This window comes from Symphodus melops, assembly GCF_947650265.1.
Source record: "Symphodus melops genome assembly, chromosome: 5".
NCBI classification, from domain to species: domain Eukaryota; kingdom Metazoa; phylum Chordata; class Actinopteri; order Labriformes; family Labridae; genus Symphodus; species Symphodus melops.
In genome coordinates, this window is record NC_136695.1 from 628901 (window position 1) to 768997 (window position 140097).

General features: G+C 47.1%; 12 protein-coding genes and 2 long non-coding RNA genes across 26 annotated transcripts in view; 4 read left to right on the forward strand and 10 right to left on the reverse strand.

The window, feature by feature from the left end:
* LOC306823613 (uncharacterized protein) overlaps window positions 1–595 on the forward strand; it is a 7327-nt gene extending 6732 nt beyond the window's left edge. The window contains exon 8 of the mRNA XM_079343283.1: window positions 1–595. This exon is cut by the window's left edge and continues 102 nt beyond it. Within this exon, the coding sequence (XP_079199409.1) occupies window positions 1–312 (312 nt within the window). The 3' untranslated portion in view covers window positions 313–595.
* Window positions 596–6781: 6186 nt separating this feature from the next.
* On the reverse strand, window positions 6782–9101 carry LOC306823598 (tripartite motif-containing protein 16-like). Of its 2 annotated transcripts, none has more exons than XM_079343224.1 (2): window positions 7224–9101; window positions 6782–7030 (listed from the first exon to the last, which is right to left on the reverse strand). In XM_079343224.1, the coding sequence occupies exons 1-2, from the start codon at window positions 8701–8703 to the stop codon at window positions 6954–6956; spliced, it is 1557 nt and encodes a 518-aa protein (XP_079199350.1). In that variant the 5' UTR covers window positions 8704–9101; the 3' UTR covers window positions 6782–6953. The 2 variants fall into 2 exon arrangements, with proteins under 2 accessions (XP_079199350.1, XP_079199349.1); XM_079343223.1 differs by having other exon boundaries at window positions 6944–7144.
* Window positions 9102–9117: 16 nt separating this feature from the next.
* Window positions 9118–15938, reverse strand: LOC306823611 (uncharacterized protein). 2 transcript variants are annotated; one of them, XM_079343280.1, is made up of 3 exons: window positions 15848–15938; window positions 9595–9720; window positions 9118–9505 (listed from the first exon to the last, which is right to left on the reverse strand). In XM_079343280.1, exons 1-3 carry the CDS (start codon window positions 15866–15868, stop codon window positions 9227–9229), a joined length of 426 nt encoding a protein of 141 aa, XP_079199406.1. In that variant the 5' UTR covers window positions 15869–15938; the 3' UTR covers window positions 9118–9226. The 2 variants fall into 2 exon arrangements, with proteins under 2 accessions (XP_079199406.1, XP_079199405.1); XM_079343279.1 differs by lacking the exon at window positions 15848–15938 and adding an exon at window positions 10784–12098.
* A 7585-nt stretch (window positions 15939–23523) lies between these two features.
* Window positions 23524–25673, reverse strand: LOC306823599 (tripartite motif-containing protein 16-like). The gene is made up of 2 exons (XM_079343225.1): window positions 23796–25673; window positions 23524–23716 (listed from the first exon to the last, which is right to left on the reverse strand). Exons 1-2 carry the CDS (start codon window positions 25273–25275, stop codon window positions 23616–23618), a joined length of 1581 nt encoding a protein of 526 aa, XP_079199351.1. The 5' UTR covers window positions 25276–25673; the 3' UTR covers window positions 23524–23615.
* Window positions 25674–25689: 16 nt separating this feature from the next.
* Window positions 25690–32507, reverse strand: LOC306823612 (uncharacterized protein). Of its 2 annotated transcripts, none has more exons than XM_079343282.1 (3): window positions 32420–32507; window positions 26167–26292; window positions 25690–26077 (listed from the first exon to the last, which is right to left on the reverse strand). In XM_079343282.1, exons 1-3 carry the CDS (start codon window positions 32438–32440, stop codon window positions 25799–25801), a joined length of 426 nt encoding a protein of 141 aa, XP_079199408.1. In that variant the 5' UTR covers window positions 32441–32507; the 3' UTR covers window positions 25690–25798. The 2 variants fall into 2 exon arrangements, with proteins under 2 accessions (XP_079199408.1, XP_079199407.1); XM_079343281.1 differs by lacking the exon at window positions 32420–32507 and adding an exon at window positions 27356–28670.
* A 375-nt stretch (window positions 32508–32882) lies between these two features.
* On the forward strand, window positions 32883–51048 carry plin6 (perilipin 6). The gene is made up of 5 exons (XM_079343232.1): window positions 32883–33519; window positions 48190–48427; window positions 48922–49103; window positions 49319–49585; window positions 50352–51048. Exons 2-5 carry the CDS (start codon window positions 48193–48195, stop codon window positions 50763–50765), a joined length of 1098 nt encoding a protein of 365 aa, XP_079199358.1. The 5' UTR covers window positions 32883–33519; window positions 48190–48192; the 3' UTR covers window positions 50766–51048.
* LOC306823601 (tripartite motif-containing protein 16-like) lies at window positions 37660–41871 on the reverse strand. Its single transcript, XM_079343228.1, has one exon. It carries the CDS (start codon window positions 41761–41763, stop codon window positions 40039–40041), a length of 1725 nt encoding a protein of 574 aa, XP_079199354.1. The 5' UTR covers window positions 41764–41871; the 3' UTR covers window positions 37660–40038.
* Window positions 51049–52140: 1092 nt separating the features above from the next.
* LOC306823600 (tripartite motif-containing protein 16-like) lies at window positions 52141–56711 on the reverse strand. 2 transcript variants are annotated; one of them, XM_079343227.1, is made up of 3 exons: window positions 56671–56711; window positions 56242–56319; window positions 52141–54320 (listed from the first exon to the last, which is right to left on the reverse strand). In XM_079343227.1, the coding sequence occupies exon 3, from the start codon at window positions 54051–54053 to the stop codon at window positions 52248–52250; it is 1806 nt and encodes a 601-aa protein (XP_079199353.1). In that variant the 5' UTR covers window positions 54054–54320; window positions 56242–56319; window positions 56671–56711; the 3' UTR covers window positions 52141–52247. The 2 variants fall into 2 exon arrangements, with proteins under 2 accessions (XP_079199353.1, XP_079199352.1); XM_079343226.1 differs by lacking the exon at window positions 56671–56711 and having other exon boundaries at window positions 56242–56330.
* Window positions 54951–60579, forward strand: LOC306823614. The gene is made up of 4 exons (XR_013779027.1): window positions 54951–55201; window positions 55631–55679; window positions 56163–56325; window positions 59816–60579. It is a non-coding gene; the product is annotated as an uncharacterized lncRNA (long non-coding RNA).
* LOC306823606 (uncharacterized protein) lies at window positions 58867–63205 on the reverse strand. 5 transcript variants are annotated; one of them, XM_079343235.1, is made up of 3 exons: window positions 60615–61267; window positions 60526–60562; window positions 58867–60220 (listed from the first exon to the last, which is right to left on the reverse strand). In XM_079343235.1, the coding sequence occupies exons 2-3, from the start codon at window positions 60548–60550 to the stop codon at window positions 59346–59348; spliced, it is 900 nt and encodes a 299-aa protein (XP_079199361.1). In that variant the 5' UTR covers window positions 60551–60562; window positions 60615–61267; the 3' UTR covers window positions 58867–59345. The 5 variants fall into 5 exon arrangements, 3 of the variants coding, with proteins under 3 accessions (XP_079199361.1, XP_079199359.1, XP_079199360.1); XM_079343233.1 differs by having other exon boundaries at window positions 58868–60366; window positions 60615–61266; XM_079343234.1 differs by having other exon boundaries at window positions 58869–60253; window positions 60615–61265.
* A 7061-nt stretch (window positions 63206–70266) lies between these two features.
* On the reverse strand, window positions 70267–75717 carry LOC306823602 (tripartite motif-containing protein 16-like). Its single transcript, XM_079343229.1, has 2 exons — window positions 75629–75717; window positions 70267–73688 (listed from the first exon to the last, which is right to left on the reverse strand). Exon 2 carries the CDS (start codon window positions 73353–73355, stop codon window positions 71634–71636), a length of 1722 nt encoding a protein of 573 aa, XP_079199355.1. The 5' UTR covers window positions 73356–73688; window positions 75629–75717; the 3' UTR covers window positions 70267–71633.
* LOC306823615 lies at window positions 74299–77440 on the forward strand. Of its 2 annotated transcripts, XR_013779029.1 has the most exons (5): window positions 74300–74591; window positions 75014–75062; window positions 75550–75712; window positions 76024–77120; window positions 77207–77440. It is a non-coding gene; the product is annotated as an uncharacterized lncRNA (long non-coding RNA). The 2 variants fall into 2 exon arrangements; XR_013779028.1 differs by having other exon boundaries at window positions 74299–74591; window positions 75550–77120.
* Window positions 77441–86182: 8742 nt separating this feature from the next.
* Window positions 86183–89720, reverse strand: LOC306823603 (tripartite motif-containing protein 16-like). Its single transcript, XM_079343230.1, has one exon. The coding sequence runs from the start codon at window positions 89365–89367 to the stop codon at window positions 87649–87651; it is 1719 nt and encodes a 572-aa protein (XP_079199356.1). The 5' UTR covers window positions 89368–89720; the 3' UTR covers window positions 86183–87648.
* Window positions 89721–92387: 2667 nt separating this feature from the next.
* Window positions 92388–103811, reverse strand: trim33l (tripartite motif containing 33, like). Of its 4 annotated transcripts, none has more exons than XM_079343215.1 (17): window positions 103630–103811; window positions 103277–103438; window positions 102786–102912; window positions 102689–102745; window positions 102508–102570; window positions 101423–101558; window positions 101145–101271; window positions 100249–100365; window positions 99810–99924; window positions 99427–99573; window positions 98491–98602; window positions 96073–98333; window positions 95793–96001; window positions 94419–94521; window positions 93961–94017; window positions 93028–93153; window positions 92388–92938 (listed from the first exon to the last, which is right to left on the reverse strand). In XM_079343215.1, the coding sequence occupies exons 3-17, from the start codon at window positions 102810–102812 to the stop codon at window positions 92660–92662; spliced, it is 3936 nt and encodes a 1311-aa protein (XP_079199341.1). In that variant the 5' UTR covers window positions 102813–102912; window positions 103277–103438; window positions 103630–103811; the 3' UTR covers window positions 92388–92659. The 4 variants fall into 4 exon arrangements, with proteins under 4 accessions (XP_079199341.1, XP_079199339.1, XP_079199340.1 ...); XM_079343213.1 differs by having other exon boundaries at window positions 103277–103483; XM_079343214.1 differs by having other exon boundaries at window positions 103277–103488.
* Between the last annotated feature and the right edge of the window lie 36286 nt (window positions 103812–140097).

The following is a 140097-nucleotide window of genomic DNA, read 5'->3' on the forward strand; positions in this document are numbered from 1 at the left end:
AAGGCGATGGACGGCCGTCCTCGCCGTCGCCGGAGTATCTACTCCCGCGCCGCCAAAACACCCGGAAGCCCCCAGAGCCCCGAACCTCCCAACGGCCGCCGCCGCTCCAGCCAGAAGGACAGCCCTGCGCTGGAGGTGGATGGTCATCCCGTCCCTTCTGACAGCGTGGTCAGCCCTCGCCGCCCGTCAGCCACGGAGCTGCTCCTCACGCCACTCAAACAGTTCGTCACTCAGAGCCAGAAGGCCTTTGAGTACCTGAGTCCCAACTCGCCCGACTACGCCGCTGACGACATGGCAACAGACGACAACTAAAAGCCCGCTGAGCTTCGACCCGTCCTGATCCTTCGGTTTCTGATTTAGATTCTCCTGCTGTTCGTTTCAAGCTGTTTCCACGTGAAGCTGCCTCTTACCTCGCCTGTCACACAGAGCAGTGTTCATACAGCCTGTTTAAATAAAGTTTGGTGTTGAAGGTCTGACGTCAGTTAGAAATGGGTACGTTCATTTTCTTGTTGCTTCACAGATGAATGTGATTGGCTGAGGCTGTTTGTGCCGCTCTGTTACCTGTGCTGGTACAAATAAAGCTTTGTTGACTCTGCAGCGTCTCAGTGTTTGTGTCTGATGGTTCCCAAAATCTCTGGTTTGTAACAGACTGAAAATAAAGACTCGAGTTTCATCCACACTTCAATAAATATATTTACAGTCTGTTAGCCTTTTAGCATGCTAACATTAGCTTATTAGCATTAGACTTAAAAAGTCCATCTGGTGGTAGAGTCGTACGCTCTGTAGGTTTTTGTCCGACACATTTTTAACCTGGTGGTCCTGTTCATGTTTTCTGTCATGGGGTCTGGACTATGCAGTGAGATCCACATACCCGGGTCTCTCTGGGTGATCTGGGGTCTGGACTATGCAGTGAGATCCACATACCCGGGTCTCTCTGGGTGATCTGGGGTCTGGACTATGAAGTGAGGTCCACATACCCGGGTCTCTCTGGGTGATCTGGGGTCTGGACTATGCAGTCAGGTCCACATACCCGGGTCATTATCAGTCCTATGACGCTGCTTATCAACCTGATCGGTCACCCAGAGTTACAGAGAGCGCGTTGACATAAAAGGGGCGGAGTAATCAGAGACAGACACACACACACACACACACACTCCTCTGCTGCCCCCTGCTGTCAGGATAAAAAACAAACTCAGAAAATCTTCAGTTGACATGTTTCTAACAAACCTGACAGACTCGCAGGTGTGTGTGTGTGTAGGTGTGTGTAGGTGTGTGTGTGTTCTGTGTGTGTGTGTTCTGTGTGTGTGTGTGTGTGTGTGAGCTGGACTCGTCTCATTGGTCCAGTGAGCTGTCAGTCAGGATGAATGCTTCAGCTGTTGAATGATAGAAAGTGAAGGATGACATGCTGATTATTACTGACTTTGTGTCAATGAAAGAAGTGAACATGTATGATGCTGTTGTATGTTCACATGTTGTCTCTTTATTGTTTGAGCTTCACAACAACACAGCAGAAGGACGAGACGCTTCTTCAAGGATCCACCATGAAACATCCTGCTGCTTCAAACAAACATCTGCTTTAATAATAATAATTATACATTTTATTTGTAAGCACTTTTACAGGAGCTCAAAGACACTTTACATGTAAATCACAGTGAACAGTTAAAAACAGCAAAAACAGTAAAACACATTAAAAGACAGAGAAACAGGAAGAGAAGAGGAGAAAGAAGAAGTTAAGTATTAAAAGCTAGTTTAAAGAGGTGAGTTTTGAGCATGGATTTGAAAGTTGGGAGGTGTGTGCAGGAACGGATGGGTTTGAGTTCCAGAGGGAGGGGGCAGCGATGGAGAAGGCTCTGTCTCCCCAGGTTCGGTGCTTGGTCTGTGTAGGTGGGGAGAGGATGTTTCCTTTAGATGAGCGGAGGTCACGGGAGGGGGTGTGGTGGTGAAGCAGGTCAGTGAGGTAAGGTGGGGCCAGGTTATTTAGTGCTTTGTATGTGAGGAGGATGATTTTAAACTGTATGCGGTGAGTGATGGGGAGCCAGTGCAGGTCACGGAGGACGGGGGTGATGTGGTCTCTGGAGCGGGTGTGGGTGAGCAGGCGTGCGGCTGAGTTCTGGATGTATTGCAGTTTATTGAGGAGTTTGGATGGTGAACCATGGAGGATGCTGTTGCAGTAATCTAATCTGGATGTGATGAATGCATGTATGAGGGTTTCTGCAGCAGGGAATGTGAGTGAGGGGCAGAGGCGGGCAATGTTTTTGAGGTGGAAGAAGGCGGTCCTGGTGATGTGTTTGACGTGGAGGTCGAACCTTAGGTTATTGTCAAAGATGATTCCCAGGTTGCGGGTGTGCGGTGAGGGGGATAGAGTGCAGTTGTCAAAGGTGAGGGAGAAGTTGTGACTGGCTTTTGTGCGGGATGTGGGGTCAATGATGATTATGTCTGATTTGTCGCTGTTGAGTTGAAGATAGTTTGCTTGCATCCATGATTTAATTTCGGTGAGGCAGTTGCTGAGTGTGGAGTGGGTGGTGTTGGAGATGGCTTTGGAGGAGATGTATAGTTGGATGTCATCGGCGTAGCAGTGAAACTGAAGGTTATGTTGACGGATGATCTGGCCAAGGGGGAGGAGGTCAAGAATGAAGAGGAGGGGACCAAGCACCGACCCCTGGGGGACACCTTGTGACAGGGGAGCGGTGGGGGAGGTGCAGTTGTTGATATTAATGAACTGTTGTCTATCAGTGAGGTAGGAGTGAAACCAGGAGAGTGCTGTGCCGGTGATGTGAAGACAGGATTCCAGACAGGAGAGCAGGATGGAGTGGTTGATGGTGTTGAAAGCAGCTGTGAGGTCAAGGAGGATGAGGATGGTGAGGTGTCCGGAGTCGGCTGAGAGGAGGAGGTCGTTGGTGACTTTTAAAAGAGCTGTCTCAGTGCTGTGTTTAGAACAGAAACCAGACTGGAATGATTCAAAGAGGTCATTGGAGGTGAGGTGGGTTGTGGGTTGTGTGGCGACAGCACGTTCCAGATTTTTGACAGGAAGGGGAGATTGGAGATGGGGCGGAAGTTGTTTGGGTTTTCGTGATCAAGACCGGGTTTTTTGATGATGGGTGTGATGGCAGCCAGTTTGAGGGTTTGGGGAACAGAGGCGGTGCAGAGGGAGGGGTCAATGATGTCGATGACGAGTGGGGAGGCAGTCCTTGATGAGTCTGGAGGGTATGGGGTCCAGGGTACAGGTGGAGGTTTTTAATCCGGTCATAATGGTTGTAAGTTGTGCTGGCAGTAATGGAGAGAAATGGGTCAGGTGATGGGTAGTGGTGGGCGGTGAGGCAGGTGGTGAAGCAGGGGGGAATGCAGGTTGGGAGATGGGAGGGATCCTGAGGATGTTGAGGTTACTGTAGATGGTGTTGATTTTTGATTGGAGGAATGATAAGAAGGATTGGCATTTTTCAGCGATGAATGATGACGAGATGTTGTCGTGAGGTTTGAGGAGGGAGTTCATGGTGGAGAACAGAGCCTTGGGGTTGTTGGAGCCGGAGTGGATGAGGTGGGAGTAGTAGGTGGACCGGGCAGCATTAAGTGCTTCTTTGTATTGTTGAAGGTGATCGGTGTATGCTGAGAGATGAACTGATAGTCCAGTTTTATTGTGGAGTCTTTCGAGTTGCCTTTTCCGGGTCTTCATTTGGCGGAGAGCGGGGCTGAACCAGGGGGCAGAGAGTGTGAAAGAGACAGTTTTGGTTTTGACGGGGGCTAACTGATCTAGGCAGGAGGAGAGTGTGTTGTTGTAATAGATAACAAGGTCTGTGGGGTCGTCGGATGGTGGTGGAGGAGAGACGGACAGACAGTGGGTGAGTGAGGCTGAGAGAGCTGAAGGGAGAGATGGATTTAAGGTTTCTGGAAGTTATGGTCTGGTTTTGTTTAGTGGAGGGGACAGGGATGTCTATGTCCATGGTGATGGCCAGGTGGTCGGAAATGTGCAGGTTGTGGCTGGTTAACTGTAGGATGGTAAGATTGGTGGAGCAAACCAAGTCCAGAATGTGACCGCGGTTGTGTGTTGGGAAGTTGATGTGTTGGGAGAAGAAACATTTTAACAGGTCGAGAAATTCTGTGGCCAGTTTATTGTCTGTATTGTCAATGTGAAGGTTGAAGTCACCCAGGAGGAGAACAGATGGTGAGATGGCATATAGCTGTGTTAGGAAGTCTGAAAGATCGGAAAGGAAGGAGGGATGTGGTAGGTGTTCAAAGGAGGGGGCAGGAGGAATGGGGATAGTTGTTGTTTTTATGTTTTTCTTGTGGATGGCAGTAATGCCACCTCCCCGGCCTTCTGTGCGGGGTTTGTCTGTGTAGGTGAAACCTGTGGGGGTGGCTTGGTTTAATGGAAAATAGTCCAGAGGTTTTTGCCAGGTTTCGGTGAGACAAAGAAAATCCAGGTTATTGTCTGTGATAAACTCACTGAGAATGAGGCTCTTGTTATTAAGAGAGCGGGTGTTGAATAAAGCCAGTTTCAGGTGATGTTGCTTTGGGAGAGGGTGTGATGACCGGGAGAGTGGACGGAGATTTGCCGGATTAATATGTCTTGTGTTGAGGGGACAGAGGCGTCTGTGACTGATGGTGGTGGGGATATGTGTGATAGGTTGTTGTTGTAATGACTGATGTGGCCGAGGAGGGGAGCTGGAGGGCGGGACCGCATGTGATGGTGGCCGTCGAGCTTTGGCAGGAGAAGAAGAGTGATTGGGGGGGTGTGGCAGGTAAACAGTCATGAGGCTGAGAATCCTGCTAAAACCCTCTGCTCCGCAGGCCACGGAGGGGGTCGGCCCAGAGATAAAAACAGACTCAAAAATGTGTTTTTGTCAGTTCGGACTGTCTGTGCGAGGTGTCATTGGTCCCGACATGAACTACTACTCGTTTGATGGAGGACGGGAGAGTGAGCAGCAGCGCTGGGAGTTTATTTAAAATGACTGGAACTGTGGACCCAGGGAAACAGTGTGTGGCAGCATTAAAAAAGCGGACATTTCTGATTATTGAATCACCAACTATCAGTGTGATAGACCGGTTTGCAGCGGGGACGGCAGCCGGGACATGTGAGGGACGCCCCGACACTGGCTTCGGGCTCGAGGGGGTCCCAATGCGGCAGGGTGTGGGCGTTTTCAGGAGCCCTAAACGGGGCGAATGAGTGGAGAAGGCCAGCTTCGATGGCGGAGGGGAGTTGTCATCTTGAGGTGGGGGGGGGGAATTTTCCACATCCAGGATGGAAAACCTGTTGGACAATTTGAGGGCTGTAGGTGTTGGTGTGCTTTTCTGGGGAGAGTTCCATGATTTCCGACGGGATCCGGGAGCTTGAGTGAAGTTGACCAGCGCCTTGGTTTTTGCTCCTAGCCGGGACCAGTGAGCTGCGCCCGCGATGGCAGGATTTTTTGGAGACGTGAGTGGGACAGTCGAATCAAGTTCTCCCACTGATGTTGAGTTGGCAGCGGGACCCAGAGTGACAACCATCGAGTCCATGATAGATAGATACTTTATTGATCCTGAGGGAAATGCTCCTCATACCTTAGCTGGTTCAGCGTGGACATCCTCCCTTCCAACACATCGATCCTCTGGCTAAGAGGGTGGCAGCTGTCACAGCCAGGCGAGGTAAGTGGAGCCATTTTACAACTACTCAAGTGCAGGCTCAACAAAAGGGAAACAGTTAAAGCTAAAAGAGCGACCAACTTTTTAACTTTAGATAAGCAGTATTGTTAGAACAAACTTTGAGAGGCAGGATACCGGCAGGCCGGGCAGGTGGCCGGAGGCCGGATAATGGCAGGCCGGGCAGGTGGCTGGACACTAGCCGGAGTCACCTGCTGTGCTCTACTGCTTTAATGTCCATGTAGTTACTCCTCCTTTGATGATGATGATGATGATGAATAAGAAATATCCACTGACACTGACTTGCTTGTAATATAAGACATTTATTTCCAAAGACAAGAAACAGCATCAGTCCAGGTGAGCCATGTTACCTGGGAGAGTCAGCAGCCAGGTGTGATCCCTCCTGAACAAAGAAAGACTCTAGTATTTATACAGGATTGGTCCAAACAACATCAGGACATTTAGGACTTTATTTAGGCTTTGATCCTTCAGGTGTGCATCTCCTACAGTCCTGCACCCCCTGTGCTTCCTCAGGACATGTGACTTCAAAGGTTACACAGGTCACTATGGGGTGACTTCTTATCTCCCCCAATGTATCCTAAGAGTCTGTTCTCACTTCAATACCAAACTGTTTATCTTTCCCAGTGTGAAGGAATGAGCCCAAATAGAGCCCTTCATTGTCTCTGATGTGAAACCAATCTGTAACCTTAAGAACACCATTTGTTTCACCACTAGTTCACATGTTACAGCAGCACACTTACACTTCACATACTTGTTCATATCACATTGTGTGGCATGTAAAATACACTTCATCCACATTTACACTTTGTTTGTGTCAACGGGCTCCAAAAGAAAAGCTGTGAAAAGATCCATGTTTGTCCTGAAAACAGCTTTCAATCCTCTGCTCCTTTTTGAGAGAGAACACAGAAGAATATCTGAGATATTTAGTGGATGTTTTCACTCAGAGAAAAGTCCCTTCAGCTGAACTAAAGTCATGGTGAGCAGTGAAAGAGTTCACGTCTAAACACACACAGGAAGGAGCTGAAAGACACTCACACAGTTACACACCACAAGAGCTCAAAGTCCCGCCCAGAAAGTTTGATTGACAGCTTTCTACTCAGTGTGCACCAGCTTCAGAATCAGGAGTGAAACTGAACCCACAGAGAAATACAACACAATCAACAAGAGCTCCTTTAACAGAGACAATCAGCAACATGAGAAACAAGACGAGGGAACAACTCAAACAAGATACAGAATCTAAACTGTGAAATATCAAACTGATCAGGACTCATGTGGTGAACGCTGGACAAAGTTCACAAGCCATGGAAAAGATCTGCGTTTCAGTTTACACAACTCAGCAGATCCAATATAAACCTCGAATCCAGCATGTAGAGGCTGAGTGAATGTGGTCTGGACTCTGTGGAGGAGAGTCATGGTTTCAGAGATGCTGTAGAAGGACAGAATACCTGCTCTGTGATCCAGGTACACTCCGACTCTGGAGGACCGAGGACCTGAGAGAGGAGTGTGGACTCTGTTGTGATGAAAGTCATAACTGTTGTTGGAACAATGTAATGTCCAAGATTTGTCATTAAATCCAAACCTACATTCACCTGACCTCCCTGCTCTGCTGATATTCTTGTATGTGACTGCTACATAAACTCTTCCTGTCCACTCCACCTCCCAGTAACAACGTCCAGTCAGACTCTCTTTACTCAGGACCTGACACCAATCAGTGAATCTGTCTGGGTGACTAGAATAAGACTGATGTTCACTCACATGTGTTACTTTTCTGTTCCCATCAGATAATAACAGCAGTGTGTATGCTGTGTTTGGATCCAGTGTGATGTCACATGAATATTGTAAGAACTCAGCTCTGGTCATGTCCTCTGGTCCTGACAGTAAAACATCCACTTCAGTCAGTGTCTGTGAGACGTTTGTCCATTTGTCTGTCAGGACGTCCTGTAGTTTATCTCTGACTTCTGACACAGCTGCTGTCACGTCCTCAAAGTACCTGAGAGGACGGATCTTGATGCTGGATGAGTGTGTAGATTCACTGAGTGCTGACACTGAGGGGTAGTCCTGTAGAAACTGGATGTGGTCCTGTGTGTGTGACAGCTTCTCCATCTCAGCGTCTTTCCTCTTCAGCTCAGTGATCTCCTGCTCCAGCTTCTCCTGACGCTCTCTGACTCGACTCACTTCAGTTTGCTGCTGGGATCTGACCTGCTGCGTCACATTAGAGAGTCTTTTCTCCATGAGACGGATCAGCTCAGTGAACATCTTCTCACTGTTCCTCACTGTTTTATCAGCAGAGCCATTGATAGCCTCCACCTCCTGTTGGAGCAGCTTCACATCTTTCTCTCCGTCCTGGATTCTCTGCTGGGTGTTTAGTTGACTCACCTCGAGCTCTCTCTGCTTCTCGCTCCTTTCTGCTGCAGCTGAGACTGTGTCGTGACCTTTGTGTTGGTCCATTAAACAGATGAGACAGATAGACTGCTGATCAGTACGACAGAACATCTTCATCACCTCATCATGACGAGAGCACACGTTCTCCTGGAGCTTCTTGGACGGCTCCACCAGCTTGTGTTTCTTAAAGACAGCTGCTTCATGATGAGGCTGGAGGTGATTCTGACAGTAAGAGGCCAGACACTGCAGACAGGACTTACAGGCTTTCAGTTTCCTCCCGGTGCAGACATCACAGGCCACGTCTTCAGATCCAGCATAGCAGTGATCAGCAGGAGCAGCTTGGAGTCCAGTCTTCTTCAGCTCCTCCACTAAAGATGCTAACACGGTGCTTTTCACCAGGACAGGCCTGGGTGTGACGGTCTGTCTGCACTGAGGACAGCTGTACACTCTCTTCTCCTCCTCTTTATCCCAGTGGCCTTTAATACAGTTCATGCAGTAGCTGTGTCCACAGGGAACAGTCACCGGATCCTTCAGGAGATCCAGACAGATCGAACAAGAAAGAGTTTCCCGGTCCAGCTGAACTCCTTTCTGCGCCATTTCTGCTCTCGCTAACAACGACTGTGTGAGATTCACTTCCTCATAACTAAAACTAGTTTCACCTGTTCTACTCAGCACGTGTCTGTGCATGTGACTGTGCAGATCTGGTTGGTTACACCCATCAACAAACTGTAGAGCTGAAGGGGAGGAAACAGGAAATACAGAGTCAGAGTGGAGCTGGCTGCGTGTGAGAGCAGGAAGAAAAGGGAGGGCTGATCAAGCTCTGATTGGTTCCAGGAAGAGGAGAGAGAGAGAGAGAGAGAGAGAGAGAGAGAGAGAGAGAGAGAGAGAGAGAGAGAGAGAGAGAGAGACAGAGAGAGAGAGAGAGAGAGAGAGACTTTTTTACAACAGAGAACATTTCTCTTTTAAAACACTTCAGATTGTAGAAGATGAACTCTTGTTTGGATCGGAGGGTTTGGAGAAGGATTTCTCTCCTGCAGTCCTTCAGCTTCACTCTGCTTCAGTGAGGATCGTTTACAGTCTTTAAGCCTGTTCCTGCAAACATCAGACTGTGCCTCCACGTTCATTGGACGAAGAGATTTAACACTGACTGAACTTCAACTCCCAGAATGCCTCAGCTGATGTAGACCCTGAGAGGTGTTTGTGGGCGGAGTCAGAGGTCAGATTTCGTCTTCCTCTTCCTGGCTTCATTCAGGTCTGAACAATCGCCCGGCCTCTTCCTCGTGTTCTTCAGCTCACACTTATCGTTCAACACCTGCTCGACCTCTGACCCCTCCTGTGACATCACAGCGGGTCCGGTGTGTGTTTTGGCAGGTTTGGTGTGCGAGCTGCATCTCGGCAAATTCTGGTCTGGATGAGTAAGATCAGAGCTGAAAGTTTCCTTCACCTTGCTCTCAAAATTCTCCAGCAGAACGTTCACGCTGGCGTTGTCCTGGAAAAGGGACAACAGGAAGCACGACATCGATCAGCTGATTCATTTACAAAACATCGGATACTCTCTGATGATGTCATTGTTCGTACCTGTGAGGCGTCTTTGAAGAGCCTCCAGATGTCGTAGAGCAGCTCTGCAGACGTCTCGTACTTTGGGGGGCGCTGCTGAGTCAGACGCTCCGACATGGTCGTCAGACGAGACCAAACCCAATCCATCTGTAACACAAACAACACATGTCAGACTGTTAGAGCGCCACCTGCTGGAGGAGTGCAGGTAAAGATGCTGAGTCACAAAACCTCCAAGGCGTCTTCTTTCTAACGAGAGGTCGAATAAAAACAGTCTTTAGGGGAAGAACCTTCAACTTTCTCATCCAGCAGGTGTCGCCCTCGAGCTCCAACATTAAACTAAAACAAACTGCTGTTAGGCCACGCCCCCTCCATACTGAAGCCTCTGCCTTCCTCTAGAGACACACCTTCAACCGCCCCTGCACTCATGTCCAAACAACTCAAAATTTAGCCCCCTTTCTCGAGCTGCATTATTGTATTAGCATGCTAATGTTAGCGATCTGTCGTTAGCTGTTAGCTTCAATCACCAGTGTCCTGCATTGCAGTGCTAGCAAGCTAATGTTAGCTAATGTTGTGTGTGTGTGTGTGTTGTCACAATCTGGCTCAACAGTAGGTGACAAAAATAGGGAGACCACACACAGTCTGTACATTGTTCCAAAAGATTATTTACTTACAATTATTAATTTACAAAGTCTTGTTTTTGATGAGAAAAGTCAGTTTGTATGCAGTGAGGAGTGTATGTGTGTGTGTGTGTGTGTGTCTGTGTGTGTGTGTGTGTGTCTGTGTGTCTGTGTGTGTGTTGGTGTGTGTGTGTGTGTGTGTGTGTGTGTGTGTTGGTGTATATCAATCAAGATCAACAGCAATCAAACGAATGTGGAGCCGTCTGCAGGCCAGAGAAGAGAGAGAGAGTAGATTGAGAGGCTCTGCTTTATAGAGTCTGGATTAGCCTGCTCAGGTGTGCTGCATGAGAGGCCTCCTTGACTCCACCCACATACCTGCAACAAGGAGAACACAGCCAGCAAAGAACAAACCAGGAAGAGGCCAACCCTGAGGCCGTCACACTCCCCCCCACAAGTCAAGGGTTCAACCCTGGACAAATACACTAGTGCTAAATCAGCAGATAACCAGAAGTACACTTTGTCCTTTTTTCATCACATTCGACAAATTGAACTTTATAATGCAGATTTATAAGTGTGAATGTCCTAATACTCACAATAACTCCAATCAAGCCGTCATCACTCTTGACACACCTCCCCCTGTCAGACTCAGCATCTCCAACCTCAGCAACCTTGGTGCCTAGGAGCAATTTTAAGAGGAAGAAGGGAAGAGACTGCAGAGGAGTGTAACAAGAAGTGAAGAGGATATGTGGAGAGTTACAAAGGTGCACGTGACAGAGCATCAGCCATTATATTATCTTTTCCTTTAACGTGCTGTATGTTCAAGTTATATGGCTGCAAAAACAGAGCCCATCTCATGAGTCTCTGATTTGGATTTTGTAAAGAGTTCAAAAATGTCAACGGATTATGATCAGTAAATACTCTGATCGGCATTCATGAGTCAAGGTAGACATGAAAATGTTGTAAAGCCAAAATCAGTGCCAACGCTTCCTTTTCTACAACTGAATAGTTGAACTGATAGGAAGTAAACTTCTTGGAGAAGAAGCTAACTGGACGCTCAATACCTGGAGAACAGCACCTGCACCAACATTGCTTGCATCAACCTGAAGTGTAAAAGGTTGATCACAAGACAGGAGCTGAACACAACAGACACTTAATGTTACAAAATGCTTGCTGACAGATGGCAGACCAAATAAAATGTGATTTCACCTCCAGCAAATCTGTTAAAGGAGCCACCACAGATGAGAAACTTCAACAGAAACAGCGATAATAACCAACTAAACCCAAAAACCTCATCAACTCCTTTTTATTGGTAGGAACAGGAAATTTATCAACTGTGGAAACGTTGGCCTCGACTGGCCTCACGTGACCCTGACCAACAACTTTACCAAGATAGGTCACAGTTGCTTTCTCAAACTCACATTTGGGTCGGTTTATAGTCAGATTGCCATCAGCTAGACGTTGAAACAAGACGTGAACACGAGTTAGATGATCTTCCCAGGTGTTACTGTATATAACCACATCATCTAGGTAAACAGCACAACCTTTGAGTCCATTAACCACCATGTTCATTAAGCGTTGAAAAGTAGAGTTACGCAACCCAAACCCCATGACTGTATAAGAGTACAGACCAGATGGTGTTATTAATGCAGATATTTCCTGAGCTCTCTTGGTCAATGGCACTTGCCAATATCCCTTTAAAAGATCACATTTGCTAACATAATTAGCTGCACCGACTTGATCAATACAATCCTCAACACGAGGCAGTGGAAGTGAATCCAGCTTTGTCACAGCGTTGACCTTTCTAAAATCTGTGCAACATCTCAGAGACCTGTCAGACTTTTCAATGATCAAACAGGGAGATGCCCAACTAGAAGAAGAAGGAACTGCAATGTGATTCTCCAACATATACTTCACTTCATTATCAATGATTTTCCTCTTCTCTTCAGAGACTCGATAGAATCTTTGCCGAATTGGTTGTGCATCACCCACGTCAATGTCATGCTCAATCAGAGTTGTTTTTGAAGGCGTGTCCTGAAATAGAGATGGATAACTCTGTATTATTTCAATCAACTCTGAACGTTTCCGTGGAGTACATGGAGAGTCATGTGCCTGGGAGTGCTTTCGGTGGAAGATGTTGAGGATGTGGACATATTCGGCTTCATGTTCACCGGTCTAATGCTGATTGGCCTTGGCATAGCTCTGGTGTACCGGAAAATTGGGAAGACGGCACCTCTGGCGGGAGCACCGAGGCTGCCGGTCATGATGATCGAGATGGGCAAAGCTGTTGGAGCACAGACTGTGGCGCTGGCAGAGCTAGGCCGAAGGATGGATGGAATCTGGGGAAAGCTCACTGCGATGCAAGGTGAGTTGAACCTGTTGAGAGCCGGACTTGAAAAACTTTAAGGGGGACAGACAAACATGTGTCCCCTCGTCCTAAAGGAGTTTGTTGGATTTAATTTGGTTCCCACAGACGGACATTTTCCTCCACAGATGGACAAGGACGGAGACACGCTCCCAACACTACCCACCCCAACCCTCCCACATGCACCTGTTGTTTCTGCCGGAGGAGCCCAGGCCAAGGACGTCTCCACTGAGTGGGACTGTGTTTTTGCAAATGTTATCAGTGAACTCTGAGAGGCGCCGAGGTTGTCTCCACAGCACACGCAGTGTTTTCACCGGCTATCGCGAGTGAGAACATTCTGACCTGAGCGAGCCCGGGGAAGCCAGGCACACACACACACAAACATATGATGCACGCTCCCTGAACACACCGTCTTCCCTCCCACCCTTACACACTCTGCTACTGTATGTAAGGGCAATGTTTTTTCCCTGCATTCAATCTGTGCCTCCTTCTACAGGCATAGCATGGAAGTAGTGTTTTTTATGCCCCCCCTCCCACTGCATCCTACCTGTAACACGCCCTCCCCCTCCCCCTGCATCCTACCTGTAACACGCCCTCCCCCTCCCCCTGCATCCTACCTGTAACACCCCCTCCCCCTGCATCCTACCTGTAACACGCCCTCCCCCTGCATCCTTCCTGTAACACCCCCTCCCCCTGCATCCTACCTGTAACACGCCCTCCCCCTGCATCCTTCCTGTAACACCCCCTCCCCCTGCATCCTACCTGTAACACCCCCTCCCCCTGCATCCTTCCTGTAACACGCCCTCCCCCTGCATCCTACCTGTAACACCCCCTCCCCCTCCCCCTGCATCCTTCCTGTAACACGCCCTCCCCCTGCATCCTTCCTGTAACACGCCCTCCCCCTGCATCCTACCTGTAACACGCCCTCCCCCTGCATCCTTCCTGTAACACGCCCTCCCCCTCCCTCTCCAAAGGTTCTGAGATGAAGCCAGGTCGTTGTACTTGTACCTGTATCAATGACAAAATAAATCTGATTCTGAACGTTTATCGACACTCAAATGGGCCAACACCACATCTAAATTTCTGAAGAGTTTCAGACTTTTTCAAACGTCCACGGAGAACCGAATCATCTGATGTTGTCACATCCTCCCCCCCCCCCCAGAGATGACTGCACCACTGTACAGGAAGCCAGAACTGGACCTACTTCTAAGGAAGGAGAAACAGAGACACCGGCATTAGGCTGAGACAAAGAACGCACATAATAAGGCTTCAATAAGTTCATGTGACAAAGTTGATTTTGTTTTCTTCGATCTGGCGATGCAATCAGATAGTTTTGCTCTGACAGCTGCCTCACTACAGTATAAGGACCGACAAACTTGGCTTGAAATGGTGACCCAAGTATCGGCAACAAAGCGAGCACTCGATCACCCTCACTAAACTGACGCTTCTCAGAATGTTGGTCATACAGATGCTTCATCTTAGCCTGAGATTTCACTACTTTTTGTTTTGCTAATTGTTCATGTAAAGTCTGTGTCGAAAACCATTTACAGACTCAATCAAATTCACAGGAGGTTCCTTCACCATCCACTCATCTGGAAGCACAGTCAAAGGGCCACGTACCTTATGGCCAAAGACAAGGTCATTAGGACTGGACCCAGTGCTCTCTTGACACACTTCCCTTGCAGTCAAAAGCAACCATGGCAATCCTTCCTCCCAATCCCTTCTCAGCTCAGTGCAATATGAGAAGCAACAAAGACTTGAGAGTTTGATGAAAACGCTCCAAAGCACCTTGGCTTTGTGCGTGATATGCAGACGCTTGATTATGCTGGACTTTTAACTGATTCAGAACTTGTGAAAACAAGTGTGATGAGAAATTTGACCCCTGGTCACTCTGTATGATTTTCGGTAAACCAAATATCACAATAAACTGAGTCAATGCTTTAACGACTGATTTGGCTGTGATAGTACACAATGGATATGTGGCAGGATAGCGTGTAACCTGACACATAACAGTCAACAGATACTCAGAACCAGATTCTGATCTTGGCAAAGGTCCAACACAATCTATGATCAAATGTTCAAATGGATTATCAATCACCAGGATTGGATAGAGAGGTGCAGGCTTAATACACTGGTTAGGTTTACCTGTCATATGACATGTATGGCACGTCTTAATGTACGCTGTCACATCACGCTTGATGCGGGGCATCTGGTCATGAGAACACTTCAACACTTCATTTCGTAGCTTTGTAGGAACCACTATTTGGACGACTGGATCACCAACACTGTCGGGACCCTGGGAAGCCCACTTACGTACCAATACACCACTCTGCAGAAAGTAGCCAGAGGCTGCACTTTCAGCTTCACTGCTCGGTTGTACTGAGGCAAACATATCATTTAAAGATTCATCAGCTTTCTGCTCAGTGTTAAGCTCTTGCTGCGAAACAGGAAGAGATTCAGGGACATGCAAATCTAATTCCACGTCACACTCTTCCTTCTCCTCTGACGTAGACTTAGCTTTAGACATTGCCCTCGTCATCACACAAGCCACAAATACTTCAGGAAACTCCTTTTCACAATCATCAGTTTCATTTTTCACAGGTCTCAACTCAGTAGGTGGGCAACCATCAGCCCAAACACGGTTGCCAGCCAAGTCATTACCAAGAATAACTTCTATTCCATCTATAGGCAAAGCAGGCCGAACACCAATTTGGACATCACCATCCACATGACAGATTAGCGTTGTGTAAAGGCACACAGAGAGGAATCAAACCCATTCCCCGTACCAGTACACAGTCCCCAGTGTCCGTCTCCTGAGAAAAAGGCAGCACAGAAGCAAGAATAAATGAATCTTTTGCGCAGGATTTTAACAGCCACCTTACGGTCACTATCCTGGAGTGCTGCAAACCCATCAGACACAAAAGCTTCAAAACCAGAATACTTCTCAGCATCATGTTCAACTTTTTCCAAGACAGCTGCAACATTTCTAACAGGAGCACTGAGAGAAGCAGGTTTGACATGTTGACCACCAGTGCGACTTCTGCTTTTTAGAAGAGGACAATCAGCCTTCCTTATGAACTAGACAAAATGTGTAAATCAAAACTGTAAAAACAATCAAATGAAATGTATTTAACTAGACTATAAGGCCTCCCAAAACTAGTACTGAGCAAATTCAATGCTCAAAGTCAAATACTGACACTCTTTCACCCTCTATGTCCTAAAGGCCTAAACCTTTACAAGTACAGCGGAAAATAAAACCAACAGCAGAACAAACAAGCTTCTTCACAAAACTCACCTGAACTGGACGAGACTCCATTTTGTCAAAACCAGGCTCAACAGTAGGTGACAAAAATAAGGAGACCACACACAGTCTGTACTTTGTTCCAAAAGATTATTTACTGACATTTATTCATTTATAAAGTCTTGTTTTTTATGAGTGTGTGTGTGTGTGTGTGTGTGTGTGTGTGTGTGTGTGTGTGTGTGTGTGTGTGTGTGTGTGTGTGTAGGTGTGTGTGTGTGTGTGTGTGTGTGTGTGTGTGTGTCTGTGTGTGTGGATAGCAATCAAGATCAACAGCAATCAAACGAATGTGGAGCCGTCTGCAGGCCAGAGAAGAGAGAGAGAGTAGATTGAGAGGCTCTGCTTTATAGAGTCTGGATTAGCCTGCTCAGGTGTGCTGCATGAGAGGCCTCCTTGACTCCACCCACATACCTGCAACAAGGAGAACACAGCCAGCAAAGAACAAACCAGGAAGAGGCCGTCACACTGTTCTCCCACCCCCCCTCAGTCCCAGGTGAGGTCAGTGGGTCCCCGCCCCCTCAGTCCCAGGTGAGGTCAGTGGGTCCCCGCCCCCTCAGTCCCAGGTGAGGTCAGTGGGTCCCCGCCCTCTCAGTCCCAGGTGAGGTCAGCGGGTCCCCACCCCCTCAGTCCCAGGTGAGGTCAGTGGGTCCCCGCCCCCTCAGTCCCAGGTGAGGTCAGTGGGTCCCCGCCCTCTCAGTCCCAGGTGAGGTCAGTGGGTCCCCGCCCCCTCAGTCCCAGGTGAGGTCAGCGGGTCCCCGCCCCCTCAGTCCCAGGTGAGGTCAGCGGGTCCCCGCCCCCTCAGTCCCAGGTGAGGTCAGCGGGTTCCCGCCCCCTCAGTCCCAGGTGAGGTCAGTGCTTCCGGCCATGGCCATGTACTCGTCCAGCTGAGCGTCCAGCCGAGTCTTGGTCATGGACATGTATTCATCCAGCTGCTGGTCGAGTCGTCTCTTTGACAGAGACATATAATCGTCCAGCTCAGCGTCCAGCTGCGTCCTGGTTGGAACAGCGTCTCTGTTCCAGCCCCGCCCTCTGGTGTTGTTGGCTCCGCCCCTGTGCAGGTGCATGCCGCGCTGCGTTGGAGCTGCAGGACAGGACAGGTGTGTGTTGAGAATGTTCACTACTACAGTTTGTTAAACGCTGCGTTCATGTGATGTCACACGCACGGAAAAAACACGACCGAGTGGAAACATGAACGTCTGCTCGAGTCAGAGCAACAACTCAACGCCATTTTGGTTATCACATGGAGGGTTAGGTCGTTAGCTAACCCTGGAGCCGTTAGCTAACCCTAACCCTAACCCTATGATTACTTAGAATATAATTTTGATATTTTGTCAAATCAGAATAAAAAGCTTGATATGTTTGACACATGAACAGTGTTGTTACCTTCCTTCATGCTAGGACTCACCTGTGCAGGTATGTGAACCCGAGTGTCTCCTGAGTCTGAGGGACAGTGTCCGGGATCATTCTCATGTTTGAGGCTCAAACTGGTTTACCCGTGTCACTTCCTGTTTGTCCCCCCAAAGCATTAATACGCTTCACTCTGTTCTTCACCAGTTGATCTGGAGGAATCAAACATGTGAGCGGCTCAAAGACGGCCATGTTGACTCCATGTGGTTTCTTGTTTTCACAGTTAGAGTTGTCAGAGGGTTGGACTTCCTGTTCAAACGTGATTTAAAAACGACTAAACGTCCTGTGAAGCTCAGACGAGTCCTTATTACTGTAAGATGAGCCAATCATTGGAGGCCTCATGGCTCCACCTAGTGGAACAACAGAGTCATTACAGTTCAAGGGAATCCTACAAAGAAAGACAGGGGGACATACCTGGGGGACAACAGGACATACAGTGCATGTAGAATGCTTCAGCTGTTGAATGATAGAAAGTGAAGGATGACATGCTGATTATTACTGACTTTGTGTCAATGAAAGAAGTGAACATGTATGATGCTGTTGTATGTTCACATGTTGTCTCTTTATTGTTTGAGCTTCACAACAACACAGCAGAAGGACGAGACGCTTCTTCAAGGATCCACCATGAAACATCCTGCTGCTTCAAACAAACATCTGCTTTAATAATAATAATTATACATTTTATTTGTAAGCACTTTTACAGGAGCTCAAAGGCTCTTTACATGTAAAAATCACAGTGAACAGTTAAAAACAGCAAAAACAGTAAAACACATTAAAAGACAGAGAAACAGAGAGAGAAGAGGAGAAAGAAGAAGTTAAGTATTAAAAGCTAGTTTAAAGAGGTGAGTTTTGAGCATGGACTTGAAAGTTGGGAGGTGAGTGCAGGAACGGATGGGTTTGAGTTCCAGAGGGAGGGGGCAGCGATGGAGAAGGCTCTGACTCCCCAGGTTCGGTGCTTGGTCTGTGTAGGTGGGGAGAGGATGTTTCCTTTAGATGAGCGGAGGTCACGGGAGGGGGTGTCGTGATGAAGCAGGTCAGTGAGGTAAGGTGGGGCCAGGTTATTTAGTGCTTTGTATGTGAGGAGGATGATTTTAAACTGTATGCGGTGAGTGATGGGGAGCCAGTGCAGGTCACGGAGGACGGGGGTGATGTGGTCTCTGGAGCGGGTGTGGGTGAGCAGGCGTGCGGCTGAGTTCTGGATGTATTGCAGTTTATTGAGGAGTTTGGATGGTAAACCATGGAGGATGCTGTTACAGTAATCTAGTCTGGATGTGATGAATGCATGGATGAGGGTTTCTGCAGCAGGGAAGGTGAGTGAGGGGCGGAGGCGGGCAATGTTTTTGAGGTGGAAGAAGGCGGTCCTGGTGATGTGTTTGATGTGGAGGTCGAACCTTCAGTTATTGTCAAAGATGATTCCCAGGTTGCGGGTGTGCGGTGAGGGGGATAGAGTGCAGTTATCAAAGGTGAGGGAGAAGTTGTGACTGGCTTTGGTGCGGGATGTGGGGTCAATGATGATTATGTCTGATTTATCGCTGTTGAGTTGAAGATAGTTTGCTTGCATCCATGATTTAATTTCTGTGAGGCAGTTGCTGAGTGTGGAGTGGGTGGTGTTGGAGATGGCTTTGGAGGAGATGTATAGTTGGATGTCATCGGCGTAGCAGTGAAACTGAAGGTTATGTTGACGGATGATCTGGCCAAGGGGGAGGAGGTAAAGAATGAAGAGGAGGGGACCAAGCACCGACCCCTGGGGGACACCTTGTGACAGGGGAGCGGTGGGGGAGGTGCAGTTGTTGATATTAATGAACTGTTGTCGATCAGTGAGGTAGGAGTGAAACCAGGAGAGTGCTGTGCCGGTGATGTGAAGACAGGATTCCAGACGGGAGAGCAGGATGGAGTGGTTGATGGTGTTGAAAGCAGCTGTGAGGTCAAGGAGGATGAGGATGGTGAGGTGTCCGGAGTCGGCAGAGGGGGTGGTCATTGGTGACTTTTAAAAGAGCTGTCTCAGTGCTGTGTTTGGAACGGAAACCAGACTGGAATGATTCAAAATGGTTATTGGAGGTGAGGTGGGTTGTGGGTTGTGTGGCGACGTTCCAGAATTTTTGACAGGAAGGGGAGATTGGAGATGGGGCAGAAGTTGTTTGGGTTTTCGTGATCAAGACCGGGTTTTTTGATGATGGGTGTGATGGCAGCCAGTTTGAGGGTTTGGGGAACAGAGCCGGTGCAGAGGGAGGAGTTAATGATGTCGATGACGAGTGGGGAGATGACAGGGAGGCAGTCCTTGATGAGTTTGGAGGGTCCAGGGTGCAGGTGGAGGTTTTTAATCCGGTCATAATGGTTGTTAGTTGTGCTGGCAGTAATGGAGAGAAATGGGTCAGGTGATGGGTAGTGGTGGGCGGTGAGGCAGGTGGTGAAGCAGGGGGGAACGCAGGTTGGGAGATGGGAGGGATCCTGAGGATGTTGAGGTTACTGTAGGTGGTGTTGATTTTTGATTGGAGGAATGATAAGAAAGATTGGCATTTTTCAGCGGTGAATGATGACGAGATGTTGTCTTGAGGTTTGAGGAGGGAGTTTATGGTGGAGAACAGAGCCTTGGGGTTGTTGGAGCCAGAGTGGATGAGGTGGGAGTAGTAGGTGGACCGGGCAGCATTAAGTGCTTCTTTGTATTGTTGAAGGTGATCGGTGTATGCTGAGAGATGAACTGATAGTCCGGTTTTATTGTGGAGTCTTTCGAGTTGCCTTTTCCGGGTCTTCATTTGGCAGAGTGCGTGGGTGAACCAGGGGGCAGAGAGTGTGAAAGAGACAGTTTTGGTTTTGACGGGGGCTAACTGATCTAAGCAGGAGGAGAGTGTGTTGTTGTAATGGTTTACAAGGTCTGTGGGGTCGTCGGATGGTGGTGGAGGAGAGACGGACAGACAGTGGGTGAGTGAGGCTGAGAGAGCTGAAGGGAGCGATGGATTTAAGGTTTCTGAAAGTTATGGTCCGGTTTTGTTTAGTGGAGGGGACAGGGATGTCTATGTCCATGGTGATGGCCAGGTGGTTGGAAATGTGCAGGTTGTGGCTGGTTAACTGTAGGATGGCAAGATTGGTGGAGCAAACCAAGTCCAGAATGTGACCGCGGCTGTGTGTTGGGAAGTTTATGTGTTGGGAGAAGTTTAAACATTTTAACAGTTTGAGAAATTCTGTGGCCGGTTCAATGTGAAGGTTGAAGTCACCCAGGAGGAGAACAGATGGTGAGATGGCAGATAGCTGTGTTAGGAAGTCTGAAAGATCGGAAAGGAAGGAGGGATGTGGTTTCGGAGGGCGATAGATGATGGCTGTGACCAGAGGACAGGGGCCAGAGAGTTTGTACGCTAGGTGTTCAAAGGAGGGGGCAGGAGGAATGGGGATAGTTGTTGTTTTTATGTTTTTCTTGTGGATGGCAGTAATGCCACCTCCCCGGCCTTCTGTGCGGGGTTTGTCTGTGTAGGTGAAACCTGTGGGGGTGGCTTGGTTTAATGGAAGATAGTCCAGAGGTTTTTGCCAGGTTTCGGTGAGACAAAGAAAATCCAGGTTATTGTCTGTGATAATCTCACTGAGAATGAGGCTCTTGTTATTAAGAGAGCGGGTGTTGAATAAAGCCAGTTTCAGGTGATGTTGCTTTGGGAGAGGGTGTGATGACCGGGGGAGTGGACGGAGATTTGCCGGATTAATATGTCTTGTGTTGAGAGGACAAAGGCGTCTGTGACTGATGGTGGTGGGGATATGTGTGATAGGTTGTTGTTGTAATGACTGATGTGGCCGGGGAGGGGAGTTGGAGGGTGGGACCGCATGTGATGGTGGCCATAGAGCTTTGGCAGGAGAAGAAGAGTGATTGGGGGGGTGTGGCAGGTAAACAGTCATGACGCTGAGAATCCTGCTAAAACCCTCTGCTCCGCAGGCCACGGAGGGGGTCGGCCCAGAGATAAAAACAGATTTCCCGCAGCTGCCAAGAAAGTTTAAAAGGTCTAAAAAATGTGTTTTTGTCAGTTCGGACTGTCTGTGTGAGGTGTCATTGGTCCCGACATGAAGTACTACTCGTTTTATGGAGGACGGGAGAGTGAGCAGCAGCGCTGGGAGTTTATTTAAAATGACTGGAACTGTGGACCCAGGGAAACAGTGTGTGGCAGCATTAAAAAAGCGGACATTTCTGATTATTGAATCACCAACTATCAGTGTGGTTGGGGAAAAAAGTGGACGAAGGGGGGACGGCTGCTGGTTCCCACCACTCAGGAGAGTGGATACCCGACCAGCGCCGCGAGAGGACGACATGGGGTGAGGACGGACCCGGTTTGCAGCGGGGACGGCAGCCGGGACATGTGAGGGACGACCCGACACTGGCTTCGGGCTCGAGGGGGTCCCAATGCGGCAGGGTGTGGGCGTTTTCAGGAGCCCTAAACGGGGCGAATGAGTGGAGAAGGCCAGCTTCGATGGCGGAGGGGAGTTGTCATCTTGAGGTGGGGGGGGGTGAATTTTCCACATCCAGGATGGAAAACCTGTTGGACAATTTGAGGGCTGTAGGTGTTGGTGTGCTTTTCTGGGGAGAGTTCCATGATTTCCGACGGGATCCGGGAGCGGGAGTGAAGTTGACCAGCGCCTTGGTTTTTGCTCCTAGCCGGGACCAGTGAGCTGCACCCGCGATGGCAGGATTTTTTGGAGACGTGAGTGGGACAGTCGAATCAAGTTCTCCCGTTGATGTTGAGTTGGCAGCGGGACCCAGAGTCACAACCATCGAGTCCATGATGCTCCTCATCCCTTAGCTGGTACAGCGTGGACATCCTCCCTTCCAACTCATCGATCCTCTGGCTAAGAGGGTGGCAGCTGTCACAGCCAGGCGAGGTAAGTGGAGCCATTTTACAACTACTCAAGTGCAGGCTCAACAAAACGAAAACAGTTAAAGCTAAAAGACCGACCAACTTTAATTAAGCAGTATTTTTAGAACAAACTGTGAGAGGCAGGATAGCTGCAGGCCGGGCAGGTGGCCGGAGGCCGGATACAGGCAGGCCAGGCAGGTGGCCGGAAGCCGGATACTGGAAGGCCGGGCAGGGGGCCGGAGGCTGGATTACTGGCAGGCCGGGCAGGTGGCTATACACTAGCAGGAGTCACCTGCTGTGCTCTGCTACTGTGCTCTGCTGCTTTAATGTCCATGTAGTTACTCCTCCTTTGATGATTATGATGATGATGATGATGATGAAGAAATATCCGCTGACACTGACTTGCTTGTAATATAAGACATTTATTTCCAAAGACAAGAAACAGCATCAGTCCAGGTGAGCCATGTTACCTGGGAGAGTCAGCAGCCAGGTGTGATCCCTCCTGAACAAAGAAAGACTCTAGTATTTATACAGGATTGGTCCAAACAACATCAGGACATTTAGGACTTTATTTAGGCTTTGATCCTTCAGGTGTGCATCTCCTACAGTCCTGCACCCCCTGTGCTTCCTCAGGACATGTGACTTCAAAGGTTACACAGGTCACTATGGGGTGACTTCTTATCTCCCCCAATGTATCCTAAGAGTCTGTTCTCACTTCAATACCAAACTGTTTATCTTTCCCAGTGTGAAGGAATGAGCCCAAATAGAGCCCTTCATTGTCTCTGATGTGAAACCAATCTGTAACCTTAAGAACACCATTTGTTTTACCACTAGTTCACATGTTACAGCAGCACACTTACACTTCACATACTTGTTCATATCACATTGTGTGGCATGTAAAATACACTTCATCCACATTTACACTTTGTTTGTGTCAACGGGCTCCAAAAGAAAAGCTGTGAAAAGATCCATGTTTGTCCTGAAAACAGCTTTCAATCCTCTGCTCCTTTTTGAGAGAGAACACAGAAGAATATCTGAGATATTTAGTGGATGTTTTCACTCAGAGAAAAGTCCCTTCAGCTGAACTAAAGTCATGGTGAGCAGTGAAAGAGTTCACGTCTAAACACACACAGGAAGGAGCTGAAAGACACTCACACAGTTACACACCACAAGAGCTCAAAGTCCCGCCCAGAAAGTTTGATTGACAGCTTTCTACTCAGTGTGCACCAGCTTCAGAATCAGGAGTGAAACTGAACACACAGAGAAATACAACACAATCAACAAGAGCTCCTTTAACAGAGACAATCAGCAACATGAGAAACAAGACGAGGGAACAACTCAAACAAGATACAGAATCTAAACTGTGAAATATCAAACTGATCAGGACTCATGTGGTGAACGCTGGACAAAGTTCACAAGCCATGGAAAAGATCTGCGTTTCAGTTTACACAACTCAGCAGATCCAATATAAACCTCGAATCCAGCATGTAGAGGCTGAGTGAATGTGGTCTGGACTCTGTGGAGGAGAGTCATGGTTTCAGAGATGCTGTAGAAGGACAGAATACCTGCTCTGTGATCCAGGTACACTCCGACTCTGGAGGACCGAGGACCTGAGAGAGGAGTGTGGACTCTGTTGTGATGAAAGTCATAACTGTTGTTGGAACAATGTAATGTCCAAGATTTGTCATTAAATCCAAACCTACATTCACCTGACCTCCCTGCTCTGCTGATATTCTTGTATGTGACTGCTACATAAACTCTTCCTGTCCACTCCACCTCCCAGTAACAACGTCCAGTCAGACTCTCTTTACTCAGGACCTGACACCAATCAGTGAATCTGTCTGGGTGACTAGAATAAGACTGATGTTCACTCACATGTGTTACTTTTCTGTTCCCATCAGATAATAACAGCAGTGTGTATGCTGTGTTTGGATCCAGTGTGATGTCACATGAATATTGTAAGAACTCAGCTCTGGTCATGTCCTCTGGTCCTGACAGTAAAACATCCACTTCAGTCAGTGTCTGTGAGACGTTTGTCCATTTGTCTGTCAGGACGTCCTGTAGTTTATCTCTGACTTCTGACACAGCTGCTGTCACGTCCTCAAAGTACCTGAGAGGACGGATCTTGATGCTGGATGAGTGTGTAGATTCACTGAGTGCTGACACTGAGGGGTAGTCCTGTAGAAACTGGATGTGGTCCTGTGTGTGTGACAGCTTCTCCATCTCAGCGTCTTTCCTCTTCAGCTCAGTGATCTCCTGCTCCAGCTTCTCCTGACGCTCTCTGACTCGACTCACTTCAGTTTGCTGCTGGGATCTGACCTGCTGCGTCACATTAGAGAGTCTTTTCTCCATGAGACGGATCAGCTCAGTGAACATCTTCTCACTGTTCCTCACTGTTTTATCAGCAGAGCCATTGATAGCCTCCACCTCCTGTTGGAGCAGCTTCACATCTTTCTCTCCGTCCTGGATTCTCTGCTGGGTGTTTAGTTGACTCACCTCGAGCTCTCTCTGCTTCTCGCTCCTTTCTGCTGCAGCTGAGACTGTGTCGTGACCTTTGTGTTGGTCCATTAAACAGATGAGACAGATAGACTGCTGATCAGTACGACAGAACATCTTCATCACCTCATCATGACGAGAGCACACGTTCTCCTGGAGCTTCTTGGACGGCTCCACCAGCTTGTGTTTCTTAAAGACAGCTGCTTCATGATGAGGCTGGAGGTGATTCTGACAGTAAGAGGCCAGACACTGCAGACAGGACTTACAGGCTTTCAGTTTCCTCCCGGTGCAGACATCACAGGCCACGTCTTCAGATCCAGCATAGCAGTGATCAGCAGGAGCAGCTTGGAGTCCAGTCTTCTTCAGCTCCTCCACTAAAGATGCTAACACGGTGCTTTTCACCAGGACAGGCCTGGGTGTGACGGTCTGTCTGCACTGAGGACAGCTGTACACTCTCTTCTCCTCCTCTTTATCCCAGTGGCCTTTAATACAGTTCATGCAGTAGCTGTGTCCACAGGGAACAGTCACCGGATCCTTCAGGAGATCCAGACAGATCGAACAAGAAAGAGTTTCCCGGTCCAGCTGAACTCCTTTCTGCGCCATTTCTGCTCTCGCTAACAACGACTGTGTGAGATTCACTTCCTCATAACTAAAACTAGTTTCACCTGTTCTACTCAGCACGTGTCTGTGCATGTGACTGTGCAGATCTGGTTGGTTACACCCATCAACAAACTGTAGAGCTGAAGGGGAGGAAACAGGAAATACAGAGTCAGAGTGGAGCTGGCTGCGTGTGAGAGCAGGAAGAAAAGGGAGGGCTGATCAAGCTCTGATTGGTTCCAGGAAGAGGAGAGAGAGAGAGAGAGAGAGAGAGAGAGAGAGAGAGAGAGAGAGAGAGAGAGAGAGAGAGAGAGAGACAGAGAGAGAGAGAGAGAGAGAGAGACTTTTTTACAACAGAGAACATTTCTCTTTTAAAACACTTCAGATTGTAGAAGATGAACTCTTGTTTGGATCGGAGGGTTTGGAGAAGGATTTCTCTCCTGCAGTCCTTCAGCTTCACTCTGCTTCAGTGAGGATCGTTTACAGTCTTTAAGCCTGTTCCTGCAAACATCAGACTGTGCCTCCACGTTCATTGGACGAAGAGATTTAACACTGACTGAACTTCAACTCCCAGAATGCCTCAGCTGATGTAGACCCTGAGAGGTGTTTGTGGGCGGAGTCAGAGGTCAGATTTCGTCTTCCTCTTCCTGGCTTCATTCAGGTCTGAACAATCGCCCGGCCTCTTCCTCGTGTTCTTCAGCTCACACTTATCGTTCAACACCTGCTCGACCTCTGACCCCTCCTGTGACATCACAGCGGGTCCGGTGTGTGTTTTGGCAGGTTTGGTGTGCGAGCTGCATCTCGGCAAATTCTGGTCTGGATGAGTAAGATCAGAGCTGAAAGTTTCCTTCACCTTGCTCTCAAAATTCTCCAGCAGAACGTTCACGCTGGCGTTGTCCTGGAAAAGGGACAACAGGAAGCACGACATCGATCAGCTGATTCATTTACAAAACATCGGATACTCTCTGATGATGTCATTGTTCGTACCTGTGAGGCGTCTTTGAAGAGCCTCCAGATGTCGTAGAGCAGCTCTGCAGACGTCTCGTACTTTGGGGGGCGCTGCTGAGTCAGACGCTCCGACATGGTCGTCAGACGAGACCAAACCCAATCCATCTGTAACACAAACAACACATGTCAGACTGTTAGAGCGCCACCTGCTGGAGGAGTGCAGGTAAAGATGCTGAGTCACAAAACCTCCAAGGCGTCTTCTTTCTAACGAGAGGTCGAATAAAAACAGTCTTTAGGGGAAGAACCTTCAACTTTCTCATCCAGCAGGTGTCGCCCTCGAGCTCCAACATTAAACTAAAACAAACTGCTGTTAGGCCACGCCCCCTCCATACTGAAGCCTCTGCCTTCCTCTAGAGACACACCTTCAACCGCCCCTGCACTCATGTCCAAACAACTCAAAATTTAGCCCCCTTTCTCGAGCTGCATTATTGTATTAGCATGCTAATGTTAGCGATCTGTCGTTAGCTGTTAGCTTCAATCACCAGTGTCCTGCATTGCAGTGCTAGCAAGCTAATGTTAGCTAATGTTGTGTGTGTGTGTGTGTTGTCACAATCTGGCTCAACAGTAGGTGACAAAAATAGGGAGACCACACACAGTCTGTACATTGTTCCAAAAGATTATTTACTTACAATTATTAATTTACAAAGTCTTGTTTTTGATGAGAAAAGTCAGTTTGTATGCAGTGAGGAGTGTATGTGTGTGTGTGTGTGTGTGTCTGTGTGTGTGTGTGTGTGTCTGTGTGTCTGTGTGTGTGTTGGTGTGTGTGTGTGTGTGTGTGTGTGTGTGTGTTGGTGTATATCAATCAAGATCAACAGCAATCAAACGAATGTGGAGCCGTCTGCAGGCCAGAGAAGAGAGAGAGAGTAGATTGAGAGGCTCTGCTTTATAGAGTCTGGATTAGCCTGCTCAGGTGTGCTGCATGAGAGGCCTCCTTGACTCCACCCACATACCTGCAACAAGGAGAACACAGCCAGCAAAGAACAAACCAGGAAGAGGCCAACCCTGAGGCCGTCACACTCCCCCCCACAAGTCAAGGGTTCAACCCTGGACAAATACACTAGTGCTAAATCAGCAGATAACCAGAAGTACACTTTGTCCTTTTTTCATCACATTCGACAAATTGAACTTTATAATGCAGATTTATAAGTGTGAATGTCCTAATACTCACAATAACTCCAATCAAGCCGTCATCACTCTTGACACACCTCCCCCTGTCAGACTCAGCATCTCCAACCTCAGCAACCTTGGTGCCTAGGAGCAATTTTAAGAGGAAGAAGGGAAGAGACTGCAGAGGAGTGTAACAAGAAGTGAAGAGGATATGTGGAGAGTTACAAAGGTGCACGTGACAGAGCATCAGCCATTATATTATCTTTTCCTTTAACGTGCTGTATGTTCAAGTTATATGGCTGCAAAAACAGAGCCCATCTCATGAGTCTCTGATTTGGATTTTGTAAAGAGTTCAAAAATGTCAACGGATTATGATCAGTAAATACTCTGATCGGCATTCATGAGTCAAGGTAGACATGAAAATGTTGTAAAGCCAAAATCAGTGCCAACGCTTCCTTTTCTACAACTGAATAGTTGAACTGATAGGAAGTAAACTTCTTGGAGAAGAAGCTAACTGGACGCTCAATACCTGGAGAACAGCACCTGCACCAACATTGCTTGCATCAACCTGAAGTGTAAAAGGTTGATCACAAGACAGGAGCTGAACACAACAGACACTTAATGTTACAAAATGCTTGCTGACAGATGGCAGACCAAATAAAATGTGATTTCACCTCCAGCAAATCTGTTAAAGGAGCCACCACAGATGAGAAACTTCAACAGAAACAGCGATAATAACCAACTAAACCCAAAAACCTCATCAACTCCTTTTTATTGGTAGGAACAGGAAATTTATCAACTGTGGAAACGTTGGCCTCGACTGGCCTCACGTGACCCTGACCAACAACTTTACCAAGATAGGTCACAGTTGCTTTCTCAAACTCACATTTGGGTCGGTTTATAGTCAGATTGCCATCAGCTAGACGTTGAAACAAGACGTGAACACGAGTTAGATGATCTTCCCAGGTGTTACTGTATATAACCACATCATCTAGGTAAACAGCACAACCTTTGAGTCCATTAACCACCATGTTCATTAAGCGTTGAAAAGTAGAGTTACGCAACCCAAACCCCATGACTGTATAAGAGTACAGACCAGATGGTGTTATTAATGCAGATATTTCCTGAGCTCTCTTGGTCAATGGCACTTGCCAATATCCCTTTAAAAGATCACATTTGCTAACATAATTAGCTGCACCGACTTGATCAATACAATCCTCAACACGAGGCAGTGGAAGTGAATCCAGCTTTGTCACAGCGTTGACCTTTCTAAAATCTGTGCAACATCTCAGAGACCTGTCAGACTTTTCAATGATCAAACAGGGAGATGCCCAACTAGAAGAAGAAGGAACTGCAATGTGATTCTCCAACATATACTTCACTTCATTATCAATGATTTTCCTCTTCTCTTCAGAGACTCGATAGAATCTTTGCCGAATTGGTTGTGCATCACCCACGTCAATGTCATGCTCAATCAGAGTTGTTTTTGAAGGCGTGTCCTGAAATAGAGATGGATAACTCTGTATTATTTCAATCAACTCTGAACGTTTCCGTGGAGTACATGGAGAGTCATGTGCCTGGGAGTGCTTTCGGTGGAAGATGTTGAGGATGTGGACATATTCGGCTTCATGTTCACCGGTCTAATGCTGATTGGCCTTGGCATAGCTCTGGTGTACCGGAAAATTGGGAAGACGGCACCTCTGGCGGGAGCACCGAGGCTGCCGGTCATGATGATCGAGATGGGCAAAGCTGTTGGAGCACAGACTGTGGCGCTGGCAGAGCTAGGCCGAAGGATGGATGGAATCTGGGGAAAGCTCACTGCGATGCAAGGTGAGTTGAACCTGTTGAGAGCCGGACTTGAAAAACTTTAAGGGGGACAGACAAACATGTGTCCCCTCGTCCTAAAGGAGTTTGTTGGATTTAATTTGGTTCCCACAGACGGACATTTTCCTCCACAGATGGACAAGGACGGAGACACGCTCCCAACACTACCCACCCCAACCCTCCCACATGCACCTGTTGTTTCTGCCGGAGGAGCCCAGGCCAAGGACGTCTCCACTGAGTGGGACTGTGTTTTTGCAAATGTTATCAGTGAACTCTGAGAGGCGCCGAGGTTGTCTCCACAGCACACGCAGTGTTTTCACCGGCTATCGCGAGTGAGAACATTCTGACCTGAGCGAGCCCGGGGAAGCCAGGCACACACACACACAAACATATGATGCACGCTCCCTGAACACACCGTCTTCCCTCCCACCCTTACACACTCTGCTACTGTATGTAAGGGCAATGTTTTTTCCCTGCATTCAATCTGTGCCTCCTTCTACAGGCATAGCATGGAAGTAGTGTTTTTTATGCCCCCCCTCCCACTGCATCCTACCTGTAACACGCCCTCCCCCTCCCCCTGCATCCTACCTGTAACACGCCCTCCCCCTCCCCCTGCATCCTACCTGTAACACCCCCTCCCCCTGCATCCTACCTGTAACACGCCCTCCCCCTGCATCCTTCCTGTAACACCCCCTCCCCCTGCATCCTACCTGTAACACGCCCTCCCCCTGCATCCTTCCTGTAACACCCCCTCCCCCTGCATCCTACCTGTAACACCCCCTCCCCCTGCATCCTTCCTGTAACACGCCCTCCCCCTGCATCCTACCTGTAACACCCCCTCCCCCTCCCCCTGCATCCTTCCTGTAACACGCCCTCCCCCTGCATCCTTCCTGTAACACGCCCTCCCCCTGCATCCTACCTGTAACACGCCCTCCCCCTGCATCCTTCCTGTAACACGCCCTCCCCCTCCCTCTCCAAAGGTTCTGAGATGAAGCCAGGTCGTTGTACTTGTACCTGTATCAATGACAAAATAAATCTGATTCTGAACGTTTATCGACACTCAAATGGGCCAACACCACATCTAAATTTCTGAAGAGTTTCAGACTTTTTCAAACGTCCACGGAGAACCGAATCATCTGATGTTGTCACATCCTCCCCCCCCCCCCAGAGATGACTGCACCACTGTACAGGAAGCCAGAACTGGACCTACTTCTAAGGAAGGAGAAACAGAGACACCGGCATTAGGCTGAGACAAAGAACGCACATAATAAGGCTTCAATAAGTTCATGTGACAAAGTTGATTTTGTTTTCTTCGATCTGGCGATGCAATCAGATAGTTTTGCTCTGACAGCTGCCTCACTACAGTATAAGGACCGACAAACTTGGCTTGAAATGGTGACCCAAGTATCGGCAACAAAGCGAGCACTCGATCACCCTCACTAAACTGACGCTTCTCAGAATGTTGGTCATACAGATGCTTCATCTTAGCCTGAGATTTCACTACTTTTTGTTTTGCTAATTGTTCATGTAAAGTCTGTGTCGAAAACCATTTACAGACTCAATCAAATTCACAGGAGGTTCCTTCACCATCCACTCATCTGGAAGCACAGTCAAAGGGCCACGTACCTTATGGCCAAAGACAAGGTCATTAGGACTGGACCCAGTGCTCTCTTGACACACTTCCCTTGCAGTCAAAAGCAACCATGGCAATCCTTCCTCCCAATCCCTTCTCAGCTCAGTGCAATATGAGAAGCAACAAAGACTTGAGAGTTTGATGAAAACGCTCCAAAGCACCTTGGCTTTGTGCGTGATATGCAGACGCTTGATTATGCTGGACTTTTAACTGATTCAGAACTTGTGAAAACAAGTGTGATGAGAAATTTGACCCCTGGTCACTCTGTATGATTTTCGGTAAACCAAATATCACAATAAACTGAGTCAATGCTTTAACGACTGATTTGGCTGTGATAGTACACAATGGATATGTGGCAGGATAGCGTGTAACCTGACACATAACAGTCAACAGATACTCAGAACCAGATTCTGATCTTGGCAAAGGTCCAACACAATCTATGATCAAATGTTCAAATGGATTATCAATCACCAGGATTGGATAGAGAGGTGCAGGCTTAATACACTGGTTAGGTTTACCTGTCATATGACATGTATGGCACGTCTTAATGTACGCTGTCACATCACGCTTGATGCGGGGCATCTGGTCATGAGAACACTTCAACACTTCATTTCGTAGCTTTGTAGGAACCACTATTTGGACGACTGGATCACCAACACTGTCGGGACCCTGGGAAGCCCACTTACGTACCAATACACCACTCTGCAGAAAGTAGCCAGAGGCTGCACTTTCAGCTTCACTGCTCGGTTGTACTGAGGCAAACATATCATTTAAAGATTCATCAGCTTTCTGCTCAGTGTTAAGCTCTTGCTGCGAAACAGGAAGAGATTCAGGGACATGTAAATCTAATTCCACGTCACACTCTTCCTTCTCCTCTGACGTAGACTTAGCTTTAGACATTGCCCTCGTCATCACACAAGCCACAAATACTTCAGGAAACTCCTTTTCACAATCATCAGTTTCATTTTTCACAGGTCTCAACTCAGTAGGTGGGCAACCATCAGCCCAAACACGGTTGCCAGCCAAGTCATTACCAAGAATAACTTCTATTCCATCTATAGGCAAAGCAGGCCGAACACCAATTTGGACATCACCATCCACATGACAGATTAGCGTTGTGTAAAGGCACACAGAGAGGAATCAAACCCATTCCCCGTACCAGTACACAGTCCCCAGTGTCCGTCTCCTGAGAAAAAGGCAGCACAGAAGCAAGAATAAATGAATCTTTTGCGCAGGATTTTAACAGCCACCTTACGGTCACTATCCTGGAGTGCTGCAAACCCATCAGACACAAAAGCTTCAAAACCAGAATACTTCTCAGCATCATGTTCAACTTTTTCCAAGACAGCTGCAACATTTCTAACAGGAGCACTGAGAGAAGCAGGTTTGACATGTTGACCACCAGTGCGACTTCTGCTTTTTAGAAGAGGACAATCAGCCTTCCTTATGAACTAGACAAAATGTGTAAATCAAAACTGTAAAAACAATCAAATGAAATGTATTTAACTAGACTATAAGGCCTCCCAAAACTAGTACTGAGCAAATTCAATGCTCAAAGTCAAATACTGACACTCTTTCACCCTCTATGTCCTAAAGGCCTAAACCTTTACAAGTACAGCGGAAAATAAAACCAACAGCAGAACAAACAAGCTTCTTCACAAAACTCACCTGAACTGGACGAGACTCCATTTTGTCAAAACCAGGCTCAACAGTAGGTGACAAAAATAAGGAGACCACACACAGTCTGTACTTTGTTCCAAAAGATTATTTACTGACATTTATTCATTTATAAAGTCTTGTTTTTTATGAGTGTGTGTGTGTGTGTGTGTGTGTGTGTGTGTGTGTGTGTGTGTGTGTGTGTGTGTGTGTGTGTGTGTAGGTGTGTGTGTGTGTGTGTGTGTGTGTGTGTGTGTGTCTGTGTGTGTGGATAGCAATCAAGATCAACAGCAATCAAACGAATGTGGAGCCGTCTGCAGGCCAGAGAAGAGAGAGAGAGTAGATTGAGAGGCTCTGCTTTATAGAGTCTGGATTAGCCTGCTCAGGTGTGCTGCATGAGAGGCCTCCTTGACTCCACCCACATACCTGCAACAAGGAGAACACAGCCAGCAAAGAACAAACCAGGAAGAGGCCGTCACACTGTTCTCCCACCCCCCCTCAGTCCCAGGTGAGGTCAGTGGGTCCCCGCCCCCTCAGTCCCAGGTGAGGTCAGTGGGTCCCCGCCCCCTCAGTCCCAGGTGAGGTCAGTGGGTCCCCGCCCTCTCAGTCCCAGGTGAGGTCAGCGGGTCCCCACCCCCTCAGTCCCAGGTGAGGTCAGTGGGTCCCCGCCCCCTCAGTCCCAGGTGAGGTCAGTGGGTCCCCGCCCTCTCAGTCCCAGGTGAGGTCAGTGGGTCCCCGCCCCCTCAGTCCCAGGTGAGGTCAGCGGGTCCCCGCCCCCTCAGTCCCAGGTGAGGTCAGCGGGTCCCCGCCCCCTCAGTCCCAGGTGAGGTCAGCGGGTTCCCGCCCCCTCAGTCCCAGGTGAGGTCAGTGCTTCCGGCCATGGCCATGTACTCGTCCAGCTGAGCGTCCAGCCGAGTCTTGGTCATGGACATGTATTCATCCAGCTGCTGGTCGAGTCGTCTCTTTGACAGAGACATATAATCGTCCAGCTCAGCGTCCAGCTGCGTCCTGGTTGGAACAGCGTCTCTGTTCCAGCCCCGCCCTCTGGTGTTGTTGGCTCCGCCCCTGTGCAGGTGCATGCCGCGCTGCGTTGGAGCTGCAGGACAGGACAGGTGTGTGTTGAGAATGTTCACTACTACAGTTTGTTAAACGCTGCGTTCATGTGATGTCACACGCACGGAAAAAACACGACCGAGTGGAAACATGAACGTCTGCTCGAGTCAGAGCAACAACTCAACGCCATTTTGGTTATCACATGGAGGGTTAGGTCGTTAGCTAACCCTGGAGCCGTTAGCTAACCCTAACCCTAACCCTATGATTACTTAGAATATAATTTTGATATTTTGTCAAATCAGAATAAAAAGCTTGATATGTTTGACACATGAACAGTGTTGTTACCTTCCTTCATGCTAGGACTCACCTGTGCAGGTATGTGAACCCGAGTGTCTCCTGAGTCTGAGGGACAGTGTCCGGGATCATTCTCATGTTTGAGGCTCAAACTGGTTTACCCGTGTCACTTCCTGTTTGTCCCCCCAAAGCATTAATACGCTTCACTCTGTTCTTCACCAGTTGATCTGGAGGAATCAAACATGTGAGCGGCTCAAAGACGGCCATGTTGACTCCATGTGGTTTCTTGTTTTCACAGTTAGAGTTGTCAGAGGGTTGGACTTCCTGTTCAAACGTGATTTAAAAACGACTAAACGTCCTGTGAAGCTCAGACGAGTCCTTATTACTGTAAGATGAGCCAATCATTGGAGGCCTCATGGCTCCACCTAGTGGAACAACAGAGTCATTACAGTTCAAGGGAATCCTACAAAGAAAGACAGGGGGACATACCTGGGGGACAACAGGACATACAGTGCATGTAGAATGCTTCAGCTGTTGAATGATAGAAAGTGAAGGATGACATGCTGATTATTACTGACTTTGTGTCAATGAAAGAAGTGAACATGTATGATGCTGTTGTATGTTCACATGTTGTCTCTTTATTGTTTGAGCTTCACAACAACACAGCAGAAGGACGAGACGCTTCTTCAAGGATCCACCATGAAACATCCTGCTGCTTCAAACAAACATCTGCTTTAATAATAATAATTATACATTTTATTTGTAAGCACTTTTACAGGAGCTCAAAGGCTCTTTACATGTAAAAATCACAGTGAACAGTTAAAAACAGCAAAAACAGTAAAACACATTAAAAGACAGAGAAACAGAGAGAGAAGAGGAGAAAGAAGAAGTTAAGTATTAAAAGCTAGTTTAAAGAGGTGAGTTTTGAGCATGGACTTGAAAGTTGGGAGGTGAGTGCAGGAACGGATGGGTTTGAGTTCCAGAGGGAGGGGGCAGCGATGGAGAAGGCTCTGACTCCCCAGGTTCGGTGCTTGGTCTGTGTAGGTGGGGAGAGGATGTTTCCTTTAGATGAGCGGAGGTCACGGGAGGGGGTGTCGTGATGAAGCAGGTCAGTGAGGTAAGGTGGGGCCAGGTTATTTAGTGCTTTGTATGTGAGGAGGATGATTTTAAACTGTATGCGGTGAGTGATGGGGAGCCAGTGCAGGTCACGGAGGACGGGGGTGATGTGGTCTCTGGAGCGGGTGTGGGTGAGCAGGCGTGCGGCTGAGTTCTGGATGTATTGCAGTTTATTGAGGAGTTTGGATGGTAAACCATGGAGGATGCTGTTACAGTAATCTAGTCTGGATGTGATGAATGCATGGATGAGGGTTTCTGCAGCAGGGAAGGTGAGTGAGGGGCGGAGGCGGGCAATGTTTTTGAGGTGGAAGAAGGCGGTCCTGGTGATGTGTTTGATGTGGAGGTCGAACCTTCAGTTATTGTCAAAGATGATTCCCAGGTTGCGGGTGTGCGGTGAGGGGGATAGAGTGCAGTTATCAAAGGTGAGGGAGAAGTTGTGACTGGCTTTGGTGCGGGATGTGGGGTCAATGATGATTATGTCTGATTTATCGCTGTTGAGTTGAAGATAGTTTGCTTGCATCCATGATTTAATTTCTGTGAGGCAGTTGCTGAGTGTGGAGTGGGTGGTGTTGGAGATGGCTTTGGAGGAGATGTATAGTTGGATGTCATCGGCGTAGCAGTGAAACTGAAGGTTATGTTGACGGATGATCTGGCCAAGGGGGAGGAGGTAAAGAATGAAGAGGAGGGGACCAAGCACCGACCCCTGGGGGACACCTTGTGACAGGGGAGCGGTGGGGGAGGTGCAGTTGTTGATATTAATGAACTGTTGTCGATCAGTGAGGTAGGAGTGAAACCAGGAGAGTGCTGTGCCGGTGATGTGAAGACAGGATTCCAGACGGGAGAGCAGGATGGAGTGGTTGATGGTGTTGAAAGCAGCTGTGAGGTCAAGGAGGATGAGGATGGTGAGGTGTCCGGAGTCGGCAGAGGGGGTGGTCATTGGTGACTTTTAAAAGAGCTGTCTCAGTGCTGTGTTTGGAACGGAAACCAGACTGGAATGATTCAAAATGGTTATTGGAGGTGAGGTGGGTTGTGGGTTGTGTGGCGACGTTCCAGAATTTTTGACAGGAAGGGGAGATTGGAGATGGGGCAGAAGTTGTTTGGGTTTTCGTGATCAAGACCGGGTTTTTTGATGATGGGTGTGATGGCAGCCAGTTTGAGGGTTTGGGGAACAGAGCCGGTGCAGAGGGAGGAGTTAATGATGTCGATGACGAGTGGGGAGATGACAGGGAGGCAGTCCTTGATGAGTTTGGAGGGTCCAGGGTGCAGGTGGAGGTTTTTAATCCGGTCATAATGGTTGTTAGTTGTGCTGGCAGTAATGGAGAGAAATGGGTCAGGTGATGGGTAGTGGTGGGCGGTGAGGCAGGTGGTGAAGCAGGGGGGAACGCAGGTTGGGAGATGGGAGGGATCCTGAGGATGTTGAGGTTACTGTAGGTGGTGTTGATTTTTGATTGGAGGAATGATAAGAAAGATTGGCATTTTTCAGCGGTGAATGATGACGAGATGTTGTCTTGAGGTTTGAGGAGGGAGTTTATGGTGGAGAACAGAGCCTTGGGGTTGTTGGAGCCAGAGTGGATGAGGTGGGAGTAGTAGGTGGACCGGGCAGCATTAAGTGCTTCTTTGTATTGTTGAAGGTGATCGGTGTATGCTGAGAGATGAACTGATAGTCCGGTTTTATTGTGGAGTCTTTCGAGTTGCCTTTTCCGGGTCTTCATTTGGCAGAGTGCGTGGGTGAACCAGGGGGCAGAGAGTGTGAAAGAGACAGTTTTGGTTTTGACGGGGGCTAACTGATCTAAGCAGGAGGAGAGTGTGTTGTTGTAATGGTTTACAAGGTCTGTGGGGTCGTCGGATGGTGGTGGAGGAGAGACGGACAGACAGTGGGTGAGTGAGGCTGAGAGAGCTGAAGGGAGCGATGGATTTAAGGTTTCTGAAAGTTATGGTCCGGTTTTGTTTAGTGGAGGGGACAGGGATGTCTATGTCCATGGTGATGGCCAGGTGGTTGGAAATGTGCAGGTTGTGGCTGGTTAACTGTAGGATGGCAAGATTGGTGGAGCAAACCAAGTCCAGAATGTGACCGCGGCTGTGTGTTGGGAAGTTTATGTGTTGGGAGAAGTTTAAACATTTTAACAGTTTGAGAAATTCTGTGGCCGGTTCAATGTGAAGGTTGAAGTCACCCAGGAGGAGAACAGATGGTGAGATGGCAGATAGCTGTGTTAGGAAGTCTGAAAGATCGGAAAGGAAGGAGGGATGTGGTTTCGGAGGGCGATAGATGATGGCTGTGACCAGAGGACAGGGGCCAGAGAGTTTGTACGCTAGGTGTTCAAAGGAGGGGGCAGGAGGAATGGGGATAGTTGTTGTTTTTATGTTTTTCTTGTGGATGGCAGTAATGCCACCTCCCCGGCCTTCTGTGCGGGGTTTGTCTGTGTAGGTGAAACCTGTGGGGGTGGCTTGGTTTAATGGAAGATAGTCCAGAGGTTTTTGCCAGGTTTCGGTGAGACAAAGAAAATCCAGGTTATTGTCTGTGATAATCTCACTGAGAATGAGGCTCTTGTTATTAAGAGAGCGGGTGTTGAATAAAGCCAGTTTCAGGTGATGTTGCTTTGGGAGAGGGTGTGATGACCGGGGGAGTGGACGGAGATTTGCCGGATTAATATGTCTTGTGTTGAGAGGACAAAGGCGTCTGTGACTGATGGTGGTGGGGATATGTGTGATAGGTTGTTGTTGTAATGACTGATGTGGCCGGGGAGGGGAGTTGGAGGGTGGGACCGCATGTGATGGTGGCCATAGAGCTTTGGCAGGAGAAGAAGAGTGATTGGGGGGGTGTGGCAGGTAAACAGTCATGACGCTGAGAATCCTGCTAAAACCCTCTGCTCCGCAGGCCACGGAGGGGGTCGGCCCAGAGATAAAAACAGATTTCCCGCAGCTGCCAAGAAAGTTTAAAAGGTCTAAAAAATGTGTTTTTGTCAGTTCGGACTGTCTGTGTGAGGTGTCATTGGTCCCGACATGAAGTACTACTCGTTTTATGGAGGACGGGAGAGTGAGCAGCAGCGCTGGGAGTTTATTTAAAATGACTGGAACTGTGGACCCAGGGAAACAGTGTGTGGCAGCATTAAAAAAGCGGACATTTCTGATTATTGAATCACCAACTATCAGTGTGGTTGGGGAAAAAAGTGGACGAAGGGGGGACGGCTGCTGGTTCCCACCACTCAGGAGAGTGGATACCCGACCAGCGCCGCGAGAGGACGACATGGGGTGAGGACGGACCCGGTTTGCAGCGGGGACGGCAGCCGGGACATGTGAGGGACGACCCGACACTGGCTTCGGGCTCGAGGGGGTCCCAATGCGGCAGGGTGTGGGCGTTTTCAGGAGCCCTAAACGGGGCGAATGAGTGGAGAAGGCCAGCTTCGATGGCGGAGGGGAGTTGTCATCTTGAGGTGGGGGGGGGTGAATTTTCCACATCCAGGATGGAAAACCTGTTGGACAATTTGAGGGCTGTAGGTGTTGGTGTGCTTTTCTGGGGAGAGTTCCATGATTTCCGACGGGATCCGGGAGCGGGAGTGAAGTTGACCAGCGCCTTGGTTTTTGCTCCTAGCCGGGACCAGTGAGCTGCACCCGCGATGGCAGGATTTTTTGGAGACGTGAGTGGGACAGTCGAATCAAGTTCTCCCGTTGATGTTGAGTTGGCAGCGGGACCCAGAGTCACAACCATCGAGTCCATGATGCTCCTCATCCCTTAGCTGGTACAGCGTGGACATCCTCCCTTCCAACTCATCGATCCTCTGGCTAAGAGGGTGGCAGCTGTCACAGCCAGGCGAGGTAAGTGGAGCCATTTTACAACTACTCAAGTGCAGGCTCAACAAAACGAAAACAGTTAAAGCTAAAAGACCGACCAACTTTAATTAAGCAGTATTTTTAGAACAAACTGTGAGAGGCAGGATAGCTGCAGGCCGGGCAGGTGGCCGGAGGCCGGATACAGGCAGGCCAGGCAGGTGGCCGGAAGCCGGATACTGGAAGGCCGGGCAGGGGGCCGGAGGCTGGATTACTGGCAGGCCGGGCAGGTGGCTATACACTAGCAGGAGTCACCTGCTGTGCTCTGCTACTGTGCTCTGCTGCTTTAATGTCCATGTAGTTACTCCTCCTTTGATGATTATGATGATGATGATGATGATGAAGAAATATCCGCTGACACTGACTTGCTTGTAATATAAGACATTTATTTCCAAAGACAAGAAACAGCATCAGTCCAGGTGAGCCATGTTACCTGGGAGAGTCAGCAGCCAGGTGTGATCCCTCCTGAACAAAGAAAGACTCTAGTATTTATACAGGATTGGTCCAAACAACATCAGGACATTTAGGACTTTATTTAGGCTTTGATCCTTCAGGTGTGCATCTCCTACAGTCCTGCACCCCCTGTGCTTCCTCAGGACATGTGACTTCAAAGGTTACACAGGTCACTATGGGGTGACTTCTTATCTCCCCCAATGTATCCTAAGAGTCTGTTCTCACTTCAATACCAAACTGTTTATCTTTCCCAGTGTGAAGGAATGAGCCCAAATAGAGCCCTTCATTGTCTCTGATGTGAAACCAATCTGTAACCTTAAGAACACCATTTGTTTTACCACTAGTTCACATGTTACAGCAGCACACTTACACTTCACATACTTGTTCATATCACATTGTGTGGCATGTAAAATACACTTCATCCACATTTACACTTTGTTTGTGTCAACGGGCTCCAAAAGAAAAGCTGTGAAAAGATCCATGTTTGTCCTGAAAACAGCTTTCAATCCTCTGCTCCTTTTTGAGAGAGAACACAGAAGAATATCTGAGATATTTAGTGGATGTTTTCACTCAGAGAAAAGTCCCTTCAGCTGAACTAAAGTCATGGTGAGCAGTGAAAGAGTTCACGTCTAAACACACACAGGAAGGAGCTGAAAGACACTCACACAGTTACACACCACAAGAGCTCAAAGTCCCGCCCAGAAAGTTTGATTGACAGCTTTCTACTCAGTGTGCACCAGCTTCAGAATCAGGAGTGAAACTGAACACACAGAGAAATACAACACAATCAACAAGAGCTCCTTTAACAGAGACAATCAGCAACATGAGAAACAAGACGAGGGAACAACTCAAACAAGATACAGAATCTAAACTCTGAAATATCAAACTGATCAGGACTCATGTGGTGAACGCTGGACAAAGTCCAAAAACCATGGATTAGATCTGCGTTTCAGTTTACACAACTCAGCAGAGGATTCATTATAAACCCCGAGTCCAGCATGTAGAGGCTGAGTGAATGTGGTCTGGACTCTGTGGAGGAGAGTCATGGTTTCAGAGATGCTGTAGAAGGACAGAATACCTGCTCTGTGATCCAGGTACACTCCGACTCTGGAGGACTGAGGACCTGAGACAGGAGTCTGGACTCTGTTGTGATGAAAGTTATAACTGTTGTTGGAACAATATAAACTCCAAGATTTGTCATTTAATCCAACCCTACATTCATCTGTCCACCCTGCTCTGCTGATATTCTTGTATGCGACTGCTACATGAACTAATCCTGTCCTCTCCACCTCCCAGTAACAACGTCCAGTCAGACTCTCTTTACTCAGGACCTGAGGCCATCTAGTGAATCTGTCTGGGTGTCTAGAATAAGACTGATCTTCACTCACTCGTGTTACATTTCTGTTCCCATCAGATAATAACAGACGTGTGTGTGCTGTGTTTGGATCCAGTGTGATGTCACATGAATATTGTAAGAACTCAGCTCTGGTCATGTGATACTCTGGATCTGACAGTAAAACATCCACTTCAGTCAGTGTCTGTGAGACGTTTGTCCATTTGTCTGTCAGGACGTCCTGTAGTTTATCTCTGACTTCTGACACAGCTGCTGTCACGTCCTCAAAGTACCTCAGAGGACGGATCTTGATGCTGGATGAGTGTGTAGATTCACTGAGTGCTGACACTGAGGGGTAGTCCTGTAGAAACTGGATGTGGTCCTGTGTGTGTGACAGCTTCTCCATCTCAGCGTCTTTCCTCTTCAGCTCAGTGATCTCCTGCTCCAGCTTCTCCTGACGCTCTCTGACTCGACTCACTTCAGTTTGCTGCTGGGATCTGACCTGCTGCGTCACATCAGAGAGTCTTTTCTCCATGAGACGGATCAGCTCAGTGAACATCTTCTCACTGTTCCTCACTGTTTTATCAGCAGAGCCATTGATAGCCTCCACCTGCTGTTGGAGCAGCTTCACATCTTTCTCTCCGTCCTGGATTCTCTGCTGGCTGTTTAGTCGACTCACCTCGAGCTCTCTCTGCTTCTCGCTCCTTTCTGCTGCAGCTGAGACTGTGTCGTGACCTTTGTGTTGGTCCATTAAACAGATGAGACAGATAGACTGCTGATCAGTACGACAGAACATCTTCATCACCTCATCATGACGAGAGCACACGTTCTCCTGGAGCTTCTTGGACGGCTCCACCAGCTTGTGTTTCTTAAAAACAGGTACTTCATGATGAGGCTGGAGGTGATTCTGACAGTAAGAGGCCAGACACTGCAGACAGGACTTACAGGCTTTCAGTTTCCTCCCGGTGCAGACATCACAGGCCACGTCTTCAGATCCAGCATAGCAGAGATCAGCAGGAGCAGCTTGGAGTCCAGTCTTCTTCAGCTCCTCCACTAAAGATGCTAACACGGTGCTTTTCACCAGGACAGGCCTGGGTGTGACGGTCTGTCTGCACTGAGGACAGCTGTACACTCTCTTCTCCTCCTCTTTATCCCAGTGGCCTTTAATACAGTTCATGCAGTAGCTGTGTCCACAGGGAACAGTCACCGGATCCTTCAGGAGATCCAGACAGATCGAACAAGAAAGAGTTTCCTGGTCCAGCTGAGCTCCTTTCTGCGCCATTTCTGCTCTCGCTAACAACGACTGTGTGAGATTCACTTCCTCATAACTGAAACTAGTTTCACCTCTGATCTACTCAGCACGTGTCTGTGCACGTGACTGTGCAGATCTGGTTGGTTACACCCATCCATAAACTGTAGAGCTGAAGGGGAGGAAACAGGAAATACAGAGTCAGAGTGGAGCTGGCTGCGTGTGAGAGCAGGAAGAAGAGGGGGGGCTGATCAAGCTCTGATTGGTTCCAGGAAGAGGAGAGAGAGAGAGAGAGAGAGAGAGAGAGAGATATGAGAGTGGAAATCTGCGAGCACACGGTGATGCTAATGTGTATGAAAATCGATGTAGTGTGCACGCCGTCCAATCCACACTGCACCTGACCCCTCAGGTTTGCTCTCTGGGTGGAGGGTCCACAGGACCCCCAGGCCTGGCTCTCATGTTGAAATGCCTGATTTCACAGCAGCTTTACAAAAAATTGCAATGCATGTTGTGATGTTTTTTGCAATAAAATTGTGGCAGGAAATGAAAATTGCAAACTTTCTTTCATGTTGACTACTTTCTTGCACACACTTTGATGTGATTGAGTGATATTTTAATCTGAGCAGAGAGATTTACTTTGTGAAGCATCTTCATCTGCCTCCCTCAATGACGTGAGCGATGGAAGAACTGCTTCAGATAGAAGTTGTTCCAGCCAATTTAAGCCTTCATAGTTTATTCTGATATGAAGAGAGATGTTTGTTTGTTTGTTTGAGTTATGTTGATTGTTTATTGAGTTTATGTTGTTATTATTACTCGGTGTATTTATGACAGTTATGGGGCTATTTATGTTTTACTTTACCTGCTGTAATGACGTGAGGTATGACGTATACAGAGCGGCATATACTGACGTGACTTTTGTGGTTTGGGGGAGGAGCCAGTGTGAGGTGGTGTATGGTGGCCACATTGTTTTTGACCAGACGGTTTGAACCCTTATTTTTTGTACCATTCATCAACTTGTTCGTTCAGATAAAATACAAGAATTATTCTAAAACCACTTTCTGCAACATTCTTTCAAATAAAACTCAACAACAGATTTAAAAGGTAAACAAACTGTGGTGCGTCAACTTCTTCCATCCTCACTGACAGAAGTGATTGTACCCGAGCTAAAAAGCCTCTGCATGTTTCTAATAAGCTCCAGCAGCAGAAAGCTGCTCAAACTAGGATCAATGTTGGAGATGCTTTTGAAACATGGAGAGAGGTTAGAACGCAGAAAGCTTTACAGACCCATGCAGAGCTGGCTAAACACTGAAGCTACAGTGTCCACCACATGCAGAGCTGGCTAAACACTGAAGCTACAGTGTCCACCACATGCAGAGCTGGCTAAACACTGAAGCTACAGTGTCCACCACATGCAGAGCTGGATAAACACTGAAGCTACAGTGTCCACCACATGCAGAGCTGGATAAACACTGAAGCTACAGTGTCCACCACATGCAGAGCTGGCTAAACACTGAAGCTACAGTGTCCACCACATGCAGAGCTGGCTAAACACTGAAGCTACAGTGTCCACCACATGCAGAGCTGGCTAAACACTGAAGCTACAGTGTCCACCACATGCAGAGCTGGCTAAACACTGAAGCTACAGTGTCCACCACATGCAGAGCTGGCTAAACACTGAAGCTACAGTGTCCACCACATGCAGAGCTGGATAAACACTGAAGCTACAGTGTCCACCACATGCAGAGCTGGCTAAACACTGAAGCTACAGTGTCCACCACATGCAGAGCTGGCTAAACACTGAAGCTACAGTGTCCACATGCAGAGCTGGCTAAACACTGAAGCTACAGTGTCCACCACATGCAGAGCTGGCTAAACACTGAAGCTACAGTGTCCACAACATGCAGAGCTGGCTAAACACTGAAGCTACAGTGAGAGAGGTCAGAACGCAGACCCATGCAGAGTAGGGTGGAGCTTAAGAAACAAGAAAATAATGGAAAATATATTTTTTAAGTTTCTTAACCCTCTAATCTGTTCCTTATGATAAACAAAAAGCATTGAATGAAAAGTTTGAATAATAGTTTTTTTATTTTTAGGGGTAGCTCAAGTGCCTCAAAGTTGACTATGAAGTTATAAAAATCCAATGAATTTCCAACATTTACATGTATCTCTCAAATTTATTTTTCACAACACAGTCTATATTTTGAACACAGAATTCTTGTTTAGTTTCTGATAACTAATAATGGTCAAACAATGTCCAACAAGCTCTAGATTGGACAGAGTCTATTTCCTGCTATCAGGATACAACCTGCGATGTTCCTCAACAACTTGCAGAATGAACTGGAAGCTGCATTTCATCCCAGGTCTTCAAGCCACTGTACTCCTGAATGAGTGCCAATCCACATTCAGCTTGGTCATTCGCAACTTGAAGAGACTCGACTGCTTCTGTAGCCTGCTTGTAATCTTCTCGGTCGTGCCACAAGTCTGGATCAAACATGACAACTCCATCTGGAAGTTCCATCATTTGGATCAGTTTCATTGACTTTGCTGTGACAACGTCTTCTCAGTTCTTGTCCTTGAATGAATCCAGAGCAACAGTTATTGGTTTGGAATGTTTGTGCTCTTGGTCTTCTTCTTTCTGCATGGCATTTACCATCTGTCTCTTGGTTGACGAACTGAGGCGACTGTTGAAGAAAGCCAAGCCAACAAGTTCCTGTGACAAGTGCCATAAGTGTTTGGAAAACGTGTGTGATGTTGACTTTGAGGTGGCTGAATGCACCTGAGGCCTGAGGAGCAGAGATCCAGGCTTTCAGGTAGACGCGTACTGCGAACACACGCATACCTTAATCCTCGCTCTTCTGCAGGAGTCAGTTTGAACTGAGCCTTGAACATCCAAATCTGAAGACTCTGTACAACTTTGGACATCCAGCGGGCGTGTTGCATTGCACCAGGTGACATGAATCGCACTCCTCGTGCAAGAAGAGCACCAAGAAACACAATCACAGGTTCCAAGAATTCTTTATAATCATCTCTCAGAAGACTGCTCAAGATGCTTGTTGGCATAATCAATGGTGCTTTGCCGTATGTCTTCCACAAGACCTGTCACATCCTCAGCTGCAATCCCCGGTTCATACTTAACAGTGTCAATAAATCCCCAGTATTCCTGGAACCGTTTGAACTGTGGAACCTCGGGAGAAGATGTGGTTCCCATACAAACTTGGAACACTGTACCGGTTATCAGCTCCTTAATGTGGTGCCTACAAGCCAGTGACAAAAGCTCTTTCTCAAGCTTCTGCTCTAGAAGGACTCAGGCACCACAATGCACTTCACAATGCATTAACTTAGCTTAAATAACCAAAGCTAAACAGTTAACAATTAGCATTAAGCACAATTAGCCCGTTTTTCCCTATAAAGATGTTTCAGTAGGATTAGCTCACACGTAAGAAGTCTACAGTAAATTAGATATTTAAATGCAGTGATGGCAACAAACCCACCAAATAATTCAATCAGTAACATAACTGAGGCTTCACAATGTCTTAGCTTATATAAGAATAGCTGAACAGTTACTTAACAATTAGCATTTAGCATATTAGTTAGCCTGTTTTCCCTTTTGAACATAATACTTTTAATCTATTTTTAAGCGAAAAAAACATTAGACGTTAGTAGCAGCCAAACTCACTCATAGATCTACTCTAAGGATTGGACAAAAAGCTCTGTGGTTAAGTAATTTAAGTAAATAAAAAAATAAAATGGCAGCTTCAGATTTGGGGTCTAAAAAACTTCACAATCTTTGAGCTACCCCTAAATATTGTTCAGTTGTGCTCATTATTTGCCAGATGTATTATTTTATATTTAGGAATAAAATGAGAGGTTAAGAAGATCAAATTTCAAAAGTTCAAGAATAAGCTCCACCCAAAAGCAGAGCTGGCTAAACACTGAAGCTACAGTGTCCACCACATGCAGAGCTGGCTAAACACTGAAGCTACAGTGTCCACCACATGCAGAGCTGGCTAAACACTGAAGCTACAGTGTCCACCACATACAGAGCTGTGTGACAGGAGGGGCAGAGCCAGCTCTTTGTGGTATTAGTTTAGACTGCAGTACTCATTTTAAACACTAGGGGGCAGCTCTCTGTGATGATTAGAGTTTAGACTGCAGTACTCATTTTAAACACTAGGGGGCAGCTCTCTGTGATGATTAGAGTTTAGACTGCAGTACTCATTTTAAACACTAGGGGGCAGCTCTCTGTGATGATTAGAGTTTAGACTGCAGTACTCATTTTAAACACTAGGGGGCAGCTCTCTGTGATGATTAGTTTAAACTGCAGTACTCATTTTAAACACTAGGGGGCAGCTCTCTGTGATGATTAGAGTTTAGACTGCAGTACTCATTTTAAACACTAGGGGGCAGCTCTCTGTGATGATTAGAGTTTAGACTGCAGTACTCATTTTAAACACTAGGGGGCAGCTCTCTGTGATGATTAGAGTTTAGACTGCAGTACTCATTTTAAACACTAGGGGGCAGCTCTCTGTGATGATTAGTTTAAACTGCAGTACTCATTTTAAACACTAGGGGGCAGCTCTCTGTGATGATTAGAGTTTAGACTGCAGTACTCATTTTAAACACTAGGGGAAGTGATTTTGTTCTTTTGGAATAAAAATAAAAACTTCAAACAGAAAAATCTTTTACAAACATTCAGAGAGTCAGAGCACTTAAAGGGATGACAACCAAAAACTACAGAAACATTTATATAAAACAACTTCCTGTTTCCTTTCAAAGGGATTAAATGATTACCTGAGATCAATCACACTGATACACCTGCTCTAACACCTGTGACATCACTGACCTGTCACACCTGTTTTTATACATGAACTAATAACGAGCTTCAACAGCCAAATCAAACCATGAAACATCCACACCTGTCCCCGCCCCCTCAGTCCCAGGTGAGGACAGTGGTTCCCTGCCCCCTCAGTCCCAGGTGAGGTCAGTGGGTCCCTGCCCCCTCAGTTCCAGGTGAGGTCAGTGGGTCCCCACCCCCCAAAGTCCCAAGTGAGGTCAGTGGGTCCCCGCCCCCTCAGTCCCAGGTGAGGTCAGTGGGTCCCCACCCCCTCAGTCCCAGTTGAGGTCAGCGGGTCCCCACCCCCCAAAGTCCCAAGTGAGGTCAGTGGGTCCCCGCCCCCAAAGTCCCAGGTGAGGTCAGTGGGTCCCCGCCCCCTCAGTCCCAGGTGAGGTCAGTGGGTCCCCACCCCTTCAGTCCCAGGTGAGGTCAGCGGGTCCCCACCCCCCAAAGTCCCAAGTGAGGTCAGTGGGTCCCCGCCCCAAAGTCCCAGGTGAGGTCAGTGGGTCCCCACCCCCTCAGTCCCAGGTGAGGTCAGTGGGTCCCCGTCCCCTCAGTCCCAGGTGAGGTCAGTGGGTCCCCACCCCCTCAGTCCCAGGTGAGGTCAGTGGGTCCCCGTCCCCTCAGTCCCAGGTGAGGTCAGTGGGTCCCCGTCCCCTCAGTCCCAGGTGAGGTCAGTGGGTCCCCACCCCCTCAGTCCCAGGTGAGGTCAGTGGGTCCCCGCCCCCTCAGTCCCAATAAAATCAGAATAAAAAGCTTGATATGTTTGACACATGAACAGTGTTGTTACCTTCCTTCATGCTAGGACTCACCTGTGCAGGTATGTGAACCCGAGTGTCTCCTGAGTCTGAGGGACAGTGTCCGGGATCATTCTCATGTTTGAGGCTCAAACTGGTTTACCCGTGTCACTTCCTGTTTGTCCCCCCAAAGCATTAATACGCTTCACTCTGTTCTTCACAAGTTGATCTGGAGGAATCAAACATGTGAGCGGCTCAAAGACGGCCATGTTGACTCCATGTGGTTTCTTGTTTTCACAGTTAGAGTTGTCAGAGGGTTGGACTTCCTGTTCAAACGTGATTTAAAAACGACTAAACGTCCTGTGAAGCTCAGACGAGTCCTTATTACTGTAAGATGAGCCAATCATTGGAGGCCTCATGGCTCCACCTAGTGGAACAACAGAGTCATTACAGTTCAAGGGAATCCTACAAAGACAGACAGGGGGACATACCTGGGGGACAACAGGACATACAGTGCATGTAGAATGCTTCAGCTGTTGAATGATAGAAAGTGAAGGATGACATGCTGATTATTACTGACTTTGTGTCAATGAAAGAAGTGAACATGTATGATGCTGTTGTATGTTCACATGTTGTCTCTTTATTGTTTGAGCTTCACAACAACACAGCAGAAGGACGAGACGCTTCTTCAAGGATCCACCATGAAACATCCTGCTGCTTCAAACAAACTGCTTTAATGTCCATGTAGTTACTCCTCCTTTGATGATGATGATGATGATGAAGAAGGTTCTGAAGGTTCTGAATGTTTGTGACGGCGGGCCCGTGACCTTTTCTTATTTCACTGATTGACCCTTTAAATCTGCTGCTGTGGTGTCTCCTCCCCCTCAGGTGATGGGTCACCTGAAGGACGCCTTCTTCCTGACGCTGGACGACGTGCAGCTGTGGGTGGTGGACGGTCTGGACGGCGCTCTGGATCAGCTGGAGCGTTTGTCCGACTCTGCGTGGGACGCGGTCCGGGTGCTGCAGGACACTCAGGTGGGTCGAGCGGCCACACTGGGAATGGACGACGTTCTGACCCGTCTGGAGGACGCCACAGCCTACTACCTGCCCCTCCCTGCTACGCTGCGTGAGTACAGAGGCATTCTGGGTAACGTAGTGTCAGGTCGCCCACATGTCCACTCAGGACTCCCGAAGACGTAACGTGATCAAACTTTATCTGTACAGAACTTTTCAGACGGGGATGAAGCACAAAGTGTTTGACATGCAGTGTGTGCTGCCCCCTAGTGTTCAGGTAAACTGCTTCACATGCTGGGAACACGCGGGCTCTCGTGGGCTCATGACTTACGATCTAATGTGATAAATAACCGATCGAGCAGCCTCGCGGCGAGGAGCAGACGAGACAGAAAACTACCTGTTCATATCAGCGTGAGTTGTGTTGTTCACCAGCAGGGGGCGCTGTCCTCCTCACACTGACAGAGGACATAAAGCTGAACCTGTCCTCACTTTAAAGGATGGTCAGTCATGTGATGACGGCGGGTCGTTGAGTGACCTCACACACGCTCAGTGAGGCGAGCAGCACCTGGATGTTGTTTCTGAAGTGGTGCGGTCTTTGTGGCTCAGGTCAGGAGTGGGAGATGAGGGTGCAGGAGTACGAGGACGAGGACGACGATGAAGAGCCCAGCCTGTGGACCAGGATCCGCAGCCTCCTGCTGAGTCTCAGCCTGCAGCTCTATCACCGCATGATGAAGGTCAGGGAGCAGCTGCAGACCGCCGCCCGGACACTGGGGGGCGCTGCAGACACGGTGAGAGGACACACTGCACATCTATAACACACCTTCACTGTTAGCACCTGAGACACACACACACACACAGACACACACACACACACACACACACACACACACACACACAGACACACACACACACACACACACACACACACAGGCACACACACACACACACTGATGACAGAGCCTGCTGACCTCAGGTCATCACCTGTCTCACCTGTTTCCTGCAGGTGGGTCTGAATCGGGTCCTGGAGCTGGTGGGTGATTTGCTGCAGTACCTGCAGGGCCTCTTGGTGGCGCTGCTGTACCGTGCAGAGAGCCTCAGAGAGCTGACCCTGACCGGGGTCAAAGGTCAGGCCATGATGCTGGTCGAGCTGCGTCCCGTCCGTCAGATCAGAGAGCTGCCGCTTCAAGTCCAGCAGCTGCTGGGAGACCTGCAGGAACTCTCCAAGATCCTCCTGCAGCTGGTGATCAACGCCACGCCGCTCTACAACCTGGTGAGGTCACACGGGAGACGCAGCATGAAACACACCTGTGACATCACAGAATCACACCTGTGACATCACAGAATCACACCTGTGACATCACAGAATCACACCTGTGACATCACAGAATCACACCTGTGACATCACAGAAACACACCTGTGACATCACATGAATGAAACACACCTGTGACATCACAGAAACACACCTGTGACATCACAGAAACACATCTGTGACATCACAGAATCTTACCTGTGACATCACATGATTGAAACACACCTGTGACATCACATGACTGAATCAAACCTGTGACATCACAGAATCAAACCTGTGACATCACATGACTGAATCAAACCTGTGACATCACATGAATGAAACACACCTGTGACATCACATGAATGAAACACACCTGTGACATCACAGAATCACACCTGTGACATCACATGACTGAAACACCTTTGTGAATGAATCAACACGACCTCTGTATTCTGTGGACTCTGAGAGTTTGACGTGTTCTGTTTCAAAGGGTTTTTTATAACTCCTCCCACTTTTTTACAAGTGAGAAGGGAGAAGAGGAAATCGTCCAATGAGAGAAGAGAAATGTAAATATGTTTCAGTTTTGGATGACTGTGTCACAGTTGTTTTCAGGTGGCCCATTAGTGTCTTTCTGTCCTGATGCTAAGCTAGGCTAATTCCATGCTGAAGCTAGCTGCAGACATGTTTGCTAACGGACCAACTGAATCCTCTGAAATATTCTGACTGAGTTTTTCCGTCTTCCAGCTGCAGCAGCCGACGGCTCAGGAGGTCGAGGACTTCCTGAACCAGGAGGAGTTTTCTACCAACAGCATGGCTCGCCGCAGCTCGGCTAACAGTCTCTTCCTGAAGGCGATGGACGGCCGTCCTCGCCGTCGCCGGAGTATCTACTCCCGCGCCGCCAAAACACCCGGAAGCCCCCAGAGCCCCGAACCTCCCAACGGCCGCCGCCGCTCCAGCCAGAAGGACAGCCCTGCGCTGGAGGTGGATGGTCATCCCGTCCCTTCTGACAGCGTGGTCAGCCCTCGCCGCCCGTCAGCCACGGAGCTGCTCCTCACGCCACTCAAACAGTTCGTCACTCAGAGCCAGAAGGCCTTTGAGTACCTGAGCCCCAACTCGCCCGACTACGCCGCTGACGACATGGCAACAGACGACAACTAAAAGCCCGCTGAGCTTCGACCCGTCCTGATCCTTCGGTTTCTGATTTAGATTCTCCTGCTGTTCGTTTCAAGCTGTTTCCACGTGAAGCTGCCTCTTACCTCGCCTGTCACACAGAGCAGTGTTCATACAGCCTGTTTAAATAAAGTTTGGTGTTGAAGGTCTGACGTCAGTTAGAAATGGGTACGTTCATTTTCTTCTTGCTTCACAGATGAATTTGATTGGCTGAGGCTGTTTGTGCCGCTCTGTTACCTGTGCTGGTACAAATAAAGCTTTGTTGACTCTGCTGCGTCTCAGTGTTTGTGTCTGATGGTTCCCAAAATATCTGGTTTGTAACAGAATGAAAATAAAGACTCGAGTTTCATCCACACTTCAATAAATATATTTACAGTCTGTTAGCCTTTTAGCATGCTAACATTAGCTTATTAGCATTAGACTTAAAAAGTCCATCTGGTGGTAGAGTCGTACGCTCTGTAGGTTTTTGTCCGACACATTTTTAACCTGGTGGTCCTGTTCATGTTTTCTGTCATGGGGTCTGGACTATGCAGTGAGATCCACATACCCGGGTCTCTCTGGGTGATCTGGGGTCTGGACTATGCAGTGAGATCCACATACCCGGGTCTCTCTGGGTGATCTGGGGTCTGGACTATGCAGTGAGATCCACATACCCGGGTCTCTCTGGGTGATCTGGGGTCTGGACTATGCAGTGAGATCCACATACCCGGGTCTCTCTGGGTGATCTGGGGTCTGGACTATGCAGTGAGATCCACATACCCGGGTCTCTCTGGGTGATCTGGGGTCTGGACTATGAAGTGAGGTCCACATACCCGGGTCTCTCTGGGTGATCTGGGGTCTGGACTATGAAGTGAGGTCCACATACCCGGGTCATTATCAGTCCTATGACACTGCTTATCAACCTGATCGGTCACCCAGAGTTACAGAGAGCGCGTTGACATAAAAGGGGCGGAGTAATCAGAGACAGACACACACACACACACAGTCCTCTGCTGCCCCCTGCTGTCAGGATAAAATACAAACTCAGAAAATCTTCAGTTGACATGTTTCTAACAAACCTGACAGACTCGCAGGTGTGTGTGTGTGTGTGCGTGTGTGTGTGTGTAGGTGTGTGTGTGTTCTGTGTGTGTTCTGTGTGTGTGTGTGTGTGTGTGTGTGTTCTGTGTGTGTGTGTGTAGGTGTGTGTGTGTGTGTGTCTGTGTGTGTGTGTGTGTGTGTGTGTGTGAGCTGGACTCGTCTCATTGGTCCAGTGAGCTGTCAGTCAGGATGAATGCTTCAGCTGTTGAATGATAGAAAGTGAAGGATGACATGCTGATTATTACTGACTTTGTGTCAATGAAAGAAGTGAACATGTATGATGCTGTTGTATGTTCACATGTTGTCTCTTTATTGTTTGAGCTTCACAACATGACGAGGGAACATGAGAACTAAATCAAGATACAGAATCTAAACTGTGAAATATCAAACTGATCAGGACTCATGTGGTGAACGCTGGACAAAGTTCAAAAACCTTGGAAGAGATCTACGTTTCAGTTTACACAACTCAGCAGAGGATTCAGGATTAAGCCAGAGTCCAGCATGTAGAGGCTGAGTGAATGTGGTCTGGACTCTGTGGAGGAGAGTCATGGTTTCAGAGATGCTGTAGAAGGACAGAATACCTGCTCTGTGATCCAGGTACACTCCGACTCTGGAGGACTGAGGACCTGAGAGAGGAGTCTGGACATTGTTGTGATAAAAGTCATAACTGTTGTTGGAACAACGTAACCTCCAAGATTTGTCATTAAATCCAAACCAACATTCACGTGAGTTCCCTGCTCTGCTGATAGTCTTGTATGTGACTGCTACATAAACTCTTCTTCTCCACTCCACCTCCCAGTAACAACGTCCAGTCAGACTCTCTTTACTCAGGACCTGACACCAATAAGTGAATCTGTCTGGGTGACTAGAATAAGACTGATCTTCTCTCACTCGTGTTACTTTTCTGTTCCCATCAGATAATAACAGCTGTGTGTGTGCTGTGTTTGGATCCAGTGTGATGTCACATGAATATTGTAAGAACTCAGCTCTGGTGTTGGGCTCTGGTTCTAGTTCTGGTTCTGGTCCTGACAGTAAAACATCCACTTCAGTCAGTGTCTGTGAGACGTTTGTCCATTTGTCTGTCAGGACGTCCTGTAGTTTATCTCTGACTTCTGACACAGCTGCTGTCACGTCCTCAAAGTACCTGAGAGGACGGATCTTGATGCTGGATGAGTGTGTAGATTCACTGAGTGCTGACACTGAGGGGTAGTCCTGTAGAAACTGGATGTGGTCCTGTGTGTGTGACAGCTTCTCCATCTCAGCGTCTTTCCTCTTCAGCTCAGTGATCTCCTGCTCCAGCTTCTCCTGACGCTCTCTGACTCGACTCACTTCAGTTTGCTGCTGGGATCTGACCTGCTGCGTCACATCAGAGAGTCTTTTCTCCATGAGACGGATCAGCTCAGTGAACATCTTCTCACTGTTCCTCACTGTTTTATCAGCAGAGCCATTGATAGCCTCCACCTCCTGTTGGAGCAGCTTCACATCTTTCTCTCCGTCCTGGATTCTCTGCTGGGTGTTTAGTCGACTCACCTCGAGCTCTCTCTGCTTCTCGCTCCTTTCTGCTGCAGCTGAGACTGTGTCGTGACCTTTGTGTTGGTCCATTAAACAGATGAGACAGATAGACTGCTGATCAGTACGACAGAACATCTTCATCACCTCATCATGACGAGAGCACACGTTCTCCTGGAGCTTCTTGGACGGCTCCACCAGCTTGTGTTTCTTAAAGACAGGTAGTTCATGATGAGGCTGGAGGTGATTCTGACAGTAAGAGGCCAGACACTGCAGACAGGACTTACAGGCTTTCAGTTTCCTCCCGGTGCAGACATCACAGGCCACGTCTTCAGATCCAGCATAGCAGAGATCAGCAGGAGCAGCTTGGAGTACAGTCTTCTTCAGCTCCTCCACTAAAGATGCTAACACGGTGCTTTTCACCAGGACAGGCCTGGGTGTGACGGTCTGTCTGCACTGAGGACAGCTGTACACTCTCTTCTCCTCCTCTTTATCCCAGTGGCCATTAATACAGTTCATGCAGTAGCTGTGTCCACAGGGAACAGTCACCGGATCCTTCAGGAGATCCAGACAGATCGAACAAGAAAGAGTTTCCTGGTCCAGCTGAGCTCCTTTCTGCGCCATTTCTGCTCTCGCTAACAACGACTGTGTGAGATGTAATTCCTTAAAACTTAAAAACAAGTTCGACATCTGATCTACTCAGCACGTGTCTGTTCATTGAGAGTCAGATCTTGTTGGTTTGACCCATCCATAAACTGTCGATCTGAAGGGGAGGAAACAGGAAAAACAGAGTCAGAGTGGAGCTGGCTGTGTGTGAGGGAGATGAACTCTTGTTTGAATCGGAGGGTTTGGAGAAGGATTTCTTCTTTCTGAGATGAGCTCTCCTGCAGTCCTTCAACTTCAGTCTGCTTCAATGAGTCTGACTCTGGTTTTGATTGGATCAGACTCCTCCTCTCTCTGTAGAGACACAAACACTCAGGTGATTACATGACTCTCAGGCAGCTGTTAGAAACATCTGGATGTTATGAGCTATGTTCTCCACACTACGTCTGCAGGAACGGCCCTTGTTGTAGGAGGACTTCATGTGTTCATGTCTCCCTCCCAGGATGAAAGGGCTTCTTGTCTACATCATTATTGTCTCATATGTTTGGTTATGGCTTTGCATTGTTGGAACCAGTAGTGGTGTTGTTAGGCCTATTTTAAGGGTCTGAAGCCTCCCTAAAATGTTCTTAAGCTGTAAAGTGATGGTCCTGAATACCACCTGTAGTTCAGTGCGCATGGTCAGCCTTCTCTGTATGATGCAGCTTGAGTGTCATTAAAAGAAGCCACGGTATGCTAATGCTCCGCCTTGTCATTTTATGATACGCTAATGCACTTCACATTAGCCCCCCTAAATAATTTGGTGTTTCTATTGAAAAAAAATTATATATATATATATATATATATTATATTATAATAATTATTATTATTATTTTTGTTTAAATAAAACGCCCTGACAACTTAAATACAAAGTGTCCAGAATATGAGATTAAATAAATAATCATATAAGCTGTCATTATTGACTTAAATATGAGGATGAATCTGTCAGTTTTGGTGTCAGGTAGAGAGAGGCTCTTCAGCGCGTCCTTATCCAATCCATTCCACTTGTTCACATAGAGACCGCCCACGTGACTGAAAATCCAGTCCGTGTTTTCCCTGTGACCTAGCTTACACTCCTGCAGCGCGCGCGTGTGTGTAAGATGAAGTCCACACAGAGCGGCTAGAACACAGACTGTAATAGAACAGCGTCAGGAGAAGGACGTGAATGCAGAGTGGATATAAGAAGGTTTTTAAAGACAGTAAGTATTCTTCTCTGCTGCTAGTAATAATTAGTTAGCTGCAGCTAACAGCTAACAGCTAACAGCAGAGAGTCCCATGTAATGAACCACGTGCTCCCTGTTTAACTAATACAAACCTAGCTTGCACAGTATGCACGTCTCACGTTGTTTCCAGCTCTAAAACAGTTGTGCTACTTAGCTAGCTAGTTAGTGTGAAATGCATTGTGAAGGCCCTGCTTGTTTATAGAGAGTGAGCACTCTCTGCACCATATACCATCTTTGGGATGATTTCCTTCCTTCTGGAGCATCAGCTGTGTTTCTCACTTTATCCATGGTCACACACCTGAACCAGGAGCTGAGCTCATTCACTATGATCATCATCACTGGATAATAATAATGATAAATATACAATAATAATAATAATCAGTCCACCACCCCATTGACCTGCAGGAGTCAGAGGAGCACAGGGAGAGAGAGGGGACAGATCTCTACTGGAAAGGTGAGTCTGAAGGATTTCACAGGATGGAGTCATTAGTGATGCAGACAGTCTTTGAATATGATGCAACTCAATATGAAACATTTCACTCAACATGCACCATATAAGACTTATTTCACTTCAGCTTATATTAAGGAGAGTAATTATATATATATACTGTTACTGTGCAAACCTATGTTAGTTCTTGTCCTGTATAAAAAAACAGACTGAAATGATAATAATAATTTCTCAGTCTTTGTTGGCTGTTTGTGAAATGTTGTGTTAGCGTGCTACGTTTGCTCACATCCTGTGCATCTCTTGGGGGCTAAGCCTCCCCTGTTATTAAAACCTAGTGACGCCCTGCAGTACAGACTGAAGATTCTCTACTGAATCACTAAGACACCTGGGTATTTATGTCACCTGATTGGTCCAACATACTGCACTTTGGACCAATCAAGCACATGAGAGTAAAAACAAACATGTTTAACAGTGAGTGTGGTCGTGCAGGAAGTCCAGACACAAAGTTCAGCTGCAGTCTGAAGGTGTCATGGTGTCCGCTCAGTGGAAATGATTGATGGATTATTACCTGATCAAGTCCAAAAGTCCTCTGCTGGTGACAGGAAGTCCTCACAGGTGTGTCTTCATCAGCCAGGCTCCGCCCACTCTGCAGGTGAGCATTAATACAAACAACTTGGGTTCAGTGTGAAACAGAAGGACACACATGCATCTGACTTCTCCTGATAACGACTTCATTAAGTCTTTGTCTGGAGATCTCAGAGAATTAACTCGTCATCACGGGGAAACCAGCGTTGCCATGGCAACAGAACAAGTTAAATAAAACAAACAGATATAGAGCTTCAGTCAGGTGAGTCACACAGGTGTGGGAGGAGCTTCACATACAGACATTTATATCATAAATTAAGTGTTTGACCACGATGAAGAACAGGAAACATGTTTACAGACTGCTCGTCATCACTCACAGCTGCAGAGCGTAAAGAAGAGCTGATCGTCTTACCTGTCTGAAGCCTCACACAGGTGAACACAGGTGAACACACCTCACACACACTCCAGAGTAAAGACGAGCTGCAGACAGAATCACCTGCAAGTCCAATAATCAGACTTTGATCCGGTTTAATGTTTAACCTCTTGGACCCGATCCTCTCCGGTCTCGTCACGTCCTGCCTCCTCGGCCTATCCCTGCTCAGTATGTCAACAGTAAGCCCCGCCCCCTCCACTCAGCTAGATTGACGATAGATTGGAAATTGTGGTGTAAGAGCAGCAGGACATCAAACACACAATGTTAGTAACAAAACAATATAATAAGAAACACACAGTAGAAAACAGTAAAAATATAAAAACTAATATTTATAGCAGAGAAATGAACTGAGACATGTGTCAGTCATGTTAAACTGAATGTAAACATACTTTACTGGAGCAGATGACTCAGTTGACAGTAGAATGAAGGATTGTTCTTCAAATAGAGGTTTGACATTTAAAGAGTAAAGGTCATGTGATTCTTCAGACCATGTATAGAAATATCTAAAGTGGGAAGGAATTAATGACATCTGTTGTGCTGTATATAATGGCTCCACACTGAACATTAAATTATCTGTCAGCCTGCACAGAGTCTCAGTGTTGTCTGTTAGATCAGAACCACGGCCGTGATATGCTGCGTTAATATTATCCAGTCTGTTGATAGATTCAGCTTTAGGGACATTTATATTATTCAACCCATCAGGACCCAAGTGCAAAAGACGAGGGGCGTGGTCCTCAAACCAGGGGGTCGAGTGCTGGTTCGAAACATGGGTGAGCGAGGTGGACCTGGTAAGCTCCGCTCGTACTGGGAGAAGAGGATCTATGTGGTGAAGGAGCAAATCTCAGACAATCCTGTGTATGTCATTCATCCTGAGGGTGACCCAAACACGAGGAACAGAACTATACACAGAAACTTGCTGCTGTTAGTAAATGACTTGCCTGTTGAGAGCCCAGCGCAGTCAGCTGACACTGTTCTTAAACCCTGTCAGAGACCAAAACAACCTCACAGGAAGGCAAGCTCTGCTGACAAGGATGAAGATGAATGGACAGGAGGTTATTGGCTGAGAACACCTGTCGTCAGGATGGAGGACGGTCAAACTGGACATGGCAGATCAGTGGCCTCAGAGAGAGGGCAAAGTGGAGTGCCAAACCCATCTCCTGCGACAGTACCTAGTCAGACTTCGAGGAGATCGACCATGACCCACAAAGAATGTCCAAATACATTGCCGACGAGAGAATTCGAACCTATTGACACATACTGACCAGATGTGACAAACCTGCCTGAAAGAGAGCACGAAGAAAACAGTCCTGTAAAAGAGGATAAACAAGGCTCATACGACAGAGAAGTGGAATCAGTGAGAGATGACTCATAGACAGATGAACAACCTGATGTCACTTACCTACCTCAGCCTGGAGAGGATGAGCAAAATGGACAACCTGAACAAGTACAGGAGGGAAGGCCGAGACCTATTGTGACTTGTCCTGCAGAAGATGCACACAGAGAGGTTAGGAGGTCGACCAGAGAGAGGAGACCGAGGCAGATGTTCACTTATGAGTCGCTGGGCCAGCCTTCAATACAAACCCCTGTGAATCCCATCTCCTCGCAGATTACCTCAGCCCCCCTAGCTGTCATGCCACACGGAACCAGACAGTTTGTTATACCTGCTTGTTCCGCGTCACACATGTACATGCCTTACACATATTACATGCCAGTCACTACACAAGTTTATTAGATGAACAGGAAAATGGGAGAATTTATTTTTTTGGTTGTAGCAAATGTCTGGAGCCATTTTTGTTTGTCGGGGTGGATGTGATACTCACAAAATAAGTATTTTGTAAAGATTACCACTTTGTTTATTTCCTTGTATTATGATTGTATTTTATGTAATTTTGAATGATAGAATTTAACTGATGAGAGATTACAGTCAATGACATGCTGTTTCACAAAATGGACACAGGGTGGCAGCACCCTCCAGCAGCGTCACTCTGGGACCTTTAGCAGCACGCAGAGCAAGGAGAGCTCAGACTCCGCTGAATGGAGAATGAGCAGCTGTTGTCCTGTGTCGCTGATTTCCTTTTAATATTCCCAATATTTACAGGTTGGTTACACGCTTTTTTGTGATTACAGATGTTTATTAGATAATCTGAATCCCCGGTGATGTGCGCTCTCGTGTGAATTTAATACAGTGTGACTGCAAATAAGATTTATTCTGTTTCATGAAGTGAAACTTTAACTTGTAAGATGAACAGTTATTACAAAAATACTCTTTCGATGAGGACAAAGATGTTAGAAAGTGCTTTAAGGGAAAAGTGCAGACATGATTGATGAGAGACAGAAGATGTGATTTAAAGAGAAAATGTTTGTTTTGGTTAAGTTGATGTTTGAAACATGTCAGGAGACATTGAACACAACTTTTAAACCATGTTTTGTTTCATGATAATCCAAATGTGGATATATTCTGTGCTTCAATGTAAAGCAGACAAAATAACACATCTTTAAATGCAGGTACAAGTTGAATTCAAGTATGAAAATAAACATAATCCGGTGAATGGAGAATGAGCAACTGTGGTCCTGCGTCACTGATTTCCTTGTAATATTCCCAATATTTACAGGGCTCCTTTCTGAGGGTTATCTATATATCTGCCAGTGGAGACCTAGCCGGGACCCGCTACACTGAGTAACCAGATACAGTGAACTTTGAGTGCAGGGATAATAAAGCTAACATGAGCAGCAGGAGAGACAGAGGTGATCATGAGGACAGGTCTCTGCTTGCTGTTGATCAGTGTTATGTCTTTCAGTAGGACAGACTTCCTGTATCTGTCCTTGTGGCAGCAGAGTTGGATCAGTCTGTCAGAGAAGCTGCTCTGCTGACTGTCCAGTAGGTGGTCCAGAGGCTGATCAGGATCATCCATAATGGATATCAGTTTGTTCAGAGTCCTCCTCTCTGCCACCTCCACCAAAGAGTCCAGCTCACAGCCTGTCACGGAGCAGGCCTTCTTAATGAGCTCGTCCAGTCTCTTCATGTCTCCGGCTCCAGCACTGCTCCCCCAACAGACCACAGCAGAGAACAGAGCTCTGACTACAACAGACTGTGTTTCTGAAACCTGTGTTTCCGGACCTTCAGGCAAATAGACCGAAAGGAGTTCATGAGGACGGCCGGAAGGCCGAGCAGACCCGGGGGAGAGTTCTGGTGGACGGCCGGGAGGCTGAGCAAACACAGCAGATAGCTCAGGTGGGCGGCCCGAAGACCGACCAGTGAAGGGCAGGACCTCCGGCAAGAGCCCAGGAGCCAGCAGAACCACCGACGAGGGAACATCAGGTATCGGCCGGAACACAAAGAAGACTGCGTCAAGCGTCGGCAGGACTGCCGAGAGGACGTCAGGTATCGACTGGGCCACCGGGGAAACGATAGGTGTCGACTGGGCCACCGAGGAGACGTTGTTGGCCATCAGCTGTACCACTGAGGAGGAGACGACGTCGGGTGTTGGCTGGACCGCCGATGAGGCCTCAACTGGACGCAGACGGCGCTCTGCGGGATCAGGAACAGGAGGCAGGGGTCTTTCTGCAGGATCAGGAAGCAGGTAGTGCTCAGCGGGATCAGGAACAGGTACAGGAAGCAAGGAGCGCTCTGTGGAATCAGGCTGCTGAAAAGGACCCGACTCAGAGAGAAAAATCCTTAGGGTCAAAAGAAACTCCCGACCCATCAGGATACATCTGCTTGAGCCAGGGTCTGGAGTTTATCTCTTTGTGAGCCTCAGAAAGAGCTGCTAACCTTTCTTCAACAGAAACAGCTCTCTTTAAATCATCGTTAATGCATAACAGGTTGTAAAATACCTGAACATAATCCTGCTGGGTCCATAGTTAGTTCATTCTGTCACGATCAGAGGTTCATTTATTTAACAAAAGGGAAAAACAAAACTTACTCAAACACTAAAATCCAAAACGTCTCGAACACTGAGTGGAGAAAAAAACAATCCAGGGAGCAAAACAAGCAGACGGACACTTATCAGAACTACAAAAGACAAACTGACTACCAGAGACAATGAACCGACAACAGACTGAGGAAAAACACAGAGACTAAATAGACAGGGGTAATTGGACACAGGTGAGACTGACGAGACAGGTGAGGACAATCAGGGTCATCACACAGGCGGGGAACATAAGGAACAAAGAACACAAGACCAGAACACTGGAGGACGAGTACAAAGTAAAACCTGACACTGACACCAACTAAAACCAGATATTACAAAATAAAACAGGAAACACTAAAGACTTAAAACACAAGACAGGAAACAAACTTACAGACAACAGAGAAACACTAAAGACTGAAGTAAACACCAGACTATGAAACATTAAAACACACTAAAGACTGAAGTAAACACCAGACTATGAAACATTAAAACACACTAAAGACTGAAGTAAACACCAGACTATGAAACATTAAAACACACTAAAGACTGAAGTAAACACGAGACTATGAAACATTAAAACACACTAAAGACTGAAGTAAACACCAGACTATGAAACATTAAAACACACTAAAGACTGAAGTAAACACCAGACTATGAAACATTAAAACACACTAAAGACTGAAGTAAACACCAGACTATGAAACATTAAAACACACTAAAGACTGAAGTAAACACCAGACTATGAAACATTAAAACACACTAAAGACTGAAGTAAACACCAGACTATGAAACATTAAAACACACTAAAGACTGAAGTAAACACCAGACTATGAAACATTAAAACACACAAGGGAAACAAACAGAACACTAAGGACAGAATGAAACTAAAACAAGACCAAACACAGAAACAAAACCAAACCATGACAGAATAAACATATTTTACTTTGAAGGAACTTCAACCCATTTCTTCAAGTGTTGTTCATTCATCTGAATTCATAATTTACATTATTAGTCGTTTAATTTGTTGGCAGTAATCTTTGTGTTTTAGCAGACTGGAGTTAAATTTCCAATATTTGTTTGAATGATTTCTTCCATTTCCAGGCCTGATAGAGAATTAATTCTGTGATCAGTCAGCTGAGATATCTGATCTCATACCATCATGAAATCAGCCAATGGTCCATTCTAGATTTAAATTGCTCATTTGGGCTAAACCACAAGTATTTCATTGTTCCTGGGTTAAAGTGACTCCATGCATCAATTAGATTTTGTTCATTGTAAAAGTCAGTAAATGTGGTATTATGGTGGCTTGTTGAGAATCCAGGAGGAAATTGATCATAGAATCCTGAATGAAGTTAAGATCCTCTCCTAATATAATATTATCAGATGAGTGGGATTATTTGAGATTATCAGTTGTTGTAGACATATTAATTAACCTCATCAAAGAGCGAGCCAGTCACCATACTCACCTGCCATGTGGGATAGAACTTGTCCTTGGACAGTCTTCAGGAGGATGGCGCCCCCTGCTGACCTGGAAGAGCCATGACTGAAAGAGGCTTTATATCCCCACTGCTTAGACCAAAATACACTTTCTTCTTCCTTGTAGTGACTTTCTTGTAGAAATATCAAACTTGCATTTTTCCCTTTCAAGAACAAAAAATAAATGTTTTAGTTGAGTCTCTTAGACTCCTTGAATTAACAGAAATGAGAAAGATGTCATTTTTAAGATGAAGCATAGAAACAATAACAGACAAGAACACTAAATAGAATAATGTGAATGATGAACACAGATGTATCAAACAGATACTGAGGTTTGATAGCAGCAGAACCCTGAACATATTAACTTTCTTGTTAGGATAAACTGAGGTTCATGGAAAGACTCTGTGAACATTTATGAAGTCAAATGGGTCTCAAGTCCGTCCTTTCATGCTTTTTCATCCACACAGCTTTTCTTGCTTCTCTGTCTTCTTTGATCTTTAATGAAGCGGATGTGGAGATCTTTACAGACGGGGGGTCTTTGGTTCTTCACCAGAGTTCTTCCCTGAAGAACCTTCCAGTGAACTGCACCATGATGTGACGGGTCTCTAAGTGTTCCTCGGGCCGAGACGGTGGACGGAGTCGAGGATAAGATTCATCTTGTCCTTCCAGTGTGGAGCAATTCCTCCGATGATATCTGCAATAACCTGACGAGTGTTTTCTTCTTTTCTTCCCTGAAGCCGTTCACTCTTAGGTTCCATCTTCTCTTGTACCGTTCTCTCCAGCTCAGTTCCTTTCTGTTCCAGGTCTGCAGCTCTTCTCTCCAGCTCAGTTCCTTTCTGTTCCAGGTCTGCAGCTCTTCTCTCCAGCTCAGTTCCTTTCTGTTCCAGGTCTGCAGCTCTTCTCTCCAGCTCAGTTCCTTTCTGTTCCAGGTCTGCAGCTCTTCCCTCCAGCTCAGTTCCTTTCTGTTCCAGGTCTGCAGCTCTTCTCTCCAGCTCAGTTCCTTTCTGTTCCAGGTCTGCAGCTCTTCCCTCCAGCTCAGTTCCTTTCTGTTCCAGGTCTGCAGCTCTTCTCTCCAGCTCAGTTCCTTTCTGTTCCAGGTCTGCAGCTCTTCCCTCCAGCTCAGTTCCTTTCTGACCCGGGTCTCTCTGGGTGATGTGGGGTCTGGACCAGGGGCGGATCTACCGGGGTGGCATAGGGTGGCAGCTGCCACCCTAAAAGAGAGGCTTGCCACCCCAGTAGGCAGCAACGAAAAAAAAAAAGTTACAGCCAATTTCCCGATTTACGAGCATGAATCTCCAATGTCCGACTGCCGCGAATGCAGCACAAGTTAACGTCAGAGCGGCAGCAGCCAATCACAGAGACTGATTTGTTTTTTTGATAAAGCGAGGATCCACTGAGCAAGGAGTCCTGAGGAAAGAGGTAAAAACAGATTAACAATCTATCAAGAAATGAAATTACAAAAAAAAAATGCAAGTTTAATTGCAATGCTGATTTTAAGATGATAAACATGTGGAAGAAAGTTATTTGGCTAACTATACATGTAATGTTAACTAGCTCTGACGTTAGTTTTGTGTAAAGTAGGCTACTCAAGCTAATATTGATTCAACATCTGTCAAGGAAAACATTGTTAAGTTGCTTTGAATTTTTTCTTAAAGTTTTTCAAATAAATATAAATACTTTGTTGCTTGAATATAAATAATTGGGAAAACTTGTAAGTGTGAAAGTAAGTGAAAAATGTTAGTCTTAACACATCTGGATGGTTATAACTAATGACAGTTCCAAATTGATTATCTTTTTACTATCTGCTACATTGTGTAATTAGTTTAGATGTAATGCAATTTAAATCTTTCCTCCTCTGCATCTTCGAGACATATCCAAGTCCAGGTGTGAGGTGCCAGTGCAGCCAATCTGAGAGAGTTTCCCTCAGACCCTCCAGGGAGGAGCAAGGAGAAGTTTCCACAGTAACTGGTACAAATCTCATCCCTGGTTAGAATACTCGCACTCCAAAGATGCAGCTTACTGTTTTGCTTGGAGGCATTTTTCCCTCCCCGATGCCCCAAGAACTGTTTTCACCTCATCTGAGGGATATCGTAACTGGAAAAAGGCTCCAATGAAAGACAGCGGTTTCTGTTCTCATGCCAGATCTGAAGGCCATGTAAATTCAATGTTTGCATGGACAGAGAACAAGAAAAGTGTGGATAAAAATATCTCAATGATTGGACTAATGGATGAGCAAAAAATGAAGCAGGTGGCTGAAAATCAGATGATAGATAGATGGATGGATAGATAGATAGATAGATGGATGGATGGATGGATGGATGGATGGATGGATGGATGGATGGATGGATGGATGGATGGATGGATGGATGGATGGATGGATGGATGGATGGATGGATGGATGGATGGATGGATGGATGGATGGATGGATAGATAGATAGATAGATAGATAGATAGATAGATAGATAGATAGATAGATAGATAGATAGATAGATAGATAGATAGATAGATAGATAGATAGATAGATAGATACTTTATTGATCCCGAGGGAAATTCAGGGCATCCAGTAGCAGTATACAGACAGGCAGGACACAAGACATTAGTTACGATACACACCCGCTGTCCCCCCTCCCCTCTGTATACAATAATCCCCCAAACAAGATTTAGGAGCCCCTAAATCAGTAGTACATCAAAACTTTAGCAGAAATGTTTCTCTCTGGAGTTGGAAGTTGCTGAACACATGGATGCTGCTGCCTTCACTGAAAAGGCTTCTTTGAGAAACATGGGCTGGAATACAACAACAGCGGTTGTTTTACCTGTGAGCAGTGCATCCTGTGAACAAAGTTTTTCATCTCTCAGGCTCATTAAGACTTCTTTTCAGTCTAATATGACAGAAAAGAGACTATCAAGTTTGTCTGTTCTCAGCATTGAATCAAAACGCACCAAAGCATTAGATCTAGATAGATTTGTAAATTCAGCTGGTATATGACACCTTCAGGTTCTGCTCACTGGTCTGTTAAAATGATGACGTTTCAAATGTTACACTGGTGTGAATCCTGCTGAACATGAAGCAGTGTTGTTATTGTTGTTTTTGTTAATATACAGTATTAAACTGTCTGACAGCCTGTGTGAACTTTCAAAACTTCTTTTAAGGTTTGTAACTCTGTGAGCCTTTTTTGTAATTTGTTGAGCAGCTGAGATTTACATGCATGAAATGTGAAAATGTCCTTTTATGCCACAACAACTGCTGTGAATATTGTATATACTGTACCATTCAATATTTTTCACCACTTTATCAGTTACCTCTTCTGTAAAAAAATCACTGAATCTAGTGAGGGACACATTGGGAGAATTTAAACAATAAAAGCGATGTCCAGTACTTTGAGTGCTATGACCCATTTATTTCCACAGTATATTTATGCTCACCTTAGTACAGCTCAGTCCATAGATCTTCATGGGTAAGTTTATTTGCACAGTATATTTATGCTCACCTTAGTACAGCTCAGTCCATAGATCTTCATGGGTAAGTTTATTTGCACAGTATATTTATGCTCACCTTAGTACAGCTCAGTCCATAGAGCATCATGGGTAAGTTTCTCTGACACAGTATATTTATGCTCACCTTAGTACAGCTCAGTCCATAGATCTTCATGGGTAAGTTTATTTGCACAGTATATTTATGCTCACCTTAGTACAGCTCAGTCCATAGATCTTCATGGGTAAGTTTCTCTGACACAGTCAAACACGGTTTGCTTGCCCTCGAACACATCTGCCACTCATCACCTGTGTCTCACCTTACTGCCTTTCCTGTGATAATACCCGACCAAATGTTCTCATACTTTTGTCTCCTATTAAGTGAGATCAAAATGTCACTGTTTCTCTTGAAACCTCAAAGATATTAATTGTTTAAGATGAAGTTGGTCTGTGTGAGTATGCAAATGGAGCCCCTGTCCTTTTATAGTGTACATACTATTTCTCATCAAACTATAATAACGGTGATTGCATAAAGTATGTCTGCCATATGTTGACACCCCTAAAGATTTCCTGCCCCCTCTTGCCACCCCATGAATATTTTTCTAGATCCGCCCCTGGTCTGGACTATGAAGTGAGACCCACATACCCGGGTCTCTCTGGGTGATGTGGGGTCTGGACTATGAAGTGAGATCCACATACCCGGGTCTCTGGGTGATGTGGGGTCTGGACTATGAAGTGAGATCCACATACCCGGGTCTCTCTGGGTGATCTGGGGTCTGATCCTCTTATTCCATTAAAATATAGATCAAACAATGTTAATCAAAAACTAAATAGACAGATTATTGATCAGGAGCAAAATTGAAAGCAACTAGTATCAATATAGCAGACATGTCAGACCAAAGATAGCCACTATACCACACTTAAAAACACTTTGACCAAGTACAAAAAGAGACAAACAATCTTCCTACTATGAAAGTACAATTACTTCTGTATCACCTAACACATCTAATCACATCCAATTATCTCCAAACGATGGAAATAGAATCAATGTTCCATCTCAAGACAACTCACATCAAACTAAACCTTCCTCACATGATGAAACCAACATTCACAGCACTCAACAGATCAAATCAACTTTCCTACACAATAAGCAACCAAACCAACACTGCTTCATTCATTTACCAAATGCATCAATTAATCAGTCTGTTGCCAAGATTCCTCCTCAAAATGACCCTTTAATCTACCATCATCCTATATGTGAAAACAAACCACACATGTATCATACACTGCTGGTTTACACATGTATGTGCTCAGAGATAAATGCAGGTGTGTGTTGAAAGAGTGAATAAAATGGTGGTGGCCTTGATCAAGCTGAATTCAGGATTCCTCTGAGTTGTTATCTGCAAAGCTTCAGTGTCCATGAATCACTGCATGGTGTCTTCTCATCTGCTTTGACTCCAGCTCTCATACAACATAGAACAAATAGAAAACAGAAGGTTCATGTCTTAATCACTCTACAAACACAATATTTAAACTTCACATATAAAACAAAAGACAATTCAACATGGAAAAATAAAAGTCAACTCAAAACTAAAAAGAACTATTATAATCTTTGTTTTAAAGAAGTGTGACACAGTGTAGTTCAGCTTTATTTTATGTTTATAGTTCATCATTAATGTTAATGAAGTTTTAATTTAATTATTTTACCAATAAGATAAAAGATTTAAACAGTAAAAAATGTTTGAATATTACAATGACTATTTATTTCCCAAAAATAAAAAACTAAACTTTTTTCTCTAAAGATTTAGTGGGTCATTTTCAGAATGTGGGATAACTGTGTAAATTCTTAAAGTTTAATTTAGGGTTAAATTGATCATTTCTTAATCTTAGTTTGTATTTAAACCCCTAAAGAACATATCATTCACTCTGATCTCTTCTTATCTAACAAAGGGAAAAAAGGAACGGGCTCTCTCTCCTCTCTCAGAAGCAGAAAACTCCCTGACACATTTAAAGCTCCTCCCTTTGCTCCACCTCTTAAATTTAACAACAACTTCCAGTATGAGCCGACTATCACAGAGTGAGCATCCTGTCTAAAGATCCTCTTAAATTTAACAACAACTTCCAGTATGAGCTGACTATCACAGAGTGAGCATCCTGTCTAAAGATCCTCTTAAATTTAACAACAACTTCCAGTATGAGCTGACTATCACAGAGTGAGCATCCTGTCTAAAGATCCTCTTAAATTTAACAACCACTTCCAGTATGAGCCGACTATCACAGAGTGAGCATCCTGTCTAAAGATCCTCTTAAATTTAACAACAACTTCCAGAATGAGCTGACTATCACAGAGTGAGCATCCTGTCTAAAGATCCTCTTAAATTTAACAACAACTTCCAGTATGAGCTGACTATCACAGAGTGAGCATCCTGTCTAAAGATCCTCTTAAATTTAACAACAACTTCCAGTATGAGCTGACTATCACAGAGTGAGCATCCTGTCTAAAGATCCTCTTAAATTTAACAACAACTTCCAGTATGAGCTGACTATCACAGAGTGAGCATCCTGTCTAAAGATCCTCTTAAATTTAACAACAACTTCCAGTATGAGCTGACTATCACAGAGTGAGTATCCTGTCTAAAGATCCTCTTAAATTTAACAACAACTTCCAGTATGAGCTGACTATCACAGAGTGAGTATCCTGTCTAAAGATCCTCTTAAATTTAACAACAACTTCCAGTATGAGCTGACTATCACAGAGTGGGCATCCTGTCTAAAGATCCTCTTAAAGTCAGGTCAAACCAACACCACAAAAATCTCACACACACACAAACAGAGAGAAAAAGAAAAAGAGAGAAAGCACACACCAACACAGCAACCTAAACACATTTTAACAGAAAATCTTTTCTTCTATTCTACCTAAATATATACATACTAAACCAAACTGTCCCTGCTGGTCTCTCCACTTCTCCTCAGACTCAACAAAGACTCATATTTTTATCTCATGTAAAAATGTCCTTTGAAACACAGGCTCAGATACTTTACTAAATATACAAATGTCCCCTTTTTAGGCTCATATTTTATCTGCTTAAAGTCCTATAAGGTGATTTCCATTTTACTTTCAAGTTTTTTAAAGATTTTTCTCTAATGTATCAACAAAATGTCACTGTTGCCACATTCTGTCTTTTATTTTTTCCTGCATGTTTGATGGTTAGAAATAACTTGAGATGTTAAAAATTGTTGCAGTATTTTAGTGTTTATATCTCAAGTTTATTCTAATGTTATTGTAGTTGTCTGAAGACACCAGCAGGGGGAGCTATCGTTACTGAGTGACATATGACGCTACGCTTCACCTCACCACTTAATACACCAGTGAGTTGAGGAACGCATGGACGTGTCTAATTCTTTTTACTCAAATACTCCTGTTTCAGGTCTTTACACATGCTTTTAACCCACACTTTTTACCCTTACATACTTTCCCTTTACCCACATTTTACTCTTTTAACTCTTTCCTTTTTTCTCCATGTTACTCCTTGACTATACATTTACTTTATCTTTTAGTTATAACCCTCATAATTAGTTCACAAATCAGACTACATCCCATTAAAGCCAACTTTCACTCAGAAGCTAATGTACACATGTCTTACTGTTATGAAGATCTGGGTACCTGATTCAGACTCTTGCATTGTTTTTAACTTCCTTATTATTAGTTCTGCTATACTAACAATAACTCTCTCTCTCTCTCTCTCTCTCTCTCTATATATATATATATATATATATATATATATATATATATATATTCAAAAAAAATACTGACTTGCTTGTAATATAAGACATTTATTTCCAAAGACAAGAAACAGCATCAGTCCAGGTGAGCCATGTTACCTGGGAGAGTCAGCAGCCAGGTGTGATCCCTCCTGAACAAAGAAAGACTCTAGTATTTATACAGGATTGGTCCAAACAACATCAGGACATTTAGGACTTTATTTAGGCTTTGATCCTTCAGGTGTGCATCTCCTACAGTCCTGCACCCCCTGTGCTTCCTCAGGACATGTGACTTCAAAGGTTACACAGGTCACTATGGGGTGACTTCTTATCTCCCCCAATGTATCCTAAGAGTCTGTTCTCACTTCAATACCAAACTGTTTATCTTTCACAGTTGTTGTGAGAGCGCGGGGATCTCAGCTCAGCAGTTGGCATTTTTAGGAATGATTTTAATATCCTAGTTTGTTGCTCTTATTTACTACTTGACCTTGAAACCTCGACCCTGCCTCACTGTGATTGGTCGGTCTGGGCCGAGTGTGAATCTGGTCAGGAGGACCAATAACTGCCTTTCATAAAGATATCGCTGCTGCCTTGAACTAGAACATCACTATTGGTTATTAGGAGCGGTTAAAGAAACACACAGTTTATTCAGCTTTTATACCTTTAAAGTTATTGAGTTATTACAGTTTTGAAGTCATTCCCCTCTATGGTCAGATCAGAGGCTGTTAATACTGGAAAGGCCTCCTTCACAGCCGTTACCTGGAGGGGACTCTCCGTGGGTCTCTCACACCCTAGTGGGTCCTAACCACTTTAAAGCAGAGTGTCCCTCCCCAGTCTATGTTTCCCTCTCTGGTATTGGAACAATGGGGACAAAAAGCTTCTTACCTTAGTCTTCTGTCCCTTTGGTCCGTCGTGGTCCAACAAGAGAAAAATATAAGATCTGAAAGGAAAAGGGTTTTTGTTGGAAAGTCCTTACAATGGAAGGTTTCCTTTTATTTTATACTAACACAATTGATTAAACACAGAGATTACAAAATAATACAAATCCTACAAAAGAGTGCTATTCTCACAGTGAGTGACTAAAGCTAAATAAAAGAGAATATAAGTCAGCTGATCACAGGTGCAGAACAAGTGTAGAGCAGAAGTCAAGTCCCAAAAAGGAAGACTGACCCAGAGAGAAGCTTGTGCTTCCCTCCTATATACTCTGGTTGACTCTCAACATCTACGTCATGACAATTTCAATATACATTTTGGGTTACGTCAAAAATAATGTAGCAAAAACAAGACATATATGGTTCTATGTGTGTTTGTCATGCAGCTGCAGGACCCTCCCTGATCTCTAACAGGGCACTTGTACGCACCCCACTATGTGAGCAGTCCAGGACCCCCAATAAGATTTACAGCCTGCACTCACACAAGCGCCAACTATTCTAACACATAATAATATGACACTCCTTACAATGTTATAAGTACACATTATGCATGTAATACACATCAACTTTTTATGATAAGGTTTATAAAAGTTAAAATATGACTTGTGATGAGCTAAATTCAGCCTGAACTCAGCTTGAGGGGAAATTCTCCTGTGAGGGGGTCAAAGGTCAGCCGAGCTTTCAGCTGTTGACGATGAGCAGTCTCCCTCGCTTCAGACCGGTGAGGTGAATCATCTGGGATCTTTCAACACAGTGTGAAGAAATGAGCCCAAATAGAGCCCTTCATTGTCTCTGATGTGAAACCAATCTGTAACCTTAAGAACACCATTTGTTTTACCACTAGTTCACATGTTACAGCAGCACACTTACACTTCACATACTTGTTCATATCACATTGTGTGGCATGTAAAATACACTTCATCCACATTTACACTTTGTTTGTGTCAACGGGCTCCAAAAGAAAAGCTGTGAAAAGATCCATGTTTGTCCTGAAAACAGCTTTCAATCCTCTGCTCCTTTTTGAGAGAGAACACAGAAGAATATCTGAGATATTTAGTGGATGTTTTCACTCAGAGAAAAGTCCCTTCAGCTGAACTAAAGTCATGGTGAGCAGTGAAAGAGTTCACGTCTAAACACACACAGGAAGGAGCTGAAAGACACTCACACAGTTACACACCACAAGAGCTCAAAGTCCCGCCCAGAAAGTTTGATTGACAGCTTTCTACTCAGTGTGCACCAGCTTCAGAATCAGGAGTGAAACTGAACACACAGAGAAATACAACACAATCAACAAGAGCTCCTTTAACAGAGACAATCAGCAACATGAGAAACAAGACGAGGGAACAACTCAAACAAGATACAGAATCTAAACTCTGAAATATCAAACTGATCAGGACTCATGTGGTGAACGCTGGACAAAGTTCTCTGACCATGGAAGAGATCTGCGTTTCAGTTTACACAACTCAGCAGAGGATTTATTATAAACCCAGAGTCCAGCATGTAGAGGCTGAGTGAATGTGGTCTGGACTCTGTGGAGGAGAGTCATGGTTTCAGAGATGCTGTAGAAGGACAGAATACCTGCTCTGTGATCCAGGTACACTCCGACTCTGGAGGACTGAGGACCTGAGACAGGAGTGTGGACTTTGTTGTGATAAAAGTCATAACTGTTGTTGGAACAACGTAACATCCAAGATTTGTCATTAAATCCAAACAAACATTTAAGTGAGTCTCCTGCTCTGCTGATATTCTTGTATGTGACTGCTACATCAACTCTTCCTGTCCTCTCCACCTCCCAGTAACAACGTCCAGTCAGACTCTTTTTACTCAGGACCTGAGGACAACCAGTGAATCTGTCTGGGTGACTAGAATAAGACTGATGTTCACTCACAAGTGTTACTTTTCTGTTCCCATCAGATAATAACAGCTGTGTGTGTGCTGTGTTTGGATCCAGTGTGATGTCACATGAATATTGTAAGAACTCAGCTATGGTCATGTCCTCTGGATCTGACAGTAAAACATCCACTTCAGTCAGTGTCTGTGAGACGTTTGTCCATTTGTCTGTCAGGACGTCCTGTAGTTTATCTCTGACTTCTGACACAGCTGCTGTCACGTCCTCAAAGTACCTGAGAGGACGGATCTTGAAGCTGGATGAGTGTGTAGATTCACTGAGTGCTGACACTGAGGGGTAGTCCTGTAGAAACTGGATGTGGTCCTGTGTGTGTGACAGCTTCTCCATCTCAGCGTCTTTCCTCTTCAGCTCAGTGATCTCCTGCTCCAGCTTCTCCTGACGCTCTCTGACTCGACTCACTTCAGTTTGCTGCTGGGATCTGACCTGCTGCGTCACATCAGAGAGTCTTTTCTCCATGAGACGGATCAGCTCAGTGAACATCTTCTCACTGTTCCTCACTGTTTTATCAGCAGAGCCATTGATAGCCTCCACCTCCTGTTGGAGCAGCTTCACATCTTTCTCTCCGTCCTGGATTCTCTGCTGGGTGTTTAGTCGACTCACCTCGAGCTCTCTCTGCTTCTCGCTCCTTTCTGCTGCAGCTGAGACTGTGTCGTGACCTTTGTGTTCGTCCATTAAACAGATGAGACAGATAGACTGCTGATCAGTACGACAGAACATCTTCTTCACCTCATCATGACGAGAGCACACGTTCTCCTGGAGCTTCTTGGACGGCTCCACCAGCTTGTGTTTCTTTAATGGAGCTGCTTCTAAATGAGGCTGGAGGTGATTCTGACAGTAAGAGGCCAGACACTGCAGACAGGACTTACAGGCTTTCAGTTTCCTCCCGGTGCAGACATCACAGGCCACGTCTTCAGATCCAGCATAGCAGAGATCAGCAGGAGCAGCTTGGAGTCCAGTCTTCTTCAGCTCCTCCACTAAAGATGCTAACACGGTGCTTTTCACCAGGACAGGCCTGGGTGTGACGGTCTGTCTGCACTGAGGACAGCTGTACACTCTCTTCTCCTCCTCTTTATCCCAGTGGCCTTTAATACAGTTCATGCAGTAGCTGTGTCCACAGGGAACAGTCACCGGATCCTTCAGGAGATCCAGACAGATCGAACAAGAAAGAGTTTCCTGGTCCAGCTGAACTCCTTTCTGCGCCATTTCTGCTCTCGCTAACAACGACTGTGTGAGATGTAATTCCTTATAACTTAAAAACAAGTTCAACTTCTGATCTACTCAGCACGTGTTTGTTCATTGAGAGTCAGACCTTGTTGGTTTGAACCATCCATAAACTGTAGATCTGAAGGGGAGGAAGCAGGAAAAACAGAGTCCGAGTGGAGCTGGCTGTGTGTGAGGGAGATGAACTCTTGTTTGAATCGGAGGGTTTGGAGAAGGATTTCTTCTTTCTGAGATGAGCTCTCCTGCAGTCCTTCAACTTCAGTCTGCTTCAATGAGTCTGACTCTGCTTTTGATTGGATCAGGCTCCTCCTCTCTCTGTGGAGACACAAACACTCAGGTGATCACATGACTCTCAGGCAGCTGTTAGAAACATCTGGATGTTATGAGCTATGTTCTCCACACTACGTCTGCAGGAACGCCACTTGTTGTAGGAGGACTTCATGTGTTCATGTCTCCCTCCCAGAATGAAAGGGCTTCTTGTCTACAGCATTATTGTCTCATATGTTTGGTTATGGCTTTGCATTGTTGGAACCAGTAGTGGTGTTGTTAGGCCTATTTTAGGGGTCTGAAGCCTCCCTAAAATGTTCTTAAGCTGTAAAGTGATGGTCCTGAATACCACCTGTAGTTCAGTGCGCATGCTCAATCTTCTCCGTATGATGCAGCTTGAGTGTCATTAAAAGAAGCTAATGCTCCGCCTTGTCTTTTTATGATACGCTAATGCACTTCACATTAGCCCCCCTAAATAATTTGGTGTTTTTATTTTAAAAAAATTATATATGTATATATATATATATATATATATATATATATATATATATATATATATATAAAATTATTATTATTATTATTATTTTTGTATAAAATAAAACATGCTGACAACTTAAATACAAAGTGTCCAGAATATGAGATTAAATAAATAATCATATAAGCTGTCATTATTGACTTAAATATGATGATGAATCTGTCAGTTTTGGTGTCAGGTAGAGAGAGGCTCTTCAGCGCGTCCTTATCCAATCCATTCCACTTGTTCATATAGAGACCGCCCATGTGACTGAAAATCCAGTCCGTGTTTTCCCTGCGACCTAGCTTACACTCCTGCAGCGCGCGTGTGTGTGTAAGATGAAGTCCACACAGAGCGGCTAGAACACAGACTGTAATAGAACAGCGTTAGGAGAAGGACGTGAATGCAGAGTGGATATAAGAAGGTTTTTAAAGACAGTAAGTTTTCTTCTCTGCTGCTAGTAATAATTAGTTAGCTGCAGCTAACAGCTAACAGCAGAGAGTCCCATGTAATGAACCACGTGCTCCCTGTTTAACTAATACAAACCTAGCTTGCACAGTATGCACGTGTCACGTTGTTTCCAGCTCTAAAACAGTTGTGCTACTTAGCTAGCTAGTTAGTGTGAAATGCATTGTGAAGGCCCTGCTTGTTTATAGAGAGTGAGCACTCTCTGCACCATATACCATCTTTGGGATGATTTCCTTCCTTCTGGAGCATCAGCTGTGTTTCTCACTTTATCCATGGTCACACACCTGAACCAGGAGCTGAGCTCATTCACTATGATTATCATCACTGGATAATAACAATGATAAATATACACTAATAATAATAATCACTGCACCACCCCATTGACCTGCAGGAGTCAGAGGAGCACAGGGAGAGAGAGGGGACAGATCTCTACTGGAAAGGTGAGTCTGAAGGATTTCACAGGATAGAGTCATTAGTGATGCAGACAGTCTTTGAATATGATGCAACTCAATATGAAACATTTCACTCAACATGCACCATATAAGACTTATTTAACTTGAGCTTATATTAAGGAGAGTAATTATATATATATATATACTGTTACTGTGTAAACCTATGTTAGTTCTTGTCCTGTATATAAAAACAGACTGAAATGATAATAATAATTTCTCAGTCTTTGTTGGCTGTTTGTGAAATGTTGTGTTAGCGTGCTACGTTTGCTCACATCCTGTGCATCTCTTGGGGGCTAAGCCTCCCCTGTTATTAAAACCTAGTGACGCCCTGCAGTACAGACTGAAGATTCTCTACTGAATCACTAAGACACCCGGGTATTTATGTCACCTGATTGGTCCAACATACTGCACTTTGGACCAATCAAGCACATGAGAGTAAAAACAAACATGTTTAACAGTGAGTGTGGTCGTGCAGGAAGTCCAGACACAAAGTTCAGCTGCAGTCTGAAGGTGTCATGGTGTCCGCTCAGTGGAAATGATTGATGGATTATTACCTGATCAAGTCCAAAAGTCCTCTGCTGGTGACAGGAAGTCCTCACAGGTGTGTCTTCATCAGCCAGGCTCCGCCCACTCTGCAGGTGAGCATTAATACAAACAACTTGGGTTCAGTGTGAAACAGAAGGACACACATGCATCTGACTTCTCCTGATAACGACTTCATTAAGTCTTTGTCTGGAGATCTCAGAGAATTAACTCGTCATCACGGGAAACCAGCGTTGCCATGGCAACAGAACAAGTTAAATAAAACAAACAGATATAGAGCTTCAGTCAGGTGAGTCACACAGGTGTGGGAGGAGCTTCACATACAGACATTTATATCATAAATTAAGTGTTTGACCACGATGAAGAACAGGAAACATGTTTACAGACTGCTCGTCATCACTCACAGCTGCAGAGCGTAAAGAAGAGCTGATCGTCTTACCTGTCTGAAGCCTCACACAGGTGAACACAGGTGAACACACCTCACACACACTCCAGAGTAAAGACGAGCTGCAGACAGAATCACCTGTAAGTCCAATAATCAGACTTTGACCCGGTTTAATGTTTAACCTCTTGGACCCGATCCTCTCCGGTCTTGTCACGTCCTGCCTCCTCGGCCTATCCCTGCTCAGTATGTCAACAGTAAGCCCCGCCCCCTCCACTCAGCTAGATAGACGATAGATTGGAAATTGTGGCGTAAGAGCAGCAGGACATCAAACACACAATCTTAGTAAGAAAACAATATAATAAGGAACACACAGTATAAAACAGTAAAAATATAAAAACTAATATTTATAGCAGAGAAATGAACTGAGACATGTGTCAGTCATGTTAAACTGAATGTAAACATACTTTACTGGAGCAGATGAACATGTGCAACAAACAGTGATGACAGCTGTAAGTGAGCAGTATTAATATAAAGAGCAAAAATCAGTGATGTAAAAATCCCCCTCCATGGCACGACGAGGGCAGAAACACAGGGAGGAGGACCCAAGTGCAGAAAACAAAAATGATTTATTTTAACTACAAAGGGACAAACACAAACTTACTCAAAACTGAGGCCCCGTTTCCACGGAGACGCTGTGACAGAAACACATCGAAACAACCCCACTTCGGATTCAAACTACAGACGGGCCTACAGACAGGACGGCCAGAAGGCCGAGCGGACCCGGGGGAGAGTTCTGGTGGACGGCCGGGAGACCGACCAGTGAAGGGCAGGACCTCCGCCAAGAGCCCAGGAGCCAGCAGAACCACCGACGAGGGAACATCAGGTATCGGCCGGAACACAAAGAAGACTGCGTCAAGCGTCGGCAGGACTGCCGGGAGGACGTCAGGTGTCGACTGGGCCGCCGGGAGGACGTCAGGTGTCGACTGGGCCGCCGGGGAGACATTGTTGGCTGTCAGCTGTACCACCGAGGAGGAGACGATGTCGGGTGTTGGCTAGACCGCCGATGAGACCTCAACTGGACGCAGACGGCGCTCTGCGGGATCAGGAACAGGAGGCAGGTTCAGGAAGCAGGGGTCTTTCTACAGGATCAAGAAGCTTTCTGCAGGATCAGGAAGAAGGGAGGGCTCAGCGGGATCAGGAACAGGTACAGGAAGCAAGGAGCGCTCTGTGGAATCAGGTTGCTGAAAAGGACCCGACTCAGAGAGAAAAATCCTTAGGGTCAAAAGAAACTCCCGACCCATCAGGATACATCTGCTTGAGCCAGGGTCTGGAGTTTATCTCTTTGTGAGCCTCAGAAAGAGCTGCTAACCTTTCTTCAACAGAAACAGCTCTCTTTAAATCATCGTTAATGCATAACAGGTTGTAAAATACCTGAACATAATCCTGCTGGGTCCATAGTTAGTTCATTCTGTCACGATCAGAGGTAGAAAACAGGGGAGGAGGACCCAATTGCAGGAAAACCACAAAAATTATATTTATTTAACAAAAGGGAAAAACAAAACTTACTCAAACACTAAAATCCAAGAACACTGGAGGACAAGTACAAAGTAAAACCTGACACTGACACCACCTAAAACCAGATATTACAAAATAAAACAGGAAACACTAAAGACTTAAAACACAAGACAGGAAACAAACTTACAGACAACAGAGAAACACTAAAGACTGAAGTAAACACCAGACTATGAAACATTAAAACACACTAAAGACTGAAGTAAACACGAGACTATGAAACATTAAAACACACTAAAGACTGAAGTAAACACCAGACTATGAAACATTAAAACACACTAAAGACTGAAGTAAACACCAGACTATGAAACATTAAAACACACTAAAGACTGAAGTAAACACGAGACTATGAAACATTAAAACACACTAAAGACTGAAGTAAACACCAGACTATGAAACATTAAAACACACTAAAGACTGAAGTAAACACGAGACTATGAAACATTAAAACACACTAAAGACTGAAGTAAACACCAGACTATGAAACATTAAAACACACTAAAGACTGAAGTAAACACCAGACTATGAAACATTAAAACACACTAAAGACTGAAGTAAACACGAGACTATGAAACATTAAAACACACTAAAGACTGAAGTAAACACCAGACTATGAAACATTAAAACACACTAAAGACTGAAGTAAACACCAGACTATGAAACATTAAAACACACTAAAGACTGAAGTAAACACCAGACTATGAAACATTAAAACACACTAAAGACTGAAGTAAACACCAGACTATGAAACATTAAAACACACAAGGGAAACAAACAGAACACTAAGGACAGAATGAAAACTAAAACAAGACCAAACACAGAAACAAAACCAAACCATGACAGAATAAACATATTTTACTTTGAAGGAACTTCAACCCATTTCTTCAAGTGTTGTTCATTCATCTGAATTCATAATTTACATTATTAGTCGTTTAATTTGTTGGCAGTAATCTTTGTGTTTTAGCAGACTGGAGTTAAATTTCCAATATTTGTTTGAATGATTTCTTCCATTTCCAGGCCTGATAGAGAATTAATTCTGTGATCAGTCAGCTGAGATATCTGATCTCATACCATCATGAAATCAGCCAATGGTCCATTCTAGATTTAAATTGGTCATTTGGGCTAAACCACAAGTATTTCATTGTTCCTGGGTTAAAGTGACTCCATGCATCAATTAGATTTTGTTCATTGTAAAAGTCAGTAAATGTGGTATTATGGTGGCTTGTTGAGAATCCAGGAGGAAATTTATCATAGAATCCTGAATGAAGTTAAGATCCTCTCCTAATATAATATTATCAGATGAGTGGGATTATTTGAGATTATCAGTTGTTGTAGACATATTAATTAACCTCATCAAAGAGCGAGCCAGTCACCATACTCACCTGCCATGTGGGATAGAACTTGTCCTTGGACAGTCTTCAGGAGGATGGCGCCCCCTGCTGACCTGGAAGAGCCATGACTGAAAGAGGCTTTATATCCCCACTGCTTAGACCAAAATACACTTTCTTCTTCCTTGTAGTCACTTTCTTGTAGAAATATAAAACTTGCATTTTTCCCTTTCAAGAACAAAAAATAAATGTTTTAGTTGAGTCTCTTAGACTCCTTGAATTAACAGAAATGAGAAAGATGTCATTTTTAAGATGAAGCATAGAAACAATAACAGACAAGAACACTAAATAGAATAATGTGAATGATGAACACAGATGTATCAAACAGATACTGAGGTTTGATAGCAGCAGAACCCTGAACATATTAACTTTCTTGTTAGGATAAACTGAGGTTCATGGAAAGACTCTGTGAACATTTATGAAGACAAATGGGTCTCAAGTCCGTCCTTTCATGCTTTTTCATCCACACAGCTTTTCTTGCTTCTCTGTCTTCTTTGATCTTTAATGAAGCGGATGTGGAGATCTTTACAGACGGGGGGTCTTTGGTTCTTCACCAGAGTTCATCCCTGAAGAACCTTCCAGTGAACTGCACCATGATTTGACGGGTCTCTAAGTGTTCCTCGGGCCGAGACAGTGGACGGAGTCGAGGATAAGATTCATCTTGTCCTTCCAGTGTGGAGCAATTCCTCCGATGATATCTGCAATAACCTGACGAGTGTTTTCTTCTTTTCTTCCCTGAAGCCGTTCACTCTTAGGTTCCATCTTCTCTTGTACCGTTCTCTCCAGCTCAGTTCCTTTCTGTTCCAGGTCTGCAGCTCTTCTCTCCAGCTCAGTTCCTTTCTGTTCCAGGTCTGCAGCTCTTCTCTCCAGCTCAGTTCCTTTCTGTTCCAGGTCTGCAGCTCTTCCCTCCAGCTCAGTTCCTTTCTGTTCCAGGTCTGCAGCTCTTCTCTCCAGCTCAGTTCCTTTCTGTTCCAGGTCTGCAGCTCTTCTCTCCAGCTCAGTTCCTTTCTGTTCCAGGTCTGCAGCTCTTCTCTCCAGCTCAGTTCCTTTCTGTTCCAGGTCTGCAGCTCTTCCCTCCAGCTCAGTTCTTTTCTTTCTGTTCTCTCGGAGCTGTTTCACCTCTCCTTCTAATTTCTTGTTTATTATGGCAATTTTCCAATTTTGTACCTCCTTTCCAATGATTGCCATTAACAGGCAGGCAGGTAGGAAGTTTTACGCAGATGCAATCATGATAATCCCGTCGTAATTCTTGTTGACTTGATGTTTATTGTAGTGAATTGATGAATAAAAAATAAGAACAAAACACCATTTCCAGTGGTTTTCCTGAGTGCTGGTCTGGTGAGAACTGTTGGTGCTCCCCCTACCTGTTCCCTCCCCTTCCTGTCACCTATGCTCATCTATAAACACCCCCCCCACCCCGGCCTTCAGTGTCCCTAGTGGAAAATAATATACAAGAAATATCCAAACTAAATAACATGCCAACAATAAACACAAAATGGCTCCTACAAAGTCCATCTGGTGGTAGAGTCGTACGCTCTGCAGGTTTTTGTCTGACACATTTCTAACCTGGTGGTCCTGGTCCATGTTTTCTGTTATCCGGACTTCCTGTTGCGTTGGATCTCCTGCAGCTGCTTGCAGAGACATCGAAGCTGAGACGGTCACCAAATCACTCCGTCCGCCCACTGCAGCTGTTTGTCACTAACGGTTAGAGTCTGCTCGCCATCCTGAGAGACGGACAGAAAATATCTGTTTTTCAATCTTTTCATCCATGAAACAAACTTTAAGTTCACATCTAGATCGACCGTCTGCAGCCTCTGCCGCACACTGCTGCAACGTTCAGCTGTGTGTTTGATCTCTGCTGTGAGCACACAGAGTCCTGACTGTCGATCCGCTCCATGTAAACACAGTCTGAAAAGATCTGGGGTCTGGACTATGAAGTGAGGTCCACATACCCGGGTCTCTCTGGGTGATCTGGGGTCTGGACCAGGGGCGGATCTACTGGGGTGGCATAGGGTGGCAGCTGCCACCCTAAAAGAGAGGCTTGCCACCCCCGTAGGCAGCAACACAGTAAAGAAAAAGAAAAAGTTACGGCCAATTTCCCGATTTACGAGCATGAATCTCCAATGTCCGACTGCCGCGAATGCAGCACAAGTTAACGTCAGAGCAGCAGCAGCCAATCACAGAGACTGATTTGTTTTTTTGATAAAGCGAGGGATCCACTGAGCAAGGAGTCCGGAGGAAAGAGGTAAAAACAGATTAACAATCTATCAAGAAATGAAATTACAATCAAAAAAAGTGCAAGTATAGTCGCAATGCTGATTTTAAGATGATAAACGTGGAAGAAAGTTATTTGGCTAACTATACATGTAATGTTAACTAGCTCTGACGTTAGTGTTGTGTAAAGTAGGCTACTCAAGCTAATATTGATTCAACTTCTGTCAAGGAAAACATTGTTAAGTTGCTTTGAATTTTTTATTAAAGTTTTTTCAAATAAATATAAATACTTTGTTGCTTGAATATAAATAATTGGGAAAACTTGTAAGTGTGATGAGATGGGGACAGAGTCTGAATATTTTGTGCAATGTATTTTTGATTTATTGCTCAGATTAAATTCCAAATTAAGGAAATGAACCTAATAGCACTCTCTCTTAACACATCTGGATGGTTATAACTAATGACAGTTCCAAATTGATTATCTTTTTACTATCTGCTACATTGTGTAATTAGTTTAGATGTAATGCAATTTAAATCTTTCCTCCTCTGCATCTTCGAGACATATCCAAGTCCAGGTATGAGGTGCCAGTGCAGCCAATCCGAGAGAGTTTCCCTCAGACCCTCCAGGGAGGAGCAAGGAGAAGTTTCCACAGTAACTGATACAAATCTCATCCCTGGTTAGAATACTCGCACTCCAAAGATGCAGCTTACTGTTTTGCTTGGAGGCATTTTTCCCTCCCCGATGCCCCAAGAACTGTTTTCACCTCATCTGAGGGATATCGTAACTGGAAAAAGGCTCCAATGAAAGACAGTGGTTTCTGTTCTCATGCCAGATCTGAAGGCCGTGTAAATTCAATGTTTGCATGGACAGAGAACAAGAAAAGTGTGGATAAAAATATCTCAATGATTGGACTAATGGATGAGCACAAAATGAAGCAGGTGGCTGAAAATCAGATGATAGATAGATAGATAGATAGATGGATAGATGGATAGATAGATAGATAGATAGATAGATAGATAGATAGATAGATAGATACTTTATTGATCCCGAGGGAAATTCAGGGCATCCAGTAGCAGTATACAGACAGGCAGGACACAAGACATTAGTTACGATACACACCCGCTGTCCCCCCTCCCCTCTGTATACAATAATCCCCCAAACAAGATTTAGGAGCCCCTAAATCAGTAGTACATCAAAACTTTAGCAGGAATGTTCCTCTCTGGAGTTGGAAGTTGCTGAACACATGGATGCTGCTGCCTTAACTGAAAAGGCTTCTTTGAGAAACATGGGCTGGAATACAACAACAGCGGTTGTTTTACCTGTGAGCAGTGCATCCTGTGAATGAAGTTTTTCATCTCTCAGGCTCATTAAGACTTATTTTCAGTCTACTATGACAGAAAAGAGACTATCAAGTTTGTCTGTACTCAGCATTGAATCAAAACGCACCAAAGCATTAGATCTAGATAGATTTGTAAATTCAGCTGGTATATGACACCTTCAGGTTCTGCTCACTGGTCTGTTAAAATGATGACGTTTCAAATGTTACACTGGTGTGAATCCTGCTGAACATGAAGCAGTGTTGTTATTGTTGTTTTTGTTAATATACAGTATTAAACTGTCTGACAGCCTGTGTGAACTTTCAAAACTTCTTTTAAGGTTTGTAACTCTGTGAGCCTTTTTTGTAATGTGTTGATAGAGCAGCTGAGATTTACATGCATGAAATGTGAAAATGTCCTTTTATGCCACAACAACTGCTGTGAATATTGTATATACTGTACCATTCAATATTTTTCATCACTTTATCAGTTACCTCTTCTGTAAAAAAATCACTGAATCTAGTGAGGGACACATTGGGAGAATCTAAACAATGAAAGCGATGTCCAGTACTTTGAGTGCTATGACCCATTTATTTGCACAGTATATTGATGCTCACCTTAGTACAGCTCAGTCCATAGAGCATCATGGGTAAGTTTATTTCCACAGTATATTGATGCTCACCTTAGTACAGCTCAGTCCATAGAGCATCATGGGTAAGTTTCTCTGACACAGTATATTTATGCTCACCTTAGTACAGCTCAGTCCGTAGATCTTCATGGGTAAGTTTATTTGCACAGTATATTTATGCTCACCTTAGTACAGCTCAGTCCATAGATCTTCATGGGTAAGTTTCTCTGACACAGTCAAACACGGTTTGCTTGCCCTCGAACACATCTGCCACTCATCACCTGTGTCTCACCTTACTGCCTTTCCTGTGATAATACCCGACCAAATGTTCTCATACTGTTGTCTCCTATTAAGTGAGATCAAAATGTAACTGTTTCTCATGAAACCTCAAAGATATTAATTGTTTAAGATGAAGTTGGTCTGTGTGAGTATGTAAATGGAGCCCCTGTCCTTTTATAGTGTACATACTATTTCTCATCAAACTATAATAACGGTGATTGCATAAAGTATGTCTGCCATATGTTGACACCCCTAAAGATTTCCTGCCCCCTCTTGCCACCCCATGAATATTTTTCTAGATCCGCCCCTGGTCTGGACTATGAAGTGAGACCCACATACCCGGGTCTCTCTGGGTGATGTGGGGTCTGGACTATGAAGTGAGATCCACATACCCGGGTCTCTGGGTGATGTGGGGTCTGGACTATGAAGTGAGATCCACATACCCGGCTCTCCCTGGGTGATCTGGGGTCTGGACTATGAAGTGAGACCCACATACCCGGGTCTCTCTGGGTGATCTTGGGACTGGACTATGAAGTGAGATCCACATACCCGGGTCTCTCTGGGTGATCTGGGGTCTGATCCTCTTATTCCATTAAAATATAGATCAAACAATGTTAATCAAAAACTAAATAGACAGATTATTGATCAGGAGCAAAATTGAAAGCATCTAGTATCAATATAGCAGACATGTCAGACCAAATATAGCCACTATACCACACTTAAAAACACTTTGACCAAGTACAAAAAGAGACAAACAATCTTCCTACTATGAAAGTACAATTACTTCTGTATCACCTAACACATCTAATCACATCCAATTATCTCCAAACGATGGAAATAGAATCAATGTTCCATCTCAAGACAACTCACATCAAACTAAACCTTCCTCACATGATGAAACCAACATTCACAGCACTCAACAGATCAAATCAACTTTCCAACACAATAAGCAACCAAACCAACACTGCTTCATTCATTTACCAAATGCATCAATTAATCAGTCTGTTGCCAAGATTCCTCCTCAAAATGACCCTTTAATCTACCATCATCCTATATGTGAAAACAAACCACACATGTATCATACACTGCTGGTTTACACATGTATGTGCTCAGAGATAAATGCAGGTGTGTGTTGAAAGAGTGAATAAAATGGTGGTGGCCTTGATCAAGCTGAATTCAGGATTCCTCTGAGTTGTTATCTGCAAAGCTTCAGTGTCCATGAATCACTGCATGGTGTCTTCTCATCTGCTTTGACTCCAGCTCTCATACAACATAGAACAAATAGAAAACAGAAGGTTCATGTCTTAATCACTCTACAAACACAATATTTAAACTTCACATATAAAACAAAAGACAATTCAACATGGAAAAATAAAAGTCAACTCAAAACTAAAAAGAACTATTATAATCTTTGTTTTAAAGAAGTGTGACACAGTGTAGTTCAGCTTTATTTTATGTTTATAGTTCATCATTAATGTTAATGAAGTTTTAATTGAATTATTTTACCAATAAGATAAAAGATTTAAACAGTAAACAATGTTTGAATATTACAATGACTATTTATTCCCCAAAAATAAAAAACTAAACTTTTTTCTCTAAAGATTTAGTGGGTCATTTTCAGAATGTGGGATAACTGTGTAAATTCTTAAAGTTTAATTTAGGGTTAAATTGATCTTTTCTTAATCTTAGTTTGTATTTAAACCCCTAAAGAACATATCATTCACTCTGATCTCTTCTTATCTAACAAAGGGAAAAAAGGAACGGGCTCTCTCTTATTGTAGTTGTATAGTCTATTGTATAGTATATTGTATAGTCAACAACTTCCAGTATGAGCTGACTATCACAGAGTGAGCATCCTGTCTAAAGATCCTCTTAAATTTAACAACAACTTCCAGTATGAGCTGACTATCACAGAGTGAGCATCCTGTCTAAAGATCCTCTTAAATTTAACAACAACTTCCAGTATGAGCCGACTATCACAGAGTGAGCATCCTGTCTAAAGATCCTCTTAAATTTAACAACAACTTCCAGTATGAGCTGACTATCACAGAGTGAGCATCCTGTCTAAAGATCCTCTTAAATTTAACAACAACTTCCAGTATGAGCTGACTATCACAGAGTGAGCATCCTGTCTAAAGATCCTCTTAAATTTAACAACAACTTCCAGTATGAGCTGACTATCACAGAGTGAGCATCCTGTCTAAAGATCCTCTTAAATTTAACAACAACTTCCAGTATGAGCCGACTATCACAGAGTGAGCATCCTGTCTAAAGATCCTCTTAAAGTCAGGTCAAACCAACACCACAAAAATCTCACACACACACAAACAGAGAGAAAAAGAAAAAGAGAGAAAGCACACACCAACACAGCAACCTAAACACATTTTAACAGAAAATCTTTTCTTCTATTCTACCTAAATATATACATACTAAACCAAACTGTCCCTGCTGGTCTCTCCACTTCTCCTCAGACTCAACAAAGACTCATATTTTTATCTCATGTATAAATGTCCTTTGAAACACAGGCTCAGATACTTTACTAAATATACAAATGTCCCCTTTTTAGGCTCATATTTTATCTGCTTAAAGTCCTATAAGGTGATTTCCATTTTACTTTCAAGTTTTTTAAAGATTTTTCTCTAATGTATCAACAAAATGTCACTATTGCCACATTCTGTCTTTTATTTTTTCCTGCATGTTTGATGGTTAGAAATAACTTGAGATGTTAAAAATTGTTGCAGTATTTTAGTGTTTATATCTCAAGTTTATTCTAATGTTATTGTAGTTGTCTGAAGACACCAGCAGGGGGAGCTATCGTTACTGAGTGACATATGACGCTACGCTTCACCTCACCACTTAATACACCAGTGAGTTGAGGAACGCATGGACGTGTCTAATTCTTTTTACTCAAATACTCCTGTTTCAGGTCTTTACACATGCTTTTAACCCACACTTTTTACCCCTACATACTTTCCCTTTACCCACATTTTACTCTTTTAACTCTTTCCTTTTTTCTCCATGTTACTCCTTGACTATACATTTATTTTATCTTTTAGTTATAACCCTCATAATTAGTTCACAAATCAGACTACATCCCATTAAAGCCAACTTTCACTCAGAAGCTAATGTACACATGTCTTACTGTTATGAAGATCTGGGCCCTGATTCAGACTCTTGCATTGTTTTTAACTTCCTTATTATTAGTTCTGCTATACTAACATTAACTCTCTCTCTATATATATTTGTATATATTCAAAAAAAAATACTGACTTGCTTGTAATATAAGACATTTATTTCCAAAGACAAGAAACAGCATCAGTCCAGGTGAGCCATGTTACCTGGGAGAGTCAGCAGCCAGGTGTGATCCCTCCTGAACAAAGAAAGACTCTAGTATTTATACAGGATTGGTCCAAACAACATCAGGACATTTAGGACTTTATTTAGGCTTTGATCCTTCAGGTGTGCATCTCCTACAGTCCTGCACCCCCTGTGCTTCCTCAGGACATGTGACTTCAAAGGTTACACAGGTCACTATGGGGTGACTTCTTATCTCCCCCAATGTATCCTAAGAGTCTGTTCTCACTTCAATACCAAACTGTTTATCTTTCCCAGTGTGAAGGAATGAGCCCAAATAGAGCCCTTCATTGTCTCTGATGTGAAACCAATCTGTAACCTTAAGAACACCATTTGTTTTACCACTAGTTCACATGTTACAGCAGCACACTTACACTTCACATACTTGTTCATATCACATTGTGTGGCATGTAAAATACACTTCATCCACATTTACACTTTGTTTGTGTCAACGGGCTCCAAAAGAAAAGCTGTGAAAAGATCCATGTTTGTCCTGAAAACAGCTTTCAATCCTCTGCTCCTTTTTGAGAGAGAACACAGAAGAATATCTGAGATATTTAGTGGATGTTTTCACTCAGAGAAAAGTCCCTTCAGCTGAACTAAAGTCATGGTGAGCAGTGAAAGAGTTCACGTCTAAACACACACAGGAAGGAGCTGAAAGACACTCACACAGTTACACACCACAAGAGCTCAAAGTCCCGCCCAGAAAGTTTGATTGACAGCTTTCTACTCAGTGTGCACCAGCTTCAGAATCAGGAGTGAAACTGAACACACAGAGAAATACAACACAATCAACAAGAGCTCCTTTAACAGAGACAATCAGCAACATGAGAAACAAGACGAGGGAACAACTCAAACAAGATACAGAATCTAAACTCTGAAATATCAAACTGATCAGGACTCATGTGGTGAACGCTGGACAAAGTACACTGACCATGGAAGAGATCTGCGTTTCAGTTTACACAACTCAGCAGATCCATCATAAACATAGAGTCCAGCATGTAGAGGCTGAGTGAATGTGGTCTGGACTCTGTGGAGGAGAGTCATGGTTTCAGAGATGCTGTAGAAGGACAGAATACCTGCTCTGTGATCCAGGTACACTCCGACTCTGGAGGACTGAGGACCTGAGAGAGGAGTGTGGACTCTGTTGTGATAAAAGTCATAACTGTTGTTGTAACAATCTAACCTCCAAGATTTGTCAGTACCTCCAAATAAACATTCATATGAGTCTCCTGCTCTGTTGATAGTCTTGTATGTGACTGCTACTTCAACATCTCCTCTCCACTCCACCTCCCAGTAACAACGTCCAGTCAGACTCTCTTTACTCAGGACCTGATCCCAATCAGTGAATCTGTCTGGGTGACTAGAATAAGACTGATGTTTACTCACTCGTGTTACTTTTCTGTTCTCATCAGATAATAACAGCTCTGTGTTTGCTGTGTTTGGATCCAGTGTGATGTCACATGAATATTGTAAGAACTCAGCTCTGGTCATGTCCTCTGGTCCTGACAGTAAAACATCCACTTCAGTCAGTGTCTGTGAGACGTTTGTCCATTTGTCTGTCAGGACGTCCTGTAGTTTATCTCTGACTTCTGACACAGCTGCTGTCACGTCCTCAAAGTACCTGAGAGGACGGATCTTGATGCTGGATGAGTGTGTAGATTCACTGAGTGCTGACACTGAGGGGTAGTCCTGTAGAAACTGGATGTGGTCCTGTGTGTGTGACAGCTTCTCCATCTCAGCGTCTTTCCTCTTCAGCTCAGTGATCTCCTGCTCCAGCTTCTCCTGACGCTCTCTGACTCGACTCACTTCAGTTTGCTGCTGGGATCTGACCTGCTGCGTCACATCAGAGAGTCTTTTCTCCATGAGACGGATCAGCTCAGTGAACATCTTCTCACTGTTCCTCACTGTTTTATCAGCAGAGCCATTGATAGCCTCCACCTCCTGTTGGAGCAGCTTCACATCTTTCTCTCCGTCCTGGATTCTCTGCTGGGTGTTTAGTCGACTCACCTCGAGCTCTCTCTGCTTCTCGCTCCTTTCTGCTGCAGCTGAGACTGTGTCGTGACCTTTGTGTTCGTCCATTAAACAGATGAGACAGATAGACTGCTGATCAGTGCGACAGAACATCTTCTTCACCTCATCATGACGAGAGCACACGTTCTCCTGGAGCTTCTTCGACGGCTCCACCAGCTTGTGTTTTGAATAGGCAGGTGAATCATAATGAGGCTGGAGGTGATTCTCACAAAATGAGATCAAACAGACCAGACAGGACTTACAGGCTTTCAGTTTCCTCCCGGTGCAGACATCACAGGCCACGTCTTCAGATCCAGCATAGCAGTGATCAGCAGGAGCAGCTTGGAGTCCAGTCTTCTTCAGCTCCTCCACTAAAGATGCTAACACGGTGCTTTTCACCAGGACAGGCCTGGGTGTGACGGTCTGTCTGCACTGAGGACAGCTGTACACTCTCTTCTCCTCCTCTTTATCCCAGTGGCCTTTAATACAGTTCATGCAGTAGCTGTGTCCACAGGGAACAGTCACCGGATCCTTCAGGAGATCCAGACAGATCGAACAAGAAAGAGTTTCCTGGTCCAGCTGAGCTCCTTTCTGCGCCATTTCTGCTCTCGCTAACAACGACTGTGTGAGATTCACTTCCTCATAACTGAAACTAGTTTCACCTCTGATCTACTCAGCACGTGTCTGTGCATGTGACTGTGCAGATCTGGTTGGTTACACCCATCAACAAACTGTAGAGCTGAAGGGGAGGAAACAGGAAATACAGAGTTAGAGTGGAGCTGGCTGCGTGTGAGAGCAGGAAGAAGAGGGAGGGCTGATCAAGCTCTGATTGGTTCCAGGAAGAGGAGAGAGAGAGAGAGAGAGAGAGAGAGAGAGAGAGAGTGACAGAGAGAGAGAGAGAGAGTGACAGAGAGAGAGAGAGAGAGAGAGAGAGAGAGAGAGAGAGAGGGAGAGAGAGACTTTTGACTTTTGAAAAATCACTTTATTTACACAGGTTTGAAAAATAATTCCATACAAGTGCAAATGCATTAAAAACTCAGTTCATTTTTTTAAAAACAAAGTCGCTCTCTTTTTTTTTCTTTTTTTTTCTTCAAGAAATCATCTCGACATAATAATAAACATCTTCATTATGCTCCTCAGAGCATAAACAAACTACTCCAACACATAAATACACAATAAACAGACATGAAAACAACAGGTACAAGATTTATCAATCACATGTTTTTCATTTCTTTCTTTTTTTAAGTCTTTCTTTTTCTTTGTCACTGATCATGATGGAGACTTTCTCTACACGTTTTTTTAGTCTATAAACTTCAGATATCGATAGATATCTTTTCTCCCCCCTCCTGGCCTTCCTCGTAAGAGGCCTGGCTGATTTTACAAATAATCTCAGATTGGGGAAATAATCCTCCACCTCCTGCTCCCTGGCTCCAAAAGTCTCATCTAGATATGTCTTTATCTCTTCTTTAGTGTAGAGAGGAGAGTCGTCCTGGGTCTGAGGGAGGTCGCTCTCTGACTCACTCAACACTTTATTCACTTTTCTGTTCTTTGTTTTTTCAGTCTTTTGTTGTTCATCAGACATTTCCTCCATCGATACTTCCATATCCCCTTTTTCTTCAGTAGGCTTAAAAACAAGGACCGACGTCGCGGGGGGGTCCCCCCCCCCCAGACGGCCCCACTGGAGTAGGTGCATCCGTCCTTGTAAAAACAACCACTGGAACCACGGCAGAGACGTCCTCCGCGGGCATGTCTCCGCCTGGCACCTCAGCAGCAGCCTGCAGAACTCCTCCCGAGTCTGCAGCATCCACGGTCCGCAGAGCTCCCCCCGGAAGTGTGGCGTCCGCGCTCATCGGGTCTCCTCCCAGGGCAGTAGCGTCCGCGCTCATCGGGTCTCCTCCCAGGGCAGTGGCGTCCGCGCTCATCGGGTCTCCTCCCAGGGCAGTAGCGTCCGCGCTCATCGGGTCTCCTCCCAGGGCAGTAGCGTCAGACAACGTGCTTCAGTCTTGGGGATTTGCACCCCAGAGACACCATTTTGATCGGTGATATTATTTGTCCGTATCTTGACAGTTCTTTTCCCAGCAGGTCGTTTCTTATAAACGGGGGAGCGTTTGATATCATGACTCTTGTGGCCGGGTTGAAAAGCGGGGAAACAGGAGTGAATGTGCCACGTATCCTCACCCCCTTCTGCACCACCTCACCGACCTTCTCCGTACTGTCCAAAAACAATACTACGGCCCCGTTCATGCGTGAGGCCGACTTCACGCTGTCACATCCGACCAGCTCTCCCACAGCCAGCCCGGCCTCCTCCACCGAGCACTGCACCGCGGGGAGAAGCTTCACCGCATGCCGGCGGGTCAGCTTCTCGAAGTCCGCCGGTACAGCTTCCGCCACCGGCATTGTGCTGCCCGGAGCACGCTGCCCCAACAAACAATTACACACACTCACTCACACACACACACACACACACACACACACACACACACACACACAGCCCTTTACACACCAACAGATACAGACACACTTCATAAACACACTCACACCAAAAAAACAAGAAACAAACTATCTCCAAACTTTCTCCAAACAATCGCTACAATCAGACACGCTCTCAGCTCCACTCACACACCGCCATCTCCAACAGAGAGAGAGAGAGAGAGAGAGAGAGAGACTTGTAAACAACAGAGAACATTTGTCTTTTAAAACACTTCAGATTGTAGAAGATGAACTCTTGTTTGGATCGGAGGGTTTGGAGAAGGATTTCTCTCCTGCAGTCCTTCAGCTTCACTCTGCTTCAGTGAGGATCGTTTACAGTCTTTAAGCCTGTTTCAGTTCAAGGTCACACAGAGCAGTAAAAACTCTTCACAGCCTCATGTTTCATCAGGTCTTCATGCACTCAGTTTCTTATCTGATCCATCTTTACACTACGCTCACTTTATCAGTATTTATCCTTTTGTATAACTTTAGTACATTGTTGTTTTACAAGCACATAGCTCAGTCTATATTTATATTTATTTCCAGTTACTGTTCTTCACTGTATATATTTGTTTCCAACTTTAGTCCAATCACAGTCCTCTTACACCTCCACTCTTCTTTGGTATATTTAACTTTGTCATGTTACATTTTGACACTGTGTCTAGTTTTAGTATATCTGCACTGTTGTTCATGTTCGGCTCTGTGTGACTTTGAATAAAGTTTTTTTGAATTGAATTGTTTTCTGTCTTTTATGTTTCCAATCATGAGCTGAAACTGAAGTGTAGAGTTTGTTCAGTGCAGGTGTAAACACACCTGAGTGTGTCTGACACCACGCCCCTTTTATCCAAGACTGCAGACTGAAGTTCATTTAAACAGGAAGTTGTTATAAACAGGAAGTTGTTATAAACAGGAAGTTGCCCTGTATCTGCGTCTACAGCTTTTTGTTTTTGTTGCTGAGGCATCAAACACGGATCTATACGGTTGGATTTTTATGAGAATCATACTGAAGGTTGAGATTCTGGTATGTTGGTGAGCTGACCCCCAGTCAGACCCCGAGCCTCCTGGAGGGCCGAGCAGAGGGGTGCGTGACACGCCATGACCACGGACAGAGCACGCAGAAGGAGCGACATGTAGCATGACAACGAGTCAGGTCAGAGGAACAGATTATTTATTACAAGAGATTATTCCAGTGCAAAGAGAAAAAAGAAAAAACAAACACTGACGAGTCGGCTGCAGAACGTCCGCTCAAACTTTGTCGATAAAGTTTGAGCATCAGCTGATAAAAAACCAACATGTTTGAATGACCTGCAAACATCAGACTGTGCCTCCACGTTCATCGGATGAGGAGATTTAACACTGACTGAACTTCAACTCCCAGAATGCCTCAGCTGATGTAGACCCTGAGAGGTGTTTGTGGGCGGAGTCAGAGGTCAGATTTCGTCTTCCTCTTCCTGGCTTCATTCAGGTCTGAACAATCGCCCGGCCTCTTCCTCGTGTTCTTCAGCTCACACTTATCGTTCAACACCTCCTCGACCTCTGACCCCTCCTGTGACATCACAGCGGGTCCGGTGTGTGTTTTGGCAGGTTTGGTGTGCGAGCTGCATCTCGGCAAATTCTGGTCTGGATGAGTAAGATCAGAGCTGAAAGTTTCCTTCACCTTGCTCTCAAAATTCTCCAGCAGAACGTTCACGCTGGCGTTGTCCTGGAAAAGGGACAACAGGAAGCACGACATCGATCAGCTGATTCATTTACAAAACATCGGATACTCTCTGATGATGTCATTGTTCGTACCTGTGAGGCGTCTTTGAAGAGCCTCCAGATGTCGTAGAGCAGCTCTGCAGACGTCTCGTACTTTGGGGGGCGCTGCTGAGTCAGACGCTCCGACATGGTCGTCAGACGAGACCAAACCCAATCCATCTGTAACACAAACAACACACGTCAGACTGTTAGAGCGCCACCTGCTGGAGGAGTGCAGGTAAAGATGCTGAGTCACAAAACCTCCAAGGCGTCTTCTTTCTAACGAGAGGTCGAATAAAAACAGTCTTTAGGGGAAGAACTTTCAACTTTCTCATCCAGCAGGTGTCGCCCTCGAGCTCCAACATTAAACTAAAACAAACTGCTGTTAGGCCACGCCCCCTCCATACTGAAGCCTCTGCCTTCCTCCAGAGACACACCTTCAACCGCCCCTGCACTCATGTCCAAACAACTCAAAATTTAGCCCCCTTTCTTGAGCTGCATTATTGTATTAGCATGCTAATGTTAGCACTCTGTCGCTACCTGTAGCTTCAATCACCTCTGTCCTGCTGTGTAGTGTTAGCATGCTAATGTTTGCGCTCTTTAGTTAGCTGGTAGCTTCAGTCACCTGTGTCCTGCTCTGTAGTGTTAGCATGCTAATGTTAGCACTCTTTAGTTAGCTGGTAGCTTCAGTCACTTGTGTCCTGCTCTGTAGTGTTAGCATGCTAATGTTAGCTCTCTTTAGCTAGCTGGTAGCTTCATGTAAACCGACACAGAATGATCTAACAGTGAGTATGTTCTTCTTCTTGACTCAAACAGCTTTTATACACAAGGGGAGGAGCCATGTAAACACAGCTCTGACAACAACACAGCCAGCAGGACTCCAGCTTCTCCCTCACTGGAGACAGTCAGGACTCACACACACAGAGAGAGAGACTGGAGTTATAACATGTCCATCTTTATTCCTGTAAAGTTTGAAGCTGCACTGACCTGAGACAGAAAAGCGTAGCCTTCGACCTTCAGGAAGAGCAGCAGAGTCTCACACCTCTGTGAAAACACACAGACACACACACACACACACACACACACACACACACACACACACACACACACACACACACACACACACACACACACACACACACACACACACACACACACACACACACACACACACACACACACACACACACACACACAATGACAAATCTGAAGAGAGAGATAACACCACTGTGAAATCTGACATGTTTTACAATAACAACCAGTGTGAAGGTCTCAACGTGTGTGAGAGTGTGTGTGTGTGTGAGCGTATCTGTGTGTGTGTGTATCTGTGTGTGTCTGTCTGTTTGTGTCTGTGTGTGAGTGTGTGTATCTGTGTGTGTGAATGTGTGTATGAGTTTCTATGTGTGAGTGTCTGTCTGTGTGTGTGTGTGAGGGGGGCCTCTGACCCTCTGGTCCAGCAGACTGAGACTGGGACTCTGAGGTCTTGGTGGTCTGTAGGGGTGTGGGGGCTCGGTCAGGTCCTGACACAGTGTGCAGGTCCAGTCCATCCTGCAGAACAGAGACGAGCAGCGAGTCAGAACAGCTGCAGATAAATATTCACTTTGTGACTCTGCTCATCAGAGATGGGCCAATCAGAGCGAGTCCTGTCAGACTCCCAGTCCTGATACATCGTCCCATCGCTGCCAAGGATCCACAGTACTGTTATATTAACTCAAGACGGGCTGATTAAATTCTTACGCTATGCTACATCTGTAATGGTTGACATGATCACTCTAACTAGGTCAAGTTTCACTCTATTGTCTTTGACACTTAATGCTAATCTGCTCCTCAATAGTTGGGTACTTTAATGATAATCACCCTAATCACTCCTGGTTTCACCTTATTGTTTGGGACACTTAATGCAAATCACTGCTCCTTTATGTTGCTGAGCACTTTAATGGCCCAGTCTGCATCCCTGCATTGACTGTTTAATGACTGTACTCACACCTCTGGCACTACCTCAAACACCTCTGTACATGCACATGGAACTAGTTTCTAGAAGGTCAGCACTTTGTTTCTAAGGCTCTTTAACTGTTTACAGGTCTCTTTTAATCAGCACATGTTTTTCTCTCCTTCACAGGTTATGGACATAATATATAAGTTTAAGTCTAATGCTAATGCTAACTGCACAGGTTTAACCTGTAATTATGTTTACTCTTAGTCACATAGGGGCTGTTAAATCTTGTTTGGGGGATTATTGTATACAGGGGGGGGACAGCGGGTCTGTGTTGTAACTAATGTCTTGTGTCCTGCCTGTCTGGCCTTACTGGCACCACCCATGTTAAATCTGACCTGTGTGACCTCTGCTGCCTTACACATGTAACAGCAGGTACTGTATCTCAATCTCTCTAAAGGGGCGTGTCCAGCACACTCAGCACTTCCTGATGATGTTTCATTACGATGCAGTTCAAAAAGTTTAACTGCAATATATCGTATCTCGATTCTCAGCGTAACAGTGACGATATCGTCCGATACCGAAGTTGAACCGACGCGTTGCTAATATTAAATTATTATTAAACAACATCCAGATTAAAATTTATTAACCCTTTCATCCCTCAGAGCAGCAGTGTGCTGTGAGTCTCAGTCACACTGTAAATAATGAGTCCCACAGAGGCGTCGCTCCGGACGCCTTCACACGTCTCAACCTGACAAACTCACTGAAAACATTTGAAAAGGTTTCAGTCAAATCCAGGCTCAGGATCCAGATTCTACTACTTTAAGTCAAATCTGTAAATATAGAATCTTTTGAAGGAAAGTAAACTGATGAATCTGATTCTCACCAGATGTCATCTCCAATGGGGGGAAGGTGACAGTTTCGGTGGTACCCTCGACCGCACGCCGTGCAGATGATGGATCCGTTGGCTGAGTTGCAGACGGAGCAGCTGACCGTCTGCAGGGTCAGAGGAGAGTCTGGAGACGACAGCGGCTCTGTGTAGCTGTCTGGGACTTCCTCATCACCTGACTTTGAGTGCTCGTCTGCATCATGTGACTGAAACCAAAGCAGAGAGACGTTAGCCTGAAGAGACTAGCTTGGATAAAGGAGGACAGAAACTCTCCTACCTCAGAGTCCTCGCTCAGCTCTTCCAGATAAAACTCATCTTCAGCATCACCGGGGACCAGGCGAAAGCTGGGAAGGCGACTCCCAGGGTGGGACAGAGCGAGAGGCAGTCTGTCCAGAGAGACTGTGGGCTGCCACAGGCTCAGTTTGAAGTCCTGGCTTCTGGTCTCCGAGCCTGGATCCTCAGTGTCGCTGTCCACCGCGTGTGGAGTACAGTCTGAAGGCTCTGGTTCTTCAGACACAGTGGAGGTCGGCTCGTTCTCTGCAGGCTCCTGGTGCCTCAGCGTCACCTGCTGCACGCTGCTGTCACAGGCCGAGTCTGCCACCGCCTTCACCACCAGACTGGACGGATGGGCTTTCACAGAGGAGGCGGGGCTGAGGTGGGAAAGGCTGGGCGCGTACGGAGGGCGTTCATCCTGCAGCGGCTGGTGTTCAGGGGCTTCTTCATTGTCTGCTGTTTGACTCAGGGCCACAGAAGTTTGGTGTGCCAGTAACACTTGTTGGTCTGCTGACTGACTGTGCACTGGTGAGGTTGATGGCTCATCTTGAGATTGTTCGTGGAGTGGCGATGGTTCAATTCCCAGCAGCGGTGGGGATTCTTGGGATCGTGCGTTGAAAGGCGATGGTCGATCTTGCAGCAGCTGTTCAGAGAGCGCCGTTGGTGTTGTGAGGACTTGCGGTTGATTTTCCGGCGAAGGTTGGAGGTCTGGTGGTTGCTTCTGTTGTTGCCATGATTGGTTGCCTGGCGTTTGTTTGTGGTTTCCTGGGACTGGCTGGGGGTCAGATGTTTGTTTGTGGTTTCCTGGGACTGGCTGGGGGTCAGATGTTTGTTTGTGGTTTCCTGGGACTGGCTGGGGGTCAGATGTTTGTTTGTGGTTTCCTGGGACTGGCTGGGGGTCAGATGTTTGTTTGTGGTTTCCTGGGACTGGCTGGGGGTCAGATGCTTGTTTGTGGTTTCCTGGGACTGGCTGGGGGTCAGATGTTTGTTGGGGGTTTTCTGGGACTGGCTGGGGGTCAGATGTTTGTTTGTGGTTTTCTGGGACTGGCTGGAGATCAGATGTTTGTTGGGGGTTTCCTGGGACTGGCTGGGGGTCAGATGTTTGTTGGTGGTTTTCTGGGACTGGCTGGGGGTCAGATGTTTGTTGGTGGTCTTGGATTAAAAGCCATTTTAATGTGATGTTGCTTTTAAGTATTTGCGTGTCTGGCATTAGTTTGCGGACTGGCAGCGGTTGGATGAGTGGTGTCAGTTTGTGGTTCAGAAATGAGTGTTGGTGTTGATGTGGTAGACCGCCTGGCAGCGGCGAGGCTTCTTGTGATTGTTGGTGGAGCGGTGACGATCGATATTGCAGCAGCTGTTCAGAGAGCAGTGTTGGTGTGAAGACTTGCAGTTGATTCTCCGGTGAAGGTTGGAGGTCTGGTGGTTGTTGGTGGTTTTCTGGGACTGGCTGGGGGCCAGATGTTTGTTCTGCGTCTTTGATTATAAGCTGTCTTAATACTTTTGGTTTTTCAGGCATTTTCATGGCTGGAATCCGTTTGCGGGCTGGCGGCGGTTGGTTGAGTGGCGTTTGTTTGTGGTTCAGAGGTGGATTTGGGTCTCGATATGGTTGGTGGTCTGGAATTTGATTTTGGACTGTCAATGGTTGTTGGTGTGTTTGTTTGTTATCTACACATTTTCTTATGTATGCTGTTTGTTTGTGGACCAGTAAAGGGTTCTGGTGTGAGGTTTGTTGTTGTGGCACATGGTGACTCGGTCCAGCAGTGGTCCCTGTAGTCCTCACAATGAGTACCTGATTTCTGCCCCGAGTCTGCTTATTTACTGCAGTTTGGTTGGTCGCCCCACGTGTACTGGACCTAGCTAATCCAGGTTGGGCATAAGACACATTAAAAGGCAGCTGATTCACGCCGAAGGGCATCTGATACACAGCTGGAGCATCAGCCGGCTGGTTCTGAGGGGGGGCGGTCTGCTGGTTCATGACTACTTTAAGGACATTGGTGGCTTGGTGGAAAGGCTGCAGGACTACGAAAGTATTCACAGGCTGGGTTTGAGACATCAACTGTCTGTCTGACCCCACGGTCTGAGAGGGACCTGGGACAGTGGAGGAGCCGGCTGAGGGGGCGCAGGGGAGGGAGGTGGGCAGGGAGCAGGAAGGTGAAGCAGACGACTGGCTGGACAAAGATTTAACTGGGACGACAGCTGGGTCATACGTGTTCTGAGGGGAACGTTGAGTGACAGAAAACGGGATCGAATCAACTTGAAGTATACCTGTGAAAAAACAAAACGAATGAAAAAAACATCGACAACAAGCAGCTGCAGAAACATTTAAGGTGAGACGTCCGTCACCTTTGTTTTTACCATTCAGTCTTTGTAGCTACTGATCATCATGAAAGTTTACCATCACCCTTAAAACACTTTCACCTACCAAAGTTCAAAATGGCCTCCAGAGCCGGTTTGTCGGTGATGACCTTCAGAAGAACCATGTTCTGAGGGGGGGACAGGTCCTGATCAGAGACCCTTCTGGTCAGAGCCTGGACCTGCAGACAGGAGACAGACCTGGTCAGACTGGTTTAAAACCACAGCAGAACAAGGATGTTTATTTTGGTACCTCAAATTTTAATTGTTGTGATCTTTGTGGAAAAAAAGTCATTAAAAAATGTTCTGCCTTATTTTAAACTCGAAGCTGACGCAAGAGAAATATCTGTTCTGTTTGTTGCCATGGTATTGATGTGTTGATATTTAAACTAGAATCAAATCAAGGTTGGAACTGGAGTGGTACTGGTGTGTTCCTGCAGGGGGCGCTGGAGTCCCCCGTGTGTCCCTGCAGGGGGCGCTGGAGTCCCCTGGATGGCGGTCTCCGTGCTGGAAATGCTGTCTCAGGCTAACTTTGAGTCAAGCTAACGACAGGCTGAGAGCTGAGGCGGGTTTTAAGCCTCCTGACAAACCGCTACACGGCGCCCACCTGTCAATCAGCTCAGCTACACGACTTATTGTGAATAACTCTGATCCTTCATCCAATCAAAACTGCTGAGTCATCCAAACATTCCCCCCGTACAGTGTGTGTGGATGGAGACATGAGCTAATCACACCTATTTGGTTTTTTGAAGCAGGCTGTAAACATGTTCATGTCTGCTGTAAAAACAGGCTGTTTGAATGGGTGTGTATGTGACTTCCTGTGCTGCTGCAGCCAGCCTCTAGTGGACACTCCAGGTACTGCGGGATGATCAGCTTCAGTATTTGTTGTACTTTTTAACACTTGTGACAACTTAAATCTTCTCCTACATGTGTGACACCTCGCCCTCCCGCTGAGCCACAGCAGCCTCACACAACCATCACAGGTACACTGTGACTGATGTCTCACCTGGGAGGCGAAGTGAAGCAGCTGGCTCAGGTCGCTGGTGTTGATGGCTGCTTCTGCGCTCTCAGCCAGCGCCTGTCGCTGCTCCTGCAGCTGCTTCAGCTTCCTCACCCTCGCTCTGATCTGCTCGCTCTCCTGCTCGCTCACCTCCTGCTCAAACACACACACACACACACAGGATGAGGAGCCAGCACGCCTCCTCCTCCCGCTCTCCCTGTGGGCGTGACTCCAGAGCACGCCGCAGCCGTCTGATTGGATGAGCTAAAACGTGTCTCTGCTGAATCCAAACATGAGCGGGTACAAAAGAAACTGCTGAAGTTAGTCAGATGAAACACACACACACACACACACACACACACACACACACACACACACACAGGTCTCACCTTGACCTTCTTCAGGATCTCCGTGGTCCGGTTCATCATGTGCTGGATCAGGACTCTGTTAGCATGATGCAGCTCGTTCTGCAGGTGAGCCTCGCTCTCTGTGATGTCCTGCAGCCTGAAGGACGCACACACACACACACACACACACACACACACACACACACACACACACACACACGTTTGAATGTTGGTGTGTGATAAAGAAAGTGTCCTTGAAGTGTCGCACACACACACTGTCTTCCAGCTCAGAGTGAAACAAAGAAGAAGAGCTCACCTGGGTTCAACACTACAGTCATTTGGTAAATGGTCATATCGTAGAAATGTAAACATTCAAGCTAAGCCCCTCCTCCTCCAGAAGCCCCGCCCCCTGCAGTGTATGTTTACTGCTTTTAGCTACACTGCAAGCTAGCGCGCACACACACACACACACACACAGTACCTGGTCTCCATGTCCCTCAGGCTCCGCCTCATCGTGTCACTCTGCGATCTGATTGGCTGAAGCAGGCACTCCATCCGCTTCTTCAGTTTGTCCAACGCCTCGCTGACAAACTGGTACCTGAGAGGGGGAGGAGCCAAATGTTACTCACTGCTTCCTGTGTGACACGGCGCCCTGCACCACAACCCGCACAGGAAGTCAGAACATCCAGTCCATTTCAAAATAAAACACAACATACAGATCTGATTGGTTTGTGTGGAGCGGACGCCATGGTGAAGTGTGTGTGTGTGTGTGTGTGTGTGTGTCAGTGTGTGTATGTGTGTGTGTGTCTCAGTGTGTGTATGTGTCAGTGTGTGTGTGTGTGTGTGTGTGTCTCAGTGTGTGTGTATGTGTCAGTGTGTGGGGCTCCTGGTCTCTGATTGGTCGACCTGCGTCTGTGTCGCTCTCATGAGTTGAGGTGTGTTTGTCCAGGTGTAGAGACCTCGATTCAAACGCCACGCCCCCTCTCCGTGATGAGAGCGTGCTCTAAGGACGCCGGCGTTTCACCTTCGCTGTGATTCACGTGGAGACGAGCGTGCTGTCAACATGATGACATCATCACATCCACAAACTACAGGAGGACACGCCTCTCCCAAGCGCTGGCGTCGACTGACGTCGAGGTCAACAACACGAAGCGTCCACGCTCGCTATGACCTTGAGTCGTTGTTCAAGGTGAAACAGCGTCGACATTCACACGTGGGCGCGTCCGGAACGATTTCATGCCGTCCAAAATAAAACGTTAAAAACTCGTGTTTGACCCCGGTGACCTTTAAGACGACGGCACCGGACGGGTTTTGCGTGACATGTAACCATGGTAACCGTGGTCAGACGGGGCCGAGGGCGGGGTGGGCGGAGCCTACCTGTGGTTCATGTGGCGCGTGAGCTGACAGTCCCTGCAGGTCAGCTGATGGCAGGTGAAGCAGAAGAGTTTGAGCGGCTCTGAGGGGTGGAGCTTGCAGAACTTGGTGGGCGGAGTCTTGACAGCTCCTGGTCACAGAAACAGAGACAGCTGACATTAAGAGGAGGAGCGCGTGTGACATCACACCGCCATGATCAGCGCCGGGATTTCCACGCCAGTTTTCATGAGAGCCGGGATCACATGGTTACATGAGCTGATTCTGATTGGCTGACGGCTCACCTGCAGGAGGCTGGTCCAGGATCTGGTGAGACCTGGTGACGGTGACTCGACGATGAGCCAACAAACAGCTGCTGCACAAAGCTTCATTACAGTCCACACACCACGAGGAGGGGGAGGAGCTATCACAGCTGGAGCACTGAGGGGGGGGACAGTTAGACCTGTTAGAACCAGCAGACTCTGTGTGACCCCCATACTGAAGCAGACTCTGTGTAACCCCCATACTGAAGCAGACTGTGTGTGACCCCATCCTGAAACAGACTCTGTGTGACCCCCATCCTGAAGCAGACTGTGTGACCCCATCCTGAAACAGACTCTGTGTGACCCCATCCTGAAACAGACTCTGTGTGACCCCCATCCTGAAGCAGACTGTGTGACCCCATCCTGAAGCAGACTGTGTGACCCCCATCCTGAAACAGACTCTGTGTGACCCCCATCCTGAAGCAGACTGTGTGACCCCATCCTGAAACAGACTCTGTGTGACCCCCATACTAAAACAGACTCTGTGTAACCCCCCTCCTGAAACAGACTCTGTGTAACCCCCATCCTGAAGCAGACTGTGTGACCCCCATCCTGAAACAGACTCTGTGTAACCCCCATCCTGAAACAGACTCTGTGTGACCCCCATCCTGAAGCAGACTGTGTGACCCCATCCTGAAACAGACTCTGTGTGACCCCCATCCTGAAACAGACTCTGTGTGACCCCCATACTAAAACAGACTCTGTGTAACCCCCCTCCTGAAACAGACTCTGTGTAACCCCCATCCTGAAGCAGACTGTGTGACCCCCATCCTGAAACAGACTCTGTGTAACCCCCATCCTGAAACAGACTCTGTGTGACCCCCATCCTGAAGCAGACTGTGTGACCCCATCCTGAAACAGACTCTGTGTGACCCCCATACTAAAACAGACTCTGTGTAACCCCCCTCCTGAAACAGACTCTGTGTGACCCCCATACTGAATCAGACTCTGTGTGACCCCCATACTGAATCAGACTCTGTGTGACCCCCATACTGAATCAGACTCTGTGTGACCCCCATCCTGAAACAAACTGTGTGACCCCCATCCTGAAACAGACTCTGTGTTACCTGGGTACTGAAGGTGCTTCCTGGTCCGGCTGACGTCTCCATGGTAACGGCAGAGGTTGCTTCCTGGAACACAGACAGCTGTAAACATCACGTGCTGCTGTCAAACAACAAGGATCTAAAGATGGAGCCGTTTGATTGGTCGCTCCTCCTTCCAAACTCCTTGGTGTCAGTGTTTGGTTACCATGGAAACACGAGGTTCCTCATCTGAGCTGGACCGTGAAGGAGGAGCAGCAGAGGTCTGACCTGGGACTGTTGTGAAAGTTTACTGAGAGGACGACCCTGTACCCCCCCCCCCCCGGGTTCATTCGTAGTCCTGAAGCAGATTCACATGTGGTCAGGGGGTCAATAAGACCAGCACGCGGTGCAGACCTGTTCCACAGGAAAGGCTCCTGCTGTCATCTGGCGCTATGAGTCAAATTAACCCCCTGCAAACTTAAAACAGAGCAGGGTCCAGCAGGAGGCCTCCCTGAGGGGCCCCCCGTCTGACAGAGACTCTCCAACCGCCACTGGAGAGAGAGAGAGACAACTTCTTGTTTTCAAAATAAAGGCCTGGCTTGGTCAGCTTCCTGCTCTGATCGAAAGATGGAGTCTGGAGGACAAAGGGTTTTAAATGTTTAGTCCACACTTCCGGTCATCCGGACTTCAGGCTGTCCTGGTCTTTGTTCTGATCCGGTTCTTAAAGCTCCATATGAGACTCCTTCATCATCCTCATATGTAAACTGCTTGAACTGTGATGCTAAGCTAGCTAACGGTAGCTAACGGTACTCACCGCGTCATCAGTTGTAAAGTTTCCCGCCTCTCCGTTAAGCCGGCTTTATTCCGGGATTTAGTCTGTACCCACTTCACCGAAGGATCAGAACAAACACCGACCTCCTCCTTCTTCTTCTCTGTGTTCAACTCTGCAGCCTGTGGGCGGGGACTTCTTCTTCTTCTGTTTGGAGTTTAGAGGAGCACATCCGGGCATTACCGCCCCCTACTGGACTTATTAAACAACCGTTGTAACCGTTAAATATTGAAAATAATCGGTGATTATTTCTTTCACTGTTTCTCTTCAAAGTGAAATAAAGTGATTCATTTCTGACACACCATGCTTCTTTTGATTGGTCAATAATCACAGCTCACCTTTATTTAGCTGAGTAAACGGTAAACAGACGTCAGCTTGTTTGTTTGTCTTCTGCTGACGTCAGTAACTCATGGGTCACGTGGCAGCAGGAGCTGAGGATCGAACCTTCGACCACTGATTCACAGCTGCTCATCAACTTCACTGACATGAGAGTTTGATCTTTCTCTTGAAACGAGTGTGAATCATTACAGTTTAACACTTTAAATACTCACATTCTGTAAGTTACACAAGTTTAACTGGAACTTTATTAACACGACGTACAAATGCAAACACGTCAGCAAAAATAGTTTTTCAAGTCAGACTTGATTTGTTGAGATGTTTCCGTGAAGCTGTTTGAACGGCAGATTAATTCAAATTAACATTTGTGCACATTATAATTACTATTTTTTTTTTTTTTTAAAGTCACACTTGGAGAAAACAAAGAGAAACGCTGTGAACAGAAGTACACCTGGCCTGTAGGGGGCGCTCTGTGGGGAACTTCATTAATTACAGGAAAGAGGATGAAGGAACGTTTTGTTTAGACAGGAACGTTGTGCTCTTGAACGACACAGAAAAATGTCAAAATTACAGAAACGAGGAGATTTGAAGCGATTCACACGTTGAGTTAGCGTTAGCTGTGGGGCTAACGGTGGATTAGCTGGTGAGAAGATTCTTTCTCCCAAACATAAAGTTCACTTTCAAAGATCCGTCACGCTCTCTGACACAGCAGATAAATATCAGCAGAGCAGAGTTCATCCTCCGTCATTATTCATCGTGTATTTGTTTAGAGAACACGAGCCGAGTTTTCATAATGATCGTTTTAATCAAACCGCACAGAGCGGCTCCACGAGCATTTCAACAGCACGCTGATTATGCAAAGTCAGACACTGATGAGGTTTAAACCATCAGCAAGAAAAACAGATCAGGATGTCTATAAAAGGATGTTTTATCTTTGTCCACAGGGGGCGCTAAAATCTACACATACCAAATCTACACGTACACTAATTGAAAGTTTATATATATATATTTATAAAGCCAAAGGTTATCACTCTGAGAGTTACACACCCTCGCTCTCTTTGTCTGTCCTGAGGTCAGAGGTCAGAGGTCAGCGGCTCAGTAGAATCAGTGGGATTCAAAAAGGAGACATTTATTTTTTTAAAGTTACCAAAGTGAAATAAACGTCCTGACTGCTGCTCTCTGATTGGACGGACAGTCCCACCTCAGGAGTTTTTGAGTTTTTTCTCAAACAATCAAAACATCTTTAATCTCCTGATGTGGTGATAACATCATCTTTATGTTTCATTCTCTGTAACATGGCGCCGTTCTTGCCTCGCTCACCTGAGCCTCTGACAGGTGGTCGGGTTGACCAGGTCGTCCTGGTGATCGGGTTTGCATGAAATGAAACTTTAGATTTGAATGAACCATTTGAGCCTCATCATCATCATTTATACTGACGATGATGAGTGACTGACAGGTGAGACGTCTCGCCTGTCAGTGTCCAGCTGCAGCTGTGTGATGGGCGGGGCTTAGAGGACTATAAGACAGACAGGTGAGCAGGTGAGAGGCTGGATCTGCTTCTATCAGGTATGTTGACATTCAAATCTTTGTTTCTATCTGCAAACCTGCTGATGATTCTCCTATCAACAGTTTGGTCCATATAACCAGATGAGTATTTATCACAATGATTATTGAACATAGCAGCATGCAGGAGTCTATGTGTGGTTACAGTTTTCTTTATTGGTGTTTTATTTGGTTGAATGAAACTACATTTGACGACGGGCAGAACACATTAAAGGTCCTGAAGTGTTGGAGCGTCATGAACATGACCAGCCTCCTGGTGTTTATCCCTGTCTGTCAGGGCTCGCCTCCTGCTGTGACTGTGTGAGCAGATCAGGAGAACCTCTGCAGCACTCCTCCTGCTGTTATCTAGATGTTATCAGGAGTCAAAGGCTGGTTTGGGTTCTGCATACGGACGGGGGGCCGTTCTGTCCCTTTATTGCACCAGGACCCGGTCCTGCCCCTCAGGTCAAACTCAACAAACAAACACATTCGAATACGTGTCTTTTTCAGGGACACAAAGTGCTCCGTTAAATCCTGAGATCAAAGACCTGACAGCTCAGTGTCCGTGGACTTCCTGTGGGGGTTAGAGGTGTGGATCCTCTCTCACTCTGCACAAAGGGTCATCACAGTGATCAGAAGGTCGGCTGTTTGACCTCAGGTAGACCGACAGGTGAGACATCATGATGCAGTATGTAATGATGATGTAATAATGATGATGTCCTCTTAGATTGGCAGCTTGTCACCATGAGGAGAGGAGGACTGATCTGCTTCCTGCTCGCAGGTTTGTGAACTAGTCTTTTTTTCTTTTATTGTTTCTGACAGCTGAAGAGAGACAGGAAATAATGGGAGGAGAGAGTAAAGATGACAGAGGCGCTCCAAACTGAAGTGTGGGGCTTTTATTTTGAAGGTGGACAAACTGAAGTCTGGTGTTTTCTTTTGAAAGTGGACAAATTGAAGTGTGGTGCTTTTATTTTGAAAGTGGACAAATTGAAGTGTGATGCTTTTATTTTGAAGGTGGACAAACTGAAGTGTGGTGTTTTATTTTGAAGGTGGACAAACTGAAGTCTGGTGTTTTATTTTGAAAGTGGACAAACTGAAGTGTGGTGCTTTGTCAATAAACTCAGAAAGTTTTTCTGTGGCATTGACACAGATTTATGAACGCACCTCTGTCTCCACTTTGTACAACAAGCTAACAAGCTAACAAGTAAGCTCGCTAGCTGAGGGAGGAGAGGAAGTGTCAGGGCCGTGTAGCTCCGCCTCCTTCCTCCTCTGTCTACGTGGTATCAGGGGGGAAAACAGCACTTGGACTCTGAAACAGAAGTGATTAATCTGTTCTTGTCTCTGATAGTCGCTGCACGCCGTCAGGACTAACGCTTCAAGTTATGCTTTTATTTGTGTAATTAGGGGCGTGGTTTAGTTGACAGATGCTACAAGGCTAAAACCTGCCTAGCCCCGCCTCTTTGTCTGTTTCTAGATTGATTTATAAGGTCAGGTAGAGACTCATCCAACATGGAGACCACCATGGCCTCAAAACTCCTCCGAAGAAACCAATGATGACATCACAGATGTTTGATACTGTTATGACGATGGAGCGATGGCGAGTTACGCCCCTCGTCCTGAATGAACTGCCTCAGGCCCGAAATATGCTCAACGCTAGATACGCAACCGCCAACGCAGGATACGCACTTGAGTACATGGCGTTGGTGGTCGCACCAAAATGCGCAATGTACGACTACGCGTCCGCAAGTTGCAGTGTCGTCAGTCCCGCTAGAGGCACTCGTGGGCGTAATATATACAGTCGCTGGTTTCTATGGTTTCCCCGGAAGTTTGGCGGGTGACGTGCAGATAGGAGGCGGGAGGAAAGGTCTTTTAATAATTGCGGAGCAAGACACAATTATGTTCGAGGAGCGTTTCATGGACATGGTGCGTGATTATAACATCACCCAGCCACTCCACTGGGACAAACATGCCTGCCTGAACAGTTGGAGGCAGATCGGACTTGTCCTGCCTGCCCCCTACAGGAGGCCTCCGGTAAGACACATATGTTACGTTTGGACTTAGCGAGTATAAGCAAAGACAACGCGAGTGACAATCAGAACGCGTACGTGTCCGTTTGGTACGAACGTTGAGCATATTTTGGGCCTAACATTCATTTAACCCTTAGCTTAGGACCCTGCTAGCCCCAGGAGGCTCAGCCCCCGGAAGCTCCGCCCCCAGGAGAGCGATGAACTGAAAAATAGATGAAGAACGTTTGAAGAACATTTATTGAAAACACATACAAATCTGACAAAATCTTAAAATTTTTAACAATCTATAAATTATAACTGTCAACATTGTAAAAGTAAAATTAAAGATCAAAGAGCGAAATGTTTACACTCTGAGTGAGGGAGCTCCTGAGCTGCTTGGATGGGGGGTTAAGTGTTTTGCCCAAGGACACTTCGGACATGTTGCTCGCTGGAGCTGGGGATCGAACCCTCGACCTTCCTTGAAGACTCTACCCTCTGAGCCACAGCCGCCCCCAAAAGTAGACGGTCTCAGAGACTAAGTCCACAAAAAAGAAGATGTGGTCAGTCAGGGAGACGTTACGAGTCAGGATTGATGGTTTATATAGAAGAGTTCTGATGTCTGGACACAGACGGTCTGCAGGGACACGCTGAAGAACTCCTCGTTACAGAGGTCTTCATTTTGAGGCGTGTGATGATGGATGGATGGATGGATGGATGGATGGATGGATGGATGGATGGATGGATGGATGGATGGATGGATGGATGGATGGATGGATGGATGGATGGATGGATAGATAGATAGATAGATAGATAGATAGATAGATAGATAGATAGATAGATAGATAGATAGATAGATAGATAGATAGATAGATAGATACTTTATTGATCCCGAGGGAAATTCAAGGCATCCAGTAGCAGTATACAGACAGGCAGGACACAAGACATTAGTTACAAAACACACCCGCTGTCCCCCCTCCCCTCTGTATACAAAATCCCCCAAACAAGATTTAGCAGCCCCTATGTGACTAAGAATAAACATAATTATATGTTAAACCTGTGCAGTTAGCATTAGCAGTTAGACTTAAAACTAATATAGCATAATGTACATAACCTGTGAGGAGAGAAAAACATGTGTTGGTTAAAAGAGACCTGTAAACAGTTAAAGAGCCTTAGAAACAAAGTGCTGACCTTCTAGAAACTAGTTACATGTGCATGTACAGAGGTGTTTGAGGTGGTGCCAGAGGTGTGAGTACAGTCGTTAAGCAGTCAATGCAGGAATGTAAATTGGCTCACCAACTTAAAGGAGCAGTGATTAGCATTAAGTGTCCTAGACAATAACCTGAAACCAGGAGTGATTTGGGTGATTATCGTTAAGTACCCAACTATTGAGGGGCAGATTAGCATTAAGTGTTGAAGACAATAGAGTGAAACTTGACCTAATTAGGGTGATCATGTCAACCATTACAGATGTAGCATAACACAACAGTAGGATGAAACCAGACATGATTACGGGTGATTATCTTTAAAGTGACCAGTGCTCAGTAAGGTGACTATCAATATGCATTACAGTGTCCAACTGGGGGCTGACTCTGAGGTCAGCAGTGCAGGTGAGGAGTGAGAAAAAAGTGAAAGAAGAGTCCAGGGATCACCGTGTGCTTCTTCCCTGCCGTGACAGTGAAGTGTTATACAGTCTTATTGCCAGGGGGACGAAAGAGTTCTTGAGTCTGTCCATGGAGCACGACTGTGACAGCAGTCTTTCGCTGAACATGCTCCTCTGCCCGGTGAAGGTGCTGTGCAGAGGGTGGTGTGTGTTGTCCATGATGGAGAGCATTTTGTCCAGAGACCTCCTCTCTACCACTGTCACCAGTGAGTCCAGCTCTGTACCCACCACAGAGCCGGCCCTCCTCACCAGTCTGTCCAGGCGTGCTGCGTCCCTCTTCTTGCAGCTTCCTCCCCAGCACACCACTGCGTAAAAGAGGACGCTGGACACCACAGACTGGTAGAACATCTGCAGCAGCTTTTTGCAGATGTTGAAGGACCCCAGCCTTCTCAGGAAGTACAGACGGCTCTGTCCCTTCCTGCAGGTAGTGTCCATGTTAGGCGACCAGTCCAGCTTGTCATCCAGCTGCAGCCCCAGGTACCCGTAGGTCCTGACCACCTCCACGTCGACCCCGCCGATGGAAACAGGTTCAAGATGTGGTTTCTTCCTTCGGAAGTCCACCACCATCTCCTTGGTCTTGGAGGTGTTTAGCTGCAGATGGTTGGCACTGCACCACGTCACAAAGTCCTCGATCAGGCTCCTGTACTCCTCCTCCTGTCCATCCCTGACACAAGCAACTATCGCAGTGTCGTCCGAGTATTTCTGCATGTGGCAGAGCTCAGAGTTATACTGGAAGTCCGAGGTGTACAGGGTGAACAGGACGGGGGAGAGAACGGTCCCCTGTGGTGCTCCGGTGCTGCTGACCAGTGTCAGATGTGCAGTCCTTCAGTCTGACGTACTGTGGTCTCTCTGTGAGGTAGTCCGTGATCCACCTCACCAGGTGCGAGTCCACCCTCATCTTGGTCAGCTTGTCTCTCAGTAGGAGGGGATGGATGGTGTCGAAAGCGCTTGAGAAATCAAAGAACATGATTCTCATTACGCTGCTCCCTTTGTCCAGATGAGAGTAAGCCCTGTGTAGAAGATAGAGGATGGCATCGTCCACGCCCACCTTTGCCTGGTATGCAAACTGCAGGGGATCCTGTGCGTGTTGTACCTGGAGTCTGAGGTGTTGGAGCAGCAGCCGTTCGAAGGTCTTCATAACGTGGGATGTCAGAGCGATTGGTCTGAAGTCGCCTGGCTCACTGGGGTTCTTCTTCTTGGGGACAGGGGTGAGGCACGAGGTCTTCCAGAGCACAGGAACCTTCCCGAGCCGCAGGCTCATGTTGAAGATGTGCTGAAGTGGCTCCCCCAGCTCAGCAGAGCAGGCCTTTAGCATCCTGGGACACACCTTGTCTGGGCCTGCTGCCTTCCTGGGGCGGAGTCTCTTCAGCTCCTTGCTCACCTGGTCTCTGGTGATGGTGGGGGGGAGGGGGGATGGATTGTCACTGGAGCTTGTATCTGTTCTGGTGGAGGTGTTGGGGGGAGTGAGAGGGGGGGAGGGGGTGTGTAGAGGGGTGCTGGGGGGGAGGAGTGAGAGGGGGGGAGGGGGTGTGTAGAGGGGTGCTGGGGGGACAGGCACTGGCTGCAGCGACGGGGCTGTCGAACCTGTTAAAAAACAAGTTGAGCTGGTTTGCTCTCTCAGGGTCCCCGTCTTCTGCGTTGTTGTTTTTCTTTTTGCAGCCTGTGATGGTTTTCATGCCCTCCCAGACCTCTCTCATGCTGTTCTGCTGCAGCTTCTGTTCTACCTTCCTTCTGTACTCCTCCTTTGCCTCTCGGAGTCTGACCATGAGTTCCCCCTGCACCCGCTTCAGCTCTGCCTGGTCTCCCTCCTTGAATGTCCTTTTCTTCCTGTTAAGGATCTCCTTGACATCGCTGGTGACCCAGGGCTTGTTATTCGGGAAGCAGTGCACAGTTTTAGTGGGAACCACAACGTCCATGCAGAAGTTCATGTAGTCAGTTGTGCAGTGTGTGACCCCCTCAATGTCATCACCATGGGTCTCTTGTAGGGCACTCCAGTCAGTGGTCTCAAAGCAGTCTCTGAGCGCCTCCTCTGCCTCAGGAGACCACTTTCTGAAGGTGCGTGTAGTTATCGGTTGTCTCTGGATCATAGTTTTGTACTGTGGCTTTAGTAGGACCAGGTTGTGGTCGGACTTACCCAGAGGTGGTAACGGGGTGGCAGTGTAGGCGTCCTTCACGTTTGCATACAGGAGGTCTATTGTCCTGTTCTTCCTGGTGGGACAGCTTACAAACTGGTGAAAGTCCGGTAGTGTGGAGTTCAAAGTAACATGGTTAAAGTCCCCTGAGATGGCGATGAAAGCATCCGGGTGCAGCGTTTGTAATCTTGAGGTGGTCGCGTGGATGACGTCACACGCAGTTTCGGCGTGTGCCCGGGGAGGAATGTAGACACAGAGTACGATCACGTGAGAGAGTTCCCTCGGCATGTAGTAAGGACGGAGACCCACCGCCTGCAGCTCGATGTCTTTGCTACACGTTGCCTCCTTCACAGTAACTAGTTCCATGTGCATGTACAGAGGTGTTTGAGGTAGTGCCAGAGGTGTGAGTACAGTCATTAAACAGTCAATGCAGGGATGCAGACTGGGCCATTAAAGTGCTCAGCAACATAAAGGAGCAGTGATTAGCATTAAGTGTCCAAAACAATAAGGTGAAACCAGGAGTGATTAGGGTGATTGCCATTAAAGTACCCAACTATTGAGGAGCAGATTAGCATTAAGTGTCAAAGACAATAGAGTGAAACTTGACCTAGTTAGGGTGATCATGTCAACCATTGCAGATGTAGCATGACCTCGTCCTGATTGGTCCTCTGTCCTCTCTCAGGCTGTGTGTCCGTCTGTCACCTTCACACTGACGGCGTCCGCTCTCGTTTCCGAATCGTCGACTCGCCAAAGAACTGGACCGACGCTCACAGCTACTGCAGGGAGAAGTTCGTTGACTTCGCCATTATTCAGGACGAAACGGAAAACCAAGAAGCCAAGGCGCTGCTGAGTGCAGGAAAGTTCTGGATCGGTTTGAGGCGCAACTGGAGATGGTCTCACAGCGGTCAGGAACTTTCCACAGACTCCATGTTGCCCAAATGGGCCCCAAACGAGCCGGGCAATGGCGTCTGTGTCAGCGTGAGTCCACTGGGCTGGCACACCCCGGGCTGTTCGACTCTGCATCCGGTGCTCTGCTACAGCGGTGAGTCTCAGTCTGATGATCTTCATGTTCTTCATCAGGGCGTCAGTGGACAGTGACCAGCAGGTGGCGCTGTGAACAGGTGTGTGATGCTGCTTCCTGTTTGTGTCTCAGCTGCATCACAGAAGCACATCCTGGTGCAGAAGCCGATGAAGTGGAACGACGCTCAGAAGTACTGCAGGTCGTTGTACACGGACATGAGCAGCATCCTGAGTCAGCAAGACTCAGACGAGATCCTCCGTCTGCTGCAGGACCCCATCCAACCTGCAGGGGGCGCCACCGAGGACCAGGAAGCAGTAAGTGAAGCGTGGGTGGGTTTGCGCAAATGGACATTGTGGACAGACAAGAAGAGCGGCTCCTACAGGCAGTGGGTGGCAGGATTTAACAAAGGAGCTCTAGAGTGCGCGCTGATGGAGGCGTCGACAGGTGACTGGAGCTCGGCGCCATGCAGCGAACAACACGGCTTCCTGTGCGCCACAGGTGAGTCCACACTGATCCCACCTCTCCTCTCCTCCTCCCCTCCTCTCCTCCTCGTCTCCTTCTTCTTCACTGGATCAAAGTTTCTTCATGCGTCTTCAAGATTTAATAAACAATCAAATCATGACAGTCGTCCTCTCCTCTCCTCCTCCTCTCTTCTCCTCTCCTCTCCTCCCCTCCTCCCCTCCTCTCCTCTCCTCCTCTCCTCCTCTCCTCCCCTCCTCTCCTTCTCTCCTCTCCTCAGGAGACACACACTCTGTCGTGACCTCTGTCGTGACCTCTCTGAAGCTTCGTCTGAGTGCAGGAACTCTTGACCTGAACGACCCCGACGTCCAACTCGCCGTCCTGCAGCAGGTCAGAGACAGGTCACCACATAAAGAAGGAGGGTCACTGGATACTGGGCATACTGGGTATTCTGGGGAAGTTGGGCATACTGGGCATACTGGGTATACTGGGTATCAAACCCTCCCCCCCCGGGATAAATACAGCCTGTGGTGATGACGTGCTCTGTGTTGCAGCTGAAGCAGAAGCTGGTGGACGGAGGTGTCGGGGGGGAGCTGAAGCTGCGGTGGAGGACGCAGCCTGATGGTCAGGTGTTCCACAAAGAGGAGGAGCAGAGTGCGCCCCCTGCTGGCCCGGATGACACTGCCGTCCGTGACCGTGAACTGTAGAAGCTGATCTTTAACCATCAGGATGAATTTAAATTAATTTAAGTTATTTTTTCCCAGATAAATGTTTTTATAAATCAAACATGTTTAGTCGTTTCTTCTCTTGATCAGTCGAAGGCATTAATGTGTTTAATGTAGAGTTTGCTTCTCATGACCTTTGACCCCTGCAGATTCAAAATAAGAGAATGTTCTTGTAAAATGTACAATAAACTCCTGTCTCTATAAACCTCGAACACGTTGACTTTATTCTCCTGAACACCTGAGCGTTCGTCTCCAGATCTGAAAGGTGAAGCCAAAAGACAGATGGCTTAAACCTGCGATCTTTCTAGTGTCCAGCAGGGGGCGCCCCTCCGCTCCACATGATCTGATTGTATGAATGAATCTGATGGCTACCGTCTTCTGCTGGTCGCCATAACTCCTTGTGAACCACACGGGCAGCAGGACGAGCGAGCGCAGGAAGTGAAGAATCAAACAGTCACGGAGACGCCACAGTTTGTTTTTATTCACATGAACGTGTTAATCAGACTCATCAGAGACAAAGACATTAAGAATTATAAAATCAGACGTTAGTATCAAAACTGTTTGATCAGCTGATCGCGTGTAAACAATCATATCTGTTGTCATGGTTACATGAGGGAGTAAAAAAGTATCATGTTGAACTTGAATAAAAGCATGCAGTCGTTTAACACAAAGAATTTTCAATCAGAAAAGTCACAAATCTGAACGTCAGGTGTCACCAGGTGTCACCAGGTGTGGTCAGGTGTGATCAGGTGTCACCAGGTGTGGTCAGGTGTCACCAGGTGTGGTCAGGTGTCACCAGGTGTGGTCAGGTGTCACCAGGTGTCACCAGGTGTGGTCAGGTGTGATCAGGTGTCACCAGGTGTGGTCAGGTGTCACCAGGTGTAGTCAGGTGTCACCAGGTGTGGTCAGGTGTCACAGGTATGGTCAGGTATGGTCAGGTGTGGTCAGGTGTCATCGGGTGTGGTCAGGTGTCATCAGGTGTGGTCAGGTGTCACCAGGTGTGGTCAGGTGTCACCAGGTGTGGTCAGGTGTCATCAGGCGTGGTCAGGTGTCATCAGGTGTTATCAGGTGTCATCAGGTGTGGTCAGGTGTCACCAGGTGTGGTCAGGTGTCATCAGGTATGGTCAGGTGTGGTCAGGTGTCATCAGGTGTGGTTAGGTGTGGTCAGGTGTCTGTACATGATCCAACCGCTGAAGCTTCCAAAATCGGGGAAAGGAAGGCTGCATTTCTCGGCTGCATTCGAAGGAGCAGCTGATTTGGGACAGAACTTGTCGTGCCGGTGTGACGTAATCGGTCTTAGAATGCAGCCCAGGAAGGCTGCAGCCTCTGGAACGGGACACAGCTTGTAGGGTCAAATCTAGGCGGGGACTTCTTCTTCTGTTTGGAGTTTAAAGGAGCACATCCGGGCATTACCGCCCCCTACTGGACTTGTTAAACAGATTGTAACCGTTAAATATTGAAAATGATCTGTGATTATTTCTTTTACTGTTTCTCTTCAAAGTGAAATAAAGTGATTCATTTCTGACACACCATGCTTCTTTTGATTGGTCAATAATCACAGCTCACCTTTATTTAGCTGAGTAAACGGTAAACAGACTTTTAGAGCGCTGCAGGTCACGCTGACGTCAGTAACTCATGGGTCACGTGGCAGCAGGAGCTGGGGATCAAACCTTCGAACACTGATTCATAGCTGCTCATCAACTTCACTGACATGAGAGTTTGATCTTTCACCTTCTTGAAACGAGTGTGAATCATTACAGTTTAACTGTTGTGTAACCAGAAAAAGACCCAAGCGCGAGACCAAGGAACAGAGTAACAATAATTTATTATAAACAGGGAAAGTGACACTAGTGACAATAATGAGCAAGAGTCCAAGCTCCAAGGTGAGAAGTGCAGACAACAATCCAGGTGACTCTCCAACAACCCTAATCCAGCACGCGTGAGGTGAAATCCAAAGTGAACACGATGAGACGACAGGACACGAGGAGGCAGGTAGGTCTGGACTGGGAGCTGACGAGGAGAGAACTAGAGGAGGGTAAGTACAAGCAAGTCACGAGGCACATCAAAATACAAGGGAGCCTGATTTACAGGTATGATACCACGGAGGGTTGACATTAATCTGGCACCGGCTGCATGTGGAGAGCCGGTTTAAGAGGAGGAGTTGATGAGTCGTGGGATGAGTGACACCTGGGTGTGCAGCTGAAACAAATGGTAATCAAGGGGGAAGGGGAGCACACAGGAGGAGAAGACAGACAGGGAAACCAAACAACAAAAGTGCACACACTAACAAAAAACCCAAATCATAACAGTACCCCCCTCAACGACCGCCTCCTGGTGGTCCACCCGGCTTTCCCGGATTGTCCCGATAAAAGTCACGAATTAACGAGTGATCCAAAATCAAAGCTCTAGATATCCAGCTTCTCTCCTCTGGTCCATAACCCACCCAGTCTACTAGAAACTGAAACCCACGCCCCCTGCGGCGAACGTCCATCACCTTATTAACCGTAAAGGCCGGATGGCCATCGATGAGTTGGGGGGGTGGAGGGGTGACGGCCGGAGGGCTCAACTCACTGGTGTTGACCGGTTTTAGTTGCGAAACATGGAATGTGGGGTGGATCCTGAGTGCAGGGGGATGTCTGAGACGCACAGCAGAGGGGTTCACTATCTACAAGACCTCATATGGACCCAAGACCTCATATGGACCAATGAACCGGGGAGCCAATTTTCTAGAGGAAACGCTAAGGGGAATGTCTTTAGAGTTCAACCAGACCCTTTGACCTGGCATGTAAGTACGTGCCGGGACCCTGTGGCGGTCAGCCAACCTACGATTCCGTTCCCTAGTCCTCAATAATGCAGCTCGTGTCTCCCTCCAGGTCCTGCGTAACCGTCGCAGGTGACTTTGGACGGAGGGGACGTTAATGTCTTGTTCCTGACTGGGAAATAACAGGGGTAAGTATCCAAGAGTGACTTGAAAAGGTGCCATACCTGTGGCTGAGGATGTGTGGGAGTTGTGGGCGTATTCAACCCATGACAGGTGCTGACTCCATTTATCCGGTCTCTGGGCGCAAACACACCGGAGCATAGCCTCAATTCAAACTACACCCCTTCCACTTCTGTCAACTCAAACCACGCCCCCTTCCGCTTCTGTCAACTCAAACCACACCCCTTCAACTCAAACCACGCCCCCTTCAGTATGTTTTAACTTTAAACCCGTTGTGCGGGTGCAGCGTCTCTGTGAGGAGGGTTATTTTTTTACTTCCTGATTAGCCCTCTCCGTCTGGCCGTTGGACTGGGGATGGTAACCCGAAGAGAGGCTCACTGTAGCTCCCAGGGCCTGACAGAACGCCCTCCAGACTTGTGAAGTAAACTGGGGACCTCGATCGGAAACAATGTCAGAGGGAATCCCGTGCAACCGAAAGACATGAACTGTGAGTAGTTCAACGGTCTCGGATGCAGAGGGTAATTTAGGGAGTGAGACAAAATGAGCAGACTTGGAAAAACGATTAACAATTGTAAGTATGACAGTGTTACCTTCTGAGGGAGGTAAACCGGTGATGAAATCCAAAGCAATGTGCGACCATGGTCTGCCGGGAACAGGGAGGGGATGAAGCAGACCCGCCGGCGGACAATGTGAAGCCTTGCTCCGGGCACAAACAGAACACGCTAAAACAAAGTCTTTTATGTCTTTGTTCATAGATGGCCACCAGAAGTGTCGCTTTAGAAGATCCGTTGTCCGAGAAACACCCGGATGACATGCTATCTTGGACGAATGTCCCCACTGCAGAACCTGGGAACGGACAACATCAGGAACAAACAAACAGTTATCTGGGCCCCCACCAGGGTCGGGGTGAGCCCTCAAAGCATTGCGGACAGCTGACTCGATCTCCCATGTCACCGAAGCCACCAGGCAGGATGAGGGTAGAATCGTCTCACAAGTCTTAACTGTCTCCTTGTCTTTATCAAACTGCCTAGATAAGGCGTCGGGTTTTATGTTCTTACTTCCCGGTCTGTAGGTGACCGTAAAATGGAAACGGGAAAAAACAACGCCCACCGGGCTTGACGAGAATTCAGCCTCTTGGCTGTTTGGATGTAGGAGAGGTTCTTGTGGTCAGACCAGACCACAAATGGTGTTTCAGCACCCTCCAGCCAGTGTCGCCACTCCTCCAAAGCTAACTTCACCGCCAACAGCTCCCGATTTCCCACGTCGTAGTTCCTCTCTGCCGGTGATAGTTTGCGGGAGAAGAAAGCGCATGGATGGAGTTTCTGGTCACTGGAAGACCTCTGAGAGAGGACTGCCCCCACTCCAATGTCTGACGCGTCCACTTCCACGATGAATTGTCTCTGGATGTCCGGTTGCACCAAGATAGGTGCTGAAGAAAACCTCCTCTTTAAGTCCAGAAACGCCTCCTGTGCAGCAGGAGACCACAGGAAAGGTTCAGAGAGAGAGGTTAGTCGAGTGAGGGGGGCTACAACCTGGCTGTAGTTCCGGATGAAGCGTCTGTAAAAGTTAGCGAAGCTCAGGAATCTCTGCAGCTGTTTGCGAGAAGTCGGTGTCTCCCACTCCCTGACAGCTTCGATCTTGGCAGGATCCGGTCTAACCTGACCACTCTCCAGAATGTAGCCTAGAAAAGAGACTGAGGGGGTATGAAATTCACACTTCTCAGCTTTCATGAAGAGTTTGTTCATTAATAGTCTTTGCAGAACCTTCTGCACATGACCAATGTGTTCCTCCAGTGAACGAGAAAAAATCAAAATGTCGTCTAAATAAACAAACACAGAGTGGTTCAAAAAGTCTCTCAGTACATCATTGATTAGGGCTTGGAACACCACAGGAGCATTGGTTAAACCAAACGGCATTACGAGGTATTCAAAGTGACCTAGAGGAGAGTTGAACGCCGTCTTCCACTCGTCCCCCTCCTTACTACGAACCAGATGGTAGGCGTTACGGAGATCCAGTTTGGTGAAGATGGTGGCACCCTGAAGAGGTTCGAAAGCGGAGCTGATGAGGGGTAATGGATATCTGTTTTTCACTGTGATGTTGTTCAGACCTCGAAAGTCAATGCACGGTCTGAGAGTCTAATCCTTCTTATCGACGAAGAAGAAACCAGCGCCGAGTGGAGAAGACGAGGGACGAATAAATCCTGAGTTGAGGGACTCCGTTATGTAGCTCTCCATGGCCTCTTTTTCAGGACCTGACAGATTATACAGGCGACTGGTTGGAAACGGGGCACCCGGCAGTAAGTCAATGGAACAGTCGTAAGGCCTGTGAGGGGGAAGTGTGAGAGCCCTCTCCTTACTAAACACCTCCCTTAGATGATGGTAAACTGAGGGCACCAAAGACAAGTCGGGGGTACTGAAACCTTAGAACCACTAGGAGTCTTGCACGAGGGTGATGCTGACGTAAGGCATTTAGCGTGACAGTACTCACTGCAGCTTGTAATTTCACCCTTGGACCAATCAATCTGTGGATTATGTAGCTGCAGCCAAGGAAGACCTAAGACGATAGGGGCATGAGATGAGGGCATAATATGGAACGCTAAATTTTCCCGGTGATTACCTGCTAGCAGCAATGATAGCGGGGGGGGGGTCTCACCACCTGAGCTAATGACTGGCCATTTAACCCATCAACCTTTAGTGTCTGGGAAATGGGAAGAACCTGAATACCGGCTTGACGAACGAACTCGCAAAACAACAAACAACAAAAGTGCACACACTAACAAAAAACCCAAATCATAACATTAACACTTTAAATACTCACATTCTGTAAGTTACACAAGTTTAACTGGAACTTTATTAACACGACGTACAAATACAAACACGTCAGCTAAAATAGTTTTTCAAGTCAGACTTGATTTGTTGAGATGTTTCCGTGAAGCTGTATGAACGGCAGATTAATTCAAAGCTGTGGGGCTAACGGTGGATTAGCTGGTGAGAAGATTCTCTCTCCCAAAGTTCACTTTCAAAGATCCGTCACGCTCTCTGACACAGCAGATAAATATCAGCAGAGCAGAGTTCATCCTCCGTCATTATTCATCGTGTATTTGTTTAGAGAACACGAGCCGAGTTTTCATAATGATCGTTTTAATCAAACCGCACAGAGCGGCTCCACGAGCATTTCAACAGCACGCTGATTATGCAAAGTCAGACACTGATGAGGTTTAAACCATCAGCAAGAAAAACAGATCAGGATGTCTATAAAAGGATGTTTTATCTTTGTCCACAGGGGGCGCTAAAATCTACACATACCAAATCTACACGTACACTAAATGAAAGTTTATATATATATATTCATAAAGCCAAAGGTTATCACTCTGAGAGTTACACACCCTCGCTCTCTTTGTCTGTCCTGAGGTCAGAGGTCAGAGGTCAGCGGCTCAGTAGAATCAGTGGGATTCAAAAAGGAGATATTTATTTATTTAAAGTTACCAAAGTGAAATAAACGTCCTGACTGCTGCTCTCTGATTGGACGGACAGTCCCACCTCAGGAGTTTGTGAGTTTTTTCTCAAACAATCAAAACATCTTTATTCTCCTGATGTGGTGATAACATCATCTTTATGTTTCATTCTCTGTAACATGGCGCCGTTCTTGCCTCGCTCACCTGAGCCTCTGACAGGTGGTCGGGTTGACCAGGTCGTCCTGGTGATCGGGTTTGCATGAAATGAAACTTTAGATTTGAATGAACCATTTGAGCCTCATCATCATCATTTATACTGACGATGATGAGTGACTGACAGGTGAGACGTCTCGCCTGTCAGTGTCCAGCTGCAGCTGTGTGATGGGCGGGGCTTAGAGGACTATAAGACAGACAGGTGAGCAGGTGAGAGGCTGGATCTGCTTCTATCAGGTATGTTGACATTCAAATCTCTGTTTCTATCTGCAAACCTGCTGACGATTCTCCTATCAACAGTTTGGTCCATATAACCAGATGAGTATTTATCACAATGATTATTGAACATAGCAGCATGCAGGAGTCTATGTGTGGTTACAGTTTTCTTTATTGGTGTTTTATTTGGTTGAATAAAACTACATTTGGCGACGGGCAGAAAACATTAAAGGTCCTGAAGTGTTGGAGCGTCATGAACATGACCAGCCTCCTGGTGTTTATCCCTGTCTGTCAGGGCTCGCCTCCTGCTGTGAGTGTGTGAGCAGATCAGGAGAACCTCTGCAGCACTCCTCCTGCTGTTATCTAGATGTTATCAGGAGTCAAAGGCTGGTTTGGGTTCTGCATACGGATGGGGGGGGGGGCGTTCTGTCCCTTTATTGCACCAGGACCCGGTCCTGCCCCTCAGGTCAAACTCAACAAACAAACACATTCGAATACGTGTCTTTTTCAGGGACACAAAGTGCTCCGTTAAATCCTGAGATCAAAGACCTGACAGTTCAGTGTCCGTGGACTTCCTGTGGGGGTTAGAGGTGTGGATCCTCTCTCACTCTGCACAAAGGGTCATCACAGGGATCAGAGGGTCGGCTGTTTGACCTCAGGTAGACCGACAGGTGAGACGGCCCGCTGTGACGTCATGATGCAGTATGTAATGATGATGTAATAATGATGATGTCCTCTTAGATTGGCAGCTTGTCACCATGAGGAGAGGAGGACTGATCTGCTTCCTGCTCGCAGGTTTGTGAACTCGTCTTTTCTTCTTTTATTGTTTCTGACAGCTGAAGAGAGACAGGAAATAATGAGAGGAGAGAGTAAAGATGACAGAGGCGCTCCAAACTGAAGTGTGGGGCTTTTATTTTGAAGGTGGACAAACTGAAGTGTGGTGCCTTTATTTTGAAGGTGGACAAACTGAAGTGTGGTGCTTTTATTTTGAAAGTGGACAAACTGAAGTGTGGTGCTTTTATTTTGAAGGTGGACAAACTGAAGTCTGGTGTTTTCTTTTGCAAGTGGACAAATTGAAGTGTGGTGCTTTTATTTTGAAAGTGGACAAATTGAAGTGTGATGCTTTTATTTTGAAGGTGGACAAACTGAAGTGTGGTGTTTTATTTTGAAGGTGGACAAACTGAAGTGTGGTGCTTTGTCAATAAACTCAGAAAGTTTTTCTGCGTCGTTGACACAGATTTTATGAATGCACCTCTGTCTCCACTTTGTACAACAAGCTAACGAGCTAACAAGCTCGTTAGGTGAGGGAGGAGAGGAAGTGTCAGGGCCGTGTAGCTCCGCCTCCTTCCTCCTCTGTCTACGTGGTATCAGGGGGGAAAACAGCACTTGGACTCTGAAACAGAAGTGATTAATCTGTTCTTGTCTCTGATAGTCGCTGCACGCCGTCAGGACTAACGCTTCAAGTTGTGCTTTTATTTGTGTAATTAGGGGCGTGGTTTAGTTGACAGATGCTACAAGGCTAAAACCTGCCTAGCCCCGCCTCTTTGTCTGTTTCTAGATTGATCTATAAGGTCAGGTAGAGACTCATCCAACATGGAGACCACCATGGCCTCAAAACTCCTCCGAAGAAACCAATGATGACATCACAGATGTTTGATACTGTTATGAAGATGGAGCGATGGCGAGTTACGCCCCTCGTCCTGAATGAACTGCCTCAGGCCCGAAATATGCTCAACGCTAGATACGCAACCGCCAACGCAGGATACGCACTTGAGTACATGGCGTTGGTGGTCGCACCAAAATGCGCAATGTACGACTACGCGTCCGCAAGTTGCAGTGTCGTCAGTCCCGCTAGAGGCGCTCGTGGGCGTAATATATACAGTCGCTGGTTTCTATGGTTTCCCCGGAAGTTTGGCGGGTGACGTGCATATAGGAGGCGGGAGGAAAGGTGTTTTAAAAATGGCGGAGCAAGACACAATTATGTTCGAGGAGCGTTTCATGGACATGGTGCGTGATTATAACATCACCCAGCCACTCCACTGGGACAAACATGCCTGCCTGAACAGTTGTAGGCAGATCGGACTTGTCCTGCCTGCCCCCTACAGGAGGCCTCCGGTAAGACACGTATGTTACGTTTGGACTTAGCGAGTATAAGCAAAGACAACGCGAGTGACAATCAGAACACGTACGTGTCCGTTTGGTACGAACGTTGAGCATATTTTGGGCCTAACATTCATTTAACCCTTAGCTTAGGACCCTGCTAGCCCCAGGAGGCTCCGCCCCCAGAAGCTCCGCCCCCAGGAGAGCGATGAACTGAAAAACAGATCAAGAATGTTTGAAGAACATTTATTGAAAACACATAAAAATCTGGCAAAATCTTTAACTTTTTAACAATCTATCCATCCATCGATCCATTTTCTGACGCTTATCCGGGGCCGGGTCGCGGGGGCAGCAGTCTAAGCAGAGACACCCAGACTTCCCTCACCCCAGACACCTCCTCCAGCTCTTCCGGTGGGACCCCGAGGCGTTCCCAAGCCAGCCGAGAGACATAGTGTCTCCAGCGTGTCCTGGGTCTACCCCGAGGCCTCCTCCCGGAGGGACATGCCCGTAATACCTCCCTAGGGAGGCGTCCAGGTGGCATCCGGACCAGATGCCCGAACCACCTCAACTGACTCCTCTCGATGTGGAGGAGTAACGGCTCTACTCCGAGCTCCTCCCTGGTGACCGAGCTCCTCACCCTATCTCTAAGGGTGCGCCCAGCCACCCTACGGAGGAAGCCCATTTCGGCCGCTTGTATCCGAGATCTCGTTCTTTCGGTCATGACCCAAAGCTCATGACCATAGGTGAGGGTAGGAACGAAGATCGACCGGTAAATCGAGAGCTTCGCCTTTCGGCTTAGCTCCTTTTTCACCACGACGGACCGATACAGCGACCGCATGACTGCAGACGCCGCACCGATCCGTCTGTCGATCTCACGCTCCATCTTGTCCATCTTGTTCCTCTTGAATCCGAGGTTCGACTAACAGCCGGAACCTCCTCTCCAGTACCCTGGAATAGACTTTCCCAGGGAGGCTGAGGAGTGTGATTCCCCGGTAGTTGGAACACACCCTCCGGTCCTCCTCCATGGCCTCCCCGAAATCCTCCCAGGCCCGAGTTTTTGCCTCCACGACCGCCCGGGCTGCAGAACGCCTGGCCTGTCGGTACCCGTCAGCTGCCTCAGGAGTCCTATGCGCTAGCAACGCCCGATAGGACTCCTTCTTCAGCTTGACAGCCTCCCTTACTTCCGGTGTCCACCACCGGGTTCAGGGTTTGCTGCCACGACAGGCACCAGAGACCCTGCGACCACAGCTCAGAGCAGCTGCTTTGACAATGGAGGTGGAGAACATGGTTCACTCGGACTCAATGCACCCAGCCTCCCCCGGGATCTGTGAAAAACTCGTCCGGAGGTGGGAGTTGAAGACCTCGCTAACAGAGGGTTCAGCCAGACGTTCCCAGCAGACCCTCACTACACATTTGGGCCTGCCGAGTCTGACTGGCTTCCTCCCCTGCCAGCGCATCCAACTCACCACCAGGTGGTGATCAGTTGACAGCTCAGCCCCTCTCTTGACCCGAGTGTCTATCATCGACCTCCGGCCTAGGGAGTCCTGGTGCCACGTGCACTTATGAACATCCCTGTGCTCGAACATGGTGTTTGTTATGGACATACTGTGACTAGCACAGAAGTCCAATAACAGAACACCACTCTGGTTCAGATCTGGGAGGCCGTTCATCCCAATCACCCCCCTCCAGATCTCACTGTTGCTGCCCACGTGAGCATTGAAGTCCCCCAGTAGAACAATGGAGCCCCCAGTCGGAGCACTGGCCGGGTACTCCACACTGCCGTTCGGGCCGTAGGCCGAGACGACTGTTAGAGACCTGTCCCCTACCCGAAGGCGCAGGGACACGACCCTCTCGTTCACCGGGGTGAACTCCAACACCTGGCGGCTGAGCTGTGGGGCTATGAGCAAACCCACCCCAGCCCGCCGCCTCTCACCGCGGGCAACTCCAGTGAAGTAGAGAGTCCAGCCCCTCTCAAGGAGCTGGGTTCCAGAGCCCAAGCAGTGCGTGGAGGTGAGCCCGACTATATCTAGCCGGTACCTCTCAACCTCCTGCACAAGCTCAGACTCCTCCCCCCCAGTGAGGTGACGTTCCACGTCCCAAACGCCAGAAGCTGCGTCCGGGGATCGGGTCGCCGAGGCCCCCGCCGCCCAATCCACACTGCACCCGACCCCTACAGCGGGGTGCAGTGTGTGTGGATGGTGGGTCCACAGGAGGACGGGCCCGCGTCGTCCTTTCGGGCTGAACCCGGCCGGGCCCCACGGGCAAAGTCCCGGCCACCAGGCGCTCTCCTGCGGGCCCCAACCCCAGGCCTGGCTCCAGGGTGGGGCCCCGGCTCCGCCATGCCGGGCGACGTCACGGTCCTATTCCTGTTTTTCTTCATAGGGATTTTATGAACTGCATTTAGTCTGACCCGTCGCCTAGGACCTGTTTGCCATGGGTGACCCTGCTGGGAGCTCGAAAGCCCCCGACAACATAGCTCCTAGGGTCATTCGAGTGCTCAAACTCCCCCACCACGATAAGGTAGCAGTTCAGGGGGGAAGAGCTGCTTGGATGGGGGGTTAAGTCTTGCCCAAGGACACTTCGGACATGTTGCTCGCAGGAGCTGGGGATCGAACCCTCTGAGCCACAGCCGCCCCCAAAAGTAGACGGTCTGCAGTGACACGCTGAAGAACTCCTCGTTACAGAGGTCTTCATTTTGAGGCGTGTGTGCAGACCTCGTCCTGATTGGTCCTCTGTCCTCTCTCAGGCTGTGTGTCCGTCTGTCACCTTCACACTGACGGCGTCCGCTCTCGTTTCCGAATCGTCGACTCGCCAAAGAACTGGACCGACGCTCACAGCTACTGCAGGGAGAAGTTCGTTGACTTCGCCATTATTCAGGATGAAACGGAAAACCAAGAAGCCAAGGCGCTGCTGAGTGCAGGAAAGTTCTGGATCGGTTTGAAGCGCAGCTGGAGATGGTCTCACAGCGGTCAGGACTTTTCCACAGACTCCTTGTTGGCCAAATTGGCCCCAAACGAGCCGGGCAATCACGTCTGTGTCAGCGTGAGTCCACTGGGCTGGCACACCCCGCTCTGTTCGTCTCTGCATCCGGTGCTCTGCTACAGCGGTGAGTCTCAGTCTGATGATCTTCATGTTCTTCATCAGGGCGTCAGTGGACAGTGACCAGCAGGTGGCGCTGTGAACAGGTGTGTGATGCTGCTTCCTGTTTGTGTCTCAGCTGCATCACAGAAGCACATCCTGGTGCAGAAGCCGATGAAGTGGAGCGACGCTCAGAAGTACTGCAGGTCGTTGTACACGGACATGAGCAGCATCCTGAGTCAGCAAGACTCAGACGAGATCCTCCGTCTGCTGCAGGACCCCATCCAACCTGCAGGGGGCGCCACTGAGGCCACCAAGGTCCTGAGTCACCAAGACTCAGACGAGATCCTCCGTCTGCTGCAGGAACCCTTTCAACCTGCAGGGGGCGCCACCGAGGCCACCATGGTCCAGGAAGCAGTAAGTGAAGCGTGGCTGGGTTTGCAGAAAAGGACATTGTGGACAGACCTGAAGAGGGGCTCCTACAGACCGTGGGCGGCAGGAGAGAAGACAGCAGCTGTAGAGTGCGTGCTGATGGAGGCGTCGACAGGTGACTGGAGCTCGGCGCCATGCAGCGAACAACACGGCTTCCTGTGCGCCACAGGTGAGTCCGCACTGAACCCACCTCTCCTCCTCTCCTCCTCCCCTCCTCGTCTCCTTCTTCTTCACTGGATCAAAGTTTCTTCATGCGTCTTCAATATTTAATAAACAATCAAATCATGACAGTCGTCCTCTCCTCCCCTCCTCTCCTCTCCTCCTCTCCTCTCCTCTCCTCTCCTCTTCTCCTCTCCTCCTCTCCTCCTCCTCTCCTCCTCCCCTCCTCTCCTCCTCTCCTTCTCTCCTCTCCTCAGGAGACACACACTCTGTCGTGACCTCTGTCGTGACCTCTCTGAAGCTTCGTCTGAGTGCAGGAACTCTCGACCTGAACGACCCCGACGTCCAACTCGCCGTCCTGCAGCAGGTCAGAGACAGGTCACCACATAAAGAAGGAGGGTCACTGGATACTGGGCATACTGGGGATACTAGAGATACTGGGTATACTGGGGATACTGGGCATACTGGGGATACTAGAGATACTGGGGATACTGGGCATACTGGGGATACTGGGTATACTGGGCATACAGGGCATACTGGGGATACTGGGTATACTGGGCATACTGGGGATACTGCGTATACTGGGTATACTGGGTATTCTGGGTATACTGGGTATTCTGGGTATACTGGGTATACTGGATATACTGGGTATACTGGGTATACTGGGTATCAAACCCTCCCCCCCCCGGGATAAATACAGCCTGTGGTGATGACGTGCTCTGTGTTGCAGCTGAAGCAGAAGCTGGTGGACGGAGGTGTCGGGGGGGAGCTGAAGCTGCGGTGGAGGACGCAGCCTGATGGTCAGGTGTTCCACAAAGAGGAGGAGCAGAGTGCGCCCCCTGCTGGCCCGGATGACACTGCCGTCCGTGACCGTGAACTGTAGAAGCTGATCTTTAACCATCAGGATGAATTTAAATTAATTTAAGTTATTTTTTCCCAGATACATGTTTTTATAAATCAAACATGTTTAGTCGTTTCTTCTCTTGATCAGTCGAAGGCATTAATGTGTTTAATGTAGAGTTTGCTTCTCATGACCTTTGACCCCTGCAGATTCAAAATAAAAGAATGTTCTTGTAAAATGTACAATAAACTCCTGTCTCTATAAACCTCGAACACGTTGACTTTATTCTCCTGAACACCTGAGCGTTCGTCTCCAGGTCTGAAAGGTGAAGCCAAAAGACAGATGGCTTAAACCTGCGATCTTTCTAGTGTCCAGCAGGGGGCGCCCCTCCGCTCCACATGATCTGATTGTATGAATGAATCTGAGTGCTACCGTCTTCTGCTGGTCGCCATAACTCCTTGTGAACCACACGGGCAGCAGGACGAGCGAGCGCAGGAAGTGAAGAATCAAACAGTCACGGAGACGCCACAGTTTGTTTTTATTCACATGAACGTGTTAATCAGACTCATCAGAGACAAAGACATTAAGAATTATAAAATCAGACGTTAGTATCAAAACTGTTTGATCAGCTGATCGCGTGTAAACAATCATATCTGTTGTCATGGTTACATGAGGGAGTAAAAAAGTATCATGTTGAACTTGAATAAAAGCATGCAGTCGTTTAACACAAAGAATTTTAAATCAGAAAAGTCACAAATCTAAACGTCAGGTGTCACCAGGTTTGGTCAGGTGTCACCAGGTGTCATCAGGTGTCACCAGGTGTGGTCAGGTGTGATCAGGTGTCACCAGGTGTAGTCAGGTGTGGTCAGGTGTCACCAGGTGTGATCAGGTGTCACCAGGTGTGATCAGGTGTGGTCAGGTGTGATCAGGTGTCACCAGGTGTAGTCAGGTGTGGTCAGGTGTCACCAGGTGTGATCAGGTGTCACCAGGTGTGATCAGGTGTGGTCAGGTGTCACCAGGTGTGGTCAGGTGTCACCAGGTGTCACCAGGTGTGGTCAGGTGTGATCAGGTGTCACCAGGTGTAGTCAGGTGTGGTCAGGTGTCACCAGGTGTCACCAGGTTTGGTCAGGTGTCACCAGGTGTGGTCAGGTGTCACCAGGTGTCACCAGGTGTGGTCAGGTGTGATCAGGTGTCACCAGGTGTAGTCAGGTGTGGTCAGGTGTCACCAGGTGTGATCAGGTGTCACCAGGTGTGATCAGGTGTCACCAGGTGTGATCAGGTGTGGTCAGGTGTCACCAGGTGTGGTCAGGTGTCACCAGGTGTGATCAGATGTGGTCAGGTGTCACCAGGTGTGATCAGGTGTGGTCAGGTGTGGTCAGGTATGGTCAGGTGTCACCAGGTGTGGTCAGGTGTCACCAGGTGTCATCAGGTGTGGTCAGGTGCGGTCAGGTGTCATCAGGTGTGGTCAGGTGTCACCAGGTGTGGTCAGGTGTCATCAGGTGTGGTCAGGTGTCACCAGGTGTGGTCAGGTGTCATCAGGTGTGGTCAGGTGTCACCAGGTGTGGTCAGGTGTCATCAGGTGTGGTCAGGTGTCACCAGGTGTGGTCAGGTGTCATCAGGTATGGTCAGGTGTGGTCAGGTGTCATCAGGTGTGGTTAGGTGTGGTCAGGTGTCTGTACATGATCCAACCGCTGAAGCTTCCAAAATCGGGGAAAGGAAGGCTGCATTTCTCGGCTGCATTCGAAGGAGCAGCTGATTTGGGACAGAACTTGTCGTGCCGGTGTGACGTAATCGGTCTTAGAATGCAGCCCAGGAAGGCTGCAGCCTCTGGAATGGGACACAGCTTGTAGGGTCAAATCTAGGCGGGGACTTCTTCTTCTGTTTGGAGTTTAAAGGAGCACATCCGGGCATTACCGCCCCCTACTGGACTTATTAAACAGATTGTAACCGTTAAATATTGAAAATGATCTGTGATTATTTCTTTCACTGTTTCTCTTCAAAGTGAAATAAAGTGATTCATTTCTGACACACCATGCTTATTTTGATTGGTCAATAATCACAGCTCACCTTTATTTAGCTGAGTAAACGGTAAACAGACTTTTAGAGCGCTGCAGGTCACGCTGACATCAGTAACTCATGGGTCATGTGGCAGCAGGAGCTGGGGATCAAACCTTCGAACACTGATTCATAGCTGCTCATCAACTTCACTGACATGAGAGTTTGATCTTTCACCTTCTTGAAACGAGTGTGAATCATTACAGTTTAACTGTTGTGTAACCAGAAAAAGACCCAAGCGCGAGACCAAGGAACAGAGTAACAACAATTTATTATAAACGGGGAAAGTGACACTAGTGACAATAATGAGCAAGAGTCCAAGCTCCAAGGTGAGAAGTGCAGACAACAATCCAGGTGACTCTCCAACAACCCTAATCCAGCACGCGTGAGGTGAAATCCAAAGTGAACACGATAGGATACGACAGGACACAAAGGGGCAGGTAGGTCTGGACTGGGAGCTGACGAGGAGAGAACTAGAGGAGGGTAAGTACAAGCAAGTCACGAGGAACATCAAAATACAAGGGAGCCTGATTTAGAGGTATGATACCACGGAGGGTTGACAATAATCTGGCACCGGCTGCATGTGGAGAGCCGGTTTAAGAGGAGGAGTTGATGAGTCGTGGGATGAGTGACACCTGGGTGTGCAGCTGAAACAAATGGTAATCAAGGGGGAAGGGGAGCACACAGGAGGAGAAGACAGACAGGGAAACCAAACAACAAAAGTGCACACACTAACAAAAAACCCAAATCATAACAGTACCCCCCTCAACGACCGCCTCCTGGTGGTCCACCCGGCTTTCCCGGATTGTCCCGATAAAAGTCACGAATTAACGAGTGATCCAAAATCAAAGCTCTAGATATCCAGCTTCTCTCCTCTGGTCCATAACCCACCCAGCCTACGAGAAACTGAAACCCACGCCCCCTGCGGCGAACGTCCATCACCTTATTAACCGTAAAGGCCGGATGGCCATCGATGAGTCGGGGGGGGTGGAGGGGTGACGGCCGGAGGGCTCAACTCACTGGTGTTGACCGGTTTTAGTTGCGAAACATGGAATGTGGGGTGGATCCTGAGTGCAGGGGGAAGTCTGAGACGCACAGCAGAGGGGTTCACTATCTCCAAGACCTCATATGGACCAATGAACCGGGGAGCCAATTTTCTAGAGGAAACGCTAAGGGGAATGTCTTTAGAGTTCAACCAGACCCTTTGACCTGGCGTGTAAGTACGTGCCGGGACCCTGTGGCGGTCAGCCAACCTATGATTCCGTTCCCTAGTCCTCAATAATGCAGCTCGTGTCTCCCTCCAGGTCCTGCGTATCCGTCGCAGGTGACTTTGGACGGAGGGGACGTTAATGTCTTGTTCCTGACTGGGAAATAACGGGGGTAAGTATCCAAGAGTGACTTGAAAAGGTGCCATACCTGTGGCTGAGGATGTGTGGGAGTTGTGGGCGTATTCAACCCATGACAGGTGCTGACTCCATTTATCCGGTCTCTGGGCGCAACCACACCGGAGCATAGCCTCAACTTCCTGATTAGCCCTCTCCGTCTGGCCGTTGGACTGGGGATGGTAACCCGAAGAGAGGCTCACTGTAGCTCCCAGGGCCTGACAGAACGCCCTCCAGACTTGTGAAGTAAACTGTGGACCTCGATCGGAAACAATGTCAGAGGGAATCCCGTGCAACCGAAAGACATGAACTGTGAGTAGCTCAACGGTCTCGGATGCAGAGGGTAATTTAGGGAGTGAGCCAAAATGAGCAGACTTGGAAAAATGATTAACAATTATAAGTATGACAGTGTTACCTTCTGAGGGAGGTAAACCGGTGATGAAATCCAAAGCAATGTGCGACCATGGTCTGCCGGGAACAGGGAGGGGATGAAGCAGACCCGCCGGCGGACAATGTGAAGCCTTGCTCCGGGCACAAACAGAACACGCTAAAACAAAGTCTTTTATGTCTTTGTTCATAGATGGCCACCAGAAGTGTCGCTTTAGAAGATCCGTTGTCCGAGAAACACCCGGATGACATGCTATCTTGGACGAATGTCCCCACTGCAGAACCTGGGAACGGACAACATCAGGAACAAACAAACAGTTATCTGGGCCCCCACCAGGGTTGGGGTGAGCCCTCAAAGCATTGCGGACAGCTGACTCGATCTCCCATGTCACCGAAGCCACCTGGCAGGATGAGGGTAGAATCGTCTCACAAGTCTTAACTGTCTCCTTGTCTTTATCAAACTGCCTAGATAAGGCGTGGGGTTTTATGTTCTTACTTCCCGGTCTGTAGGTGACCGTAAAATGGAAACGGGTAAAAAACAACGCCCACCGGGCTTGACGAGAATTCAGCCTCTTGGCTGTTTGGATGTAGGAGACTTCACCGCCAACAGCTCCCGATTTCCCACGTCGTAGTTCCTCTCTGCCGGTGATAGTTTGCGGGAGAAGAAAGCGCATGGATGGAGTTTCTGGTCACTGGAAGACCTCTGAGAGAGGACTGCCCCCACTCCAATGTCTGACGCGTAAATGACTTCCACGATGAATTGTCTCTGGATGTCCGGTTGCACCAAGATAGGTGCTGAAGAAAACCTCCTCTTTAAGTCCAGAAACGCCTCCTGTGCAGCAGGAGACCACAAGAAAGGTTCAGAGAGAGAGGTTAGTCCAGTGAGGGGGGCTACAACCTGGCTGTAGTTCCGGATGAAGCGTCTGTAAAAGTTAGCGAAGCTCAGGAATCTCTGCAGCTGTTTGCGAGAAGTCGATGTCTCCCACTCCCTGACAGCTTCGATCTTTGCAGGATCTGGTCTAACCTGACCACTCTCCAGAATGTAGCCTAAAAAAGAGACTGAGGGGGTATGAAATTCACACTTCTCAGCTTTCATGAAGAGGTTGTTCATTAATAGTCTTTGCAGAACCTTCTGCACATGACCAATGTGTTCCTCCAGTGAACGAGAAAAAATCAAAATGTCGTCTAAATAAACAAACACAGAGTGGTTCAAAAAGTCTCTCAGTACATCATTGATTAGGGCTTGGAACACCGCAGGAGCATTGGTTAAACCAAACGGCATTACGAGGTCTTCAAAGTGACCTAGAGGAGAGTTGAACGCCGTCTTCCACTCGTCCCCCTCCTTACTACGAACCAGATGGTAGGCGTTACGGAGATCCAGTTTGGTGAAGATGGTGGCACCCTGAAGAGGTTCGAAAGCGGAGCTGATGAGGGGTAATGGATATCTGTTTTTCACTGTGATGTTGTTCAGACCTCGAAAGTCAATGCACGGTCTGAGAGTCTAATCCTTCTTATCGACGAAGAAGAAACCAGCTCCGAGTGGAGAAGACGAGGGACGAATAAATCCTGAGTTGAGGGACTTCGTTATGTAGCTCTCCATGGCCTCTTTTTCAGGACCTGACAGATTATACAGGCGACTGGTTGGAAACGGGGCACCCGGCAGTAAGTCAATGGGACAGTCGTAAGGCCTGTGAGGAGGGAGGGTGAGAGCCCTCTCCTTACTAAACACCTCTCCTAGATGGTGGTAAACTGAGGGCACCAAAGACAAGTCGGGGGGTACTGAAACCTTAGAACCACTAGGAGTCTTGCACGAGGGTGATGCTGACGTAAGGCATTTAGCGTGACAGTACTCACTCCAGCTTGTAATTTTACCCTTGGACCAATCAATCTGTGGATTATGTAGCTGCAGCCAAGGAAGACCTAAGACGATAGGGGCATGAGATGAGGGCATAATATAGAACGCTAAATTTTCCCGGTGATTACCTGCTAGCAGCAATGATAGCGGGGGGGTCTCACCACCTGAGCTAACGACTGGCCATTTAACCCATCAACCTTTAGTGTCTGGGAAATGGGAAGAACCTGAATACCGGCTTGACGAACGAACTCGCAAAACAACAAACAACAAAAGTGCACACACTAACAAAAAACCCAAATCATAACATTAACACTTTAAATACTCACATTCTGTAAGTTACACAAGTTTAACTGGAACTTTATTAACACGACGTACAAATACAAACACGTCAGCTAAAATAGTTTTTCAAGTCAGACTTGATTTGTTGAGATGTTTCCGTGAAGCTGTTTGAACGGCAGATTAATTCAAATTAACATTTGTGCACATTATAATTACAATTTTTATTTATTTTTTTTAAAGTCACACTTTGAGAAAACAAAGAGAAACGCTGCGAACAGAAGTACACCTGGCCTGTAGGGGGCGCTCTGTGGGGAACTTCATTAATTACAGGAAAGAGGATGAAGGAACGTTTTGTTTAGACAGGAACGTTGTGCTCTTGAACGACACAGAAAAATGTCAAAATTACAGAAACGAGGAGCTTTGAAGCGATTCACACGTTGAGTTAGCGTTAGCTGTGGGGCTAACGGTGGATTAGCTGGTGAGAAGATTCTCTCTCCCAAACATAAAGTTCACTTTCAAAGATCCGTCACGCTCTCTGACACAGCAGATAAATATCAGCAGAGCAGAGTTCATCCTCCGTCATTATTCATCGTGTATTTGTTTAGAGAACACGAGCCGAGTTTTCATAATGATCGTTTTAATCAAACCGCACAGAGCGGCTCCACGAGCATTTCAACAGCACGCTGATTATGCAAAGTCAGACACTGATGAGGTTTAAACCATCAGCAAGAAAAACAGATCAGGATGTCTATAAAAGGATGTTTTATCTTTGTCCACAGGGGGCGCTAAAATCTACACATACCAAATCTACACGTACACTAAATGAAAGTTTATATATATATATTTATAAAGCCAAAGGTTATCACTCTGAGAGTTACACACCCTCGCTCTCTTTGTCTGTCCTGAGGTCAGAGGTCAGAGGTCAGCGGCTCAGTAGAATCAGTGGGATTCAAAAAGGAGACATTTATTTTTGTAAAGTTACCTGAAGTGAAATAAACATCCTGACTGCTGCTCTCTGATTGGACGGACAGTCCCACCTCAGGAGTTCTTGAGTTTTTTCTCAAACAATCAAAACATCTTTAATCTCCTGATGTGGTGATAACATCATCTTTATGTTTCATTCTCTGTAACATGGCGCCGTTCTTGCCTCGCTCACCTGAGCCTCTGACAGGTGGTCGGGTTGACCAGGTCGTCCTGGTGATCGGGTTGACCAGGTCGTCCTGGTGATCGGGTTTGCATGAAATGAAACTTTAGATTTGAATGAACCATTTGAGCCTCATCATCATCATTTATACTGACGATGATGAGTGACTGACAGGTGAGACGTCTCGCCTGTCAGTGTCCAGCTGCAGCTGTGTGATGGGCGGGGCTTAGAGGACTATAAGACAGACAGGTGAGCAGGTGAGAGGCTGGATCTGCTTCTATCAGGTATGTTGACATTCAAATCTTTGTTTCTATCTGCAAACCTGCTGACGATTCTCCTATCAACAGTTTGGTCCATATAACCAGATGAGTATTTATCACAATGATTATTGAACATAGCAGCATGCAGGAGTCTATGTGTGGTTACAGTTTTCTTTATTGGTGTTTTATTTGGTTGAATGAAACTACATTTGACGACGGGCAGAAAACATTAAAGGTCCTGAAGTGTTGGAGCGTCATGAACACGACCAGCCTCCTGGTGTTTATCCCTGTCTGTCAGGGCTCGCCTCCTGCTGTGACTGTGTGAGCAGATCAGGAGAACCTCTGCAGCACTCCTCCTGCTGTTATCTAGATGTTATCAGGAGTCAAAGGCTGGTTTGGGTTCTGCATACGGATTGGGGGGGGCCGTTCTGTCCCTTTATTGCACCAGGACCCGGTCCTGCCCCTCAGGTCAAACTCAACAAACAAACACATTCGAATACGTGTCTTTTTCAGGGACACAAAGTGCTCCGTTAAATCCTGAGATCAAAGACCTGACAGTTCAGTGTCCGTGGACTTCCTGTGGGGGTTAGAGGTGTGGATCCTCTCTCACTCTGCACAAAGGGTCATCACAGTGATCAGAGGGTCGGCTGTTTGACCTCAGGTAGACCGACAGGTGAGACGGCCCGCTGTGACGTCATGATGCAGTATGTAATGATGATGTAATAATGATGATGTCCTCTTAGATTGGCAGCTTGTCACCATGAGGAGAGGAGGACTGATCTGCTTCCTGCTCGCAGGTTTGTGAACTCGTCTTTTTTTCTTTTATTGTTTCTGACAGCTGAAGAGAGACAGGAAATAATGGGAGGAAAGAGTAAAGATGACAGAGGCGCTCCAAACTGAAGTGTGGGGCTTTTATTTTGAAGGTGGACAAACTGAAGTGTGGTGCTTTTATTTTGAAGGTGGACAAACTGAAGTGTGGTGCTTTTATTTTGAAGGTGGACAAACTGAAGTGTGGTGCTTTTATTTTGAAAGTGGACAAATTGAAGTGTGGTACTTTTATTTCTAAGGTGGACAAACTGAAGTGTGGTGCTTTTATTTTGAAAGTGGACAAACTGAAGTGTGGTGCTTTTATTTTGAAGGTGGACAAACTGAAGTCTGGTGTTTTATTTTGAAAGTGGACAAATTGAAGTGTGGTGCTTTTATTTTGAAGGTGGACAAACTGAAGTCTGGTGTTTTATTTTGAAAGTGGACAAACTGAAGTGTGGTGCTTTTATTTTGAAAGTGGACAAATTGAAGTGTGGTACTTTTATTTCTAAGGTGGACAAACTGAAGTGTGGTGCTTTTATTTTGAAAGTGGACAAACTGAAGTGTGGTGCTTTTATTTTGAAGGTGGACAAACTGAAGTCTGGTGTTTTATTTTGAAAGTGGACAAATTGAAGTGTGGTGCTTTTATTTTGAAGGTGGACAAACTGAAGTCTGGTGTTTTATTTTGAAAGTGGACAAACTGAAGTGTGGTGCTTTGTCAATAAACTCAGCAAGTTTTTCTGTGGCATTGACACAGATTTATGAACGCACCTCTGTCTCCACTTTGTACAACAAGCTAACAAGCTAACAAGTAAGCTCGCTAGCTGAGGGAGGAGAGGAAGTGTCAGGGCCGTGTAGCTCCGCCTCCTCTGTCTACGTGGTATCAGGGGGGAAAACAGCACTTGGACTCTGAAACAGAAGTGATTCATCTGTTCTTGTCTCTGATAGTCGCTGCACGCCGTCAGGACTAACGCTTCAAGTTATGCTTTTATTTGTGTAATTAGGGGCGTGGTTTAGTTGACAGATGCTACAAGGCTAAAACCTGCCTAGCCCCGCCTCTTTGTCTGTTTCTAGATTGATCTATAAGGTCAGGTAGAGACTCATCCAACATGGAGACCACCATGGCCTCAAAACTCCTCCTAAGAAACCAATGATGACATCACTGATGTTTGATACTGTTATGAAGATGGAGCGATGGCGAGTTACGCCCCTCGTCCTGAATGAACTGCCTCAGGCCCGAAATATGCTCAACGTTAGATACGCAACCGCCAACGCAGGATACGCACTTGAGTACATGGCGTTGGTGGTCGCACCAAAATGCGCGAGGTACGACTACGCGTCCGCAAGTTGCAGTGTCGTCAGTCCCGCTAGAGGCGCTCGTGGGCGTAATATATACAGTCGCTGGTTTCTATGGTTTCCCCGGAAGTTTGGCGGGTGACGTGCATATAGGAGGCGGGAGGCAAGGTGTTTTAAAAATGGCGGAGCAAGACACAATTATGTTCGAGGAGCGTTTCATGGACATGGTGCGTGATTATAACATCACCCAGCCACTCCACTGGGACAAACATGCCTGCCTGAACAGTTGTAGGCAGATCGGACTTGTCCTGCCTGCCCCCTACAGGAGGCCTCCGGTAAGACACGTATGTTACGTTTGGACTTAGCGAGTATAAGCAAAGACAACGCGAGTGACAATCAGAACACGTACGTGTCCGTTTGGTACGAACGTTGAGCATATTTTGGGCCTAACATTCATTTAACCCTTAGCTTAGGACCCTGCTAGCCCCAGGAGGCTCCGCCCCCAGAAGCTCCGCCCCCAGGAGAGCGATGAACTGAAAAACAGATCAAGAATGTTTGAAGAACATTTATTGAAAACACATAAAAATCTGGCAAAATCTTTAACTTTTTAACAATCTATCCATCCATCCATCCATTTTCTGACGCTTATCCGGGGCCGGGTCGCGGGGGCAGCAGTCTAAGCAGAGACACCCAGACTTCCCTCACCCCAGACACCTCCTCCAGCTCTTCCGGTGGGACCCCGAGGCGTTCCCAAGCCAGCCGAGAGACATAGTCTCTCCAGCGTGTCCTGGGTCTACCCCGAGGCCTCCTCCCGGAGGGACATGCCCGTAATACCTCCCTAGGGAGGCGTCCAGGTGGCATCCGGACCAGATGCCCGAACCACCTCAACTGACTCCTCTCGATGTGGAGGAGTAACGGCTCTACTCCGAGCTCCTCCCTGGTGACCGAGCTCCTCACCCTATCTCTAAGGGTGCGCCCAGCCACCCTACGGAGGAAGCCCATTTCGGCCGCTTGTATCCGAGATCTCGTTCTTTCGGTCATGACCCAAAGCTCATGACCATAGGTGAGGGTAGGAACGAAGATCGACCGGTAAATCGAGAGCTTCGCCTTTCGGCTTAGCTCCTTTTTCACCACGACGGACCGATACAGCGACCGCATGACTGCAGACGCCGCACCGATCCGTCTGTCGATCTCACGCTCCATCTTGTCCATCTTGTTCCTCTTGAATCCGAGGTTCGACTAACAGCCGGAACCTCCTCTCCAGTACCCTGGAATAGACTTTCCCAGGGAGGCTGAGGAGTGTGATTCCCCGGTAGTTGGAACACACCCTCCGGTCCTCCTCCATGGCCTCCCCGAAATCCTCCCAGGCCCGAGTTTTTGCCTCCACGACCGCCCGGGCTGCAGAACGCCTGGCCTGTCGGTACCCGTCAGCTGCCTCAGGAGTCCTATGCGCTAGCAACGCCCGATAGGACTCCTTCTTCAGCTTGACAGCCTCCCTTACTTCCGGTGTCCACCACCGGGTTCAGGGTTTGCTGCCACGACAGGCACCAGAGACCCTGCGACCACAGCTCAGAGCAGCTGCTTTGACAATGGAGGTGGAGAACATGGTTCACTCGGACTCAATGCACCCAGCCTCCCCCGGGATCTGTGAAAAACTCGTCCGGAGGTGGGAGTTGAAGACCTCGCTAACAGAGGGTTCAGCCAGACGTTCCCAGCAGACCCTCACTACACATTTGGGCCTGCCGAGTCTGACTGGCTTCCTCCCCTGCCAGCGCATCCAACTCACCACCAGGTGGTGATCAGTTGACAGCTCAGCCCCTCTCTTGACCCGAGTGTCTATCATCGACCTCCGGCCTAGGGAGTCCTGGTGCCACGTGCACTTATGAACATCCCTGTGCTCGAACATGGTGTTTGTTATGGACATACTGTGACTAGCACAGAAGTCCAATAACAGAACACCACTCTGGTTCAGATCTGGGAGGCCGTTCATCCCAATCACCCCCCTCCAGATCTCACTGTTGCTGCCCACGTGAGCATTGAAGTCCCCCAGTAGAACAATGGAGCCCCCAGTCGGAGCACTGGCCGGGTACTCCACACTGCCGTTCGGGCCGTAGGCCGAGACGACTGTTAGAGACCTGTCCCCTACCCGAAGGCGCAGGGACACGACCCTCTCGTTCACCGGGGTGAACTCCAACACCTGGCGGCTGAGCTGTGGGGCTATGAGCAAACCCACCCCAGCCCGCCGCCTCTCACCGCGGGCAACTCCAGTGAAGTAGAGAGTCCAGCCCCTCTCAAGGAGCTGGGTTCCAGAGCCCAAGCAGTGCGTGGAGGTGAGCCCGACTATATCTAGCCGGTACCTCTCAACCTCCTGCACAAGCTCAGACTCCTCCCCCCCAGTGAGGTGACGTTCCACGTCCCAAACGCCAGAAGCTGCGTCCGGGGATCGGGTCGCCGAGGCCCCCGCCGCCCGATCCACACTGCACCCGACCCCTACAGCGGGGTGCAGTGTGTGTGGATGGTGGGTCCACAGGAGGACGGGCCCGCGTCGTCCTTTCGGGCTGAACCCGGCCGGGCCCCACGGGCAAAGTCCCGGCCACCAGGCGCTCTCCTGCGGGCCCCAACCCCAGGCCTGGCTCCAGGGTGGGGCCCCGGCTCCGCCATACCGGGCGACGTCACGGTCCTATTCCTGTTTTTCTTCATAGGGGTTTTATGAACTGCATTTAGTCTGACCCGTCGCCTAGGACCTGTTTGCCATGGGTGACCCTGCTGGGAGCTCGAAAGCCCCCGACAACATAGCTCCTAGGGTCATTCGAGTGCTCAAACTCCCCCACCACGATAAGGTAGCAGTTCAGGGGGGAAGAGCTGCTTGGATGGGGGGTTAAGTCTTGCCCAAGGACACTTCGGACATGTTGCTCGCAGGAGCTGGGGATCGAACCCTCTGAGCCACAGCCGCCCCCAAAAGTAGACGGTCTGCAGTGACACGCTGAAGAACTCCTCGTTACAGAGGTCTTCATTTTGAGGCGTGTGTGCAGACCTCGTCCTGATTGGTCCTCTGTCCTCTCTCAGGCTGTGTGTCCGTCTGTCACCTTCACACTGACGGCGTCCGCTCTCGTTTCCGAATCGTCGACTCGCCAAAGAACTGGACCGACGCTCACAGCTACTGCAGGGAGAAGTTCGTTGACTTCGCCATTATTCAGGATGAAACGGAAAACCAAGAAGCCAAGGCGCTGCTGAGTGCAGGAAAGTTCTGGATCGGTTTGAAGCGCAGCTGGAGATGGTCTCACAGCGGTCAGGACTTTTCCACAGACTCCTTGTTGGCCAAATTGGCCCCAAACGAGCCGGGCAATCACGTCTGTGTCAGCGTGAGTCCACTGGGCTGGCACACCCCGCTCTGTTCGTCTCTGCATCCGGTGCTCTGCTACAGCGGTGAGTCTCAGTCTGATGATCTTCATGTTCTTCATCAGGGCGTCAGTGGACAGTGACCAGCAGGTGGCGCTGTGAACAGGTGTGTGATGCTGCTTCCTGTTTGTGTCTCAGCTGCATCACAGAAGCACATCCTGGTGCAGCAGCCGATGAAGTGGAGCGACGCTCAGAAGTACTGCAGGTCGTTGTACACGGACATGAGCAGCATCCTGAGTCAGCAAGACTCAGACGAGATCCTCCGTCTGCTGCAGGACCCCATCCAACCTGCAGGGGGCGCCACTGAGGCCACCAAGGTCCTGAGTCACCAAGACTCAGACGAGATCCTCCGTCTGCTGCAGGACCCCTTTCAACCTGCAGGGGGCGCCACCGAGGCCACCATGGTCCAGGAAGCAGTAAGTGAAGCGTGGCTGGGTTTGCAGAAAAGGACATTGTGGACAGACCTGAAGAGGGGCTCCTACAGGCCGTGGGCGGCAGGAGAGAAGACAGCAGCTGTAGAGTGCGTGCTGATGGAGGCGTCGACAGGTGACTGGAGCTCGGCGCCATGCAGCGAACAACACGGCTTCCTGTGCGCCACAGGTGAGTCCGCACTGATCCCACCTCTCCTCC

Bases quoted from the DNA above. Each gene is read 5' to 3' on its own strand.
- trim33l (XM_079343215.1), bottom strand. From the start codon at position 102,812: ATGAACCCGGGGGGGGGGGGGTACAGG. The intron at 101,559-102,507 runs GTAACACAGAGT...CCCCCCCCTCAG, and splicing joins GAAGCACCTTCAGTACCCAG to TGCTCCAGCTGTGATAGCTC. The intron at 98,334-98,490 runs GTAGGTGAAAGT...GTTTTTTCACAG, and splicing joins GGAGGCCATTTTGAACTTTG to GTATACTTCAAGTTGATTCG.
- LOC306823601 (XM_079343228.1), bottom strand. From the start codon at position 41,763: ATGGCGCAGAAAGGAGCTCAGCTGGACCAGGAAACTCTTTCTTGTTCG.
- LOC306823599 (XM_079343225.1), bottom strand. From the start codon at position 25,275: ATGCACAGACACGTGCTGAGTAGAACAGGTGAAACTAGTTTTAGTTAT. The intron at 23,717-23,795 runs GTGAATGTAGGT...TCATCACAACAG, and splicing joins CAGCAGAGCAGGGAGGTCAG to AGTCCACACTCCTCTCTCAG.
- LOC306823612 (XM_079343281.1), bottom strand. From the start codon at position 27,541: ATGCTCTGTCACGTGCACCTTTGTAACTCTCCACATATCCTCTTCACT. The intron at 26,293-27,355 runs GTGAGTATTAGG...TTTGTGTTACAG, and splicing joins ACGGCTTGATTGGAGTTATT to ATGGATTGGGTTTGGTCTCG. The intron at 26,078-26,166 runs GTACGAACAATG...TCCCTTTTCCAG, and splicing joins TCTTCAAAGACGCCTCACAG to GACAACGCCAGCGTGAACGT.
- LOC306823600 (XM_079343227.1), bottom strand. From the start codon at position 54,053: ATGTCGAACTTGTTTTTAAGTTTTAAGGAATTACATCTCACACAGTCG.
- LOC306823602 (XM_079343229.1), bottom strand. From the start codon at position 73,355: ATGGCGCAGAAAGGAGTTCAGCTGGACCAGGAAACTCTTTCTTGTTCG.
- plin6 (XM_079343232.1), top strand. From the start codon at position 48,193: ATGGGTCACCTGAAGGACGCCTTCTTCCTGACGCTGGACGACGTGCAG. The intron at 48,428-48,921 runs GTGAGTACAGAG...TTTGTGGCTCAG, and splicing joins GCCCCTCCCTGCTACGCTGC to GTCAGGAGTGGGAGATGAGG. The intron at 49,586-50,351 runs GTGAGGTCACAC...TCCGTCTTCCAG, and splicing joins CCACGCCGCTCTACAACCTG to CTGCAGCAGCCGACGGCTCA.
- LOC306823603 (XM_079343230.1), bottom strand. From the start codon at position 89,367: ATGGCGCAGAAAGGAGCTCAGCTGGACCAGGAAACTCTTTCTTGTTCG.
- LOC306823598 (XM_079343223.1), bottom strand. From the start codon at position 8,703: ATGCACAGACACGTGCTGAGTAGAACAGGTGAAACTAGTTTTAGTTAT. The intron at 7,145-7,223 runs GTGAATGTAGGT...TCATCACAACAG, and splicing joins CAGCAGAGCAGGGAGGTCAG to AGTCCACACTCCTCTCTCAG.
- LOC306823611 (XM_079343279.1), bottom strand. From the start codon at position 10,969: ATGCTCTGTCACGTGCACCTTTGTAACTCTCCACATATCCTCTTCACT. The intron at 9,721-10,783 runs GTGAGTATTAGG...TTTGTGTTACAG, and splicing joins ACGGCTTGATTGGAGTTATT to ATGGATTGGGTTTGGTCTCG. The intron at 9,506-9,594 runs GTACGAACAATG...TCCCTTTTCCAG, and splicing joins TCTTCAAAGACGCCTCACAG to GACAACGCCAGCGTGAACGT.